Raw genomic sequence first — 144,179 nt, forward strand, 5'->3', positions numbered from 1 at the left:
AATGTGAAATATTTTTGCTTACACTTGAAAACAAAGAAGACACAATGTTTGTTTGTTTGAAAGTGTTTGATTGTTTTGATCATGCAAGCACAAATCTTAGGGCTAGATGACACAATAGTTATTGAATCTGACTTGGGGGGTTACCCCGAGCTACACAATCCAGAGTGGATACTTAGGTGCTTGACCCCACTGGCTCCCCTCCATGGCACTCACTTCTCTGGGGCAGCCAAGCACTCGTCCCCATGAAAACTCCTATGGTGAACTTTGTATCTCTACTAAGAACCATAAGAATGTGAGCCACTTCAGAGGTCCAACCTTCTGCGCCAACCACTAGAAGGTTTTTGGCTTCTAACACAAAAGGTGTCTAGTAAGGACATCCATTCGGGTGGCTATAATCAGCAGCGTGTTGCACTCCATTAAATGGAAGGCCTCCTAGCCTATAGAGGTTGAGCTCTATAGGTTTTATGGGGAGTCATAACATCATTATAGCAGCATGTAACACCCGTTGCTTGCAACTTTCATCACAAACACATTTATTTATAGTTGCTTGGAAGAGCTTGGCTTTAGCTTGTTACCACTTTGGGTCGTTCCCTCTCACCGAGCCTTAAGGGCTACTCGGGAGGTAGGCCCCTTTCTAAGGATAAAACAAAAAGAGCCTATTGTTGAAGACACAAAAGACAAGTTTGTTAATTTTAGAGCACCAATTGAAGTGTTTGCTAAACTATAAAGACACATGGTTTCAAAATCTAAATTAAATTATATGTTTATGGACTATCTAAATTAAATTATAAATTATATATAATAAATGGGAAAGAGAGGGGTCCTAAAGATCTAAATTTTAAATTAAAACCATGATCGATTATAAATGGACTTAAGGGGGGGAGAAAATGTCAATTACACAACAAGCAAGTTAATGGAATTTGAAATTTGCAAATACGTGCATATTATTTCAAATTAAAGTATAATTAATTTTAATTAAAATGAGATTATTTTTAATCCTACTATTTCCAATTAATTTAATAAAAATAACTTCATTTAGAATTTTTTTTGGATTAGATATCATATAAACATTACATAGCATCTGGAAAATCTGAGTTCAAGAGTATCAAGGCACCAAGCGAAGGTGCATGCACAAAAATATACAGTTAACGAGAACCTCTATAAGAAGATGATTACATTAGATATACATATTTGCAGCCAAAAAACATTAGAAAACTAGGTAAATAAGATTTCAAAATCCGGTGAAGAGTTGTATCCCAGTGGGGGGATCCAAGCCACCCACCCCAAATTTCCATCCTGCCACAGTTCCACCCGACCATCAAGTATGGCATTTTTGTGGGGGTGAGAGGTGCGTTCATGAATCAGGTCATCTTCCTCCCGAGTGATCTCCATGTGTATCTTTCTACGCTCCATGTGCCTCATAAAGGCCATTAGTGCTTGCTCAAATGCGGCCTTGCCTGATTCATCCCTCTCCCTAGTGAATCCGTGAGATAAATCTCAGATGTAAACAGTAGTAGCCCCTTCCTTGATCCATCTGTCAAATTTGTCCAAGTCTAGCTTAAGTACAACAGTGACCTGCATAGAGATAGAGTAAATAATGAGTCTCCTAAGAGACTCAGTGAGGTGCCTAGTGTTGTTATTAAAGATGTCATCATTACGATACTTCCATATGAGCCAAAGAACCTGCAAAGAAAAACAAGACCAAAAGATATTTGCAATTTTCCTACAGCCCTTGATATAGCCTAGAATAAGATCTATGTATTCAACAGAGTTAGATTCCAAATTAAAGCCAAACAATCCCCATATTTCTTTTGCAAAATGGCATTCAAAAAATATATGTTTCACAGTTTTAGGTACTCTGCATATGTTACAGTTTAGGCAATTACCCTCCTTATCTTTTATGGGGAGTTTATTTAATAGTAGGCGCCAACCAAAGAATTATTTTTTGGTTCATTATGAGCCATCCAAAATTTACACAGCCTATCTCCAGTCCTTTGGTTCCTAGTTTAGACCCTAGCATTTATTAAGGTGCAGAAAAATGGTATCAACCTCGGTAAGTGAAGAATAGATGCATTTAGCTTTAAGGGAGGGGAGAGGTGTGCCATCGAGCCAGCAAAGTGCAGAGAAGGGGGAGTGGAGGAGGGGGGTGAGAGGGGGGAAGAGCAGAAGATAAAGCCATTTTAAGAATGTTATAGGTCCTACTCTGGGATGTCAGGATAGAGAAGGTAAGTTTCAGCTCCTCCCACGATCTCAATTGGCCATTCTCAAATAGTTGCTCAAAATATTTAATACCCATATTGTGCCATTTCAATGCAGAGCAGCCTTGGAGAGCGGCTAATGGTTTTCCATTATGAAATAGATTCCACCATATTGATCTGCTATCGGCAATATGTCCCTATATAGTGCCATTCACTTTGATATGTACCAAGTGCTTCACCTATTCCCAAGCTTTCCATAAGGACTTAAAGACATCAGAACCAGCCGAGGATACCTCAATATGTCCAAGAAGAAGGTCAAGAATGAGGAGACCTTTCCATTTCCTGGCTTTTTTAGGGACCGAGGATACAATATTATTTCTTATAAGAACTTTCCATGGATCATTAGCTTCCATGGCCTTAAGAATCCACTTGGAGGCGAGGGCAATGCCCTGTAATTTCAGGTCTTTCAACCCCATCCCACCAAATAGCTTATGCATAGTGCACCACTCCCATTTCACTACATGCTGCTTCCTAGTACCCTTTCCATCTGACCATAAGGATTCCCTAATCTACTTTTGAACATGATTGAATTGGTAATTTCTAAAGAGCCAAGGTGATGAGAAATAGATATTATATGATGCCAATATTTTTTGACACACCTGAAATCTTCCAGCCAAGGAGAGAAAGTTCTTGTTCCATTTGGAGAGCTTCTTATCAATATTATTCCCTACCCATTCCCACATTTCTTTTAGATTTGGAAGAATAGAGAAAGGGATACCTAGGTATTTTACAATCTGGGTAGGGCCCAACCAATTGAGAGAGAGTTTTGAAAGCCAGCCCAGGGGGTTGTCATCCCAACCAAGGAGATTGGATTTGTGCATAGCAATCTTACTGCCAGAAGCTAGGCAAAATAGATCAATATTTTTCAGCAGAGTAGCAAGGTTTTCTTCCTCGAGTTTAATTAATATTGCAGTGTCGTCTACAAATTGGACATTAAAGATTTCCTTTTTGTTAGGTAAGGATATACCCCTAATAGGAGGAGTGATAGAGGATTCCTTAAGTGAGTAGAACATTGTATCAGCAGCTAGGACAAATAGGGCTGGGGCTAGAGGACATCCTTGTCTGATGGATCTAGTTAGTGTAAAATTGGAAGACCTTATCCCATTTACTTCAATAGAGGCATTGGCATCACATAATAGAGTTCTGACCATATTACAAAATCTAGGGGAGAAGCCTAATGATTGAAGCATCTGAATGATATACTCCCATTCTATTCTATCATAGGCTTTCTCAAAGTCTATGAGTAGCATGGCTCCATTTTGTCCCGATTCCTTAGCCCAATGGAGCGATTACTAACAGGTAATTAGGTTTTCCAGTATATAACGTCCTTTAACAAACCCTGTTTGAGTAGTACTGATAATATTAGGCAGGATTTTCTCCAATCTGCATGCAGACAACTTAGCTAAGATTTTGTATGACACATTCAACAGTGTAATAGGCCTCCAGTTTTTAAGTAGGGTTTTGTCACCTTCTTTAGGAATAAGCTTGATCAGACCTTGGTTAATTTTTTTTCCCAAGGATCCAATGTGTATAGCCTCAGGGTATAGAGAATGAAGGTCATCAACAATCCATTCAATATTTTTTCTATAAAATTCTACCGGAAACCCATCAGGACCAGGAGATTTATCATTATTGAGGGCCAATATAGCTGGCATGCCCAAAATCTAGGGCAAGAACGGGATAAAAAAAAATTTAAAGTCACAACTTAAAACATTAATTTGACGAATATAAAATGCTATAACATGTTTTGTCTTAACTATGTTTAGAGTTAACTTTAGCTACTAACAAAAAAAATCAAAATCATTAAGATTAAAAGCGGAATACCAAATGAATAGTTTGTAATTAAAAACGGAATATTAAATATTTAGTTTTATTGTCTCATCGAATTAAATCAATAATGAAATCATTTAAATAACATGGAAAAAGATTAATCTCCAATATCTATTAATTGTTCTTAGGATCTAGTTAAATTAGTCCTAGCACTTAGTTTTATAAGTGTCTATATTTTACTTAACAATAATTAAATAGTACATTAAACTAAATCAACAAAAGGGTCCATTATATTCACAAATGAATATTTTTCTACAAGGTTTAATCACATGCATCTACGTTTAGGAGAGTCAAAAATTAAATCTTTTAGTCCAATAAAGTAAAATTCCCAAATTGTTTAATTTTAAACATCTAAATTTATTTAATCAAAAAAATATAATTTCTCAATATTTAATTTGAAAATATCACCATCGATTTAAATTTAAAATTAAATATTAACTTCACTAATATTTAACTTGAAACAACTCCATATATATATATATATATATATATATATATATATAGTTTTACCCATGCAAACCTTAACCGTTATTTATATTATAAAATAAGTCTTTCATATTATACTTTATTTTTTTATTAACCACTATTTACCCTAGCCCTAACCGGGCTAGGTTTTCTTCTTTTTTTCTTTTGTTGTTTTTAGGTATGTGCAGGGCCGAAGGGTGCCCACGGGCGGTGGCCATGGCAAATGGATGGGGCAGAGTCTGAGAGGGCGGCAGGTGGGCGGTGCCGCTCACTGTGAGCTTCCACAGTGGCGGCGTCCACTACGGTTGCCCGTAGTGGCGGTGCCTATAGTGGCATCAGCCGAGGACACCCACTATGTCATGCACAGTGTTCAGCCCCGCCGTCCACTGTGTACTGCACAGTGGGATCGGCCCGGGCCGAGCCCCCCCCCCCCCTCGAGCTTTCCCCTATTTTTTATTTATTTATTTTTTAATTTAAATTTTATTTAAATACATATATATATATATATATATATATGTAAATGGAAATGTATATGTTTATGTATATACACACTATTTTAGTTATAGCTTTATATATATATATATATATGAACTTAGACATCTCTTCTGTACAAAATATATAGGGGTATAAAAATTTACATTTTGAAACTTCTACACAGTTGATTTAAAAATAATCTGATTTACAGACTTGTATAAATTTTATTTTATTTTTTATTTACTTACTGTACAAACAAGGTAAATAACAAAATTCAATATACTTAAAATAGTAACTCTAGAACTATTTAATTCCTTTCATTAATCTCCTAATTGCTTTAATTTAAATTTTATTTAAATACATATATATATATGTAAATGGAAATGTATATGTTTATGTATATACACTATTTTAGTTATAGCTTTATATATATATATATATGCATCTGAACTTAGAAATCTCTTCTGTACAAAATATATAGGGGTATAAAAATTTACATTTTGAAACTTCTACACAATTGATTTAAAAATAATCTGATTTACAGCATTGTATAAATTTTTTTTTTTATTTTTTTATTTACTTACTGTACAAACAAGGTAAATAACAAAATTCAATATACTTAAAATAGTAACTCTAGAACTATTTAATTCCTTTCATTAATCTCCTAATTGCTAAAGGAAATAATTAGGCTAACTAAATATGGATTTTATATTCTGCAATAAGTAAATAACAGAGTTTGCAAAAAAATTTAACAGCAACTATATACAAATGCGATTATTTAAATTAGATAGGCCATCTAGTTTCTAAATTCAAATCTCTGCAAATAAATATGTGATTTTATTTTCTACAACTTTATTTATCTAAAATCAATTCAACTTATCTTTAGAGATACGCACATAGGAAATAAACTGAATATTTACATTCAAAACAACATGCATGCAATTATTAAATCAGTTCTTTGCAATAGGATATGAATTGAAACATTTATTTTCAAAACAACATGCATGCAAACATTAAATCATTTCTTTATTCCCTTGAATTATTTTATATGCATAAAGGGTTAAAATAAATTTTATAGCTTTTCAAAAACATATTATGTACTAAACAAATATTAAATTCAGAAGAACTTTTAGGAACTAAACCCAGATTTACTCATTCCTTGTTCTTGCAATATAGCAAATAACATATTACATCTCTTTAAATTACAATTAGAAGACACTATCGTCATTTTACAAATAGGTCTCTCATTATTAAAAATGAGGACTTTTAAAAACAAGATAATAAAAATATTTCCAATCAAATTTCTGTAACAAATACCTCCAGCCATATCTACATGTCCTATTCTTTTCTTCCAACAACCTGCATTAAATCAAAAGTTATGACCATGGAAAGATCACCTCCCAGCCTAGGCTAACCAGTAGCCACCCCTGAGCTTGGAGAACCAAGCCTTAGACAGGTAACACACATGCAAACGCAAAAGACAAGGGAAAACACAATCTCAAACACAATCCCAACCCAGGCTACACTGCACCACACATTGTGATTTCTTTTCAAGGTGGTAGTGGACCAAGTACCCTGAGGAGACTGCAAGTATGGTAAAACATATAGCCACCTCATGGCAAACCAAATACATCAAGTATAACAACCCCACATTCCTTATGCCCCCGAAGGCATTCATGTCTTATTTCCCTCCTTATAACCCCCAATGCATAAACAAGCCATGCAGCAAGAGTCACATAAAATCCCTTGTGATCACTCTCATAACGAGAGCCTCTCACTCGAGGGTTGTCACTTCTACCACCCACAAGACCATCCTCTCTCCCAAGAGTAGGAGGCCTTGATTACTCCCAAAACACATAAATTGCATAAGCACAAAACACCAAATACATTTCCAAGGAATACATGCAAGGAAAACTAGCCTTCAACACAAGCAATTTTTTTTCAATACAACATGCAATAAGAAAACATTACAAGAACCTTAAACTGCCCAAAGGTATGCTAGTTTTGTTGAGGATGAGCAGCCCAATTCCACCAGTCTTTCCTTTCTACACTTAGCCAAATTCTTAATCCCAAATCTATCTTTTTCCTTTCAAAATTCTTTGTCTCCAAAAATGGAGAGAGGGTGATTACCCCCAAAATCTCTCATTCTTGCTTAAGTAGACCCTAGTGAGAGTTCCCACAAGTTTTTAAAACTAAAAGGGAAGGTAAGGTAAAATGGGAAAGGGAACTCTCATTCGAAAAGGAAGGTTCACAACTTAGTTCAAGCCTTCTAATTTCAATTTTCGCACAACTTAGAAAAGTCACTTTTTAGGGTGTCTAAAAGGTCACATGGGAGTAGAAACTTGCCTAAAATTACCCCTAACCCTTAGGTATACCTTATGGGCTTTAGTAAACCCTAAAAACTACCCCTAGGAGTCCATTTAACCCTTTTTAAACCCCTCTGAAGTTTATTTTCAATTCAAACCTAAGTTGACCATCCCAAAGATTCTTTACCCAAGGCATTTATGGAATCTTATTAAATTAATTGAAAAAGCTATAGTTAAACAACTCCCTCCAAGAGACAAATTTAAAAACTCAAACATAAATCAAAACATGTGTCAAGTGACACAAAGAAAATACTTTTACAAAATTATACATGAAATCTTGTCTCTTGTTGGATTTACACAAATAAACAAAATTCAATTTAACATTCATGCAATGATTACTTTCACGAATAAAATACGATACAAACGAGGTGTTGTCTCTCCAAATAAACAAACCCTGGTTTTACGAACGCACATAGGTCTAGGTTTGGTTCTCCATAATATTTCCATGGTCACATGGATAATTTTCCTGTGCATTTCAATTACACATTAGTAATTTCAAATAACCTCATATAATACAAAACACATGAATAAGAATACACATCAAACACTCTACAACCAATATACACTTAATCAAATCAATACACTTTATATCCAACAATTCCACATAAGCAATTATCATAATTCTCATAATTTTGATCCACACATAAAACATACATCCTATTTCTATCATCATAGTAAAGTCCTGCAAATCCAATAATGACATATATCATCGCAAATTCATCCTATTCAAAAATCATGTAGAGTTCTATATCATAAAGCATATAAATGAAGCATCAACATATAGCAATGTTTTCCAAATCATGGAATCATATAAGTTCTAAATCCATAATGCATAAAAATAAAGTATCCATAATAGTCTCAACATAAAAATCACTGAAATGCCAGACTGAGTCGGGGTAGGGCCTCACACCCTCCCCCTCTAGGCATGAACTTCCTCCTGGACTTCATCAAAAAGATGGGGGTACTCTGATCTCATACGTGTTGTGTCCTCCCATGAAGCTGTAACCTCATCATAGCAATCCCACTGGGCCCTAACCTGGTCCAGCTCTTGACCTCGAAGGGCCAGTGTCCGGCATGCCAAAATGTGAATGGGCTCCAAAGCTAGTTGCTCGTCCGACTCCACCTGCAAAGCATCCCAATCTAAAATATGAGACTCGTCATAGATATATTTCCTCAAAACTGATACATGAAACACATCATGGATGTGTGACAGGCTAGGTGGCAATGCTAAACGGTAGGCAACTGGGCCTATCCTCTCAAGGATCTCAAAAGGTCCTACAAAGTGAGGTGCGAGCTTAGAACCCTTTCCGTAACGGATTGGACTCTTATGCGGTCGCACTCTCAAGAAAACTCTGTCTCCAACCAAGTAGCTACGATCTATCCTCTTCGCATCTGCATATTTCTTCTATCTATCCTGTGCCTCTCTAAGATGTTGCCTAATCAAATCCACCTGATGTTCCATATCCCGAACTATCTCAGGACTAATAGCAACTCTGTCCTCTATGTGGTCCCAACTCAACGGTGTCCTACAAGACCTGTCGTATAATGTCTGATAGGGTGGCATCCCCAAAGAAGTGTGATGCCCATTGTTATAGGAAAACTCCACTAAGGGAAGGTACTCTTCCCATCTGGTTTGATGATCCATGACGTACATGCGACGCATATCCTCTAGCACCTGGTTAACCCTCTCTGTCTGACCATCCATTTCCGGATGATAGGCTATACTGAAATTGAGCTTAGTGCCCATTGCTGCCTGTAATGCCTTCCAAAAGGAAGAAGTGAAGAGGGAATCCCTATCAGAAATAATCTTACGTGGAATGCCATGAAGCCTGACAATGTCTCGCAAGAACACCTGTGCTACTATTGGTGTTGTGAAGGTAGTCCGAACTGGAGAAAAGTGGGCCACTTTGGTCAACTTGTCAACTGTCACCAAGATGGCATCATGGCGACGAGAAGACATAGGAAGACCAATGATGAAATCCATGGATATGGTATCCCACTTCCACTCTAGTATATCATGAGACTGGAGCAACCAACCTTGGTGGCGGTGCTCCACCTTTACTCTCTGACACTCGAGGCATCGAGCTACTAACTCAGCTATGAGCTGCCACATTCTTGGCCAATAATATAACTGTCTCAAGTCAGCATGCATCTTCTTAACTCTAGGATGTGTTGCATAAGGAGCTCTATGAGCCTCCGTGACAATGAACTCTCACAATCCCCAGGAAGAAGGTCCATAGATGTGCCGTCTATGGTGTAATAGTCCATCGGACTCCAAAGAATAATCCACATATTTCACCTCTAGAGTATCCTGAGACTGTAACACCTGACAAACCTCTGAATACCATCCATCCTCTAGCAAATGTTGCAGTATACGGTCTCTCAAATCTGTGCCCGTAGATATGGTGTATACCTCGTGACATCTCCTACTCAAAGCATCTGCAACTACGTTTTCTTTTCCTTTGATGTAGTGAACGTCAAAATCATATTCGCACAAGAATTCCATCCATCTCCTCTAATGTGCATTAAGGTTCGGCTGAGTGAAAATATACTGAAGACTCTGATGATCTGAATGCAGCTCGAAGTGATGACCCAAAAGGAAGTGTCTCCACCTCACAAGTGCATGCACTACTGCTGCAAGCTCAAGGTCATGAGTAGGATAATTAAGTTCATGAGTCTTAAGTTTTCTAGACTCGAAAGCTATAGCCCTACCATCCTGCATAAGGACTGCTCCTAAACCCTCTAGGGAAGCATCTGTGCAAACCATGAAGTCAGCTGACGGATCTGGTACTACAAGGATAGGTGAGCTAGTGAGTGCCTTTTTGAGTTCCTGAAAGGCCTTCTTGCACTTCTCTGTCCACTCAAATCTCTTCCCTTTACGCTGAAGAGAAGTGATAGGATGTGCGACTCTAGAGAATCCCTCAACAAAACGTCGGTAATAACTTGCTAAGCCCATGAAGCTCCTGACCTCAGTCACACTGGTTGGCACTGTCCAATCCATAATAGCTCTGATCTTTGATGGGTCAACTAAGATCCCATCACCGGAAATAACGTGCCCAAGGTACTTGACCTCTGAACGAAAGAAAGCACACTTCGACAAACTGCCATACAACTGATTGTCCCACAAACACTGTAATACCTGTTTCAGGTGCTCCTCATGCTCCTTCTCATTCCAAGAATATATCAATATATCATCGAGGAACACGATCACAAAGCGGTCCAGAAATGTGCAGAACACCCCATTCATGAGGCTCATGAAAACAACTGGAGCATTAGTAAGACCGAATGGAACCACGGTGAACTCATAGTGGCCATATCTAGTGCGAAATGCGGTCTTGTGGATATCACTTTCCACTATTCTCAGCGGATGGTATCCTGACTTCAGATCAATCTTGGAAAAGACTTTGGCACCCTGAAGTTGGTCAAATAAATTGTCGATTATGGGTAATGGATATCGATTCTTGGTAGTTACTTTGTTTAACTGACGATAATCCATGCATAATCGGAGAGATCCATCCTTCTTCTTTACAAAGATGACTGGTGCACCCCATGGGGATACACTAGGATGAATGTGCCCCTTTTCAAGGAGTTCCTCAAGCTGCATCTTGAGCTCATTAAGCTCATTTGTGGTCATCCTGTAAGGTGCTTTGGAAACTGGCTCGGCTCCTCGTACAAGGTCTATATGAAATTCAATTTCTCTACGAGGCGGCATTCTAGGTAGTTCCGAAGGAAACACGTCTGAATATCCCTTAAGGATAGGATGGTCGTCAATCGATGTTTCCTTTTCATCCTCTTCTCCTCTGTCACTAATAGTGATGGTAAAAAGATGACATCCCTTTTGCATGCTCCGCTTAAGCTACATTACGGAGATCATACGAAGAGACACGGGTCTCTGAATCCTAGTGATCACTATGGGTGAACCATCATCATTCTCACACTCAATCTTTTTCAGACGGCAATCCATCTTGGCTCTGTGGGCATAAAGCCAATCCATGCCAAGTACGATGCCATATGATCCAAGTGGTGTCACTCTAAGGTCTACCAAAGTGGTGGTCTTGCCAATCTATAGCTGACATGCCCTAACCTCTGATTCCACTGACACTCTAGCCCCTGAAGCTAACTCCACTTCCCAACTGACACCTTATCTAGTTGCCACTAGCCCACAACGCTCCACAACCAATGGAGATATAAAGGAGTCATTAGCTCCTGAATCAAATAAAATAGATACATTGTTACCTTTGATCATACCTGCAGCCTCGATGACCGTGGCCTGGTGCTCAGCCTGGCAGTTGTCAACCACTGCGAATACTCTATGGGATCTGCCCATATCACTAACTGTAGGCTCTAAAGCGGCCATCCGCCGATTCCCTGCCATCTGACCCTAAGGAAAATCCCTCGCCATATGCCCTATGGCTCCACATGTAAAGCAAGCACCCCGTCCTGCTAGATCCATTGTACCCACCCCTGGAGGACTGTCGAGTCCTCGCCGGAGGTATGTAAGGCACCTGAGCTCTCTGATCTCGCCTCTGACCCTTAGACTGCCACTGCTTGGGCTTTGTGCCCTGATGATACTGTGGAGGCTTCTGCCTCTGGTTCTGTTGTGACTGTTGCGGAGGAGGGGGTTTGGAGAACACCTGTGAGTTTCGGTTATTTCCCTTCCAATGGGGTTTCTGAAATCCATAAGTCTGGGGTGTAGGGTTTTGGTTCTGGAACCGATCCCTAGTATCCTATGGTCTGACCTGAATCTCCTCTACTATCAGTGCCTTCTCCACGGCAACCCAAAGGCTCTCTGGAGCGGACATCCTCACTGGCCCTGCTATGTCGGCATTTAGCCCTCTGATGAAGCGGTTGACGAGAAGTTTCTCGTCCTTTAGATAATCCATGTAAGGCAAGAGCTCAAAGAATTTGCTCTCGTATTGGGTCATTGATAAGCCCTTTTGTTGGAGGTCGTGAAAGTCGACTATCCGACGTTGTCTGTAATGTTCCGACAGGTACCTCTTCTTGAACCTCTCTGTAAGTATCTCCCAAGTGAGAGTATCAGGTACTAATCCGCACTTGTACTCCTCTTGTCTCCACCATGTGGATGTAGTTCCTCTCAACAAATGGACTGTGACATGTTCTTTTAGATTGCTCTTGTAAGAGCGCAAAGCAAAGCACCTCTCAAGGCTCAAAAGCCATGCCTCAGCTTCTACCCCGTCGGTAGAACCCCCAAAAGACGGTGGCTGGAGGTGCATAACCTCCCTGATAAAATCCCTTGGCTCCCGACGAGCTCTCTCATAATATACTGGCCCTGCCATTGGAGGTGATCCTAGTAGGTGCACAGACTCTGGCTCATTCCCACCCTGACTCTCTACGGGAATAGGAGGTGGACTCCTGCTCCGTTCCCTATCAGCCGATCTATGACTCCCAGAGTTCTGATTTCCAACATTATGGTCCTCTACTAGAAGCCTTTCCTGAACTATACCAATTAGGTTCTGGATTGCTTCTAAGAGGTTTCGGTTTGGATCATTTGACTGTCTGGGAGGAGCCTCTGGGTTCTCTTCCGGAACCGATTCCTCCCTATCTACCTCTTCGCGTGCTATGCATGTACGCCTAGGACCCCTTTCGCGCTTGCGAGCTTGTCGCGTAGTCGGAGGCATCCTAATAGAAAAATAAAATAAAATAAATTAAATAACTAATTTCTTAGGAAAAATATTTAATTAATTAAATTTAAATACCCTAGAAAATCAATATAATAAAATTAATTAATTAATTAAAGAAAAACGTAATGGAGAAAGGTTCCTAGTGTTGGAAACCTTGCTCTGATACCGAAATGTCATGCCCAAAATCTAGGGCAAGAACGGGATTAGAAAAAATCTAAAGTCACAACTTAAAACATTAATTTGACGAATATAAAATGCTATAACATGTTTTGCCTTAACTATGTTTAGAGTTAACTTTAGCTACTAACAAAAAAAATCAAAATCATTAAGATTAAAAGTGAAATACCAAATGAATAGTTTATAATTAAAAGTGGAATATTAAATATTTAGTTTTATTGTCTCATCGAATTAAATAAATAATTTAATCATTTAAATAACGTGGAAAAAGATTAATCTCCAATATCCATTATTGTTCTTAGGATCTAGTTATAAATTAGTCCTAGCACTTAGTTTTATAAATGTTTATATTTTACTTAACAATAATTAAATAATAGATTAAACTAAATCAACAAAAGAGTCGATTATATTCGCAAATGAATATTTTTCTACAAGGTTTAATCACATGCATCTACGTTTAGGAGAGTCAAAAATTAAATCCTTTAGTCCAATAAAGTAAAATTCCTAAATTGTTTAATTTTAAACATCTACATTTATTTAATCAAAATTAAATGTAATTTCTCAATATTTAATTTGAAAATGTCACCATCGATTTAAATTTAAAATTAATATTAACTTCACTAATATTTAACTTGAAACAACTCCACCTATATATATATATATATATATATATATATATATATATATATGTGCGTCTGAACTCAGAAATCTCTTCTGTACAAAATATATAGGGGTATAAAAATTTACATTTTGAAACTTCTACACAGTTGATTTAAAAATAATCTGATTTACAGCATTGTATAAATTTTTATCTTTATTTTATTTACTTACTGTACAAACAAGGTAAATAACAGAATTCAATATACTTAAAATAGTAACTATAGAACTATTTAATTCCTTTCATTAATCTCCTAATTGCTAAAGGAAATAATTAGGCTAACTAAATATAGATTTTATATTCTACAATAAGTAAATAACAGAGTTTGCAAAAAAATTTAATAGCAACTATATACAAATGTGATTATTTAAATTAGATAGGCCATCTAGTTTCTAAATTTAAATCTCTGCAATTAAATATGTGATTTTATTTTCTGCAACTTTATTTATCTAAAATCAATTCAACTTATCTTTAGAGATACGCACATAGGAAATAAATTGAATATTTACATTCAAAACAACATGCATGCAATTATTAAATCATTTCTTTGCAATAGGATATGAACTAAAACATTTATTTTCAAAACAACATGCATGCAAACATTAAATCATTTCTTTATTCCCTTGAATTATTTTATATGCATAAAGGGTAAAATAAATTTTATAGCTTTTCAAAAAAATATTATGTACTAAACAAATATTAAATTCAGAAGAACTTTTAGGAACAAAACCCAAATTTACTCATTTCCTTTTCTTGCAATATAGCAAATAACATATTACATCTCTTTAAATTACAATTAAAAGACACTATCGTCATTTTACAAATAGGTCTCTCATTATTAAAAATGAGGACTTTTTAAAACAAAATAATAAAAATATTTCCAATCAAATTTCTACAACAAATAACTCCATCGATATCTACATGTCTTATTCCTTTCTTCCAAAAACCTGCATTAAATCAAAAGCTATGACCATGGAGAGCTCACCTCTCAGCCTAGGCTAACCAGTAGCCACCCCCGAGCTTGGAGAACCAAGTCTTAGACAGGTAACACACATGCAAACACAAAAGACAAGGGAAAACACAATCTCAAACACAATCCCAACCCAGGCTACACTGCACCACACATTGTGATGTCTTTTCAAGGGTGGTAGTGGACCAAGTACCCTGAGGAGACTGCAAGTATGGTAAAACATATAGCCACCTCATGGCAAACCAAATACATCAAGTATAACAACCCCACATTCCTTATGCCCCCCAAAGCATTCATGCCTTATTTCCCTCCTTATGACCCCCAATGCATAAACAAGTCATGCAGCAAGGGTCACATAAAATCCCTTGTGATCACTCTCATAACGAGAGCCTCTCACTCGAGGGTTGTCACTTCTACCATCCACAAGACCATCCTCTCTCCCAAGAGTAGGAGGCCTTGATTACTCCCAAAACACATAAATTGCATAAGCACAAAACACCAAATACATTTCCAAGGAATACATGCAAGGAAAACTAGCCTTTAACACAAGCAAATTTTTTTCAATACAACATGCAATAAGAAAACATTACAAGAAAGGTAGAACCAACCTTAAATTGCCCAACGGTATGCTAGTTTTGTTGAGGATGAGCAGCCCAATTCCACCAGTCTTTCCTTTCTACACTTAGCCAAATTCTTAATCCCAAATCTATCTTTTTCCTTTCAAAGTTCTTTGTCTCCAAAAATGGAGAGTGGGTGATTACCCCCAAAATCTCTCATTCTTGCTTAAGAAGACCCTAGTGAGAGTTCCCACCAGTTTCTAAAACTAAAAGGGAAGGTAAGGTAAAATGGGAAAGGGAACTCTCATTCGAAAAGGAAGGTTCGCAACTTAGTTCAAGCCTTCTAATTTCAATTTTCGCACAACTTAGAAAACTCACTTTTTAGGGTGTCTAAAAAGTCACATGGGAGTAGAAACTTGCCTAAAATTACCCCTAACCCTTAGGTATACCTTATGGGCTTTAGTAAACCCTAATAAACTACCCCTAGAAGTCCATTTAACCCTTTTTAAACCCCTTTGAAGTTTATTTTCAGTTCAAACCTAAGTTGACCATCCCAGAGATTCTTTACCCAAGGCATTTATGGAATCATATTAAATTAAGTGAAAAAGCTATAGTTAAACAACTCCCTCCAAGAGACAAATTTAAAAACTCAAACATAAATCAAAACATGTGTCAAGTGACACAAAGAAAATACTTTTACAAAATTATACATGAAATCTTGTCTCTTGTTGGATTTACACAAATAAACAAAATTCAATTTAACATTCATGCAACAATTACTTTCACGAATAAAATACGATACAAACGGGGTGTTGTCTCTCCAAATAGACAAACTCTGGTTTTACGAACGCACATAGGTCTAGGTTTGGTTCTCCATAATATTTCCATGGTCACATGGATAATTTTCCTGCGCATCTCAATTACACATGAGTAATTTCAAATAACCTCATATAATACAAAACACATGAATAAGAATACACATCAAACACTCTACAACCAATATACACTTAATCAAATCAATACACTTTATATCCAACAATTCCACATAAGCAATTATCATAATTCTCATAATTTTGATCCACACATAAAACATACATCCTATTTCTATCATCATAGTAAAGTCCTGCAAATCCAATAATGACATATATCATCGCAAATTCATCCTATTCAAAAATCATGTAGAGTTCTATATCATAAAGCATATAAATGAAGTATCAACATATAGCAATGTTATCCAAATCATGGAATCATATGTTATAAATCCTTAATGCATAAAAATAAAGCATCCATAATAGTCTCAACATAAAAATCACTGAAATGTCAGACTGAGTCGGGGTAGGGCCTCACAATAGCTTTCCTGATTTCTTCTTTTGAAAAAACCATTTCAAGCATCCTACTATCCTCCTTATCAATAAGTTTGGGGACCAAAGACATGACTATCTTTCTGGCATTTTCTTGTTCCTCCCTAACTAGTTCAGGAGAGAATAGTTCCTTGTAGAATTGAGAAAAACACTCAAGAATTTCAGTTGGTTCAAAGAGGTTCTTATTTTGCTCCCATGTGGTGTCTATTTTCTCTCTTGCTTGTTTCATCTTAAGAAGTTGGAAGAAGAATTTAGAACCTCGATCTCCAGTATCCAACCAATTTAATTTAGCCCTAATTCAACACCCTTTGATTTTCTGATTTTGCAATCTTCTAAGATCAGTCTTGGCCTTAATAAGCTGATTGGTGAGTGATACATTCTCAGAATCCCCTTGAAGATCAAGCTTAGCCACTTGGAGGCACCATGCAGTTGTAACTAAGAGGCTCTGGCATCCTTAGCCTTCTTTTTACCCACAGCCTAGCAGAGTGAGGTCCAGGTTTTAACATCATTTAGAATTAATTAAGGTAGAATTATTATATAAATTAAATTAATTTAATTAATTTAATTTAATTAATATTATTTAAAATAATTTTCATTAAAAATATTTAACTAATACTAACAAATAAACACATTTTTTGGTACGTAATACATATAAAATTAAATAGAAACAAAAATTAAAATACATACTTGCATCATGATATCTTTGCCCTCTTTGTTCTCGATATCTTTGTTCTGTTTCGAGAGAACAATTCCTTGAAGTCTTATTTTGCCTTCTCTTCTTGTTCCCCATGCTTTTAAAATAACCTTCAAATATCTTCAAATTATTGCCCTCAAAATAATTTTCAAATATCTTCTTTCATTCAAAAATGCGAATTGTTTTAATCATTTGTGTGTAAAAAAATGAAAAAAATTATGTATATTTATACGACTACTAAAATGTTAAAAAAAAAAATTTGGGTCGGCCAGGGTTCGAACGAATGCTAACAGTTACAAAAGGTCAGGTCTGTTCGAATCTGGTCGTTACATGAATGTGCGCGTCACAATTTTGCCCTGGGGGTTCGAGCGAAGGGGGGTCCATTCGAACCCCTTAGGGTTCGATCGAACCCCCCTTTGATCGAACCAGTGTCCGTTCGAACCTTCTTGGTAGAGGTCTCTCCCCAAATTTTTCAAAGTTTTGAGAAAAAATTTTCTTCGGACCTCTGGTTCAAGGCACAAATGAAATAATCTTGATAACCCAAAAGTATAAGATGGTAGTACTCGGAGCAAGCTTTCCAACGAGTATAATTGTATTATATTGTGAAATTATTATGTTCTTGTTCTTTTAATTTTATGAAATATTGGGTTTTCACCGAACATGAACTTCTATGTTCAACGCATTGGAAAAAATAGGAAACTAATTCAAAAAAATTCTGAAAAATATCTACGCCCCAAATATCGATGTCTTATTTCTAACAAAAAAAATGAATTTCGATATATATAGAACAAGTTATCTGTTCAAACTTAAACGTATGTCTGAATTATGACTAGTCGGACTTCAAAACTTAATAAAATGAAAAATATTTAACATATCACTATCAAACCAACTGCAAGCCCTGGATATTGATGTTACAAACCAAAATTCTAAATAATTGAGTTTTTATCATTTATAGAAAAAAAAAAAAAAAAAAAGAGTTATGCGTTTTGGGAGGCACATCACTCTTAAAAAATGTACTTTGCTGTAAAAAACTACTTTTCGAGGGAGATGGAAAAATTAAAAAAATCCTTCAAAAAATTTTGAAAAAAATATATATATAATCTACAGACAAAATGCTACAAATCACTAATTTACATCATCTTCAAATTCTTAATATTTTAAAAGTTATAGTTCTCGGAAGTTGAAGATTATTTTAAAAATGTTCATCTCAGTGTCAAAGTGGCAAAAAAGTGGGAACCATTATTGTGATTTCACCCTATGAGAATGCTTTAGAACCTAGTGCAAGATGACGATAATGCAAGACTCTAGACCTAAATGCGACATATGAAACACTAGACCAGACTCTATTGGGGATTAGAACGATGGACTTGTTAAGTACTTTGAGATTTTTGCAATGCAAATTTTTCAAGTTCTTCTCTTAGAAGTTCTGCAACAATTTCTCTATCAATTCTACGGGAAATTTTTTACTCTCTATCTAGATCGTACTCAACTCCTATGTATTGAGGTGTACTTGTCTTTAATTTTCAAGCCAAGTTATCTAAGCCTTCAATAATTTCTCGTTGACCGCCGTTTGGCACTAGATTAGGTTGCTCAAAGGGGAGCAAACCATCACTTGGGAGACCCATTAGGACACATGCTATGACTTTATAGGATGATTATACAAATGATGACAGACTAAGAAAGACATATATGACGTCTAATAAGGACTAATTATGAAGACAATGCAAGGACTTATGTAAAGATTATAAAGACGTAAATGATGATGATAATGAGGACGTAAATGAGGACTATACAAGGACTTATTCTAAGGACATATATGAGGACAATAATGGGGATGTAAATGAGGACTATGCAAGGACTTCCTATGGTCACAAGTATGTAAAATTTTGGAGTTTGCAGGATTGTCTGATGTTTCAAGGTAAACTTTGTTTCAAGTAATTTTGGTTTGTAAGACAAGTTTGTTGTTTTTCAAATCTGAGAATAATTGTTTGAAGACAGGTATAGCTGACTGAACTGTGTTCTGACCAACTCTGATAATTCAGAGATACGCAAGTAGGGCCTGAAATAGCCCAAATACTTACTCAATACCGATCAGGTACAACAATACACATAAAAGCACAGAAGACAATCTTAGGCTGGAAAGTGGAAACTGTTTATTGGGATCCTCGTAACAAAATACCGAAACAAAACAAACAGATAGAGAGTCTAGCAGCACTGGCTCTATTCCACGGCACACACTTCTCGGGCATGCCAGTCTCTCTTACCCTAAAGATCCAAAGATCTTATCACCGAGTATTTTTTGTCTCATTATGCAAGGTACATGGAGGGTATCTATGGGGTACAATCCGCACACCCGGAACCAATAAATGTGGGAATCGGGCTACTAAGTTGGTTCTTATTATAAATTTTGAAGGATCCCGATCCAATAACAGATTCTCAAAGAAATCCACTTAAGACTTTAGTTAAGCTTGTTGGTGCAGGGAAGGCCCCCACATACATCGAATTTACTCAACACTCTAGACGCCTAACCAGTGTATTTATATAGCGGCTTGAAAAACTAGCTCGAGAGTACGTTGGGAGAGATGATATCCCCAACGCATCCCAATTTGAAGTACCTCTATGGGGTGATGAAATCCCCAGTCAAAGATACCCCTCACTACTGAAATGAAAAAGTGGGTGTTGTTATCACCTTTCCCTTTCTCCCAAGACCCCGAAGGTGAGTGGAAAGGTAGTTAATGCAATAGTAGGTCCACCCCAAACACAATAAAAAGTTATTTCCCTTAAAAAAGAAAAGTGTGAGTTATTATATTGATAAGCCTAATTCACGTTTATTTTAAAAAGCCAAACTTTGGTGTGAGATATTTTAAGCCCCAAATTGAAGTGTGAAAGCATACATGTCCATTTTAACCAGATTTATTTTAAGCCCCAAACTGAAGTGTGAAAGCATGCATGTCAATTTTAACCAGATTTATTTTAAACCATAAATTGAAGTGTGAAAGCATGCATGATAGTGATTTCTAAAGATCTTCGGCAACGATCCAAACTTCTCTGTGATTTTGTCACATGCTACAAACAGAGAATCAGTAATCCCAGACAACATACAGAAAATAGAAAATCAAACTCTTCATTGAATGAAATTGTAATTATACCTGAGTGCATGCGTAATTCTATGTTGGCGATTACGTGATTTTGGAAAAGTGATTGTGTAATTCTGACAGAGACAATACGGTGTACTGACAGAACGATTGTGTGAAAATGTTTAGGTGAATGCGTAAAAGAAAGAGAGACTAATCAACAAAAAAAATTTAAAAGACTAAATTTGATCTGGAACCTGCAAAACAGGTTGTGATGCCCTAAAAAGACCCTAAAAAGATCTCTCATCATCCATTATATATTAAGAAAATTATATTTCACTCTATATGAGAGAACTAGGTTGTTGTATCTATCAATGGTTGGTTGGTCCTCTAGATCTTGTATCTTCTTTTCTGCCTTTATGATTTGTTGATAACGTCTAGCTTGCCTCCTTTTTTTCCTTTGTCCTCCTAGCAACTAAAATTTTAAATTGTACCTTACGTGCCATAAGATGTCATAATTAAACCATCAAATAAGGGTAAACAATATTCAGATTTAATATATTTCATACAAAATTAAGACAAAACAGAGGACAGAAAATTAGAAAAATAAGACAAACAAGATCAATAAATATTTCCATCGAATGCATAACGATGCTTGGTCAATTGTGTGATAAGATAAAGATGCTTGTGTGATGAGTTTTGCACGAATGTGTGACCCTGAGTTATCAAATTTGTGATCCTGTCTATGCAATTGCGTGATTTTGTAAACGCGATTGCATGATTGATGAATCAGTTTTGCAATCCGTACAAAACCTGCAAAAAAAATGAAAAATTTGTATGACCTACAAAAATCACATAGAAAACACAAAAGGTTATTTAGTTGTGGATTCACGTCAGGTTCACCAAAATGTGTATGCTAAAATTCATCATTAATTCAACTAGAAACATAGGGAAATCATGAATCCCTATCTAATCAAAGAATCCTAAACAAAACTAATAAAATGATACAATCAAATAAATAGGAATGTAAAATAATCAATAAAAACTCCCTATTCCATGACTGCATGTAGCTTCCACTGTTCTTCTCTTCTTTGTAGTATGATGGCTCTCAGATATCACGTTGGCGCAAATGACACAAAGATTCAAAGTTCGTGATTGTGATTAAATGTTCAATTTATAGATTATTGGAAAAGATTGATTGAGAGGTGAAACAAATTGATCAAGAGGTGGAACTCAGGTGAGCTCACATGCCGATTGATAGTTGAACTATTGATTTGGAAGTGGAACTCAATGGATTGAATAGATACATGAGTTAACTGATTGAGAAAAAAGCAGATTGAAAGATGATAAAGAATGATTGGGGGATAATTGATTGATGACAAAGAAAACTTTATTTAGAAAAGGCTAAATATAAGATAGAAAAAGAATGATTGGAAGAAATAAAGAAATGATGTAATTAATCAATTAATTGCAATAATTAATTAAAATAGATGGAATAGTTAACTAATTGAAAGCTTTTTGAAAAAAAAACAAAGTGGAAGATAGAAATAGAGATTGAAAAAATAATTGATTTAATTAATTAATTAACTGAATTAATTAATTTAACATGTGCTTGCACTTTGACTTTGATTTTCATTTTAATCTTTGCACGAGATTTAATTCAAATATTGAATTTATTCTAAATTCAATTTGTTATTTGAATATATTTAGAACTTTGACTTTGATTTTCAATTTTATTTTTGAAATCATGCACATGTATTTAAAATTAGAAGAAATTGGAATAATACAAATTTTAATTTTAATTTGGACAATTAATGAAATTAAATGAAATTAGAAGAATTAATAAAATTAAATGAAATTAGAATTTGGGGATTTGGAATTGGAATTAGAAAATTAATTAGTTAATTAAATAATTTAAAGAAACTATATAATTATTTAGAAATTGAATTTAATTAAATAATAAATATTATTTTAATTAAAGAATTAAATCACAATTAATTAAATAATAAATATTTAATTAATGTCTAGAAGAGGGTTAATGATTAAATGATTAGAGATAGAAATTGAGAATGAATTTATTTATATAATAAAGATTATTTAAATTGAAAGATTAAAATCATAATTAATTAATAATAAATATTTAATTAATCATTAGAAAATGGTTTAAATGATTAAACAATGATAAAATTGAAAATAGAATAATTAGTAAGATTATAAAGAAATATGAAATTAGAAAAATAAAATTAATTAACTTAATTAAAAAATTATTTAATCAATTAGAAGAATAATTAGTACATGATCGATGAGACATTTTTTGGTATCTACATTGATTATTCGTCTAATTAATTAAGTAATTTTTTAATTTTTTTATTAAACTAATTATTTCTTCTGATAATCACATTCAACGTTTCTAATTATCCAATTTCTATTCTTTAATCAATTATATTAATTATTTAATTAATTGCGACATTTTCCTTAGTTAAATAATCTTTATTTAATTAATTCAATTTCCTATAATTAAATAATTTCATTTAAATTATTTAATTAATTAATTTAATTCTTTCAAATACCCAAATTATAATTTCAATTAATTCCATCTAATTTTATTTCTCTCAAATTCATATTTCCCTAAATTTCAATTAATTGCATCCAATTTCACATTTCCAAGTTAACATTTCATCAAATGTGAATTTCAGTTAATGTCATGTGCATTTCAACATTTGAAAGTCCAAATTCAAATCCAAATTGAAAATGAAAATGAAAATTAAATTCAATTTCAAAATCCTACAAAACATGTTGAAAATCAAACTGATTGATCAAATCATTTAACTCAGTTAACTAATCAATTTCCATTTTCAACTCTCAATTAACTTTTTCTGATTAATCCATCTAATCAATCATCTCTCAATCAATTTAGTCAACTAACTAATCTATTCAATTCAGTATTCAATCAATCTAGTTGACTCCTCAATCAAATGAGTTAACAAATCAATCAATTATATTAACACATCAATTTTAGTTATCTATCAATCAACACTTGAGTTCAAATCCTCACCCCTTCTGTGTTGAAAATCTATAAATTCAACCTCATTTCTCATTTTCAAGCTAGATCACAGACTGCAAAATAATTGTTTAATCTATGTAGAAAATCTCAGTGCAATACATGAGAGTCACTCAACAACAACTAAGGAGAAGAGCAATGGAAGCTACAATACAATTGAATGGGTTTTCGATTATGTTAATTGTTTAATTCTTTCATTTATGCATTTTATTTCATTGATTTATGTTTGAATTTGCTTTAATAGTTAAGGATTTTGTGATTGTCCTTATTTCTTATTTCAGCATTTATGATTTTTAGGCATGGAAACAACTTCCTCATATTCTTCTTCAAATTGAGATGCCTCCTGATCCCGACTTCCTTCATAATTGGTGGAAGAAGATAGAGGTTAATATTGCAATTCGGAAGAATCCCTTTTAGGAATTTCTTCTTCTTCTCTATCTAAGCTTTGGATATCAATTTTCTCTCCTTCAACAGTCTTACTCTTAAACTTCTTCTTAGACTGCTTCTAGAAGGAAGTTTTCTAGTAGTAAGCTTATCATTATATTTACAGTTCTTCCCCACTTGACTTGTTTTTACAGTTGGTTTCTTCACTTTCTGAGTTGCTGCAAGGGATTTAGACTACTTCACGTTCTATTTTTTAGATGCAGGGGTTTTGGGTGTAGACTTCTTTGAAACAAAACCAGAAAGCTTAACCTTCTTTTTCTCTTTCACCATCATATCCTATGTATATTTCATCTTTTTTCTCCTAGTATCTGATAGTTTTTGTACCATAGAAGCTTCCTTTGCACTCTGAGTAGAATCCTCTTCTTCACTTGAAGAATCTCTACTATAGATAGTAGCTACCTTGAGGATGAAGCACCTTAATCTTCTTTAACACTAGACACGTGCCTTAATGGTTGAGCTCTGATTACATCCAAAAAATCTATCCATTGAGAACTATTGCCCATTTGGCATTTTTTAAACCTCTTTAGATGAATCACAGGGTGTTGCTTCGCATTAATATAAAGCCTTTGTTATGTTTATTTTCAATTGTCATAGGCTAGGTTGGGGCCAAAAATTAACCTTCCTTAAGGTTTACATATTCAATATACTAACCATAGAATACTTGTAATAGTATTAAACATAATAAAAGGATATGAGTTCAGTAGTATAATTGGCAGTAGTGTATTTAAGTAAAAGGAAATCAATTTAGGGGTTTCAAAATGGAATCGGCTAAGATTTTATAATGAACAACTCCTCTAAGATAATCATAAGAGATACAGGGAATTGCTGTTCATATTTTGTTCAAAGAATATCTCATTTATAAGTAAAATGATTTTGCTTTGCGATTCTTTTTAATAATAATTTGATTCAGATATGCATACGACCTAATCATATTGCCCCATAGTCTAGAAGTGAGATTTGCAATCCCAACATCCAAAATGTGAAAAATTCATCTCCAGCCACATAAACATGCATTCTAGTATCTTTCTTAAAATGGACAAACTGACATTTCCTTTTACCTTCAAGTACAAGGCAGTTGTTGGTTTCCTTCAAAAAGTCCATTATCGTATGTGGTTTGATTACATAGTAAGAGGGTGTGATTCTCTTCTTGTTTGTAAACGGTGATGGCCAAAAAGAGAGAACATCCCCAAGACCAATTTGCTTTGAACATAAATCTCCCGGCTGGCTAGCGTCACATGAATTGCCCTTGACTCTTTGTAGGCTTGGCCTTATCTACACTCCCTTTACAAGGTGGTAAATAATATAAATAAATAATCGGATTGACATTTCGCCAATACTCACTACAAGAATGATAAACTGCTCATTTATTGCCATTAAGAATCATAATATACAAAACAACAAAATCAAAAAATAAATTGTTGTAGCAGGCTCTTTCTGCAATTTGGATGGTGGGCTACCACTGCCATTTAGCGTTGCAGAGTGAATAGACTTGTTATCATCAGGAGCTGTTGATACATTAACAGTTGAGGAACCTGGAAAGATTTATGGAAACATAATCACAGTTAATCTCAATGCATATGATCCTAAATATACCCATTGTCAATATCAAGCAATAGCGACTTTTGGAATTATCTTTAAGTGTGTGTGTGTGTGTAGTATGTAGATTAACCCATGAAATGATTAGTGTTAATCCAAATAAAATTGAGGCTCAAAGTGGAAAGCATCTATGAGCATCATAAAATACCCATATATCTGTTAGCTCCCATGCAGAGCTCTATTCACTATGCACAAGGTCAAATGAAACACTAAATTGTGAATTTCATACTTCAACTAATAACCCAATCAACAGCTCCTCTTTCATCAACTCAAGGAAAAGATTTCTCCTTGATCCAAAACAATTTCAGATTAATTCAACATCAAGACTAGCTCTTTTTATTTGTACTAGAGATGAAACTAATTGTGGCGAACAGATACTGATGTTACCAAAGGAAACTAGAGTAAAACTAATCTTAAATCAAATTTCTTAATAGCAACTTACAATCATAGTTGGTCCACCCTATCCGCTGGTTTTCCAGATCATACACAAAAATCTTGTCTTTAAGAACAAGATCTGCAAGGTAAAGTTGAAACCATAAGCAATAGCATCCAAGATTCAGCTGAAATAAGATGTGTATATTAGAATGCAATTACACAAATCTTGTCTTTAAGAACAAGATCTGCAAGGTAAAGTTGAAACCATAAGCAATAACATCCAAGACTCAGCTGAAATAAGATGTATATATTAGAATGTAATTACTCTACCATTGTTTAAGGAAATAAATGACAATTCAAAACCGAGAAGCATCTGCCCACAAAGTATTAATGGAATAGGCTAAATGAAACTACACTTGTCATTTATCAATTGATAGACTACCAAAATTCCATCTATACAACCTTACAGCGATATGCAGACCATCCAAGAAAGAAAACACTAAATCTATCTAATGGCGATCAAAAACCGAATCTTTAGTTCTTTCAAATGCTTTGAATCCATTAGCATCCATCACTACCAATAGTTGAAGTTTGGAAATATCAAATGTACACTGTGAGGTCTGAGATTCTCTCTTAACATTTATATTAGTAGTCTATCATCTCTTGGATCTTCCTCTAGTTTTGATGCATTCCAGTGTTGCCCTCAACTACAATGCTGAAAGCCTGAAACACTCTGTGATCCAAACTACAGGACAACTATATAACAAGTTTTTCAGCATTTACTAAATGGAATTCAAACTCATCACAAGCATAAATTAAGTCAGAATGAAACTCAGTATAAACACATTAAAGGCTTTTCAGCATCTAATGCCTGTTTCACCAGGAAGATTGTCTCCAATTGACAGGCCATATTATACTCATATGATTAGTTCGTATACAAATCCCCAGCAAACAGTTACCACAATAATGCTCCTCTGCAACAAGTTAATATTATTATGAAGTACCATTATTAATGTAACAATGTTCCTCTGCTACAATAATGTTCCTATGGTTTGTGCAAACCATACATAAACAACAAACATGACACACGATAGAACACTGCCTAAGGACCAAAATGAGGATGCAACAAAACAGCAGGCAACAAGTAAATTAAACTTCCTATTCTGTTTTGGTTGGAATCTCAAAGCAGGGTGCACTCTATTGCCATTCCTATGAATTGAAGCCTTAGATTCCCATACACTCAGATCTTATTTCTCTATGAATTGAAGCCTTAAATTGTCAAGGGACTATAATTACATATATCTATCTCAAGCCTGTGATTAGTCTTTTTGCAATTTAACCACTTGTTTCTACTATGACATAGCTTGACATGTACAAGGATTATTTCCCCCAAATGGATTAAACCATAGAAGCAATAGTCTGCAAAAAATCACGCTAATACCTGATTAATCCTGAATCCTGGAGCCAGCCGATTTATTCCCCGAAAAAAACGTTGACCAATTGTTGACCCAATTTTTAATGATTTTTGCATTTAAATCATGTTAAAAACCCCCAAAAATGGCAAAAAAGGTGAAAAAAATCACTTTCAAAACTTGCAAAACCCTAGAAAAACTCGTGAAATTACTGAATTGCTCAAAAATACGGTTGATCCAAGATGTAATCAGAGTCAATGTGGAATCAACATTGAAAAAGTTTGTTATTTTGCTTATTTTTTTCTTTTTGACCTCTGAAAATCCCTAAATAAAGAGTGGGAGGAGCAATGGAAGTCATCATCCGAATTTGAAAGGGCCTCAATCATCCTAAATCGTGGGGGGCATATGAGATGGTATCAAAGCAGTTGGAAAATCTTCTCTAGATCGCAGCTTCAATATGACTCAAGCTTGCTGCACACCCCATCCAATGGATTCTGATGCGAACAAGTATATAATTAATATTGTACACTAGCTTTAGAATTAATACTATTATGCAGTGTTCCACGGGCGTTGGGGATGGGGGGACGCGTTTCTGGGACGGGGGGACCAAGGGCCTATGTTTGGGGACGGCGGGGGGACAACGTGGGGGGTGGCCGGGTGGTGCTGCTGATATAGTTATACATATACATATAGTACTTGAAAAACTAGTTTTGAAAAGATGTATGATAGTATTATAGTATAAGAATCACATTTCAAATGAGACTATAGGAAATTTGAATTACTAAATTAGTAAATCTAAATACCAAGATTTCTTCAATGCTAATTGTGTTGTTATATGGAGCCTAATCAGACTCGGAGGTTAAATTTTCCCTACTTTTATCGGCGCGGTTTCCCCCTATATTTTTCAACGGGGGTTTGGGGGCAGCGCCCCCAAGTTGGGGTCAAGGGGCAACGCCCCGCGAGGCCAAAAATACTTTAATTATTTTCTAAAGGCGTCGGGTGTTATTTTTCTATTGGCCCACGTCCAATTAGGGTTACCCCTTAACCCAAAAAAGTCACTTTTTTTCTAAATTTTAATTTTAAACACTGCATATACGTGGGGGCGACGGGAGACGCCCAAATATCTCCCAAGGAGACGTCTCCCTGAGAGACGCGGAGACATCTCCACGTCTCCGGCGGCGATTGGGTGACAGTGGCAGGACGGCAGGGGACGTCACGTCCCTATCCCCCCATCCCGGAGACGTCCCCCTCAAGGAGACGTGGCCAAAAAGGGGGGGGACGCGTCCCCATGGAACACTGCTATTATGCACTATTATAGATGGCATTTTGACAAGGAGCAAACCCCTAAGTTATAATTAATACGATAAAGTAGTTTTGAAATTTAAACTATAATAGACTCTAAATATATATTAATAGTTATATAATTAACTATAAATTAAAAATAATGTAAAATTTATAATGTACATATTTAATTTTTAATATAATATAAAATATTTTTTATTTTTTGATGGAGGAAACTCGGGTTTTAGGTTGTTTTGATCCCAAAAAGACCACTTACAGAGGATCTCTTCCCATGAGGCCACTTCTAGGGGGTCATCATTCCCCACACTTCACTTGTTCAAACCCACGAGCTCAACGGCCCAACAAAGGCAAAAAGCCTACGAGCTCAATGGCCAAGTAGGGGTTTGAACCTTGGTGGCTGCCTCACCAATGGAGTGTTTCTACAACAACAGTAACATCCGAAGACATATATCATGTATAGATATAGATATATGATTTTTAATTTATAATTGATATAGTTAATGTTTGCTCAAACCAAGACAGACAATTCATCATGTGAGCAATATATCCAAAGTGCTCCATGAAATAAATCTGAATGACAACAAACAAGCTTACATACTAGTAATAAAACAGCCTCCAACACATAATCATTAAAATTTGTCTCTACATAAAATAGTATAATGGGGGTATTTGGATTTTTCAAATAATTTAAAGAACGAACAATAAAGAAAGATTGAACGCCATATAAGGTATGAATCTAGATTAAAATAAATTCCATATAATCAAGTTTGAGATACCACAACTTGAAATAATCTTCTTCACATTCAATGTTAAAGGGAAAGCATTAGGTAATCATCAATTAAACATAAGAACATTGATAATAACCCATGAGAATAAGTTGAACACACATCCAAATTGATCTCTATTGCTTAATTGCTTGAATAACACTATCCAAGTCTCTTATACAAAGCTTGTGAAAAAGTGGAATCCCTTACATTGAATAATAATGAGGTATATATAGGTGAGGTTGTAACCACCTGAGGTAACTACCCTAACCACCTTTATAACTACTTTATAACTTCCTCAACTACTTGAAATAACTTCTTCAACTTTGGAGGAAATAACTACTTAGAAAAACTACCCAAAATGAGAACTTAGGATAACTACCTCATCCAATGCTTAGAAAAACTACCCCTTACAAATAAGTTAGGATTGACCTAACTTTCACAAAAGAAAAGCCCAAATTCTAACTTTAATTACAATAAGTGACTTAGGTCACTTTTACAAAGATCAACTTGAAACATTAAAACATTAAAGTTAGGACCAATGTAAGGCACTTATCCATCTTCATCTTCTTTATTGATCTTTGTGACCGTCTCATCATCTATTCATCTTTATTGACATCAAGAAGTAGTTTTCGCCAACACATCTTCTTCAAGTACATATGTGCTTCAACTATCCCATTAAGCATCTTTTGCTTCCATGAATACACCTTCCAAAAACCAAGGAGTCTTGCATCAATGTGACTAACTTATTTCAAAATATTGCATATTTTGTTCACATTTCCCCATAACCATCTTAACATGACATTAAAGCGAGAAGAGTTGAATGTATTCGCTAAATGATAAATTTATATACATCTATACATTCTTTGTCACATTCTGTCAATACTTCCTGCACTTCTCTTTATCTCCACATCAGCAAGATTCCGGAAATTGACTTTGGGATTTTTTTTTACATATCTTCTCATAAGCTTTTAAATTCATTCTAATATGTCTTTTGTGTGCAACCTGTTATTATTTCATTTTCCTCCATGAGATGACATGTTTTGGAGGCATTTGTGAAATGGATCTTTTTCTATGCAAATTCTTTCACGGCTTGTCCGGTGTACTTCAGTGGGTGTCCATACCATGAGCATGAAATAATGTTTCTCTCAAGCATCCTTTTGAATAATTCATGATGCCATGTCTATGTTTGTCATGCTACACACATGTCAACCAATGCCTCTCCTTTACTTTGTATTCTTGGGTGACAATGTTGATTGCTAGGACATAGTTAAAACTAACATCTTTCATAGGCAATTTAAGGAGTATTGGCAATGTTTCACTCTTTGTTCTCCCTCTTCATCGACGTTATGGTATGTGTGAGAATCTTTACTTTGGCAACCTAGGAAGAGTTACCAACTTGTTGACAAAACCAATGTGCCACCTTGAAACCTTTTCTTCACCTTGTCTATACTTACATTCTTTCCTTGTGCTATTACAAAACTCCAGTTTTAACAAAGGCAAAAGGATGCTAGCAGAGGTTACAGAATTTGTCTTTACACCCGCCAATTGCATCGACTTGAAAATTTCTAAAGACTTTCTTTTAACAAACCGATTTGTGCATATCCTGCAATCTTTGGTTGTCATGAGACCACATTTCTTTGATGTTTTTCCTTTGAAGATGCTTTAGTGCATGACCATAAATTGCTATGAAGACGTGAAGAGCCCTACGAAATGATTGGGAAATGCGACATTACCTCTGCAAATTGCATTTGTTTGAAAGTTTTGAAATCTTTTTCAACATCTCCATTTTGCACAGTCTGCAACTCAAACAGCTCATTCATTTTTTTATATTCTTCCACACTTTGCATTCATATCGGCCAAGGTAATAGCAACTAAGTCATTCGATGATGGACGTTCACAGCCTACTCCGAACCTTAGCACTGGCGTAGAGGAACGCTGGCAGAAGTTGAATTTGGGCTTTACACCTGAAAATTGCATATGCTTGAATATCTCCAAAGCTTTATCAACAAACCCATTCTGTGCATATCCAGCGACAATTGCAATCCATGAAACCACATCTTGTTGAGGTATACCGTCAAACAATTCATGTGCCTTCTGTAGATTTCCACATTTTGCATACATGTCTATCAAGGCTGTCACAACTATAACATCTGAAGAAAATCCGTCTTCAAACACTTTTCGATGGATTTTCATACCCTCGTCCAAGGCTCCCATTTTGGCGCACGCAGGGAGGATGCTGGAAAAGGTTGCTGAGTTGAGCTCTACATCTGCCAACTGCATTTTCTTAAAAATCTCTAAAGAGTTTTCCACGAGGCTATTTTGTTCATATGCAACAATCATAGCAGTCCATGAGACAACACTTCGTTGAGTCATTTTGTCAAACAACTCGTATGCCTTTGTGTATGCTTCCACATTTTACATTCATGTTCAACACGACATTTGCAGTTGCTTGAAAGTTTCTAAAGAATTTTCGCCAAGTTTATTTTGTGCATGTCTTGCAGTCATCGCATTTCATGAGATCACATCGATTTGAGGCATTTTGATGGGTGAACGTAACCTGTTCGAAAGCTTCCATTTTGCGCAGGCAGAGAGGATGGAGACAAAGATTGTAGAGCTCGGCTTCGCAACTGTCACTTTAAATTTTCTTGATGGTTACCAAGTTGGTTTTACTGAGTGCATGTAGTTTCAAAGCAATATAAGAATCAGTTATGATAACTAACTCTTCCTTGAAAAATGCATATGTGCTTTCAGAAGCTTGCACAACTTTTCTCAATCATGGATGAAATAATAACGACCTTTTTGCTTAAGAATGCATCAGCTCTTTGGCAACTTGATAAAATTGTCAATAAATGAGTTAGAATAACTAACTTTGAGAGTGCATCGGTGTTTTTCTATACTTTGCAAAGTTGGCAATCTTACAAATATTACTTCATTTATCGGCCACATCTTCAGTCAATTAGTGACTTTTGAAAGTGCTACAACTTGCCAATGATATTAATGAGTTGATATGTTGGTAACTTTGGAATATTGAGAATTTTTTTAAGTGAAACTTTGAAAATATGTCTCATATAAGTATATTGGCTTCTTTAGAAAATAAACCAACTTGCCGATGAAGACTTTATCATTGAAAGTGTTTGAACAAACTTGGCCAACTTGTTAAATCTTCGATGAATGAGCTTTAACAACTAAGTTTTCACAGATGGAATGCATGGGTATTTTAACTTGTATTGACAACACTCATCAAGAAGGATAATAAATCATAATTTTTTTATTTTAAAATCCCTCATTTATAACTTCTTCGGCCATGAGATTATTAGTTCAAGGATTTTAGCACTTTAAAGTTTGACCTAAAAATTTTAAATTTTACTGTTAAAAATGGAGCTAACATATCTATTGTTAGTTTATTGTAACTTAGGAAAATAAATAAGGATTCAAATCCTTATAGGGCTGGGCCCTTCTTCTTGAGGTAACGTGGAGACTCAACTGGGTCCTATTCCTATGTAGCGTGTGACCCTTAAATAGGGCAGAACAATTAAGGTAACGTGTGAAGGTTAAATATAAAATATGGGCGCCAAAATATGGGGCCGACCCCAAAGGAAAACTTGCACGTTAAAACTCATATAACAAAGTCATTTGCCATTCAATACACACACAAAACAGCGAAAAAGGATATCTGCTTTAAAGGTACGAAATTTGTTACTGAACTTGGCGAATTTGTTCAAGGAGATTATAGCGAATTTGTTCAAGATCATAGCGAATTTTGTTGCTGTTGATAGCAAGATCTTCAAGGTGCAGATCTGATACAAACCCGAAGCAAACATATTCACTTGAAAGGGCAGACTTATTCCCTGTGGAAGTAAGAACCTAGTGCAAACCTGTTCATGATAAAGAAGCAGATCATATTTATGCAAGTGTGCAGAATACAGATCTCAGATCTGAGTTGCAGCTAAGTACACATTGTTACCTTTTGGAATTGAATGCATAATCAGACTTGTGGGTCTTTATTGCTGGGTTTTTCCTCTTAGGAGGTTTTCCCAAGGTATTTGCGTGTCGTGTTTCATTATTGTTCGTCTTTATGTTTATGCCTAATTCTGAAAGTCACTAAACTAAACAGCAAATCAATTAAGATTCAGTTTCTGAGTTTTCCATTAAATCTGAAAATCTAATTTCAACATCTATATGCTATGGAAATGTCCTTGGGTTTTTTTTAAAAGTAATTTGTCTCTTTTTCTACAATTTTTAATGTTTTTTTAAATCCGATTTTTTCAAAAAATCTTATACTTTTGGTTTGCCGATTTTTCCCCAAACGATTTTTGCTACTATGGATCATTAAACAACATAATAAATATAATCCGTGCATGTCTATATTCTTGAAGCACTGTACTTTGCAACAACTTTCGTAATTTAGTTAATTTCAGTCTCTTCAATTTGAGAGCATCCTCAAACTGACTATGTATGTTCGAAGACAATGAGAGCTAAAGTGATTCAGCCTTACATCAAGAGAGACCCATATTTGCACTTTATTCATCAATGAAGGTTGCTTCTTTGGATATCACTGCTGATTGACATTGTTGAAACTTGCAGTATTCAAACTGCAGCATCTCTATTGATTGGCTACTTTCATATAAATATTCCCTGGATGCCCCTCCCTGTCTCCTCCCTGAAAGGAAGTGGATAATAAATTTTTACAAGACATACTAGTTGTACGTTCAGGCCACTTTGACCTCCCTCCCTGCCCCAAGTTGGCTTTCTGTAATAAGTATTTATTAAGTATTGTCGATGGCATCATCATTCAGCCTATCTCCAATATCATTGGTCACTGGCTTGAGGCTCCCTTCTATCTACTTGTGGGTATTCCCCCACTGTTTACAAATTAGGATAGATGAATATATTCCACATTGTCAAAGGATTTGTTACATTTGTTCCCTTCAAGAGGTAGATAAGAGGAGCAACTTACTTCGAGACAATATGTCTACTATGCAGTCCAAGGGAGCTATCACTCTTTGTATATAAACAAAGGTGTTCTCTAATAACTTTCTTCCAGTGTCCTGATCAACGATGTATGGTTTTGTTTCTTTGAGAAGTAGTCACTTGAAAGTGCAAAGCCCATAGAGCTACCAAGTTGATTGACTCTTTATTTCTTTACCCCTTTCTTCCTTCCTTTCTAACGTTACCCTAGTTGCATCACCCCCATTAGAAAAGAATTCATGACGACTCAATGTCCTTATTCAAATGTAAAATGGCAGTTTATTTCTAATTTAAACAACGTCCAAACATATGCACAGTTACATATCAACCCTATAATTAGGGAGAAGTGTAGATGGCAAGCCCCCAAATGTGAGGGATTACATGTAAGATTAGTATGTATTAGAAAGAGACATCATGGCTGTCTTGGATTCTATTTAACATTTTTATGAGCTTGAAAAACATCACATGACTCTCTATTGCAAGACAGCACTTTCAACCATGTAAAACTACCCACAAAATTGAGAACACGGTTTTCTTAAGCATTAGCCATGGAGTTGAAAACACGGTTCTCTTCAGCACTAGCCCTGAAGTTGAAAACACAATTTTCTTGCCCATTTACCCTGTTGTTAAAGACACAATGCCAATAAAGCATTACTCTAGGAGTTGAAAACACAAGTCATTTGATTATTAGCCATGTGTTGTGACCACATCACACATCGCCCCATCAAGATGGGGAACCCCCTTTATTTTAGGTTTTGCCATCTCTAGGAATAGTCTCTCTATGCTCTTTTCTAGTGAGTGGAGTGGAATAGGTCATTGAGTGTTGCAAAAAATGATTACTAGATGAAGGACTCAAAGATTGAACAAGCCAAGCAAAGTTAGGTGAAAGAGTTAAGTGAAGAGTCATTCATAAGGTCGCCCACCTTGCCCCAACTTGAGAGCAAAGTTTTCATCAAAACCGTTTACCTTGGTCCCTCATTGGAGCGAAATTTGCCTAAATGCCTTGACCCCGTACCTTGCTCAGGTCCTAGAGCAAATTCTACTTTTAGGTCTTGTCCTTCCGAAGGTCACAAACCGAATTTCCTCTATTCGTGTTCTTAAGGGTCGAATTGATAATGCTTTCATGTGGAGAGATTGGAAAACTTAAGGCTCAAATCGATGAGGTAAAAGAAAGTGGTGAATTTCAAGCCATGTCCTTGGAAAGGTCCTAAAGTGAACTCAAAGTCTTGTCCTTGTCGCGATCCAAGAGCGATTTTTATCTTCAAGATCATGTCCTTCCTAAGGACATTGAGCAAAAAAATTTAGCAAGACCATGTCCTCCCTAAGGACATTGAGCAAAATTCCTTGGATAGGTCCTAAGGCGGATGTTGGATTGATTAGCTGTAGAACACAGATATCACTGAGAGGGGGGGTGAATCAGTGATTATAAACAATTTTCAACTGTGTGTGCAACCAGTAAAGTAATGAAAACACTAATATTCAATCACACACAAAGCATGTATCACACAACACCAGATATACGAGGAAAACCCAATGTGGGAAGAACCTCAGTGAGAAATGCTACTGGAGTCTACTGCTCCAATCCAACCTCACAATGGAATAACAATTTTACAATAGTTCAAGGCACCAACTCAAGGAGCACCAACCCCTAGCAATTTATGGGCACCAACCCCTACACTATTTTGAGCACCAACTCAAGGAGCACCAACCCCTGCATTGAGCACCCACTCAATGAAATTCAATGAGATAAAGCCATACAATAATCTGCACCTTGTTACAAATGAATTTTGTAACACCTCCAATCAATTCTCACTACCAATTTATCTCTTCACTGCTTCTCTGCTTTAGTCTTATCGGTTCATACACTATCGGGTTGACAGACTGTTGTGTTATGTGAGAGTTAACTGCTAGCTTAAACCCTTGCCGGTTACACCTCTTACCGGTTCTTTTGCAACACTCAGTCACTTCTGTACTTCTCTCTTGCACTCAAACAAATCACTCTTCTGCTCTCAACATTCACCTTCTCTTCACCGGCATCAACAACAGCACTAACTTAGATCTTCAATCTGCATATTTATATTCAAGCTTTTCTGCCAAAATGGAATTCAATCTTCACGTGCCTAGGGTTTTCTTCACCGACCCAATCCGTAACAAATCAAATCAGATCTCATCTCCGAGATTGACAACCTACAATAAATCAAACAACACTGCCAAATTTGTTTCTTTCAATACACGTTTACTATCTTTAGAAAAATACTAGCCCTGCTTTTGTCAATCACAATAAATGATCTAGCTGTTTCATCTCCAAATCCGATCTGCAGTCGGACGTCCTTCATCGATCATTGCATCACAAATCTGTGCCTTTCAATCTGCTTCGAGCCGCCAACCTCTACAATCGATCTGTGATTTCCGCAGTCTTCATTTAATGTCGACCCAATCAACAACTACTTTGACGATGCACTATTCATTTGCCATTGCGTGTTTGCCACCTGGAGACTTGTTGTGAGGTATTCACACATCGCCCCATTGCAAATGGGGACCCCCACTTTTTTCTTTCTAGGTTAGTCTTCTTAGCTTAATTCTAGGTTACTGTTGAGTCTTTGCTATTAACCTTCCCATTGAAGAGGTATAGTAGGTCAGGAAGACAGAAGTTAATCAAGTTTGTCTCTTTAGAATGAACTGAGGTTCGATGCTCCCTTTGCCCAGCCAAGGTTTTATCACTTACACTTCTCCCAAGACTACCCATGGGTGCCCAAACTCGACCACTCTCGTCCCCTTTCCTACCTTTACCCCTTCACCCGATCACTACCACTTCCATCTCCTTTCACTTCCATCACACTCACTTCTACCCTCTACATAACCTCCCTTACATTGTCCTAAACATCCCCATTCCTTTCATCCCTCCCATCCCTTGACCTCATTCACATTCCAACCTACTACTACCCTTCCATTTTTCCTATCATATCTTAAATTTCATTCACTACCCCCATATATCCCCACCCTAACCTCCTTACTCATCTACCTATCCTCATCTACTACCTTTATTCCCCTAAACTCAACTAACCTAACCTAACCCCAACCATTATAGCCTATCTTAAATTTCATTCACTACCCCCATATATCCCCACCCTAACCTCCTTACTCATCTACCTATCCTCATCTACTACCTTTATTCCCATAAACTCACCTATCTTAACCCCATCCATTATAGCCTTTACCTACCTTATTTCCCTAAGCTTGCTTCTACCTTCACCCATATTCCCTAAAACCTCTTCATTTCCCTACTCGTTGCCTCTCCCTTATCCTACCCATCTACTATCCTATTCCCCTTCCACCATACCTCCTATCCCATTTCCTACACACCCTCTACCCTTTCATTACCCCCCTTATACCTCCCATTACATTTTATTCCCCAACATCCCCTAACTCCATCCACTACCTCTTAACCCCACGTATCTCCTACTTCCATCATTTATCTCCCTTATGTCCCCCTTTCCTCCAACATCCCATCCCCCCTCTCTCTCCACGTAGTGGCATTCCCTTACCACTTCCCCCATATTCCTCTCATCATCCTTTGGGCCCCACACACGCTCAAAAATGGAGAAGCAAATAAGATTTTTAAGGACTTTCCTTGCTAGGACCCACCGAGCTTTAGCTTGGGGATTTTAAGTGTTTTTAATTACCATGCCACATATTGTTTGGGCCCCACCAAATCTGAAGTGGAGATTTTAAAAAAGGTTCTTTCAAGGCATAGAGTATTTTATTCTTCTCCCTTTCTACCGTATAACTGTTTGGGCCCACAAACTTTAAAGAAGGAAATTTTAAAAGTCTCCACATGCTTTGCCACATCGTTGCTTGGGCCCCACCAAACTCTAAGGTGGAGATTTAAAAGTTTTAAGACATGTTTTTTAAGAAAAAGAAAAGAAGAAAGCATCCACCTCACCGTTTCCTTGCAAGGTGTGGAGTTAATTATAAGGAAGCTGACCCATGAAATTAAAGACGTGTCCTTTAGACCAAAACCATTTGGGATTTAAATTCAAATGAAGTAAATCAAAGCAAATTCAAAATCAGAGTATAAAAGAGCAGAAGCAAATAACAACATAAAGGAGCAAATCCATATTAGAAATAAGGGAAATCAGATTCGAAATTTATTTCCAGATCTAGAAAAAACATTGTTCTCTTTCTAGTATCTTGATCAAAATATGTTTGTTTCCGGGTTTAATGGAGCATGGAATGAAGGAGATCAATCAAGAATTCAGGTTTCACATTCAATACAGGGGGAGTAAAGAACTCAGAAATGCAAATTTTAACAAGGAAGAGTGGTGGATATCCATACAATTCAATCACAGATTCAGCTCAATTCAGATCTAAGTGAAGATCATGTGTGAATTCATATCATATAGGCTGCATCTATACAATGGGATCAACTTTCAAAGAAGAAAGTGACCTTGATGAGTGCTTGCTCAGTATAAGTCCAAGATTGTACGAATGAAGCTTACAAAGCTGCTTCAAAACAGATTACACAAACCAAACATTAAGGACCGATTTCATGAGGAGCAATTAAGTGATCAAAGTTGATCAATTTAATCATCTGCTACAAATAAAGCACCAAATTGGTTAAGGTTGGCAAATTACTAAGAAAACTGCTCATCAACCTGAGATCATGAGGAGTATTCGAACGATGTAAGAGGAAGAACTATAACTACACTTGGAAGGGAAGATGAGGCTCACCCAGTTAGTGCATACAGCAGCAATTGTTCAAATTCAGCAATTGTTCAAATTCTGAGATAGAGATCCTGATCCTTCGCATCAAAGAATTCATCTTGCCATTTTAGTCATCAAAGATCACCCCAAAGACAGTTTGATTCACTCACTATATGATCAAGGAGATTTCTTTTTGAAATCAGGCTTGAAGAAACACAATATCGAGTTTTGATACTTCAACAGTGATTGAAAGGGCAACGAATTTGTCACTCCTCAGCAAGTTTGACCTCCAAGGTGGCAATATAAAGGTTCAGATCTGAGACTTGAAACATTCCAGTGATTATCCAAGTTCAACCTTGTGCCTTTGAGAGTGTGACATACCGGGTTCAAAACATTTCATAAGCCAGCCAGTTAGCAAGCAACAAAGGAAGAAAGGAGAAATTCGCTCAGGTACCTCTCCAAGGTACAGGAGCGAACTAAGATGGATCAATGCTTTGCTTGCAAGTTGGAATGAAGTCTTGTCCTTAGGACCTCCCAACGTCTCTAGCTTGATATAACTTTGATATTTTTTGATGAAAATGGAGCTAAGAACAAAGGAATTTGATTAAAAAGCTCAAATTCGCTCCTGTACCTCTCAAAGGGACAGGAGCGAATTCTTCTAAAGCCTCCCTCTTGCTTCCAATTTGAATCAAACTCATGCTCCGAAGCCTTGATTAGAGAGAGATTGACTTAGACATGCCTTTGAAGATGTATTAAAACAAACTTTGATCATAAAGTAATATAGAATTTGAGCCAAAATGCCAAATTCGCTCTTGTACCTCTCAAAGGGACAGGAGCGAATTACCTAAGAGGTCATGTACCTTGCTAAGGTACCCAAGAGAATCTGCTAAAACATAGACTTTGCTCCCAAATTCCAAGCAGAGTTATCTCAAGGTGCTTTCCTAGGATGATCCAAAGCTAAAACAGCATGAGCAAGGAAGAGAAAGGAGTATTTTGTCAAAGCCTAAGACATATTTGCTAAATTCGCTCATGTACCTCTCAGAGGGACAGGAGCGAACTTCTTAAGGAGACCTTGTACTTCGCCTAAGGCCTTGAGCGAATCTCACCCTTGAAGCAATTTTGAAGGCAGAGTGACATGACTTTCATGAAAGAAGGATTGAGAGATAAAGTTCTAAGCAAAATGAAGGCATGAATTGAGCAAAAGGCTAATTCGCTCATGTACCTCTCAGAGGGACAAGAGCGAATTATCTTAGAAGTGGGTACCTTGCAAACGAAAACGTTTTGAAAACTTTCTTGGACATGATTCAAACATTCAAACATTATAAGCCTCCTAAAAATCATTCTACACGAGCTAGTTTTCATCAATTTGTGTTCAAATTATGTGCATTATTGAAAATCGCTCATGTACCTCTCAAGGGTACAGGAGCGAATCAATGAGGAACCATGTACCTTCTGAAGATACAAGAGCGAATTCATGCTAAAGGCACGTACATTGCCCTCAAGATAAAGCGAATTCATCAAATTGTAAGCAATTTGGCACCAAAATAATCCAAAGTTTAGTCTCAAAAGGGAAATTTTAAAGCAGATCAGTCACTTTAAGGGGTGGAGTACATCCTAACAGCAGCAAAATTCAACAAAGGAAGGACTGAATTCATCATAGCAAGAGAAAATTCGCTCAAGCAAAGGATAATCTCCCCTAAACTTGCACCTATCAGACCTGCAAATCACATAAAATCAGAGATTATATCAAATTAAGAGATTGTATAAGTTATATATCATATGTGTTTGATGTTCATTTGTTTGTTTGGCAGCAGGAAAAGAAAGAAATCAGAAAGACCAGGTTGGAGGGAGATCGGAACGAGGACCTCAAGAAGAATATTTCAACATGAAGGTTAAAGGAAGACCTCTTCAAGAGGATCTCATAGGCAAACACAAGGGAGTCAAGGAAAGGTACACGTTTCATCAAGAATATTAAGGACGAAGGAGGATCAACCAAGGTCATTGTAAGGGTACGTTGAACATGATCGAAGAGGCAGATAGTTTCAGAAGAGTTAATCAAATTCCTCTTCTCATCATCATCACTTTGAGTATCAAGAGATATTGCTCAATGTTCCTTAACCAAGCACAAGTGCCAAACAAGGTGGCATCCCAGTCACTATTCCTCTAGTCAGAAAGGTCCACATCAACATGCTCAAATTCCGTGAACCATGCTTATGCATAAAGCCACAAACTCTGATGTACCTACCCCTGTTTCCTATTGGTTCACAAATATTAAATGTAATTATTTCATTGGCCAGAATTGAGTTTGTTGTAACAAACCCTAATTAGGGTTTTCATTGTAAAATCTCGGCCATTGATCTCAAATTGATTTGAGCCATTGAATTGTATTGAGAGCATTATAAAAGGCTCATTCTCTTCATTTGTAAAGGTTAATAGTGAGTTAATAGTCAGCAAATAGCTAGTAGTGAGTTAATAGTCAGCAACTAGCTAATAGTGAGTTAATAGTCAGTAGATGTCTTAAGAGAATAGAATAGAAGTTAAAGTAGAGTAGGAAGAGAAGGCAAAGATTGTTGTCAAACATGGTTGTAAAGAGCAATTGATTTCATTGAAGTTATGGTAAATTTGATTTGTTACTTCAACAATTCGCATGGTCTTTGCTTCTCAATTTGCTTTCATGTAATTAGATTTGAGTGGAGGAATTTGTTGAATGTATTTATGTGGAATCCGCCTAATCCATACCACTAGCCTCTTGCTGCTTGTAAGAGCGCCTTGTGTGGTCAACTGGAATGTTATGATCTTAACTTCGAAATCATTCTACACTCATTGCTTATGCATTAACTTGAATGGTGATCAATGTTGGATGGTATTGATTTGAACATCTTAGAAACGTCCTTAGAAGATTGCATTGAGCTTGTGTCAAATAGTTCATTTTGATGGTGAGACCTCGCTCTGTAGGATTCCATCTTATCATTCACTCATCTTCCTACTTCTTAGGATTAGAATAGATTCTCTCAACCCTTCATCCTTTGCCACTTTTTCAATTCAAGTTAGTCTAGGACAAAGAGCATTGCCCAATTGAAATATCAGATGATCAAGTTCCAACAAATCAAACATTCAGGCATTTGAATGTAAGTCCCCTTTGTGAATTCCAGCATAATCACATCAAACCACAGAACTTATCCACACGTAGAGACCCTACATTCATGAACCTTGGAGTCTTTCTTATCAGAACCTTAAGCAAATCCTCAGCATCCAAAAGATTTTGTTCAAGAGAGGATAAGATACTTATGGTATTTTATTTTGTGTCCGCGTGTGCGTAAAAAACACATCAACAAGACCACGTGTTATCTTTGTCGACATCCACCTCAGTTCACTATGTCGATTTGGGATGAGTCACCGACCAAGCATACAACCAGTGTTTACTTACCGGTTCACCTTGCCCTACCAGTTATACAATACCCGGTTAACCTTCAAGCCATGCTCTTCTCTGTTCGGCCGATTAGGACACAATACCTTTTCACTGCATATGACCCGATGCCATGTTCCTCTATGTTCTGCTTGTCCCTTGCATGCTTACCGGTGGACATGTTTACCAATTGATACAACACCTACCTGTATACTGGACCTGCATACCAGTAGCCTACCATACATACCAGTTATGCTATACCGGTTGACTACACCCGTTGACATCAATGACAACACAATGCCAACATGTCCTTCCAGAGGGCATAGAGAGAAATTTTCCTTCAAGTCTTGTCCTTCCAAAGGACCTGGAGCGAACTTCATATCTTAACCTTGTCCTTCCAAAGGACATAGAGCGAATTTCACCTCCAAGTGGCATATCTTGCTAAGGGTCCAGAGCGAATTTTTCTTCAAATGATGTACCAAGCAAAGATCAAGAACGAATTTCTCCAAGTAATGATCAAAAAACAAATTTGCCCAAGTGAAGATCAAAAGTGATAATTTTTCTTATCAAGATCATGTCCTTCCAAAGGACATAGAGCGAACATGTTTATCTTAACCTTGTCCTTCCAAAGGACACTGAACGAATTCCATTTTTAGGTCCTAGCCTTCCAAAGGACAGTGAGCGAATTACATTTTGAGTCTTGTCCTTGCCAAGGTCAGAGAACCAATTTCATCTTGTCCTTACCAAGGTCTAGGAGCGAAATTCTTATCAAGGATATAGAGAAAATTCCATTATAGGTCTTGTCCTTGGAAAGAACACAGAGCGAATTCTTTTTTAGGTCGTGTACTTGCTAAGGACATAGAACGAGATTCTTATCAAGAGTCTTGTCCCTACTAAGGACATGGAGCAAGTTTTTCCTTTGACCTTGTCCTTCCAAAGGACATGGAGCAAAAATTTCACTAAGGTCATGTACCCTACTAAGATTCAAGAGCGTTTTTCATTATATGTTTCGTCCTTGCTAAGGACATGAAGCGAACTTTTTAACTTGACCTTGTCCTTCCCAAGGACGGAGAGCGAAATTTCATTTTAGGTCTTGTCCTCCCTAAGGACGTAGAGCAAATTTTTTTATCAAGAGTTATGTCTTTGCTAAGCACATAGAACAAAAATCACACTAAGGTTGTGTACCTTCCAAGGGTCATGAAGCGAAATTTTAATTTAGGTCATGTCCTTGCTAAGGACATGAAGTGAATTATCTACCTTGACCTTGTACTTCATAAGACTTAGAGCGAACTGATTTCAATATTCATGTCCTTGCCAAGGACTCAAAGCGAAATTCTTAAAGGCAAGCATTTTTGGCACCTAAACATATTCAAAATTCGAATCGCTAAAAGGAGAACTATAATGTGTTAAGTCGGCCAGCATGAGGAAGACAATTTGTTGTTTTATTTTTGCTAGATCAAGTCGGCCTATTATCCCAAAAGACACATATCTACCCTAAATCGCATCTAAAAGGACCAAGATATTCATTTTAATCATCAATTCAAGTATTTTCTTCTTTCAAGTGCAAATTTGAGAGCAGGTTGAGCAAACTTCTCCAGCAAGGAAGCGAATTTCACCAAAATATAAATGAATTGCTCCAGCACAAAGGCGAACTTGGACATCAAAAGTGCAGACCTGAGGATATCAAGGCAAACAAATTTAAGCATAAAGGATTGTTGACGTGTATTTTGTACACAGCCTAACACAAAATAAAATACCCAAGGGTACCTTATCCTCTCTTGAATAAAGCCTCTGATTGCTGAAGATGTCGCGAAAAGGATCAATCAGGATGACTCCAAGGTTCTTGTATGTAGGGTCTCTACGTGTGGATAAGCTCTCTGTGGTATGATGTGATTTGCTGGAATCACAAGGGGACTTACATTTGATGATTGAACGTCTGATCTGCTTTGAATATTGCTGGAACACAGGCTCTTACTAGCTTAGACTTGAAAAAAGGAAAAAAGATGAGGGCGAGGAAAAGATCTAATCCTAACACTAAGAATGTAAGAGCAATGAATGATCTTTGATGAAATTCTAACTAAGTCTTGTTTTGACATCCCAGGACCATCTCCACAAGGTTAGTGCGATCTTCGAAGGAAAGCTTTATGATGTTCAAATCATCACTGCAGGCATAGACACCATCAGGTTGATGCATATCAATGAAGAAGCGACAATTGAAGTTAAGCTTAAGCTGAATGATTCCAGTTGACTACACAAGGCAAGTCTGCAATCAACAAACTGCTAGTAGTATGGATATACGAATTCCACCATCAATCAAGCACATTTCTTCCACTCATCTAATAACATGAAATCAAATACGAGAAGTATAGAGACCATGCAAATTGTCGAATCGACCCATAAATTTCACCATTTCTTCAATGAAGTTACAAGTCTTTTACAACAACATCTTGGCAACAATCTTTGCCTTCTCTCTCTACTCTACTCTAATTGCTATTCTATCAACTAGCTAATCACCTTCTAACTACTCTCTATCTGTCTTCTAACTGCTTCCAACTATATTCTAACTGCCTTCTCAAAATGAAATGCCAGGGCTTATATAGTGCCCTCAATACAATTCGATGGCTTAGATCAATTCGAGATCAATGGCCAAGATTTAACAATGAAAACCCTAATTAGGGTTTGTTACAACCATTACATAACATTTAATGCTTGACCAATGATAAAATTGTATTGCTTGGACACATGTCCTCTCTAGAAAATTCCACCAATGGATAGCTGGGGTAGGTACATCGGAGTTTGTGCCACCTTCCATGAGTTAGGTACATTGAATCTGGAAATGCTGAGGTGGACCACACTGACTGGAGAAGTGATGACTAGGATGCCACCTCGTCTGACACTTGTAACTTAGTAAATATTCAACTTGATGTTGTTGAGAAGCTAGCTTTAATTAATTCATCTGGAACTATCTGCTTCTTCAACGAACCCTTGTTCTAACTTCTTGTGTCCTTGATGTGCAGGATGATTGATGTACCTCGCCTTGGAATACTAGATTGGAGAAGTCGCCCTTGATGGCGTTAGTCCAAAAAGGCCGTCCTTGTCGATGCTAGGCTAGAGGAGGTCGCCCTTGTCCTTGCTTGATCGTCCTTGATGAGAACCTGCCAACTTGTAGATCCTCCGGGCTTTGGAGTCGCCATCTTGAGACCTACACAACATTTCAAAATTAGTAATATATCTTGAAATCTAAAAATTAAACTTTAAAAGGAAGACTCAAGATTTTAATTAGGAAACCTCATGATAAATCTTGAGTTATCATTTCCTAATTTAGGATTTTCAAAGCAAAATTTAAATCTTCAAAAATGGTGCCAAGGTGATTACGCCATACCTTCACTTGGGAATTAATTCTAAAAAATGATGCAAAAATAGGAGAATTCGCTAGGCAAAATGTAGATCAAGACTCCCTTTAGCAAAATGCGCCCCCTTTAGTCTTCACAAGCATCAACTCCACCACCTTTAGTCTTCAACACTTGAGGAAAATTCGCTCCAAATAGGCCAGCTTTCGCACTTCTTCTTTGCCCTCCAAATCACACTTTGAAATAATGAGTGAATGATTTGGATAATGAAAAACACACCCCAAATATATAGAGCGCTCACCATTTCATTTCCCATAGGCCGACTTGACAAAATAAGCCAAAAAATAAAATATAAAAAACACTAAGAAGAAGGCCGACTTGATAAATAAAGACAAAATAATGCCTTGTGCGCTCAACTTTTAATTTTTTATTTCACAAAAATTAATTTTAAATGCATTTATAATAGAAATTCGATTTTTTGAGGCCTAAAATTAATTTATTAAATGCCAATTTAATTAATTTTTTCAAATATTTCAAAGTTTTTAGCGAACTTGGCATTTCATGCAATTTGGAGGATATTAACTCCCAAGTAGAAAATAGTGAATGCCAATAACTTCGCTCTGGTCCCTTGGAGAGGGACAGGAGCGCCTTTTCACTTTTGTCCTCAATCCTTCATTTTTTTAATTGCCAATTCACGTTGTGGGGCTAGCAATGATCCCTTTCGTCCCTTCAGTGCATGTTCAACTCGTTTTTTGCAAGGCAAAATTGATGTTCTAGAGATTTTCGCCCTGGTCCTTCAGTGAGGGACAAGAGCGCCTTTTGCATTTGGCCTAGGATCATCAAGTTTTTGGAGTCAAACCTTTGTTCATCATGATTTAGAAGACCTTTCCAATCTTGCTCAACTTTGCCTTAGCATAATCTCGGAGGGAAATTGTTGATTTTATAAAAATCGCCCTGGTCCTTTAGTGAGGGACAGGAGCGCCTTTTGCATCCATTGCGCAAATTCTTGATCATATCAACCTCAAGGCATTTTAAACATCATTTCAAATTCGCGCCTTGGCTTAGATTTGTCCAAACTTGGCGAGAAGGACTGGATATTAGGACAATTGTGGCCGAGGATGGAACCGTTCTGCCTACCTATTAGAAAAGGCCATAAGTGAAGCCTTCCATCTACTAGAACAGAGGGACATGATCTATAGAAGTTTAGAAGGAGCCAAATTGATTTATGAAGATGATCCTGATGCATGCCTATCAATCATCAATAGGGATTGGTTGCAAAAGAGTAGACCTCGCCTGAACAAGATACCTAATGGGCCACACCGAATTGACTTCCAACAGGAATTCAAGGATTTGATCACCTTGCTTGGTCGAGTTATAGGTGCTCCTCAAGCCTTTTGTTTTGACAAATGGATGTTCTTCTTCATTCAAATAATCATCCAAGGGAAAGGAATGATCAATTGGGCAAGAATCATCAGTAATTCCCTAGATGTACAATTGAGAAGGTTAATTCCTAACAAGTCATTCCACATGAGCTCATATGTCATATATTCTCTAGCAAGAAGTTATGAATATGCGGGGCTACCCCATAGAGGCAGAGTTGGAAGAGGGCCCGGAGAGATAAGGGTTTGTGATTCTTATGAAATATTGCATCACCCACCTAAACAATGCTATAGAACAATCAATGATACTTTCGCAATGCACATCACCAAGACTCTACAAGGTGGGATCCATTAAAAATTGTCTTCAGAGGCACAAACACTTGTCAAACAATATGGTGCATGGCTTATTCAATTTCCCAAATTCACATACATAAGGGTCCAAGGATGTCCTTCTCCTACTTATATGTTGCCACGTTATCCCACAGACAGGATAGTACTTCTTGAGGTGCCAAGACAATTGTTAGCATGTACCAAGTCATTGAGGTACAAACACGGAAGTGTCATCACTAATTCCATTTCACTTGGGAATTCAATAGAAGTTTGCCCTTCCCTCCAAGTAGCTGAATATGTCGAGCCGGAGTTATCTCTCTATTTGTTTACACGATTTGCTTCTAGAGATAATTTTGATCCCTATGGTAATGTAGAAGAAATGGCTGGAAGAAACCATAAGCATGTGTTTCAAGTAGAAGACTTTTGGATGAACGCACAAGATGACTTAGACATAAAGAAGAAGATGCACTCCCGACTGCCTCTTGATCTCATCAGGAAATGCAAAATCTATAGAGTGGTCGAACAAGCACAAGATAGTGGTAGATATATCCAATCTACCTATGAGATGGAGGATAAAGGAATAAAGATATCAATTGGGATGAAAAGGAAGTCACAGATTTGAGGGAATTGATGAATCCAGTTTTAACTTGCACACGAAGATGGGTAGATATTCAACATCAGAAATTGAAGGAGCAAGATGTGACAATGACATTCAAAAAGGAGAAAGGGAACAAAATTCTAGAAGAAAGTTTGTTGTGATTCCACCTGGCATTTCATTTTCCTATTGGAGGATGCTTCCTTGATTTCCATGTTGGCACATGCTATTTTCCTATTGGCTGATTCATGATGATGAATATCTAGATAGGGTTTTCATTTGTATTAAACCCTAATTAGGGTTTAGGTGGCAAAATCTTGGCCCTTGATCTTCATTCGATCTCAGCCCTTCATTGTATTTGGGAGTCTTATATAAACTCCACTCATTTCATTTGTAATGGTTAATAAGCAATAGTAAGCAATAGCTATAGCAATAGAGTAGAAGAGAAGAGATAGTAATAGTGATAGAATAGTGGCAAGGGAAAGACTTGAAGAATTGTTGTTGTTTGGCTATTGGATCAATAAAAACATTGAAGTTATGGTGTTTTTGCTCAATCCTTGAAGCTTATCGCATGGTTCTTTTATCTTCTCAAGCCAATCTTTCGATGTTAGTTTTAATGTTTGAATTAAATGATAGAATGTTGCACTTGATATATTGTGAAGCTCGTTATCCATACCACTAGCTTTCTTGTTGATTGTAAGCAAGCCTTGTGTGGTCAGCTGAAACCTTTGAAATTGTTTAAGTTCGATCATTGTTCAATCATTGTTCAATCATTGAAATGCATTCAACTAATGGTGTCTATGAATAATAGTGGTTTGAAAATCTTCAAACATCCTTAGAATATTGCACTAGTTCTAGTGGAGTTGTTCACGTATGGCGATGCTATAACTAGTTGAGTTTCACTTGTGTCATCCTTCATTCATTCATTTTAGAATAGCTTAGAACTTCCCTAAACCCCTATCTTTTGCCATTTTTTGATAATCATTCAATAGTCTTACGAAGAAACTTCATTGCATATCATCTGCCAATCACTTCATGAAATCTTTTCGAACCATAAATGCCCCTTGATGAAACAGCAATCACAACGACCAACTAAGCTTATCCACACGTAGTGATCCTACATACATGAACCTTGGAGTCTACTCGAATGAGCCTTAAGCTAATCTTCAGCATCCGAGGGATTTTATTCAAGAGAGGATAAGATACCTATGGTATTTTATTCTGTGTTCGCACGTGCCTAAAAAACACATCAACACCATGAAGTTCAGCATACAGATGTTTAAAAGAAGTTATTTGTTTTCTTTTGGTGTTCTTATATTGTAAAACTTCAGTTAGACCACCTCACCTTGATCCTAGCCTCAATCTCTATGGCCAAACAGATCTCGTATCAGAAACTTGACCTTGGCACTTGGGTCTTATTTTAGTGGTGATTTTTAAACTATAGACTAAAGATCCCTTAATTTGGCAATCAGGTAATTGCTTCCAATACAGATGTTGATCCCTTCTATTGGAATTGGTAAAAAATGTCTAAGTTTAGGGCTTGCACTTGTCTTTTAAACACAAAAAAACCTAAACCTTGTGCTCCTTATAGCTTGCATTATATTTTTTAGTTGACCTGCATTTCCCATTCACCAAATCACTTTAAGTCACAACTTAGGGATATCTTGTCATTGTATTAACCGGCCCTGCGTGTTAGGAACTTAGGATCTTCCATTTTCCTTGGTTAGCTTTTACTCCCTAAGTCTTATGTTTAATAATTTTCAAGCTTTTATTCCCATGGCCCCTTAGTGGCCCCTTAGTCCCTAGTAGACATAAAGTCTTCACGTGTTTTAAAATCCTTTAAGTAGTGGACCCCATCATTGGAGCTAGAACCATCATTAAAGCCCCTTACAAGCTCCAACAATCTAGTGAAGAGGAGAGCGTGATCCCATGTGGCAGACACTTCAACATATCATCGAAGCACCAACTATCATTGGAACCTCTTATAGGTTCCAACGATCCAATGACGTGACATGGTGGATAGTGAGTCATCCATCATTGGAACTACAAAGATCATTGAAAGGGTTTTTTCCTTCTAACGATCTGACAATGTAGAAGGAAGTGACATGGCAGGATATCGATAAAGCTCAATCGCTAGAAGTTTGGAACCTTTCCAAGGTTCCAACAATCCAATGACAAACAAGTTGTAGTGACAACTAAACTGGGAAATGACATCGATGGAACTTGGAATATCGTTAGAGGCTCCCACGAGCTCCAACAATCCAACGATAAAGGAACGCAAGAGCTTATGTGGCTGGTGGACCCATATATATCGTTGAGATTAGAACCATCGTTGGAGCTTCTCCCAAGCTCCAACGACCCAACGATGGAAACAAAAGACATATGGCAGAGGCTTGTGTGTAAGTGATGTGGCATGTGACAAGGACATCGTTGGGGCCTATAATCATCGATGGAACCCTTCAACAACTCCAATGAATCCAACAATGGCACCACCATGGAAAACAACAAGGATATCGATTAAGCTCTAATACATTGTTCGAACATCAAATGGGCTCCAACAATCAAAGGCATGATGTGACTTGTACAAGTCATATCGTTGGAGAGTTTTCAAACCCCACCAATGATCATCGATCCTTTTGATTGACGGTGGAGATTTGAATGAGCCAACAGCCCGACTGGTAGTGTAAATGCCCACGAGTCTACATTAATGAAGCCGAATTCATGAAATATGATTTGGATTTTGTCCAATTCTTTTCACAAAGCAAATTGCAAGGTGAAATCAGAGCTCTAAGTGACCAATGATAAAAAGATTGAAAGGTTTATAATGGCTTTACAAAGGTTTTTTAGAGAGTTTTAAAGTAGTTGGCACCATTAAAAAAATAGGTGGATCACAATTTCTCCTCCTACAAATCTGGCTTTGTCGCTTTGTTTTGGGGTTTTAGCTAAGGTATTTCTGTGAAGTTGCTATTATCAAATTCAAACCCTGGTTAATTAGATTCACTACAAATTGAGAAATAAACAAAGAGAAATCTAGGCTTTCTCTACAAAAAACAGAGTTAAGTGCAAATTCTTGAATTCTTGAATCCTAGTAGCAATGCCTGGTTCATCTAGAGGGCTTCCAAAGAGTCGGCGTGGGGCAAAAAGACAAAAGAAAGAGAGTTTTGTGAAGATTTAATAGAGCAGTTGCTTGATTCTATCCAAAGGCCAAGAAATCAATAGGGTGTCAATACTCAGTTGGATAGATTTCAGGATATCCAGAGGGGTTACAAGGATGGTATCCAGCAAATAGATGGGTATTCTTTGTTCTGATATCATTACTCAAAGATGTATAGAAAAGTCCTAGCCGACAATCCGTGGAGATTTGGGATTGCCAAATTAGTGGTACCCAATGTTTTCTTAAATGTGAAATTGATTAGAGCCTTAGCTAAAAACAATGCTCTCAAAAAGAAGAAAATCTATAGTGGAGATGGTGAAGAGTTCTTGGACATAACCAAAGACTACATCTGCCATGTGTTTAGGCTAGATACAAGCTTTGAGATGATTGTTGAATTAGGGTCTTTCAACGGAGAATACCACAAACATGAATGGCCTATGAGAGAAAATGGTTACCAATTCACAGGCCCAAGAAGAATGATCAATTGCAGAAATTCTCCGATAAAGATCAACCACCCTTCGTTGTTAATTTGTTTTATGAATATTTTGAAGAAACCTATTATGTAGTTTGTCAAGTATTGGGTTTTAATGCACATGCCAAAGGATTTGATGATTCTTATTGCAGATATTCAGAGCATTGAGAAGAGTCGGCCTTTTGACTATGCAAAATATCTTGAGGGCAATATAAACATGTGATGTCCCCATCTAAACTTGATAGAATTTAATGATAAATAATAATACAATTAAAAATAAAAAAATATATATAACCGAATAAAAGAATAGAATAAAATCTTAATAACAATAATAAACAAGATTAAATATATAATTTATATTTATTACATATTATTATTAATTTCATATTTATCAAATATAAATTATTAAATATCAGTGGCTATCTACGTTAAGAATTGGATAGCAATTAAAGGGAGTAATAAAGGTAAACACGTATGGAACCTAAATGGGACATATTGCCAGGCATGAAAACAATAGCGGAAGAATGCGGGTTCTACAGTAGTGACCCCATCTTAGCAGAGAATCTGTGAGGACATCCACCATCGCACAATGTCCTGGACATATCAGCATACATGGCGTGGCTAAGATTAGAGAAGCGGTGGATACTTTTGAGCATCGATAATAACAGAGATTGAGTAAGGATTCAACGATCATCATTACCTATCGTGGTGACTAAGTTACTGAGATGGCCGCCTATGGGAGTCAAACATTCGACAACATAGATAAAGCCGCAGTATCTACCTTCAATCATATGACTTTTTCGATAAACAACAGTGCCACAAGACAATCGTCGTCTCCAAAGTATAATTATCGGGACTCATACCTACGCGATACCTATTAGGCTCTACCCCATAGAGAAAGAATGGCAAAGTCTGTATTCCGACAAGATGAAGGAATACGATCTGCTAGAACGTAATACCCACACAGTTATTAAAGATTAAGGGCAAACAGTGATTCCTCAGCTTGAATTGTTATAATAATGAAGTGTTAAGACACCGCTACGACAATGATAGATATATGCCTTTAGTCAAGGCTCAACTAATAATCATTAAGTTTGATAGAACCGATGGTTATGAGGAGATAGAATTAGATTAAAAGATCCGGTTTGTTATGAATGAACATATCTCCAACTAATATTACTGATCAAAGATATATAATGGATATCAAATCCGTTCATCAAGGGGGGATAGAATACACATATACCTATATAAAGAGGAGATACCAGGAGTAGCGATCATCCTCTTATTAGTTATTTCCAGACCAATATAAATTTCATTTTTTTAAATAAAAGCATATAGCGATCATATTGGCTACATGTTCATAGTTGTCACTACTTGAAGCTAAAATTACAGGAATTAATAACTCAGTCAATACCATAACAATTACTTATTTGCATCAGCACTTTATCTCAGTAGTTCGATAACTACTTATATTAGCATACTGATATTGACTATATTGTGGTGAAGATATATGATTCTACATAGACGTTATTGCACTTTAAATCAGAATTAGGGTTGGGTGACAGACATCATTTTAAGATGGTCATCACTGAACGCTAGAATAGAAAGAAGTCTCACTGCTATTTCAGAATTTAGAAAAAAATCCTAGGAACCCGGCCAAGGGGACATTACAAAACAAGGCCCTCAATCTGTGAAAAGGGATAATGCAATTATCAGCTTAAAATGGTATTCCCTTTTAATGCACATGCCGTTAGACAGAGGATGGGAAATACGTATGTGGAAGAGCCACTAAATCTAAACAATATGACAGAAACAGTTTCATGTGCCCCATTCAAGAATAGACTCGCATATGGGATAGTGGATGCCAACAGTCTCACTATATGTATTTTGAAGAGGTCCTTGTGAAGGATATTTACAAGCATCTTGGGTTTCCCACCAATTAGAGGTTGTCAAAGACAATAATGAAGTTTTTAAGGCCCAAGGAGAGAGATGAAAGATTGAAGATTGAGCACAATTGTGGTGACTGTTATGCATTCCAAGATTGTATCATGATAAGAGTTTATGTTTTTGAGGGTATTCCTCATTTTTTGCCAGTATCTATACCAGATAAAGTTGCATTCTTGGAGATTGTTTGGCAAACAGCTCAACCTGACCATTTGCATTTCAAGGGACATGGAAAATCATCTTTCTTGCCTTACACTTTATTTTTTGGAGATTTCGGAATGATTGCTAGAGAAGGATATTCACTTGTTGGTTGCCACTTGCAAAGAATGGAAGAAAATTTGATCCAAAGCATTTTATCAATGATGCTAAAATTGCACAAGGACTTAGTGGATATGTGCATCAATTCAATTGTCAAGAGGAATTGATAAGAAATTGTGTGAATTTTGAACATGTGGAAAAGAAACTAGATATTTGGAATAAGATTCAGAAAGCTAAAAAGCTGAGAAAGAGGGTTGATCCCTCTTACCAGTGAGCATTTATAAATGAAGAAAGATGAGGACAAGAGAATGGAGATGATGATTCAACATGAATCGCAATTGTTTTCAAATGTGCCAACAAAAGTTTCAAGGTCACCTAGTGTCTCATCTACACCAGATGTAGCACTAGACTTGGTGACCCACAAAGTGTGACACCATTAGGTCACATTTCTCCACAGCCCACCCCAGAAACAAGTATTTCCATGGATGAGAGTGACGGGTGGAGTTCTCTAAATAGAGATGAGTTGTGGCAAGCACCAATGATTAACGTGTAAGATCCACCTGAGGATGGGTTGTAAATGGTTTTTGAGCCTTCAAATCAACTGTCAAAGGATATTAGAGCCAAGGCCAGTGCTAAATTTATTGCTGATGATAATTTCATTAATTCTCAAGAATTCAAAGAATTCATTAAAAAGTTCAAAGGTGAGCAAATAAGAGAAAAGGTAAAGGACATTAACCCTTCCATGCATGATCAAATAATTCCACAATTATATGCAAAGGTAGAAGAGAAAATGAAAAATATGACTCCTCAAAAGGCAAGAAAGATAGTGGAAGAAGCAGGGTGTATGACTATGATCCTTCCGAGCCGGGATGTGTCATCAGCCATTGCCTTTGACAACCTCGGGAGAAATGAAAACATTAAAATAAAATCAGGCCAAGATCTGCAGACAAGTTATATTCTAGATTAGGTTTTGATCCTAACGATAAAATTCTTGCAATATGGCCATTATACCCACAAGACAAAAGGCCAATTACAAATTGAAGACCCAAGCAAAATTGTTGGGGATCTTGTTGTCCACAAACTTGAGGATACTAGTGCAGTGGAAGCAGCTAAGCTAACTATAAATGCAGCAATGTTTAAATAGGCTGCTGTTGAAAAGTTGACCGCTTAAAATGAGGTTCTTAAGCAGAGAATCTTGGACTTAAATAAAAGGATAACTTCTGGAAATGTATTGCCTCCACCACTGATGGAATCAACAACTGAACTTGAAAAGAAGCTGACTGATGAGACAGAAGAAAAAAAGAGATGGCAAAAAGAAACACTAGAGCTGAGGAAGAAAGAACAAGAGCTCATAAAGGAATTGAAGCTGACAAAGTTCTGACAAAGTTCAACATGGCTGTAGACCTAGTTACCAGAAAATTTGAGAAGGTAACTAAAGATGTAGATGAATTGTGGAGCAGAGAAGGATTCAGATCAGATTGAAGTGAATGAAGAAAAATCTCTCCTCCAAGATAAATCTCCTACTTCCTATAGTGCAGAATAAAAAATGTTTTGATTGTTTTGATGAGATTACCCATATACATTTGTTGACAGTTGGTGACACTTCGAAAGTGATTAAAAATTTGTTAAGACAAAATGAGAAATTGCACAAGGTCCTTGTCAAAGAATTGAAGAGATATGAAAAACTTCAAGGATCACCCATGCTTCTTCAAGGATGATGGAAAGGAGAAAACACATGAAGAATGGAAAAGAGAGTTTGTACAAGTGCTGTCAGAGATTATAAATATTATAAACAATGATGACGAAAAAGTTGTAGATAATCTGAGTTTCCAGCTGGACAAGTTGTCAATGCTCAAATATGGGATGATACAGATCAACTCTACCAACATTACAGATGCCAACCAGGAATATATTGAGCACTTGTCAAAAATGAATTTGTTTATTCAGAGATATGTTTGAGTGGAGAAAGGAAGAGTGCATTCGAATTATATTTTACCCTATATGGAACCTTGCCAGACCTTGGGTGTCTGTTGATCCAAAATGAAAATGAGGCATATACAAGTTGCACATTATTGTTATTTGTTATCTTCTACATTTTCTTCAATTTATTTCCAGCCGTTCAGCTCAAGGCCACAAGATCAACTTTGATGCTTGTGCTCTTCATGCAACAGCAAATTTCCCTTTTGTGCCTCCAGGCAGTGCAACTTCAATTTTGTCTTTTTCGTGCTTAAAGATGCCTTTGGGTATATTCCTCTGTTTTAAAAGATTGTCAAATGAAAACAGGACAAGTGTACATGGTCTGAAGATTGTTTGCTCCCTTGTTTTTATAAAAGGGAAATCAAGACCATTTTGGAAATATTCTGAAAATTTTGTATGGGGTGGGTAGAATAGAGAGAATGCTGCTAATATAAGTTTTAGTTAAAATTAGCAAACTGTAAATGTTTTCTAGAAATAAATGTCAGTCTATTTTTGAAGTATCAATGAAAAATACCATATAACTGTCTCCAAATTGTATATCCAAAGTCATATGAAATCAATAATATCAAGAGTATTTTGATTTGTCATTACAATCTTCTTGTAATTGTGTGATTTACATAGGGATTTTTTTCAAAGAAAGAATTAAATACCATATGCATATTGTTGTGGTTTTGAATGCATAATTTGGATCAGTAAGTGGGATTTTGTGGTTGCATAATCAGGTTTTTTAATGTAAGGCATTAACATATTAAATCCACTGACTAGATTTAATTTGCTAATGGAATTATTTGATGGTTTCTAATTTTACTCCATGCCCTGGAATAAGCACCGATCTGTTGTAAGGTCCAATACATTTTCAGAAACAATTTAAATATCAAAATCATTTTACTTTCATGTTATTAGAAGTAGTGTACAATAGAAATTTGTTCTCAGTTGCTGGTCAAGTGTGTGATAAACCAAGAATGGAGCCAATTCAAGGTTTAGATATGTTTTCCTTGGTATATTTTCATTGAGAGCCATCTGCTTTAAACACAATATCTGGTTGAAGTTTGCAGAAGAACTTAAGATATTGTAAGGGGAAACCACCTTGGTTTTGCAGAGTCAGAAGTGTAGAGGATTTCAATCTTTGATTGAATCCTATTTGTTAGCCACTGATCCAACAATCTATTGATTGAACTTGGCTAATTCATAGGAATTCTTGGGCAATCAGTTGGAGATACCAACACCTTCTTGGAGCATCCATTTTAGAATGACCTTTCCTACTGAAGTTCAATCTCTTCTTAACAAAGCCATTACAAATTTAGGAACATTGCATCATTCTTCTATTACATTTATTTTGCAAGGGTAAAATGGCTTCGTTGTTCACCATGGATGCTCTCTTCTGCCACATTATTTCAAGATTGACAAGGAAAGACACGGATGAAAGAAGAAAGGGGTGCATATGAAAAGCACAATAAATCCATCCATTATTCCCGGAACCCCTGCATCATAAAGCAGATTTCAAGATTTCAACGAAGCTTTGTGGAGGAGCTTATAGACCATTACAACAAAAAGCTAGCTAAGGATTGTGCTCATTCAAAACTTCATTCACACTAGAGGCACTTATTCCCCATTGTGTTCTACTTCTATCATATGTATACAGGAGAAATGCTATTGGCCACTAAAGGCACCCATGTGGTTTCCAAATATCCTTTTGTTACCTTAGCATTTTAATTTGTCCTTTTCAGAACAACATGAAAGTTTAAAACAGAACAGCAGGCAAAATAAAACCTTTTTCTAACATGCAATAAAAAATTAAATTATATTGCCACATCTATTTTTGCTTCTCCAGTGTGGGCACAAGACTTTGCAGTATACACACACACAAATGACAGATTGTATATTTTTATGACTACAAACTGCAAAGAAACTAACCTAGCTTAATGCAACAGACAATTTCTAGCTAGATTTGCAAAAACTAAAACTATATGCAAACAGTAACTAGTTAAAAGATTTATAACCACACACAAGTCAAGATTCCACAGAACAAACACCTAAATATTGATATGCTAAGATATCAACACTTGAATCCATAATAATCACAACACAGTTTGTAATCACTATTAATCTGTATTCAGTAAGCAAAACCATTTGCATAAGATGATATCACACATATATGATAAAAGAAAGGGATGGAAGATAAGGGGTGTGTGTAGGGAGGGGAACCGTAAAGTTCAACTTAAGAGTCTTAAAGTGTATATTTTTTTCCACCAAAGCTATGATTCATGGAGTTTATATCTTGGGGAAAATAATCTATTTTAACTAGATGGTATATTGACTTTTAAGGTCTCTTAAAGGCCTCTGTATTGTCCTGTTAAAAATGGTTTTCTAAGTCTTAGCCAAGCTTGGCTAAATGGTAACCCCTATTTGCATTAGGTGGGTTTATAGCTCCCTGTTTCAAATTCATAATTCATCAAAACTAAAGAACAAAAAAGCACCATTAACATCTAGTTGATTCTCCGGGGTGATTTATTTGCTAAGGTCTGGTGTATATTTTGAGACTAGTATAACTGAGCTTTAATTTTTAGCAAGCACATTATTATTGCCCATTTTTCAGTATTAACAACTAGAATACAACTTCTCTAAATCATTGTTCAGAGTCATGTATTTGAGCTCATAATGAATACTTTGAGGAAAAGAGGAGTTGAATCATCCAAGCAAAGGGAGGAATAAGGCTGAACGATACTAAGTCTGGGAAGTTTAAAAGGAGATTAATAAAAAAGCAATTAACAAAGGTTCATGCAGTCATAAGTAGGTCATTCCAAAGCCAACAGAAACAAAAGGTTTCCCCTTCCCTCCAAAAGCCAAGACACAAACGATTATCAAGGGTTGTCCAGAAAAGCAGAAGTACATTTCCACAAGGCTTATTTTCCAAGGAGAGGATGAGAACATGTTTGTCTGTATTCCACCCCCTAGTAATGGTAGGATAAAATTAAAGAGAATTAAACATTTGGAAATTTACAAGCTGAATGAATTAGGTTTTTACCAAAGTTGCATGGGCACCGATACGGATACAAATATGGATATGGTATTGAATATGGATGTGGCCATTTTGAACACCGCAATATGGAAATCGCTGGATATGACATTCATAAAAAACACACATATTTTCAACATAGTTCCCTAAGTTATCAGATAAGATTTCCATTACTTTAGAAGTGCATAGACACATAATTGCTACATAAATAATTCTAAATTGATTTAACGATTTACAATATACAAAAATATATACAAACCAGGACCTATAATTAAATTAACAATAATGTCATTTAGATCTGAATTAGGATAACATAAAGTAAAATCTAGATATTAATTAAAAATAAAAATATCTAAATATATTAAAATTTAAAATTTAAATATAAAGAACTAGATAAACAATAATAATCTAAACTTAAAAAATAAAATTTCACAAAAAAACAGAAAAATAAAATAAAAATTGTATGAATGAAGTTTTTTAAATTAAGTATAGGAAGGTCCATGCCAAATTTCATAAAAATCAAATTACATGGTATCCAACATGGTTGGAAAATTTGTGTTTTTGGGCACATGTGGATACGATATCCGACACATACCCAAGACATATCCATGGCTACTTTGTATTTTACTCCGATGGCTAGGTTCACTCACTAGAGCTCTTTTTCTAATGACTTCAACTCGACTCCCACAATCGTGTCAAATTAAATAGCTCCCTATGAAGTACAACAAACAGGTGCTCGGTAGATAATATAATGAAATGAATCTAGGATGAAGGATCTTATCATATTAGGGAGGTATTTAACCTTATAACAACCCTTAATAACAAAAAGGTGCCGCATTCATAAAATAGAGTGCTGACCAAATTTTACTCAGTTAAAAAACTCAGACTTGGCACAAGAAATGAATTTAGTTCTTACATACCTAGGAAATTCCTGAGTGTTTGTTCAAATCAATGGCAATGGAGAAAATAATCAAAAAAACAAATTGCAAAAAAAACGATTTGGAAAAAAAGGAGTTTTCTGCTGACCGAGAAGAGTTTTTAGAGAGTAATCCAAAGACTTGGAAAGTACACACAAATAACTCAGTGGCGAGTAACATACTAGCTAGTTTTACTATGCAAGTATTCACAAGTCGGCAAGTCGCCCACAGGGTTTTGAAGGTGGCTGTAGTACCCCTGCCCTAATCAATTTCTAATCTCGGTTTAATCTTGGTCAGTCTATCTTAATATAATGTTATAGTCAGATGTTTGAGTTAATGCATAGCTGTTGATGTGGTTTTCACACTAGTTGTATGCAAGTTGTTCAGTGTTCCTTTTTCGTGGTATTAATATCGGGTTAACGCTTTCATTAAGTTTATATATGTATGCATGTATGACTCTTGGTTGCAGGAGATTTCAGGTACAACGCCGCATGAGTGCGAGGTTCGTCTTTACCTGGATTTGCAGGTTTGAGTGTACCTCTTTAATCCTTAGAGTTGGATTAGGTAGTCATAAGACCCTAGTTGACCATAGTCGTGCTCAAGTGAGCATCGTCAGTCGTCGTCGGTATTCCCTTTTGGTTGGGTTTGCGAGTCGTCTGTCTGATCGACTTTCTTGGTTTGCGTGTTTGGTGTGTATGGTTAAATTGATTAATTAGTCCGTATTATTTAATATGATTAAATATGTGGTTGTGCATTGAAGATTAATAGACTAAATTAATCGGGATTTCTTTATGTGAATTATCGTTGATTTGAATTGCTCGATTTAAATTGGGAGCAAGTTCAATTAAATAGTTAATTTTAATATTAAATTTGTTATGTTTATGTTGTTGAAAAAGAAAGATTTAAATTTATTTGCAATAGAATTAATTTAATCTTCTTGGCATTTTTGAAATGGAAAGGTTAAATTGAATTAATTGAGAAAATCAATTTTGAATTGAAAAACAATTTAATTTGTTGATATAGTTGGAAAATAGTAATTTTTGGGAATTATTTTTAAATAAAAATTTTAATTCCAAAAACTGAAATTTTGGTCAACTCTTCCTTATAACCTAGACTTTTGGAAAATTTTGGGGATGGATATTTTTGGGAAAAAATGTTTTGTTGAAAAAATATTGTTGGGAAGAAATTTGGGGGTTTTGGAAGGAGGAGGAATTCTTGAGCTTGCAGGTTGGGCTCTTCAGTAAATCTCTTCCAGGATTGCGTATGAAGGTAGGATTCTAAATTGTTTTCTTGTTGCCAAAAGAATTTACTGTTCTGGTTGAAAGAAATGAATTTGTTATTGAAGAATCGGTTTGATTGATTAATAGAGTAGAATGGAAATAAGATCTTGAATTATCCCTCCTTGATTTCATTCCTTGTTTTCAAATCAATTTCTAGTTTGCTAAGAATGATTTAAAATTAAATAAAATTGAAATTTAGTTGGGGGTTTGGCAGATTAGATGTTAAATTTGTGAAGATCAATCTTGTTTGACCAATATGCTGTTGGTTTTGGAGAAATTTTCCCCTTTCCTGATCTGGGTATTTTTAAAAAGATTGCAAATGGGTGAATAAAAATAAAAATTTATTATTCTTTAGTCTCTGGGAGACTGTTTTTTTTAAACTTTGTGTTGCACAGTGATCAATTTTTTAAAAAAAATTAAATTAAATTAAAAAAAGGAAACCCCAACCACATGGCAGAGTTCCCCACCACGTGGAGGGGTGTTGCGTGTCCAATGGGCAGCAGCGCTTCCCATGGGGCCTGCGTGCTCCCTTTGGGAACAGCAGCGCTCCCATGGGGGCTGCGTGCTCCCATTGGGAGGCAGCGTGAGCTTCCCAAGGGGGGGGCCCACGTGGGGGTCCACGTGGGTACCTTCCCCCATTTCAATGTTTTTTTTTGCTGTTAGTTTTTAAAAAAAATGTTTTTTTTTGTATTTTTTTTTTTAATTAAAAAAAATATATATATATATAATATTTTAGTATTATTTAATGGTAAATTTTAATTAAGTTTTTAATTATGATTAATGTAGCATAAATTTTTAATTCATGATTAATTTGATATTAATTAATTGTATAATGGAATATATACGTTAATTAATATTCAAATTTCATTTTATGATTAACGCATTTTTCTAATTAAATTCTAGAATTGCTAATTTCGCAATTAAATATTAATTGGTTATATTTTGGTTAATCTTGGATTAATAAATATATACCTTAATTAATAGTTATTTGAGTAATTTTCTTTTATGCTCAAGGAAACCATCTATTAATCTAGGAAGGATTTTCTTTATTTGGCTTCCCTAAATATGTATATTTCCTTGATATGTATAGTGTAATTTGGTTCTGGAAAAGACGTGTAGAATTTATTTTTGAGCCAGTATGTCAATGATGTTTTTAATTGGAGATTAAATATCTTATTTAATTGGTTAATGGTTGTCTGTTTTTTTATTAATGTGAATTTGGTTTAAGAACTCATTATGGCTTAGATATGTATGTTCGATGCAAATGAACATCAGTGAGTTAGAAAACCAAAAACAACCTGTATCTAAATGAAGTAGATTACTGCAATCTAACATAGATCATGTAGAAAACTTGATCGACTTTTAATGTTTAGATCAATTCGGAAAAGATTGTATCTGCTGAATATTACCTATGCGAGTTTAATTTCTGTATTCGCTTTTGCTTATGTAATGGCATGTCGTGCTTTGTTTGATAGGACCCTCTCGTATGGATTGACTTGGGGTACCTGTTTTAGTCCTCGGTTCCGAGTTGACTGTTGTTTTGTGGTAGTGTCGTGTTTGGTCATATCCTTTGTGTGGGTGTCGAATGATGATTCGTGGTTGACTATAGTTGGTCAGGTCTCTGGTTAGAGTACCGTCAATAAGTGTACCTTGTATGAAGTCATGTTTGACCAAATGGTGGATTTCTCCATTTTGAACTCCGTTCGTCTGACCATGTGTATTCCTTGGTTTTTGAGTTCGTCTGAGTATAGTCTAGTGTCGTATGGGAAAGTGGCTTTCGATTGGGGGCCGCGCCCAAAGTGGCTGCTGGGTAACCCTTCGAAGGTGAGTCTAATAAGTGATAACCTATCAGTAGATTAGAATGTAATCTCTAAGTAAGATAATGTGCCTCACACATGGGACGAGTGCTAACATAGACCCGACATGCTGTGAGAAGGCCTGAAATGGCAATCCATCATCCTTGTCTTCACGAGAGGATGTGTGGGTCCACATGAGGCTTGGATGGGCCGGAGGCTCGGATTAGGTTGCCAAGGTAACCCAGTGTATGGGGCCGGGACCTATGAAGACTTGCCATGGTAACCGTACCAAGTTGTGTGATGACACTTGTCCCTACGTTCGCTAGTGTGTTGTCGTTTTGTCCTGTTAGGAGCACTTTTGTGGGTCGCCCTATTGTCTTTACCCTTGTGAGTACTTGGTTTCATGTTAGACCTTGGGTGGTGATGACTCAGTTTTGTGGATGCTCCATTGGACCTTTGTTTTAGTTTTGCTTATGTTCAGCTGGATCCTTTTCTTTTCAGGGATCGTTTATGTATTTATTGACCGATGTGGTCGTTTGTATATTGCTTATGTTTGGCCTTGATGGCCGGATTGTAATGGTGTAACCTCTTGTATTCCTAACTTTATTAATTATCAGAGGGGTATTGTAGTTGAGCAGACCCGGAGATGTAGCCCTTTAGGGGTGAACTCCGAGATCATTATGGTGTTATGTGATGTTATTCTCTTATGTTTCCCTTATTCAACTTTATCATGTATGAATAGCTTATGTTAGAATGTATAAGTGGATAAGATGGAATTAACTTTAAATGTTTATAAGCAGTTCTTTCTTGAATGCCATTTTGATCGAATGCATAAGTGGTTTAGATGAGATTTATCGTAGATGCATGTATGCAATCGTCTTTTAAATGCAATAAATTGGAATATGAAAGAATGTAACTTAGAATAATGGAATATATTCAGTTGTTGTTAAGGAAATTAAGTATGCTTGAAAAGATCTCATATGTTTATGATGAAATTCTAGTGTGTTAGAATATTAGATGTATGGCTTGTATTTTAATGAAAAGCTTGAATGAAGATTATGAATAGATCTTAATGGATGAATCTTTGCTTGTGATTTATATTTCCATCTTCTGAAAGAAATTATCCTGATTAAGAATTATCTCGTTATTAAGATAATCAGCTTATTGGATTAATTGTGTGAGTTAAGTGAATTGTGAAATTTAAGTAATCTGAATCTTTGATATCTTGTTGTATCTTAATGTGGTGTAACTTTTAAAAAAAAAAAATTATTGCACTCTATTCTTGTGTTTTGGCTTATCCCTTCGGGGTTTCCTGGCGGGGCATTACAGTGGCTACTGAATCTTCCCAGATGCAATTTAATTGGGAGTGATCCTGGAAAATCTAAGTTACGTTGTCACAAAACTTGATCAATTTCTGATCTTTGATAGCTTCTTCTCAAATCAGTGGAATCATCTGTTTGAGTTCACAATGCTACCATCTCTGCTAACCTCCAAATCCATCTTGAAATACAGAATGATGATAAACAATGAGGGCTGCCTTCAACGTTGAGAAAATATGCCTGTTACACCTGCAATATGATATTTACTTTCAACAATGATGGCAAGAGTCGGACATCATGAAAGGCCACGTGATCTATAGATTTGCTGGGAAGCACTGATTTGTCAAGAAAAACTCATTCTGTGGAACCATTAAGGTTTTGGCAATATTTTTTCACATGGTGGAAAGATGAAGAAAATACAAACTGGAATCCCTTGAAAGCCACATTAGATAAGATGGCTTAAATGCAGAGATCAAATAGCAAGAAAGGAATTTCACTGAGAGTTTCATAATTACAACAATTGAATAAAGAAGAAGGTGACTCTAAAACTATAAGGCCAATGTCCAGAGCCACCTAGATCAAAGCAGGCGACTCTAAAAGTAAGTTTTTTCAAGAAACAGTTAGTTTTAAAACAACAAAAATAAAACAGTTCAGTTTCATTGCTCCAATTTGAAAACAATAGATAAAATCATAAAGCCATGTTTTTTTCTTTAGGAAAAGCCAAATCACCAGGGTCAAATGGTTTTCCATCTCAAATATTTCAAGAATTCTGGGATATTATCTGCTCCAACCTGCAACAAATGGATCAGGAATCGGAACACAAGAAGTAAATATTAAGTATATTAGCTGTACTTTCTGGGTTCTCATTCCAAAACAAGCAGGTGCATCTTCTTTGGATGCCTTCACATCTAATATCTCCATTGAATATGGTATACAAAGATTTATTGTAAAAACATTGATTGCCCTTTTAATTTGTTGTCAAAACTTCAATCTTTTGAATCATTTATTACTTATTTTTTTATTGTCACCTAAAGAATAAATAAAAAATACGCATGTTAGGTATAAGAATGTCAGTGATCTCCCTTTTTAGTTCTTATGACTGTAAATGCACCTACCAACAAAAACAAATAAAGACAGGAAAAGGAAATAGTGAGATAAAAATGACCTCCCAATATTGTCATTTTCTTATCATTTGTATGAGCTCCACTCTTCAGCCAGCCCATACACCATATGGGAGTATTGTCCTGCCACAAAGTAAATTCCACTAAGTATCAATTATTTGCCACTCATAGAGACACTTGTTTGAAGATTTCTTCACAATTAGCAAACAAAGGCAAATGCTACCATATACATGTGCCATAGTTTCCTTGGCTTAAAAAATAGTTTAATGGCTTCTCCCATTTGTACTTCAATTTAAAAGAAATGTTGAATGTTGAAGAAACTATGCAAGGGCTCAATTCTTACAGATGTTGTTTGTTGAACAAGATAATCTTGAGGCTTCAATTCCATAGCCGCACCCTCAAAGTACAGGGTAACAGGGGGGAAAATCTCATCAATGCTGATGGAAAAGGAACCATTAGAATAAGTTAGGGTGGGAATTTGAAACTAGAGATATGTGAGCATCAGAACCACAAGTACACAAAAAAATAAAGATCAGATCAAAATCACTTAAAAACTAAACACAAATACACAAACCTATTAGAAATAAAGAAGCATGGGTCTCCTTTGTACATAACAAGTTGTGTCGATTTTGATACCGCAGCAACAATCTACATGTGATTGGTATTAGTCATTAAACAACAAATTTAAGTTCAATAAGAAACAAGATAAAGGTGTGATCTATGTACTTACTGTGTTGAAAAAGGAATCATATGCTTCCTCTGCTAGGTATGCTAGTGTAGTTCCACAATCAACAATCGTTCCACGAGTGTTTGTTGTAGTAAAAACTTGAGGATCAATAGGCAGGTTCTGCCCATTCACGGCAATACCCAGAAGATTTAAATTGTAATGCGCCCTACAAATTGTAACAGAAAAACAGTCAACTATCATGTGACAAGCATTTATTGCCTGTACTTTCTAATTATTAATTTTTACATGAAATAGAGATACTGGCACCATGCCACTTAACATAAACGCAAATAGATAAGAAGTCTCTTAGACTAAAACCTAATATGCATATTACTGATACAGTCCAAAAAAATTGAGAAAAGGTGATATGGTTTTGTTGATGTGTGTTTTATGCACATAACATTTCAGAATAAAATACCAAGGTAATTTACCCTCTCTTGAACAAAATCACCTCAGATGCTAAGGGTAAGATCAACTAAAATGATTCCAAAATTTCTACATGTCAGGTCTTGACAAGTGGGTAACTCAATGGTCAATGTGAATTGTTGCGTTCACTTGGGGACTTACATAAATGTTTGGATTGTCTTCTTTGATCATGAAATATGTGGAATAGGTGTGCTGACAACTTAGGATTTAGCAATGTAGCTCTGGACTTAATTCTTACTAAAAAAATGGGCAAAAGGAATAGGGTTCAAGAAATCTATTCTAAGCCTAGGAATGTAGGAACTGATGAACAAATTTAGTGGAATCAAACTAGGCAAGGTCTCACAAACAGGTATTGACACAAGCTTAGTGCAATCGTCTAAGGTATACTTGTGGATTTTCAAACTATTACCATCAAACATTGACACCATCCAAGTTGACGCTTGTCAAGGGATGCATAATAATTGAAATTAAGCTTACTCAAATTTCCAATTGAGCACACAAGGCGCTCTTACCAACGGCAAGAGGCTAGTGGTATGGATTAAGGATTCCACACAAATATGCTCAACAAATCTTCCATTCAATCTACCAAACATGAAAACAAATTCTAATCTAACTTGGAGGAATTGAAAACCATGAATGCAAAGACAACATTTGAAGAGCAAAATCACCAACAAATTGAACAAAGATTTAGATTCAAATAGCTGCAGCATATACCAACAATTCTACGAAAACTCTCCCTTACAAATGAGAGACAATGAGGTATATATAGAGTCTCATACAAAATGGATGGCCAAGATTAAAACTAAATCAAGGGCCAAGATCATGCCAACAAAACCCTAGAATTGCCCTAATTAGGGTTTACATCAAAAATGGTGCCACCAACATATGGCCCAATAGAAAGATACCTAGTCATCAAATAGGGAATCTCCTAGAAGATTCCTCCCTGCATCTCTCTCTCTCCTAGCATACTCCAAGAATCCAGCTAATACAGAATCTCTCTCCTTCATGGAAATGCTAGGTAAGGTATCTTGTTTTAAATCAATCACGTGTAATGTGTCCGAGCAAGCATCCAAAATGTTCTCCCAATCTGGCATGAGCTTCTGCGAACTATGAACATGAATCAACAAAGAGACCAAATCATCCATCTGACTCTTCTTCAAAGAGTCCAACTAACAAAAATACATAAGTTTCATCTTGTCTCTTAATTCGGCTAAAGTGTAAACCACTAGCATCACTAACATCAACGCCCAATAACTCCTCAATTGAGGCAAGGATCTTCAACTGAATATCTTGAATTGATCCTTCCATCTCTGTACAACTCAGTTGGGCATTCTCATAAGTTGATTTCTTCATGGCCAATGAACAATACCAGCCATGGAAATCGTATCTTTCTCCATTGTGCACAATATTCTCCCTGATCAATGTGGACTTGGGAATCTTCTTCAAAGCTCTGAGGCGTGGAATAGTCCTCTCCTGGATAGGCCGGAATTCTTCCCAAACTCCCTCCAAATACTGGATTCTAAACATGAGCCATGTTGACCTATCATATGCCTAGACAAACTGAATAAGGAAATCATCTGCCTATTTTCTTGCACTTTCAATCCATTTCTTCACCTCCGAGAGTGTATCTCTCGTTGCCTCATAGTGTGAATGTAGTCCATGATCAACTGCAATAGGGGAAATAAGGGTGGGATTCTCACGCCTTATCCCCGCAATGTACCCTCTAAGTCTGATATTCTCTTCTCTATACTTCTCCTTCTCTTCAATCTCTCTATCCAACCTTACGTTGATCGCCCTAAGGTTATCACCAACCTCCTGAAATTCTTGCTCTTGTAGTACGGCCAAGGGCAGCTGAAGTAATCTAGAAATCCATAGGAGTAGCAATGTCCGCCATCACACCTCCAATAGGAACAGCCACCTGCGCAATCTGCATTCCTTTCTCATCTCTAGCTATGTGCAACAAGATCTCATCTCTCTTGGGATCTTTCTCCTTATTGCTCCTAGCTAAGTAGTCATCAATGTTATCAATAGGCTATACCTCTATCATTTTCTTACTCTTTTCAATACTCTTCATCAGCCAATCAGGAATAGCGGACATCTCCATACAGTCATCAAGAGATATCTCTCGATCAAGCCCTCTCAATGTCGAGATAACATCATCATCACGATTGCTCCTGGTCAAATCATATACCTCATTTCCCAGATTAACTTCCAAAAGGACAGTAGGGGATCCCAGCTGATCATCATTCTCATTCGGTGGAGCAGATGTCGTTGTGGCATGTAAATCCTGAATATTCTCTGGTAGTATCACTGTGTTCGAACATTGATGGGCCTCCTTGTTTCGATCTGTCATTTCAACTTCCTTAATTGATGAGACACTAAGAGGGGGTGAAGGAATGATAGTCTTTTGTTTCTTCTTCTTGACCTCCTCAATCTTCTTCCCTCTGGCCTTGACTCCTTCTGGTGTGTTTTTCCTTCTCTTGGGAGCTTGACTCTCCTCATCCGCATGAATCTTGACATCACTGATAGTCCTCTGATCATCCTCGGAAGCGAATTCTTCCAGCTTCATCTTTTCATAAGTGAAGGAAACAGCCATATCAACTAACTTATTCATCTGAAAAATCTACCCATGCACGGGAGAAACTCAAGACCTCTCTCATCAATATCTTCAAATCTATCTCCTCTGACTCTGACCAATTAGGCAATAAGATTGCCTTCTTCATTTCATTTTCATATTGTGGATGTGTATGATCTCTGTCATCTAACACCTGATCAGGAATGAGGAAAAGTCCACACTTCCTCGTGAAATCCACTGACATCCTAGACCACATTCGTCTCTTCACTGCCTGCTCGTCCATCAAGTTGGCCCAATAATCTTCTATGTTTGCCTTGTGGATGAACTTCTCTCCCCTGATCCTTCCAACTTTCTTATCTGGATCAAATCTTTCTCTTTTCTTGAAGGTTGCAAATCGATAGAATGCAAGCTCCTCACTCGCAGTGCTGGCGGCTAAGGCAGACTGGCAAACCTCCAACGTCTTCCCAACTGAAGTAGGGAATGTCACGCCTGTCCTATGCTTCTCTTTTTGAATGGAATCAAACTCTAGAAGCTGTCTCACCACTTCCAACAAGATCATTTTGTCGAAAGGATACTTAGGAAGCCTATAGGGTTCGGATTGAAACCCATGAATCCTAAGGTACGTGAAAATGGGAAACTGAATATACCACGATCCATATTTCTCTATCACCTCTGTTGCCTCCTTGGACAACCTCCTGTGGATTCCGCACTGCAGCATCCGCGTGATGTACATTGTGAATACATCATTCACTCTCTTATAATCTTCAATTCTATACATGTTCAGTTGTGGATAGTACTCATAACTCCTGAATTGTCCTCGCCCATTCTCGACTTCACCTCTGCATATCCATCCTTTGTATGTAACAAACCGTGCAAGCAAGTATACCAAGTAGGAAGTCATGGCGAATGTCTTGGACCGCTCTACATTCCTTAACTGAAAGTCCAAATTGTAACTTATGATTCTAGACCAATTTATCAACGTTCCTCTAAGACAATCCTGAATTGAATAGAACATCTATCCATTGTATATTGCACCCTGCGGCATCCCCATCACTTGATTAAGCAGGAATACAAAATCACTATATTCCTCTTTGAAGTTTGTGCACATGAGTGTCTTGGGAGCCTTGAAATGATGAATCCTAGGCTCAATCATCCACTCCTTATTCACCACGGTCTTGCACGCATCCATATTCTTCGTATATTGATCTTCATATTCTTCCTTAGTTACATCCTTCATGTCTGCTCCACGTGGAATTCCAAACACTTCAGCAATCGCATCCTTAGCAAGGTAGGCAATGACAATGCCCTTAGGAGTCTTGATCATTCAGGAGCGAGGATCATAACATCGTGCACACTCCAGAATAAGCTCACTGCACCGTATGGACTGTGAAAATCCAGCGGCTTGAAAAATACCAGTCTTCATAATGCTCACATACGCTGGGGAAGGAATTTGGCTTCCAACTCTGAACATCCGCTGTTGCATCAGGTTCAGGTTCACGAAATGCATGTTCGTGTCCGTTATCTCCTTCCATCTGAATGACATCTTGGATTCAGGGTAGAATCCAGTCTCAACAATCCTCTGTTGTTCTCTCCTTTCCTTAAGTCCGAACTTCAACATCGCGCCTGTACGAAGCTTAAAGTTAGAACTTAGGAAAATATAAATATTCTTAATAAAATTTCTGACTTCCTAATTGTTGTGACGTTTTCACACATCGCCTCATTGCAAATGGAGACCCCCTACTTTTTAGGCCTTTCTAGTCTTTTGGTTTTTTGTTGTTGGGTCTTTTCGCAGCAGTCTCGTTAGTCTCTCAATTTGCGAGTGTTTGGGAGTCATATTGATCAAGTCTTCTCTTCGTTTGGGCGAGTTTGGTGAAGTCTAGGGCATGTTTTGTCTTTTTTTAGGGTTTCTGCCTTTTGTCCTAGATTTTAGGGGTTTCTGTTAGGGTTTTGGAAAAACTGAACATACGACTGCAATCAGGACCCTTCAAGGAACCTCCCAGTAAAATTTGAGCCAAAACGGAGTAACTTTCTATTTTTAGAAAGTTCCTATTTTTAGGGATTTTACTGAGTCCTGGAATGTCGTCATTTTGCCAAAAATCAAAATTACTATTTTTAGTAATTTCTATTTTTAGTAAGTTTCTATTTATAGTAAGTCATTCTTGTATCCTGTCTAGGGGTCTAACGCTGACACTTTAAAGGTTTCTATTTTTGGAAAGTTTGTTCTGACAGGACCATTCGGGCGAGGTGAAAAAGATCAGGCATTTGCAGCTATTTCTAATTCCGGAAAGTCAGAAAGCAGACAGAGAAAGCCAGAAGATGGTTGAGTGTTGGAGGCCCACTCCTGAAATGGAAAGCGCGGGAAATTTGTCTGTCTGGAAAAATCATCCCAAATTCTTATATGGTGGCCTGATCCAGAAGGGGCTCAAAATCCATCCAAGGCATGGAATTCACAAATTCATTGAATCCTCCACTAGTGGAAAATTCCACCCAAGATGAAGGACAGGCGCCAAAATCAAGGAGGCATGGAGGATTCACAAATTCACTGAATCCTCCAACAAGTCAAAATTCCACCCTACTCCTCAGTTGGGCGCCAAAATGAAGAAGGCATGGAGGATTCACAAATTCATTGAGTCCTCCACCAAGGCAAAATTTCGCCCTACTTCACAGTTGGGCGCCAAAATCAAGAGGGCATGGAGGATTCACAAATTCACTGAATTCTCCACCAATGGAAAATTCCGCCCTACTCACCAGCTGGGCACCAAAACCAAGGAGGCATGGAGGATTCACAAATTCATTGACTCATCCACCAATGCAAAATTCCGCCCTACTCTCCAGCTGGGCGCCAAAATCAATAAGTCATGGAGAATTCACAAAATTGATGAAATTCCCTCTCCAGTGAAAAATCCACGCCTAGGATTGAAAATTCAGAAAATCTTCTAAGGTATGGAAAATCCAAGGGTGAAGGGGGAATGGAAAAGCGGAAATCCCCTCAGGAAATTTTTTGAAGTTTCCATTTTTAGACACCAAATTTTATCAGAATCCGGAAAGTTTTTGCAGATTTGGACTCGTGAGATAATTCTCTCTCTCCTGGACCCAGGTCCTAAATTCTAGGAAAATTCCTTAAAAATAGGAAATGTGCCAAATTGGTCAAAAGGCTCCCTGCAGACGTGATGAATTCAAGAGCACAAAAAATTCCTTCCTCAAGGAAGAATTGCGCCCAAGAAGAAGAAATTCCAAGAAAGTGAAAAAATTGGCTGTGTCGGAAATTCCTTTCTTCAAGACAGAATTCCAGGAAAGGTAAAAAATTGACTAAGTGTTTGAAATTTCTTCCTTCAGAACATAGTTCTTGGAAATCATGAAAATTGGCTAAGGCATGAAGAATTTCCTTCCTCAAGGTAAGGAACAAATTTCTTTCCAAAGGAGAATTCCTTCACAACAAGAAATCACACCCAAGGATGAATTGAAGAAGAAATTTCCCCCCCCTGAAATATTTGAAAAATCCATTCTTGGGCATCAAATCACATCCAAATTTCAAAAATTTTACAGATTTGGATTCGTAGGAGAATTCTCTTCCTCCTGGACTTGAAACCCTAATTTGTGCAAAATTCCTAAAAAATAGGAGATAGTGAAAATTGATGGAAAACCTTCTCCAAGCAAGGAAAGTTGAAGAGACTTCAAGAAAATTCTTCCTGAATCAAATTTTCTCTCTCCAACAATTCTAGATGTGCAGGAGCGGATATACGACGGCGGGGTCCACTTGCATGGCGAGGATCTATTAAACACGTGGCAGTAGAGTGGTGCATTCATTACCAGAATATTTGACCAAATGGCGACCCGGTCATTGCATGTTGAATTTATGGCAGATTCCTTCTGCATGCAGTCATCACGTTCAAGAGAAGATGTTGCATTTATGGCATCATGGGCGATTTTTGCATGAGGGTACATTCATTGCATAGTGGGCACTTTTTAAATGTAATGGTTAATTAATGCTTTATGCGTGCCATTTTCGGCAGGATTGTAATTAATTGTACATGGGCTTTATGGGATATTTATTGTTGATTCCCACCTTGTTGCATCTTGAGTGGAGAATCTTTTGGGCAAACCCTAATTAGGGTTTTGCATGTAGCTAGGGCTTGAAGCCTATATAAAGGGGTGACCCCCCTCATTTGCAAAAGGAGGGAGCCTTGTATGAAATTGTTGCGATAAGTTTTGAGATAATGACAATGAATCATTGTTCTCTGATGGTGTCCACTTAAGTTATTTTTTCAAGACTTGCATGGTTTCACCTTCCTCCCTTAAGAGTAGAATTTTATTTTCTCAGTTGTTGGTAAAGTGCTTTGATTTCAATGGAGAATGTAATGGTGTCTGATGAATTTCCATGGTTCATACTTTTTGCATCTTGCTGATTGTAAGTTGCAGTGTAAAGTTAGTCTGAGCCCCCTAAATTTGTGCTGAGTTCGATTGTGGATAGTTGTTTGGATTGTGTCGTTTTTTAGTATTCAAATGTACTTGCTCGAATTGAAAATCCTCTAACATCCCCAGAAGATTGCACCGGTTCTTGCAGAGTTGTAGTTGATCTTGGTGAAGCAGAGCTTGGTTTATTTGGAATTTGTCCACCAAAGCACTATTCATTGTTATCGCTGCCCTCAGGAGTAGATTTAGATCCTTCTAAACCCTTTCCCCTTTACTTTCAATTCATTTTAGTCCATTCGAAGCAGCAGCATCACAAAATTGCCATATCCGATGATGGAGTTCCAGCCACAACAAAGAAGTGAAAAAATGATGCAAACGTAAGGCCCCTTGGATTACCAGCAATCACATCAGCCAACTAAGTCACGTCCGTAGCATAAAGGAACCTTGGAGTTGATTGTTTGAACTTCCTGCAATCTTAGCATGCAATCGCATTTGATCAAGAGAGAGTGAAGTGACCATTAGGCAACTTTATTCTGTGTTCGACGTTGTCATAAAAAACACTTCAACACTAATGATTTAGACTAATTAGGGTATGGAAATTAGGAAAATAATCCACACTCTAGGCAGATTTCAACAATTTAAATACAAAATGTGACAAGGTTAGGGTATGAAAACCCTCATGAAATCAACACCTCCTTCTACTTAGAAATTTTGTGCAAATCAAAGTGCAAAAGAGTATACCGGATCAATAGTGACTAAGGAAAAGCGTGAAAGATTGTGTTTTCACACAATTATGTCTGAGAACACATTCCGCACTCAACAATGGCTGCCAACAAATCTGAAGACAACCTGCAACTATACAAATTAAACTCTCAAAACACGTTGCAATCATTCAAAATATGCACAAATTTGATGAAAATCAATCATGATGACGAAAGTAATCAAAATTCGAGAACATAGGCATGGCTGGTAGAAGTTAATTATTTTAGGACAAGCAGCCAAAACAAAGTTGCAGACCTATGACAGCCCTCCAATGGTCTAAAAATGATCTCAAAATGCCCCCAAAATATCTCCAAATGTAAATCGCTGAAATTGTGGTTGGCTGGGTAATAAAGTATAAATCTGAAAATTGATGATCAGCCAACAATGGAGGTCACACTTGCTGCATTAATGGCGTTTAGGCTCGGATCTGAGGTAATGACAGCAAGTAGGAAGCAATGGCGATATCAAGCATGAAAGGAATCCACCAAAATATGCCACAAAACAGTTGTCAAACAAAATAGAACTTCCCCAACTATGGCGTCACCTTCAAATCTGAAAAATGTCTTCGATGTGCATGCAATCTGCCAACTTAGGTCTGAGAACAGCAAGTGAGCAAGGAAGATCGCCAAAGTTTAGAGGGTGGAAACCTCAACAAAGAAAATCGCCATCACCAAAAAAAATCGCCAAACTTGAAAAAATTGCTCTCCCAAAAACCGAAAATCTGGAAACAATGGAGTCAATAAACTCCAATGGCAGCAATCAAGCGAATTGCCAAGCTTGGAAAAAATGGAGGGAACTCACTTTCATCATCAAATCTCACCACACAAGCAATGTGGGATAAAACACTTGTTCTTATACTTGCTTGGTGAAACCGATTTGCTTCTAGAAGGTTGAAAACATTAAATGCTCATTGCAAATCATTAATTGTTTTTTATTTATTTTAAAATAATCATTGCCTTTCATTAAAAAACAATTAAATGGGGCTCACTTTATTAAAATATTTCAATTTAAATCCAAAATGGCCAATTGGAAAAAATCGATCCCAGTAAGGATTCAAAAATCCTCACAAAAATCACTTAAAATCATCAAAATATCCCCTTAGGGGAAAATTGATCCCAGTAAGGATTAAAAAATCCTCACAAAAATCATCAAATGTGCATAAAATGGGGTCTAGGGAAAATCGATCTAGGTGTGAAATGAAATATTCCACTCAAAAGTACGTCATCACACAAAATACCCCTCTGGCAGAAAAACGACCCTAGTCTGGATGAAAATCTGGACTCAAAACATTAGAAATCTCTCTCAGTGGAAAATCGACTTGAGTCAGGACTAAGAGTCTACACAAAAATCCTCAAAACTTGTCACAAAAGACTTGGTGGAAAATCGACCCAGGTGTGGAATCAAGACAACTGGCATCCGCAATTCCATCCATACTCCCTAGTGGAAAAACGTGGGTAGTCAAGATAAATCCTGACACTTAGTCAAAATTTAATGCATCCAGGGGAAAAACGACCCTAGTATGGATTCACAATGGTGGAAAATTGAGGCAAGTATGGATTTCAAGGGAAATCCATGTCCAGTTTGGATTTTGAGTGGGGAAAACCATGGGTAGTCAGGAATATGAGGGGAAAAGCACCTCTAGTATGGAATGTTGACCTTTTAACCCTTGGAATATGGATTTTCATCCAGAAAATGATGATTTTTCCACTCAAAACCACTAGGAAACTTCAAAACTTATTAAAACTCAACTCGACTTGGGCAAATTCACCAAAAATTGGAGCGTAACACAAGGAAATCAACTTGAATAACTTCCTAGGAGTGAGAAAACAGCTCCAAAAGGTTTAAAAACACCTTAGCACTTAAAATCACCGACGAGGACGCTCAAAAACACGCTAACGCTCTGTTGTGACCATTTCACACATCGCCCCATCGCAAATGGGGACCCCCTCTTTTTGCTTGTTTTTTTCGCTTGTTTTCGCTTTCGTTTTTAGGGTTTTGTTAGTCAGTTAGTTGTCTGGATTTAGGGCCAAGCCTTAGGGTTTTAAATTTTGCCTTTTCAAGCCAAAATCCAGTCTTTTTTTGAGAGCTTTTGGGCTTCTTTTCTAGAATGCAAATTTTGAATGCAATGAATTCGCCAAAATGGTCTAATTTTCAATTGGAATGTTCATGCAGAGCTTAAACTTGTCTAAGTGTTGACCGTCAATATGAATTTTTGTCTGACTGAATATTTTGACCAAATTTTGACTTTTTTGAAGTTTGATCCTAGGCATTGGAATTGATTTGTTTTCGCCTCGTGAAGTGTTAAAATGTGAAAAATCTTGTTATTTTGGCCTGTAAGAGCAAAATCGCTCCTGTCCCTCAGTGAAGGACGGGAGCTCAATTTCAAATATCTCATCATCCTTGCAGAGTCCAGATAAATTTTACGTTTGAAGTGATGGAAAACGACAAGATCTTTCCATTGAATATAAATTGAAGATTTTCATGAGCACAGAAAGGCCTCCAGAAGGAAAATCGCTCCTGTCCCTCAGTGAAGGACCGGAGCTACGAATCAAATTTCACCTCGTCCTTGCAAGATTTTAATGACTTAGCAATTTGAGGACGTCCAAGGGAAGATGCTTTGCCAAATGAATATAATTTGAGATGCAAAAACGAAGGAAAATGACCTATATTGACTAAATCGCTCCTGTCCCTCTCCAAGGGACCAGGGCGAGGTACCTTGTAGCTCTCGTCCCTCTCCCAGGGACTAGAGCGATTTCCTCCATTTTGCAAAATCCAGACAAGGGTCAAGGCAAGTTTACGTTCAAAAACAAGGGAAAACATGAGATGAGCACATTGAATATAAATTGAAGATTTTTGGGACGTCCATACCAGTGTTAAATGCCTAGTTCGCTCCTGTCCCTCAGGAAGGGACCAGAGCGATTTTTGATATAATTGCTTTTCTTGCAAAGTTACAAATAATGTAAAGGCATGGGTGGATAGAGTGAAGAAGGACGATTCCGTTGAATATAAACTTGGAACTTGGCAAAGTAAGATAAAGGCCACAAAGGGAGGATCGCTCCTGTCCCTCTCCAAGGGACCAGAGCGATATCTACATAATGGCGTAAATTTCAAAAGGCAAACAAATTTCAAGTTACCAAAAGGGTCGAAAGGACATCATTCCACGCAATGAAGATAATTGCAAGTTGGTACAAACAAGAACAAGCATGTTATGATGAACTTCGCTCCTGTCCCTCAGGAAGGGACTAGAGCGATATTGATATATTAGATTAATCCATGCAAGATTTACGTAAAGACAAAGATACACAAGGTTACATATGCTCCAGGACATCGTTTGAAGATAATTTGCAAGAGTTTTAAACATCCAAACATTGCTAATCAAGGTAAAAGTCTCCCATCGCTCCTGTCCTTTGGACAAGGACCAAGGCGATACTATTAGAACACTCCCGTTCCTTCAAAGATCAAGGCGAAGCAAGGTTAGGAAGTGCGAGGGACAACGTTTGAAGGACATTGCAAAGGAGATCGAAGTTTAAAATCGCCAAGACCAAGGAGAAATGTGGATCGCTCCTGTCCCTCTCCAAGGGACAAGGGCGATGATCCTTATAACATCGAAGGTACCTTGCAAAAGCGAGTGGAAATAAGCGCAAAGGACACGAGCAATGATATTTCGAAGGTCAAAGATGCAAGGTGAACGCAAAAACATGGAGATCGCTCCTGTCCCTCTCCAAGGGACCAGGGCGATAATGATCATAAGATACATTTGCTCGCACAAGAAAGGCATTCTAATTCGAAGGACCACCAGATGATCGATTTGGGAGGTGAAAATGAAGGAGTTGAACGTCAAAAACGCAAGAATCTAGACCAAAATCATGGATCGCTCCTGTCCCTCTCCAAGGGACCAGAGCGATGAGGTACGTCCTTTTATTTTCATATCTTTGGCGCCAAATTTAAACAATTCGAATTTCATTAAATGCTAAATCAATTTAAAAAATCGAAAATCCATTTTTTATTGGCATTTAATATGGCGTTAACATGTATTAATTATTTTTGCCTTATTTAAAATCGAAATTTGCAAATTTAAAAAACGCAAGGCATTAATAGTTAATTAATTAATAAAAAAAATCGAATTGGAGCGCTCATTTAAGGAGGTCGGCCTTGTCATTTCATTGCAAATCATTTAAAAATGGTTTTATTTACCAAGTCGGCCTAAGGGGTGAAGGATGAATGCGCTATATAAGGAGGGTAGAATTATCATTTTCTACATCATTATTTTACCTTCCTTCATGCGAGTTGACAAGAGGCGAATATAGTGCGAGTTTCATTTATCCAAGGTGGCGAAGACACTCCAAAGGTGGTGCGAATTGCATTGAAGACCAAGGGTGGCGCGCTTAGACATTCCAAAGGTGGTGCGACTTCAAACCAAAGGTGGCGTAGACATTCCCAAGATGGTGTGAGGCGTGCGAAGTGTGTTTGAAGAGGTGCGAATTGCATTGAAGGTCAAAGGTGGTGTGAATTCGAAGACCACACCAAGAGCGAATTTGAAGATCACTTTCTCTCCAGAGGTGGCGAAATCAAATTTGAAGGGATCATATTGAAGATTATCTTTATACCCCAATTTTGCCTAGGCAAATTTTGTTTTTGCATTCTAGAGTTAGCTCTCTATCGAGGTATGGCAATTTAATTATTATTGTTTTATTCATTCATCGTCATATTTCAAATTTTGAATTTTAAATCTCTTAGCTCAATCGTTGTATTTTAGGAAATGATAACTCTAGGGACTTATCATGAGGTTTCCTAAAATCTATCTCTCTTATCTACGTTATTTATTGCAAAAATCTATTTCTCATAATGAAATGTTGTGTAGGTATGGCGACCCCAAAGGCGGGAGCATCCACCAGTCGCTCGGCTCTCATGAAAGAAGATCAGAAGACTGAAGAAGTGGAGACCAAGATCGTGTCCAAGTGGAGCAACATTGGAGATACAAACTTGGGGAACTTTAGCACGAAGAAGTTCCGAGAGGTCCCTTACATCGGCAAGCCATCACCTGTCGCCCGGAGAATAATAGAAAGTGGCATCATTAAGGCGGCCGGTTTTCCTCCAGCCATTCAGTGTCACGAGTTGATGATCGAGTGTGCCCGTCATTACAATCCACAGTCCAGGACAATTGTGTCCAATGAGGGAAACATTTTGGCGTACCTTTCAGAGGAAGCCATAAGTGAAGCCTTCCATCTTCCAGAGCACAGGGACATGATATACAAGAGCATTGAAGGAGCCAGATCAGTGTACGATGATGATCCAGATGCTTGTCTAAGCATAATCAACAAGAACTGGCTACTTAAGAGTCGTCCCCGTCTGAGCAAAGTACCGAACACACCACACCGGATTGATTTCCAAGAGGAGTACAGAGATTTGATTACCATGCTCAACAGAGTTACAGGAGCACCTCATGCCTTCTATTTTGAGAAATGGATGTTTTACTTCATCCAGGTGATTGTTCAAGGAAAGGGTACAATACATTGGGCTAGGATAATTAGCCATTGCTTAGACGTACAGTTGAGAAGACTCAGGGCTACTAAGTCCTTCCACATGAGTTCATACGTCATCTATGCCTTAATCAGGAGTGTTGAGTACGCAGGACTACCTCACAGAGGAGTGATTGGAAGAGGACCCGGCGAGGTCAAAGTTTGTGAATCCTATACCTACTTGCATCATCCACCAGGGAAGAACTACAAGTTAATCAATGATACTTTCACGATAAACATCACTAGGACGCTGCAAGGAGGGATTCACAACAGATTATCTCAGGATGCCCAGGAGTTAATCAAGAGGTACGGTGCTTGGTTCATTCAGTTTCCCAAGTTCACTTACATTAGAGTGTATGGATGTCCTTTACCCCCATACATGTTGCTGAGATACCCGACAGACAGAATTGTGTTACTTGAAGTAACAAGGCAGTTGGCAGCATATGTGAAGGCATTCAGACACAGACATCAGAATGGAGTTCAGGTACCTATTATTTTGGGTAATTCAGTTGAGGTATGTCCCAATGTCTCAGCCATGGATGATGCAGAGAGGGAGTTAGCCTTGTATCCTTTTTCATCTTTTGCTTGGAGGAATAGTTTTGACCCTCATGGACATTTAGAGGAGACAGTTGGTAGAAGATTTAGACATGAATACCAAATTGAAGATTTTATGATGAATCTCCTAGATGATCTTGAAGTGAAACGTAAGATACATTCTAGATTGCCTTTGGATTTTATCAGGAAATGTAAGATTTACAGAGTAGCCGACCAAGCTCAGGACAACGGCAGGCACATCCAATCTTCATATGATAGAGAGAGCAAAACAATAAGTTTGAATTGGAATGAGCCCGAAGCCGTGGATTTAGATGATTTGATGGCACCAGTCTTGTCTTGTACTCGCAGATGGGTAGATGTTCAACATCAGAAGTTGAGAGAACAAGGCATAGCCATGTCTTTTACTTTGGAAGAAAAGCCAGCCGAAGGTGGAGCCAGTGTTAGTGAAGGCAATCCTAATCCTAGGAATTCAGGTGAAGGTAACCTTCGATGTGCCAGTGAGGGCAATCTCCATTCGAGAGGTTCGAAGAGAAAGGAAAGATCAGAAAAGAAAGAGCCTTCCAAGAAAAAGCAAGGTGCCAACAAAGATCAAACACCAGGTACTTCTTCCAGGCCAGAGGATAGAACGATTCGAGTGGAAGAGTCCATGGAATCAATGGTACAGAATGACAGGCAGGAGGAAGGACAGGCACAGCATGTTTCATCCGATGGATCTCTCCAAGACTATGATTTAGATAATGATAATGAAGTAACATCTCCTCCCAGACAAGAAGAAGTAGTACGCAAAGAAATTCAAGTTCAAGAGACAAGATCAAATATCCCAGATTGGTTGAAGGAAAGATTGACTAAGGTGATCGCAATTGAGGACGAGGACAGTGCAATTGATTTAGAGAGCCTTGTTGGACGTTCACATATGACAACAGAAAAGAAGAAGGCTACAAAGATGTCCAAGATGATTCGAGATGAGACTGGATCTAGAAAACTGCAGATAGCTACACCGGCAGCAGACAAATATGAGGGTGAGATCCTAGCAGAGGACTATCATATACAGACTATTGAGTTAGGACCATCCACAGCAGAGCAGACTTTAGATGATGCCACCGACACATTTGAGGCATTGAAGGATAAGTTTAGAGAGGAAGTAGAAAAGAATAGAAAGCTTGAGAAAGAGGTCGGTGCATGGAGGACATATTTCAGTCACATCAATGAACCTTTGGGACGTCAGGATCCAGTTAGATCACCATTGCAGGCATTGCCCCTTCAATCAATCAATGAAGCAGAAAGATTCAGGAATATGGTCCAGCGTACATGTAATTGGATGGATAGATCTCACACGGTGGCCATTGAGTTTATTACAAGGATGTCGAAGATCACCCATCAGGCTATCCAAGTTCTTGAGATAATCCACAGATTGATGGCAACAGTAGCTGCATTTGCCCATACCAAGGACGTTGTCATCCCTGTCTTGAAAGTTATAAGACACACATCTAGAAGAATTTTAGCACAAGAGAGGATCTTAGAAGGTGATTCTCACAGTTTATTTCAGTGGTCAACCTTACTCCATATAAAGAGTGTTCTCTTTGAGGACATCAGTGTTAGATGTGGTCAAGTTGAGGAGGTGATCAATCCGATCCAGGACAGAGTATTTGAGGTACTTCGTACCATTCTTGGCAGAGGGATCGAGGTCGAGACAGATGTGGATTTACAAGAATTTGAGGATAGAATCACGATCATCTTTCGCAAGGACGCAGATGTTACAGATGAACAGTATGATCAAATGTATGCCACCATGCTCCTGATTGATAGAACAAAGGAACTTGAACCTACTTGGGACACAGCTCTTCTAGATGCATTTGATCAGGTTATCCACTTAGAAGAGAGTATCAAGAATCTTCCCGAGATTCCAATCACAGAAATCGAAGGAATCGTGACAAAATTCATTACATATGCTAAGAAAGAGAATTGGAAAGGGAATAAGATTCTAGATGAAAGGTTGTTACAGATGACATGACATCTTATTTCTCATTGGTTGATACCTCCTAGATTTTTGTGCCAAATTTAATATTTGGCTATGTATTTAATATTGTTCAGTAAAAAGGAGGTCATTTGTAACAAACCCTAATTAGGGTTTAGGTGTCATGATCTTGTCCATTGATTTACTTTCAATCTGGACCTTTCATTGTAACTGGGGATGCTATTTATACCCCCATTTTTCATTTCATTTGGGAATAGAGAAATAGAAGAGTCAGTTAATAGAGAATAGAGTTAAGAGTGAAATAGAGAGATTAGAATTGTAAGCAATTTTTATTTTGTAGCAAGATTGAGTCTTGAAGAGAGAAATTCAAGCAATTGTTGTATATGATGACTTGGAAATCAATAAAATATTGAAGTTATGGTGTTTTGTTGCAAATTTCATAAGTTATCTTCATGGTTGTTGGATGTACTTGAATCATGCTCAATCAAAGTAGTTTATTAATTTGAAAGGCTAAGTGTGAGGTTTGATATTTGGTAGGATTCGCTATCCAAACCACTAGCTTCTTGCTGATTGTAGGAACGCCTTGCGTGGTCGACTGGAAAACATTTTGAGTCCTTAACCTTCAAGCATTTTCGCATCTAGGATATGTACCTTCGTAGTAGTGTCCTTGGTCTTTGATGCATTGAATACCATTATTACCCTAGAAGATCGCACTAATTTCAATTAAGTTGTTATCTTATGGCAAAATTGAAGTTGGTTGAGTCTTGCCAAATCTCATTCATGCTAAGTCGTTCATAGGGTTAGGCTAGATTAGACCTCTTAAGCCCTATCTTTTTCCTTTTTTTTTGAAAGTTCCTTTTAGTTTAGTGAAATCTTCGAGCCTTTGGAATCCGTAAGACGCCTTGGAGGAAACAGCAAATCACATCATACCACTAAAAGCTTGTCCACACGTGGAGACCCCACTAAAAGAACCTTGGAGTCTATCTAACTGATCCTTTTTGCAGATCTTCGGCAGTTAGAGACTATTTTCTCAAGAGAGGATAAGATGCCTGTCGGTATTTTATTCTGTGTATGATTGTGTACAAAATACACGTCAACACGCTCCAAAGGGTCTACACAGACAAAACTAGGATCATTTAAAAAACTCAATTTCACACGCTTGATCCTATAATTTTAAAACCCTAAACGACACTAGGCATGACCAAAACTCTGAGGCTCGGGCACGGGAAATACAAAATTGCCCACTAAGCTGCCAAAACCCTAACCTAAACACGCGGAAAGCAAGAAAAGAGGGGGTCCCCGTTAGCATTGGGGCGATGTGTGAAAAGGTCACAACAGGTTCCCTCCCCACTTGGATGGGCTATCTAAACCTTTACTTTGTTGATGCTACCAAAGGCAATCCTGCCCCAAATGGTGGAGAAGGAATCTTTCAAGACTCATTCTGTCAAACACTATTAATATACACTGTTGATATTGAAAAATTAAAGAGATTCAAACCATAGTAGCAAAAATCTTTCTTGAGAATAACTCAGCAAACCAAGAGATAAAGATTTTACCACTTAATTGGAAAAAGTTGGATTAAGGTTAGGGAGAGGTTTATAGTTAAGTGTTAGGGAATAATATTAAAAGACTGCTGCAGAAATGAGAAAAAATAATTTAATTATCAAAAAATTCAATTTTTTAGCTTGACTGATTAGTTGCAAAAATACATGATTTCCTCAGCAAAAAATCAGCATCCAGGCCAAGCAGTGATTAATCAGATAAAAATGCAATTTCTGCAACCATGAAATTTTTAATTTCAAACAATCAAGCAAAGGCAATGGCACTGCTCTGAGGACTTCAAAATGCAATGCAGCATGGGTGGAAAAGATAAATTGTAGAAGGCAACTCTTAAATGAGCATCAAAATTATGAATAGAGAACAGGTTAAAGCATGGCAGCTGAATCAATATTTCAGGAAGCCTTTTGTCTCTCCAGTAAACTAGGAGCAGTGTACTTCATTCACACTAAGAGGAAAGAGAAAAGTCACTTATCTTGCTGCAAATAAAGGTGGTGGGCTACTGCACCATCTAATGCCCCTACACAATCTACCATTAGCCACTTTCCATAAGGATTTTCAATCCATCCAGATTCCTAACTATTGATGCATCTTTTATTCCTAACTATTGATGCATCTTTTATTCCTACTACCTAAGGGCAACCCCTCAAAACATTCCTCACTCTCTTCCACTAAGTTCTATTAATTTCAATTAATTTACTTTCCTTTTTCCAATTGTAAGTACCTCATTGGGAACTGAGTGTTACCTGTGGTTAATCACCTTCTCCTCCTTTTTTTGTTGTGTTCTGTGATTGAGACTAAATTTGGAGGATTGATGTTGTGAAAAGAGCGTGTTGTGATGGTGTATGTTACAAGACGATCAAAATGGATTATTCCTCGGGTTCGGGAAAGAAAAGAATGAATGGAGAGTTAAGAGTGACTAGTGCTTCCCTCACAGGAAAACCAGCTAGTTCGACTGGATCATAGTTGGAAGACTCTGCGAACTCACCACGGACTCACCAAGACTCGCAAGTCCGTTGGTGGGCCAAGTCGACTCACCACAGACTCGTGAGACGAGTTCAGGAGAATCCAAGCCAAACACTCCCGAATTTTTTCTGAGGACTCATGCAAGCCTGATGTCGAGACTCCCCAGTCCTATGAAGGAATCTTGATGTTTGCTGAGAATGCCCAATGACAGTTAAAACATGTTTTTTTTTCACTTTTCCTCAATTTTGTCATTTGTTATTGCTATTTGGTTTGCTGTTTTTCACATTTGGACATATCATTATATGTAATTTTGTAAACATTTATAAACTTATGCTGCTGTTATACATTTTAAAGTTTGAAACTATGAGTATGAAAAATAAAATTTCAAATATCGAGTGTTTGGAGATCATATGATATGTGTAATGTTTCAACTATGGCTCTTATGTTCTCTAAATGCATTAATTTCCTTTTGTTTTTCTATAAAACTAACATTTTCTTTTTTCCCAAGTTTTTGCCGAGTCCAAGTCTATGTCCAATTTTTGGGCTGCTGAATCTACGGCGAGTCCGAGTTTTCCAACTATGGACTGGATAAATGAAGCTTGCTGCTTCACACTTCCAGGCTCATTTCTCATCTTACATAGAACAATGAAACTAAGAACCCTGCCAGGTATATTTTGACTAGTGAAAAGAAACAATGAAATAAGGGTGAAACAAACAATGATTAACCCTAATCAATGAGAAGGAAGAATGTCTTTGATGGAGTTGACAACCTTACAATGCTTATATTCTATCTAAAAATGTAGGCACGTACTTCTTCCATGAAGATCATCATAAACTAGAGATTGTTATTTAGTGCAATAGTGATGAAGATGTGACTCACTTCAAGTTATGGACAGTCTTCACACACTCATGAAAGTAATATATAAATTCCTATTCAACTGCAGCTTGCAGCTCTCGCTTTAGGCATCAAAGCCCAACCCTAACAATTGCATTTGGATAGATTTTAATGAGAACTCTAACAAAGATAATGATATTATTGAAAAACCAAGGCCTTGAGCCTCTTGGGATGCATCTAAAACTATATAATATTTTAGTCTATAAGACTCAAGTGACCACTTAGTCCTTTTAAATTGAGCACTAAGGGAAAAGTGCCATGGTTGTACCACTTTGCTCTTAGCCATATTGAGTCATTTTTTATCACAATGACTGTTTGCAACGGTTGAGATGTCAGATGGTAGGAATTGATTGTGAACTCCCCACACCACAAGATCGCCTGCAAACAAAGATAACCTTCCACAAGAGAGAATGGCAAGAATAGCTGGCTTGATTATGGTTGCAAGGTTGAATTGATTGAATATGAAATGCAAATAAAATGTCTTTCTTATAAATGCAAGGTTAAGAGATAGGATTAGACAAGATCATAACATGTATCTTAATCTTATGACATGAGATAACTAACTTGATAATTATTAAATGACCTAGGACAAGTAAATGCCAAGATAAGATCACGTGACAACTAAGACTTCTAGAAAAATTCCATAGGACCTATGTAAACCTAAAATGTGGATAGGACCTACTAGTGAACTAGTAAGGTAAAAATAAAATACCCTTTTCAGCCAACCACCACCCCCCCAGTGCAACTTAGGGAGTAGCAAATTATTATGATAATGATGCAAAGATGAAGATCATTATGGGTCCCTGTTGTGACCATTTCACACATCGCCCCATCAGGATGGGGACCCCCTCTTTTGATTTCATGTTATTAGATGAATGGAAGAAATTTGTATGATCAACGGTGAAATTCGTATATCCATACTACTAGCGGTTTGTTGATTGCAGACTTGCCTTGCGTAGTCAACTGGAATCATTCAGCTTAAGCTTAACTTCAATTATCGCTTCTTCATTGATATGCATCAACCTGACGGTGTCTATGCTTGTAGCGGTGATCTGAACATCATAAAGTCATCCTTAGAAGATCGCACTAACCTTGTGGAGATGATCCTAGCATGTCAAAGCAAGACTTAGTTAGAGTTTCATCAAAGGTCATCCATTGCTCCTACATTCTTAGTTTTAGGATTAGATCCTCTCCAACCCTTGTCCTTTTTTCCTTTTTTTAAAATCAAGGACCAATGAAATTCCACGTTCCAATGATATCCAAAGCAAATCAGACACTCAGGTCATCGAATGTAAGTCCCCTTGTGATTCCAGCAAAATCACATCATACCGCGAGAAGCTTATCCACACGTAGAGACCCTACATACAAGAACCTTGGAGTTACTCTGATTGATCCTTCGGCGAGATCTTCAGCAGTCGGGAAACTTTGTTCAAGAGAGGATAAGATACCTTGGTATTTTATTCTGTGTTCGCATGTGCATAAAAAACACATCAACAGAACCAGAGCACTCAGAAAGGATAAAAACAAAAAACAGAAATGGAAAATCAGTTATTGAAGAGAACTTTGTGGAAGAAAGCACACATATGAAATAGGCAATCATAAAAAGTTAAAACAATGCAGATCTCAACTCCCAAATTTTCAGCACTACAGGATCTCAGAGGATCAAACAGCCTCAAACCCACCTCTTCCCCACAAGAATCATATTGAATGGAGTGTCTAGGGTCTAGGACTACCCAATAACTCCCAATAAACTAAGGAACAACATATTCTCCTCATTATTTTCCATGTAACAACGAGAGCAACCTCTTTCCACAAATCCAATACCCTATATTTTGGGGTAGCAAACACACACTTCTGCCCAAACATAAAGGAGATATGAGTCTAACCAGGTACATTTCTCGCTCACGTTACTCTTATATTCTTGGGGCAAGATTTCTATGCAGTATTCATTTAAGGTACAGGTCACAATCATCATTGCCAACATCTACATTCCACAAGTGGGAACAATCAGCATCCAAAATATAGAACAAATACAAGATTGGAACATGCACGTTCAGCAAAAGGTAATCATCATAGGGAGCTTCAGTCGACCACACAGCGTCAGAATAAAAAGGGTGGCAGGTGATACAAGCATAAAGTTGCTACTGCATCAATGAATCTTATACCCTGCAACAATCTCATAGGCATGGACTACACTCAAGGACCCTTCACCTGGACAATCAAACACAAAAGACCTGACTACATAGCCAACAAACTGGACAAATCATCGTCTCATCAAAATGGGTGGCTGGTATTACACAAATTAGTACAAGTGTCAGTAAGGTTATTGTGTGACCACTGGCCTATGTATTTAAAAACCATCTAGTTCAACCGGTATCCAACCCACAATTCAGATTTGAATGAATCTGGGTCACCCCTGCAAATTTTTCCACCAAGTTCTCTGAAAGGTAGGATGAACCAACCAAAATTAGATGGCACGCCATGTTCAAACTCATGGACAAAATAGATTATCTGAGATCTGTATTGGAAATAAAATGTATTTCGGAAAAGTTTTGCAAGATCTAAGGTTATGTTTGATAAACTGAGGAAAATCTGGCAAGAAATAAAAGATTATGGCTAATGCTGAGCACAGACCAATGCAGAAAGGAAATAGATTCAAGAGCTAGCATTCATCTAAAATAAATGCAGCACATTGTCGGAAAAAGAAAACTGAATCAAGATGCAGGGTACCAACACCATTTTTTTCCATGAGTCCATCTTAGAGATACAACATATCAACAATATAACTAAAATTTGGATACCCAAAATCAAATCCTCCAAACCCCAACAAAGATATCTGACCATGCCGCATGCTACTTCAAACAACTTGTTAGTAAAGAGAATCAATATAGAGACACTTCACGTGCTCAACAACTTCTACAGAAGAACCCAAAAATCATCAACTACCATAAGAATGATAGTGTACTCTGACCAATCAAGGAAGATGAACTTCAAACCAGAGTCTTCTCCTTTTACAAGGACATATCTCCAGGAAGAAATGGTTTCCTTGCTTTGTTCTATCAGAAATTCTAGGATGCCATAAGGGAAAATAAACTCCTCTCTAGCCGTTCACAGCTCCTTACATCTCTCCAATGGCACATCTGTGAACCCATCTCCCTATTCCTCCATTGCAAAGCACAAGGAAAACTACAAAGATTTTATCAGGTTTCCCTTTACATTTACTTCCACCCACTACCATTAGAAGAGTGCCTCCATCTCATGACAAAGAGGTGAAAGAACGGCTCATGAAAGCCCTTCAAAAAATGTATATTGATGAGGAGTCTTCTATAATTTACACACAATGGTTACCCTTTCTAACCTTCAACAAACCAAAGGTGAGGAGGGATAGAGCTACATTAGCTCAAATCAACCCTATTGGATGGTGGAAGTGGCATGGTAAGAATGCAACAGAGTTGAGGATACCTGCCACTTTCGTAATTTCATAGATTGTCAATTCCTTTGCTATAAAGAGGAATCAGTCCACATATAGCTAAATCCAATCAATCATGATGAGCAACCTTGCCTCCAAATGATCAAAGAAGGTGGATGTACATAATGCCTTGTGGCTATATGATCGGCAAGCCCCTAAGCATCGCCAAACTCCAACCTCATGTTGGGATGTTGCTCCATAAAAATGTTGTACAAAATGATGAGGATGCACAAGAGGGGTTGGTTGGGGTTCTATTAGAAGGCATAGTGGCAATGACTCAGACGTGGACTTTGATTTTGATACAGACCTTCCAAAGGCAAATATTGATTAGGGGCAATATGCATTTTCTATGTTTTGACATTTTGTAGTTGAAACTTGCGGCCTTTGGGCATTTTTTTGTACTTCTTAATAACATATATGAACATTGGTAGTGAAAGCAGTTAAATTTTGTTAATTTGTTTGGCAATTCTTAGGTGAAATTGCAATTCAAGTCTAATGTTATGTATAAAGGTTCTATATGTCTATGATGAATGCTTTGTCAATGTTATCATATGAGTATTTGAAATGTCCTTATATTTTAAAATTTTCCTTATTTTTGAAAAGTTGTCCCTTGCCATTATCTAAAAAATGGCAATAAAATAACCCATAACAAAAAGATACACCCCCATCGCTATCTCAAAAACTTGGGGGAGTATAGCGATCAACCCATCACCATCACTGATGAGAAGGGCCACCACCCAACAACTATAAGAGGGCCTTTTGTTCAACATCACGGTATCCATCATCCAAGGGCTTTTATACTATGTTGTTAATTGGCATTTGGGTTATAGTTCATCGGTATGGCAATTTTCTTTCCCCAAGTTCAATAATATTGTGTTATCTATACCCATAATTTGTAATAACGAAAAAAAAAATCTCAAATCAATACAAAATTACAATCAATAATCTTCATATTGCTCTTCATTGAGATCATCAATGCCATCACTTGGTTTGTTTGAACCACAAGCAGCTCCAATGCCACTCCCACTAGCTACAATATGCAAGTCTTATGTAGGAGCCTCCTCATCCTCTAAAGAGACTATGGTAAGCCACGTTACAAAAATATTCAAGTCAGCACACTTAGGGGCTACATCACAATTTTTCATTGCCCCATTCCTTGTACTTGACTCTCTTATGTCACACAAAGAGTACATTGGAATAAACATAAACCACCTCCTCTACCTTTTTTATAGCTGACCAATTGTGCTTAGTTAAGTGGATAAAGAAGTATGTACTCCAATTCCACTCAACTAAATAACATGCAACTTGTTTTCGTTGGAAACAAGGTCAATACAACATTTTCCATTATAAAAAATAATATATACCAAACTTAAAACTAGAATAGATATTTTTAAAACATCTATCTGAAAGACACTAACATATATCAATTTCAAGGTGCCTATCGGATTTGTGTAATAGGTTAGATAAGTGTCTCAAGATTGAAATCTCTCAGCCATCTTTTAGATATATGTATTTAAGATATTTTATAATTATGCTGGTTTATTAGGTTAACATACAGATATATAATTAAGTGCAATGATTGTTTGACATTCAACTAATCATCAACTTTATGTTTTGGGATTATTATTATCCACTCACTCCATTACAACCCCCTTGTTGCCGTTGTAGTTACATTAAAAGGTGTAAAAAAACAAAAAAAGACAATCCAACTTGAAGGATTGGAAGATGGCTTGTGACATATGATTTGTCACAAACATTTGAATATCCTCAATCTCAATGTATATTTCTTCAATCCACTTTGTTGATTTTAGATCAGACTGATAGCAATAACCAGAAATAACACAATGAACACACAAAACACAAGGGTACCCTGGGAAAACCTCCCTCTTGGAGGTGAAAACCCCAGCAACAAAATCTCAACTTGTATTAGGCAATAATCAGACTGTGTCTTTACAATTTTGCTTCAACACTTGAAGCAATATGAACAGCGGAATATAACTTTACACTAGGGCACACAGTAGTATGAATAGCACCATAAAAATCTGAGTTATAACAAACTTATCTGCAATTATCCTTGACTGAGAATGATGCCCTAATCAGAGAGGACAATTCGCTGATTAAGGAGAGCTGAAGCAGACCATGAATAAGATTCGCTGTTCAAGCACAGATTCGCTGACCTGGGAGATGAGTTCACTGCCCTTGGATAAGTTCGCTGATCTTGATAATGCAATTCGCTGTCTTAGAGATGTATTCGCTCTCTTGGATAAATTCGCTGCTGAAGGAGGATGTAATTCGCTGACTTGATGTGTTTCTTGATGCATGAATGAACCTCGCATATATATGTGCCATGACCTCATTGTACACCTCAGGTCGGCCTTGCAAATAATAACAATAATATGCTTGGCACCCATTATAGGGTCAGCCCTATAAGCATTTACAAGTTACATTTGCACATTACAAGTTTCATCGCCCATTATAGGGCCAGCTCAATTCACAAGTTACATCGCCCATTTAGGGCCAGACCAAAATACATGTTACATATTGATTTTTGCACATTAATGTGACTAAGGCCGATAGGCCAATTAGTCACCCATATGCTAGGTCGGCCCTAGAAGGAATCCGACCTAGCTACAAAAAACATCAACATCACCAAGTTGAGTGAGTGGACAACACATGGTGTCCAAAATATGTTCCTACCTCTTGCCTCCACAAATAAACCCATTGCCCTACAACATTTTGAATTGTTTTATATGACTTGGACAACAACATTTTAAGACCCTGACTAAGGGTACCAAGTCATAGACTCAGACTCATCTGAGTCTAGTACAAAATCTAATACTTACAAACCCCAATATCATAGCTTTTATGGAATCATGTGATGCTCTACTTTATGTTTTCACTCTCACTAGGTTTACTCACTTTCCTCTTTCCCTACAATCTGAAATGGTTATTTTCCCAATGCAAACCTATGACCACCCTCACAATCTAGAAACCCTAATTTCCATATTCAACCCTGCTTCCTCAGCCCAATCATGTGGTTCATACTGCTAACTCTACACTATCCCCCATGCTAGTCACAACATCTCAAATCCTATGTGCTATCATAACACCCCCCTCTCTCTCTCTCTTTTTCCTTTTTCTTTCCAACCAACCCCCATCATCATGATGAACAAGAAAGTGGTCTACTGCTGCTGAAGATCCAAAAGGAACTGCTGCTCTCATCCAAACCTTTGAAACCATTACTAGTAGCATTCAGTGTGTTGCAAAGAATTGGAAGGACAAAGGCATGAACCAATAATGACTTGCATTTAGCAACAAAATGACTGCACCAAAGCATTCAAGAATGTGTCCACGTTCAAATTAAATGTCTTCTGTATCCAAGTCATAATTTCAACTTCCTACTCAGCAGAACTGAAACTATACAACAGCTTCACGAGCCTATCATAAAATCTTTTGGAGGTGATACATCACAATGCTCAAGCCTCTAATATATACACCCATCACTCTATGTCTTCAACAATTCTAACAATGGTTGTTCACTCTGCCCCTCAGTTGGCTACTGGAGAAAAATAATATGCTGCTGCAGGGGAGAGCAATATTGGTTATCATCCCAACCTTTCACACTTCTGCTTAAGGACTGAACGCCTAACCATTTCTCTCTCTTTAGGAAGGAATTTAAGCTTATATCATCTTTTGAAAATATGTTTTTTTATACCATGGATGCAGCTCTGCTTATTTTCAGCTCTTTGTTCTAAGTTTGTCTCTCTTTTTTAAAAGCTCCTCTGTTGTTCCTCATGGAAGCCTGATGTTTTTGATTGCCTCTTGTCCCTTAGTCTTTTTTTGTTGTTGAAGGACAATGGTTTTTAGCCTTTTTGCAATATTGTCCTCCAATATTATTTTCTCTTTATCAAAACAAAAATCAATAGTAAGAATTTGTAGTTTCTTTAAAACTGTTTTTTAAAATATAACCAATGCTTCAAAATACAACGCACTATAAGATACTTGAAAAGCACATTTGGTAATCACCAGATTACTGGCACCCACATTACTCTGCATTTGCACCAACAAACATTTATTTTGGTCTGATTCTGTAACAGAAATATTCCAAAATATTGAAGCATATGGAACTTTCCTGTTATCTAAAATTATACTGATAGTTAAAGTATCATCTTTAGCTTTATGCTCTCTGAGTCCAACCTCCAAAAGACTTCTGAAGTAGGTCACTAATAGACCTTATATGGTATGCCTTAATTTCTAGCAAGATATTTTAATGCTTGATTATGGAAAAGTTTGAAGTTAAAAATTTCTTGCTAGTGTAAAATCCAATCACAGAACAAATCTAAGAAAAAATCAGAAACATCACCATGCTGTAAAATACTACATTGGGTCAATGACACTATACTAGCATTCAATCTCAATCAAACATATCAAATACATGGTAAGAAATCATCTTTAAGAATGAATCAGTTTCACAATCACAACATCTTTGTTACTCATGGCCAGTTCTTGGTCTCCAGAATCCCAATTAGATCTAAGCACATTGCGAATCTCCAATGATTGAAATGAATCAGATTAAAAATCCATTGGTGGAGTGGAGTGAAATGGAATGTAAAAATGGATAAGTGCATCTGGTAATATTTATATCAATGGGGTTAGAATTTTTTATTTCTATTTTAGCTTGGGAAGAAGACAGATTTTGGGGCATGAAAGCAAGAGGTGGATATTAGAATTTGCTCATCCTTGCTGTGTACACACACACAAAATACATTTCCATATGAAATATAGAAATAAGAGAGGAAAAAACATAGCCCTAGAAGAATAACAATCTTTTTATGTGAAATGCTATCAAAGTCCTGTTGTGACCTTTTCACACATTGCCCCATTACTAAAGGGGACCCCCTTTTTTCCTGCTTTCTGCGTTGTTAGGTTAGGGTTTTGGCTGCTTAGTGGGCAATTTTGTGTTTCCCGTGCCCGAGTCTCGGAGTTTTGATCATGCCTAGTGTCGTTTAGGGTTTTTGAAGTTATAGGATCAAGTTGCAAACATTGGAATTTTAATGATCCTAAATTTTGTCCAAGTGTTGACCTTTTAAGCGTTAACGTGTTTTTAAGCACGAGCATCGGTGATTGTAAAGTGCCAAGGTATCCCCAGACCTTTTGGAGTTGTTTTCTTGCTCCTAAGGTATTATTTAAGTTAATTTCGCACTTTATCCCAAAAATTTCCTAGTGTTTCACTCAATTTTTTTGGAAAATTTGCCTAAGTCTAGTCTAATTTTGAAGTTTCTAAGTGATTTTGAGTGGTTAAAATGTCAAATTCCTAAGGGAAATCCATATTCTAAGAGTTTAAAGGTCAAATTCCATGTCAGAGGTGTTTTTCCCCTCATATTCCAGACTACCCACCCTTTTCCCCCACTCAAAATCCACACTACACATAGGTTTCCCCCGAAATCCATACTGGCTATGATTTTCCACCACTATTTATCCATGCCTGGGTCGTTTTTCCCCTGGAAGCCTTGAAATTTGGTTAAGTGTCAGGATTTTTCCATACTGCAATCAATTTTCCACCATGAGTGCGGACTGGAGTGCATATGAAGTTAAGGATGATTCCATGCCTGTGTCGATTTTCCACCAACCTGTTTTGTGACAAGCTGGTGCGGATTTTTGTGCAGACTCTCAGTCCATCAAAAGTCGATTTTCCACTGAGAGCATTTGATGAGTTTTAAGTCCGGATTTTCATCCAGACTGAGGTCGAAATTCCACCAAGGAGTGCTTTTTTTGCAAATAAAGTGAATTTGGAGTGTGGATTCCTTGTCCATACCCCCATCGATTTTCCCCTGACCTGTTTGTATGCATTTTGATGAAATTTTGCATGGATTTTTATCCAAGCTAAGGTCGATTTTCCCTTGTGGGGATTATTTTGACATTTTAAGTGATTTTAATGGGATTTTTTAATCCCAACCCAAGTCGATTTTCCCCTAGAGGCTCAATTTTGATTTAAAATTGAAATATTTAATAAGTGAACCCCATTTAATTGTTTTTAAATGATGATTAACGACTATTTAAAAATTTTAAAAACAAGAATTAAATAACTTGCAATAAGCATTCAATGTTTTTACCCTTCTAGAAGCAAGTTGGTTTTGCCAAACAAGTATATAAGCAAGTGTTTTATCCCACATTGCTTGTGTGGTGAAAGTGAGAGGCGAAAGCAAGTATAAGAGAGGAGTCTCCAGCAATATTTTATTATTACATCTATAAGGTGTCTCCATGAAAGGTGATTTTCTCTCTTATTGGCGAATTTTGGCAAAGTGTTGAGGTGAAGTGTTGGATTGAGGATTCTTTTCTCCTCCATTTTTTCCAGCTTAGCTATCCTTTCCATTACTGACATTGAAGATCATTTCCAGATTTTTCGATTTTTCCAAGTTTGGCGATTTTTGGTAGAAATTGGCGATTTTTGGTGTTTAAGAGCTTTGGCGATTTTCTTCTCCATTGTTGCTTGCTGTTCCAGACCTCCATTGTTGCAGATTCGAGCTACATTTAAGACATTTTCAGAATTTTTAGAAATGGCACCATGGCTGGAAAAGTTCGATTTTTGCTTGGAGCATACTTTGGTGGGTTCCATGAATGTTTGATGCCACCTTTGCCTCCCTACTTGTTGTCATTTGCTTCAGATCTTAGTTTGCTTCAAATTTAGACCTGGATCCATTGTTGACTGTACATTCAATTTTCAGACTTAACTTTTATTGCCCAATCAGCTATAACTTTAGCGATTTGCATTTTGGAGGCATTTTGGGAACATTTTCAGACCATTAGAAGGCTGTCTCAAGGTCTGCAACTGTGTTATTGGCTGCTTGTCCTCAGAAATTTATCTTTTACCAGCCATACCTATGTTCCCAAGATTGATTATTTTCATCATCAAGACTAATTTTTATCAAGTTTGTGCATATTTTTGAAGGATTGCAACATGTTTTTTGAAGTTAATTTATTAGTTGCAGGTTGTCTTCAAATTTGTGACCTCCATTGTTGACTGCGGAAGGTGTCCTCAAACATACCTTGTGTGAAAACACAACCTTTCACACCTTTCCTTAGTCATCGTTGATCCGGTATACTCCTTTACACTTCAGTTTGCACAATTTCTAAGTATAAGGAGGTATTAATGAATTTCATAGAGGGTTTCCATGCCCTAACGTTGTCACATTTTGAATCTAATTGACAAGATCTGCCAAGAGTGTGGACTATTTTCTTGACTTCATGCTCTAATTAGCTAAAATCTTTAGAAAGTCAGGAATTTTATCAAGAACATTATTTATTTTCCCGAGTCTAACTTCAAGCTTCGTACAAGTGCGATGTCAAAGTCCGGATTTAAGGAAAGGAAAGAACTACAGAAGATGCTGGAGACTAGATTTTATCCAGAGCTCAAGATTTCATCCAGATGGAAGGAGATCACTGATACAAACATGCATTTCCTAGACCTAAACCAGATGCGACAGCAGATGTTTGGAGTTGGAAATCGGGTTCCTTCCCCAGCATATGCGAACATTATGAAGAGTGGTATTTTTCATGCCACTGGATTTCCACAGTCCATACAGTGCAGTGAGCTCATTCTGGAGTGTGCACGGTGTTATGATCCTCTCACACGAATGATCAAAACTCCGAAGGCCGTTGTTATTGCCTACCTTGTTGAGGATGCTATTGCTGAGGTGTTCGGGATTCCACGCAGAACAAACATGAAGGATGCGACCAAGGATGAATATATAGAAAGATGCACAAAGAAGATGGGTGCGTGTAAGAATATGATAAACAAAGAGTGGATGATAGAGCCTAGGTCTCATCATTCCAAGGCTCCCAAGACACTCATGTGCATACACTTCAAAAAGGAGTATAGCAACTTGATATTCCTACTCAACAGAGTGATGGGAATGCCATAGGGTGCAATTTTCGATGGATGGATGTTCTACTTCATCCAGGATTGTCTGAGGAACATTAGTAAATTGGTCTAAGATTATAAGTGACAATCTGGACTTTCAGCTGAGGAATGTAGAGCGGTCCAAGTCATTCGCCATGACTTCCTACCTGGTATACCTGCTTGCATGGTTCGTTTCATACAGAGGATTGATATGCAAAGGTGAAGTCAGAAATGGGCAAGGACAATTCAGGGGTCATGAGTGCTACCCCCAGTTGAGCATGCATAGAATTGAAGACTATAAGAGAGTGAATGATGCATTCACTATGTACATCACGTCGATGCTACAAGGCGGAATCCACAGAAGATTGTCTAAGGAGGCAATAGAGTTAATAGAGAAATATGGATCGTGGTATATCCAGTTTCCCACTTTCACATACCTTAGGATTCATGGGTTTCGATCTGAACCCTACAAGCTTCCTAGGTATCTGACCGACAGAATGATCTTGTTGGAAGTGGTGAGACAGCTTCTAGAGTTTGATGCCATTCAGAGAGAGAAGCATAGGACAGGCATGACATTCCCTATTTCAGTTGGGAAGACGTCAGAGGTTTGTCAGTCTGCCTCAGCCGCTAGCACTACGAGTGAGGAACTTGCATTCTATCGATTTGCAACATATAAGAAAAGAGAAAGATTTGATCCAGATAAGAAAATAGGAAAGATCAGGGGAGAGAAGTTCATTCACAAAGTTGACATAGAAAATTATTGGGCCAACCTGATGGACGAGCAAGCAATGAAGAGACGAATGTGGTCCAAAATGTCAGTGGATTTCACGAGGAAGTGTGGACTTTTCCTCATTCCTGATCAAGGGTTAGATGGCAGAGATCATACGCATCCATAGTATGAGAGTGAAATAAAGAAGGCAATCCTATTGCCAAATTGGTCAAAGTCAGAAGAGATTGACCTGAATGTATTGATGAGAGAGGTCTTGAGTTTCTCCCGTGCATGGGTAGATATACAAATGAATAAGTTAGTTGATATGGGTGTTCCCTTCACTTATGAAAGGATGAAGCCGGAAGAGTCTACTTTCAAGGATGATCAGAGGAATATCAGTGATGTCAGGATTCATGCAAATGAAGAGAGTCAAGCTCCCAAGAGAAGGAAGAACACGCCAGGAGAAGTCAGGGCCAGAGGGAAGAAGATTGAGGAGGTGAAGAAGAAGAAACAGAAGACTATCATTCCTCCACCTCTCAGTGTCTCATCAATTAAAGTGATTGAAGTAACAGAACAGAACAAGGAAACCCAGCAGTGTTCCAACACAATGATACTACCAGAAAATATTCAGAAGTTACATGCCACAGCGACATCTGCACCTCCAAATGAGAAAGATGATCAGCTGGGATCCCCTATTGTCCTTCTGGAAGTTAGTTTGGGAAATGAGATATACGATTTGACCAAGAATAATCCTGACGATGATGATGATGTTATCTCGGCATTGAGAGGACTTGATCGAGAAATGTGTCTAGATGATGGCATGGAGATGGCCGCTATTCCTAATTGGTTGATGAAAAGTATGGAGAAAAGTAAGAAGATGATAGAGGTACAACCTATTGATGACATTGACGACTACCTAGCTAGGAGTGCTAAGGAGAAGGAACCCAAGAGAGCTGAGATTTTGTCGCACATAGCTAGAGATGAGACAGGAATGCGGATTGCGCAGATTGTTGTTCTTATTGCAGGCATGACAGCGGACATTGCTACTCCTATGGAATTCCATATCACTTCCGTTGCCCTTGGTCGTACATCCAAAGAGCAAGAGTTTCAGGAGGTTGGTGATAACCTCAAGGCAATCGACGCAAGGTTAGACAGAGAAATTGCAGAGAAGGAAAGATACAGAGAAGAGAATATCAGACTTAGAGAGTATATTGCAAGGATAAGGCGTGAAAATCCCACCCTTATTTCGCCTATTGCAGTTGACCATGGAATACATTCACACTATGAGGCAGTGAGCGATACACTCCTAGAGGTGGAAAAGTGGATTGACAGTGCAAGAAAGCAGGCAGATGATTTCCTTACTCAGTTTGTCCATGCATATGATAGAACAACAGGGCTCGTGTTTAGAATCCAATATTTGGAAGGAGTTTGGGAAGAATCTTGGCCTATTCAAGAGAAGACTATTCCACGCCTCCAGGCTTTGAAGAAGATTCCTAATTCCACCTTGGTCAGCGAGAACATTGTGCACAGTGGAGACAGATACGATTTCCATGGCTGGTATTGTTCATTGGTCGTGAAGAGATCAACTTATGAGAACGCCCAATTGAGTTGTATGGAGATGGAGAGATTGATTCAGGACATTCAAATGAAGATCCTTGCCTCGATTGAGGAATTATTGGGTGTTGATGTTAGTGATACAAGTGGTTTACACTTAGCTGAATTAAGAGACAAGATGAAGTTTATGTATTTTTGCCAGTTGGACTCTTTGAAGAAGAGTCAGATGGACGACTTGGTCTCTTTGTTGATTCATGTTCATAGTTCGCAGAAGCTCATGCCAGATTGGGAGAACACTTTGGATGCTTGCTCGGATTCACTAGACGTGATTGATTTACAACAGGATACCTTGCCTAGCATTTCCATGGAGTTAGATTCAGTATTGGCTAGATTCTTGGAGTATGCTAGGAGAGAGAGAGATGCAGGGAGGAATCTTCTAGAAGATTCCCTATTTAATGATTAGGTATCTTTTTATTGGCCATATGTTGGTGGCTCCATTTTTTATGTAAACCCTAATTAGGGCAATTCTAGGGTTTTGTTGGCATGATCTTGGTCGTTGATCTTGTATCAATCTTGGCCATCCATTTTGTAAGAGACTCTATATATACCTCCTTGTCTCTCAATTGTAAGGGAGAGTTTTTGTAGAATTGTTGGTATATGTTGCAGCTATTTGAATCATAATCATTGTTCAATTGTTGGTGATTTTGTTCTTCAAGTGTTGTATTTGCATTCATGGTTCTCCATTCCTCCAAGTTAGATTAAAATTTATTTTTCATGTATGTTAGATTGAGTGAAAGATTTGTTGAACATATTTTGTGTGGAATCCTTAATCCATACCACTAGCCTCTTGCCACTGATACATGCGCCTTGTGTGGTCAACTGGAAATTTGCGAAAGCTTAACTTCAACTATTTACACGTCCCTTGCCAAGCATCAACTTGGATGGTGTCAACGTTTGATGGTGATTGTCTAAAAATCCTTAAGTATACCTTAGACGATTGCACTAAGCTTGTGTCAATACCTATTTATGAGACCTTGCCTAGTTTGATTCCACTTGATTTGTTCATCATTTCCTACATTCCTAGGCTTAGAATAGATTTCCTGAACCCTATTCCTTTTGCCCATTTTTTAGTAAGAAGTAAATCCAGAGCCATATTGATAAATCTTAAGTTGTCAACACACCTATTCCGCATCTTCATAATTGAAGCAAAGATAATCCAAGCATTTGCGTAAGTCCCCAAGTGAACACAGCAATTCACATCGACCATCGAGTTACCTACTCGTCAAGACCTAACATGTAGAAACCTTGGAATCATTTTAGTTGATCTCATTCTTAGCATCTGAGGTGATTTTGTTCAAGAGAGGGTAAATTATCTTGGTAATTTATTCTGTATTGTTATGTGCGTAAAATACACATCAACAAGTCCAAAAGGAACTCCATAAGTAGTCTAATGGTTCTAAATTTTTGAAACCTAAGATTTACAAAAGTCCACAAAAAGCAATCTAACCTCCTTGTTCTTTTCTCTTCGGGCATTTTTTTGAGAGACATCAAAATAAACAGTTTACCGATGCACAAACCAAAAGAGATGAAATTTGATTACATAACTTAACAAATGGTTCATTATCTATTTATGTTTCCAGTTAAAACTTCCTCAAATAAACTCAATAACTTTAACTTCAAAGGAAACAAGGTGAAAACAATGGGCGGAGGCCTCAGGCAACTATTAGTAAAGTTCCTTGACTACTATAAATAGGCTAAATGTAAAGTTCATACAGTTTTACCTATCACATTTTGGAATATCAATGTCAGAAATAACTTGAATATTCCTTGCAACCATGCCTTAGTTCAAAAACATCCAGATAATGCTGGGATTCAAAGAATGTTCTTAAAACTTAGAAGTGCCACAAAAATCATATCGAAAATACAAATGATACGAATAACTCTTCTCAAGAAAGCATAGGTATGAAAAGGCTTGAAGTTACATAAGGCTCCAGCTCCATAACCCACATGCATACTTAAATATTAGTCCTACAGTAATGTTCAGCGAAAGAAAGTTTGAGCTATTCACTGCCAATGGCAAAGGACCACCTATTTATAGACCAGGCAATGGTTTGTCTGAATATAAATGACATCTAAATCTTCATATAATCATAATTCAATACACAATTATAAAGCATGCACTTCAAAAATGAATTATGACTATACTAACTATTTTCCATGAATATTACATACTGTGATTGGACTATAGGTGTATAAACTATTCCTGGCTCTATAATCTCTCCAAGTACCATGATACCACCACCACGATCCGGTCCTTGTAAGCAGTGGGAAAATACATTTGGTGCTAATCCCTTTGAATGAAGTTGAGAAACCACAGACAGCTCATGCTGCCCAAATCCAAAAATTCCATCCACAGCCCTCTCTGGCTTTGTCAAGTCACCAGATTGGTTGAAGCTGCACCTGTTCAAAGAAAGGACAAGTATTACAGCTCTTGACAGCAATGGAGATTTTTAATTCAAAAACACAGACTCCAATTTAAGGCACTTTGGTTTTAAAAAATAAAAGAAAGAAAGCATCATTAGTGTCAAGAAGAGGGGTGTCCAAGTACGTACCCAAAGATTATTGAGGGAGAAGTATTGTATGGTTCATCATCCCCAACAATTTGATTAAAATGGAAAAGATCAGACACGTAGTAACCAAGAGTGGAACTTCCGTCACCATATGCAAAGTTGTAACCACAATAATGATCAGGCAATGTGCAAAGATAGTCCGAAATTTGATTTGATGCAATGCATTTGGCATCCTCACATGGCAATGGTGAGGTTGTTGATGATCCTTGGGTATCAAAAAAATTAAGTGTTATCTGCAAAATATTTCAAAACAGATCAATTGTAGGAAAAGAATTTAAAACTATTCATGCAAAAAATTTCAGATTAAAAATTAAATGAATACATTCAAGGCAACAAATACATCCTTTCCAATTATTTATATTTTTTGCTTGGAGATTGAATTTTCATGTATCAAAAAGCAGCTATATAATTCAACGGATCTTTAAAATCAAGTTCTCCATTAAAAAAAAGGATGTATTTCTATGTCTCTCTCGGTGCATTTTGATGGGGAAACAGAAATGCTTAAATGCAAAAAGAGGACATCTAAAATTATCAAAAAATTTGTAGGAACTAGGAACATTAGTTGAATTCTAAAATAGTATTCATACATGAATGGGGATGGGATATGAAGGTGGAGGGCACACCCCAATTCAACAAGGAAGTTTTGATTTGAGATCAAGTTGTCCGTTCAGAGAAACGATGAAATTTCAATGATCATGATAAAGAAGCCAACCACTCCTCTTTCACATTAGTTCTGGCATCAATTATTGAGGTTACCAAATTGGTATTTTCATATAAATAGATCAACATGTTAAGTAGAAGGGATTGAGCACCTCCACTAGACCACTGAATCATTCAACATGTACCTCATACAGAGAGGCTTGCCCATAGGGTTTAAAACCAGTTTATAGTGGCAGTAAGTGCCCAACCACCACTAGACCACAGCCATTTCTCCAAAGTAGTATACTCCTGAATAAAAAGGTTTGTTCATTTGCTCAGGCTGTTTTGTTAATGCACCAAGTACATGAAAAGTCAGATACTGATCTGGATGAATTCCTTAGATGGTATTCTGACTGAATCCCTTGGAGTGAACTGGACCTCTTAGAAGTTTAGTATGCTTTAAAATTAAATACCCTTCTCTGTCAAGTGTGCTACTTGGGGTCAATATACTTGGACATAGAAAAATACATAGACAAAGGCCGAAGCCATATGAACTGGTTACTAAAGTAGCCTACTCCTAAATGAAAAACAAGTTCACTTGCAGAAGTGTGATGTCCCCTACTTGGAGGCAGGTTGTTTATCAACAATTAATCGCTATTATTGAATGCATCATTAAATATTATAACATCTCCATTTAAATGTTTAGATTAGTAGGCATTTACTTCTTAATAATACAATTCCAAAACCCTATATATCAAGGTCTTATCCCTGTTACTTCTCTAACCCAAACTGAGGGGGGGAAATTATTGTGCTAGGGTGCTTAGAGACCATCTACAAGCAGGCTCCCTCAAGGCATTGGGAATGCATGTTCATATCCATCTCAGGACTCTCCCTCAAGGCATTAGAAATACATGTCCTTACCCATCTTGGAATTGCCTGACTTGTGAGAATTTAGACCTCCTTTCCCTACACAATCATTCCAATCCTTGTGTAGGCATTAGCAGAAAACTAAGGACTAGACTATGAGCATACTAAATTCGCATATATATATATATATATAGTATGCCTGTCATACGTATTGCAGTCTATATTAATATTACTATTAAATTCTGCATAAGAACATTATCAGGCTTCATATATTAAGCATACATATTAAACACACCCCCATGCATACCACCAAGAACAAAGATGCTACTGCCTGTAACTTAATAACAGTTCTGATCTGATTCGATCCATGGTAATGTTACTGGATGCTTTGATTCCTTTCCTTTATATCTCTCAATGTGAGGGAGAGGTCACACCTCTTCATCATGCATGCCCTTTGGCAAGAGACACCCTTTCACCATTAGCACCCTTTGAAAGAGTGCAACTCTTTCATTTTTCCTGCCCTTTGAAAGGGACACAACCTTCACAATCAGATCTGCACTTCCCAAATTATCCCCAATTATCCCCCCTCAAATGAGGTTCTCTTCTCTTTTATATCTCATGTTTCAGGGAGTCACAACTTTTCATTTTTATGTCTTTTGACCATTCATTAACTTAATTAAATATTAATTGTATGTAGTTATATTCTTTTATATTTTTATTTTATTATAATTATTTATTATTAAATTCTATTTCAAAGTGGGGACATTACAAGAAGTCATATTGTTCACTCAAGCACTAAGTCTGTGATAACTTAAAAAACAGTCTGATTGAAGCTCTCCTTAATAATGTGGACCTAAGCTTAGTATGCCTCCACATGATTCAAAGTCTTGTTGACTTAGAGAAATCGCATACCATTCTCTATGTTAAATGTACTGCTTGGGGCCAATATAGTTAATTTATGAACCGGAATTTGGGATAAGAAGGTGACCAAAATCGAAGGGAAAAATGCAAAGAAAAGAGACCAACATTGGATAAAACATGGCTCCAAAAACTCTTATAAGAGAGAAATGCCAGAACCAATTAACCCTCAATAATGGTTATTTTATTGAACATGTTGAATTTCAACTAATAAAGTTGTTAGTCACCAAAGCATATGGCCCTTGAATCCCATAAACTTGTAAGCCTTGGTCTGATTATCAAGGATACTGATCATCACCACCTGAAACTTATTGTTAAAAATTAATATTCTCAACAACAAATTTGTTAGGCTATAATTCCTCATTCTTCCCTTGAGTACTTTGGAAACTAGAATGAAGATTAGCACTCGAATCCATTACATGGAAAACATCACAAATCAGATCATTTTTTAGCACAACATCATTACACACAGCAGTTACTGCTGAATCATTCATAATAAATATCTTCTCATTCTCAACCATCCCAAGGCAAGCCAACAAAGAACTGTACTTGTCAATATGATGAGTGCAGCCAAAATCCACAATCCACTCACATTTATGTATCTGTATGTAGGCCTCCAAAGTAAAGGGCTGTTGGGACACATTCATAATGATTGCCAAGATGCTTGCTTCCTTGGGATTCTTTGGCATCCTTCACCTACTTTTGTAGATCCTTAATCTTCTTGTAACAAGTTTTCTTCTTATGGTGCACAATTCTGCAATAGTAACAACCCTTCTTGTCATGCTTAAGTCCACTTGCCTTACCATGCTTGGTTGTCATCTCTATATTGAGAACCCTTCCTGTTCCTATCATTGCATCCTTGGTTTACCCTTGGATAACTATCCTTGACATGGTACAATTGAAATTCTGCTTGCCTTATCTGCTTGTCATGTGAGCCCAGTGCTTTGAACTAAGCTTTGTGTAATGTCCCCTACTAGGAGGCTGCCTGTTTCCCAATGAATTAACACACATTACCATACATTATTATGCTTCAACTCATATTTCTTAAACTATTACATGAATTAGTATTCATAACACATTCAACATTCATTATATTAATTTACTGTCATAGGGCGCTGACACCAACTATAAAGAGGCTCCCTCAAGGCCCAGGACTACGTCCGTACCCATCTTGGGCTCACCATCACTTGTGATGGGTTTACTCGCCTTTCCCTACACACACCAACCTATCTCCTCATAGGACTTAGTAGATAAATTAAGACTAGACCAATAATATAATAATCTTTCATGTATTACAAATGCTAATGAAATTAAGTATGACTGTCATACATATTGCAGTCTATATTAGTATTACTATTAAATTCTGCAAAAGACATTATCAGGCTTCATATACTAAGCATACATATTAAGCACATCCCCATGCATACCACCAAGAACAAGGATGTTACTGCCCATAACTTAATAACAGTTCTGATCTGATCGATGGTGAATTAACCTAGATCCTTTTTTTCCTTTCCTATATATCTCTCAATGTGAGGGAGAGGTCACACCTCCTCATCATGTATGCCCTTTGGCAAGAGACACATCCTTTCACCATTAGCACCCTTTGAAAGAGTGCATTTCTTCATTATTTCTGCCCTTTGGAATGGACACAATCCTTTCACAATCAGACCTGCACTTCTTATTTAAATCAGATCTGCACTTCTGATTCCCAAATTATCCCCCCTTATAGATGAGCTCTCATCTCCCTTTTATACCTCATATTTGGGAGAGTCACAACTCACAACTTATCATTTCATGCCTTTTGACTATTCATTAACTTAATTCAATTTTAATTATATTAAAAAATTTAATTATATTCTATTATATTTTATTTTTATTTTTATTTTTCTTCTTGTGAATTTTAATTTTATTATTATTATTATTTGCCATTAAATTCTATTTCACAGTGGGGACATTACACTTCGTCAACTCAATGATGTTTCCTTGTTCAAGAATGAAGGGTGGGCATATATCATCAAATGTCATAGATCTCCCACCTTCTTGTATTATGGCTTTGATGGATAGGGAGGAGGAAAGAAACACATATAGTGTGCCTTAAAGTTTTTTAGAACAAATTCAATTACATGGCTGGAAAGTCCTCAATTTGATCAAAATTTAGAGGATACAGGAAACATAGCTCATTGTCTAGCTTGATAACCCATGTCTTATCTACCTTGTTAAAAAACAACTGTAGATGTTCTCATATCTCCTTAAGGGTCTTCTAGTCACCTTCTTCTCTATTTTTGTATACAGCCTTCTTCTCCAAGACCATAGGAACTGTTTCAATTATGTGTGCAGACCATCACAAACCCTTTCCCAATCAAAGTGACCTGCATCTCCAACTACCAGATTTGATAATTTGCCTCATCATGATAAGCACCCCTCGAATCAGGTCACATTTTGTTTGGTCAAGAATTGAACAGAAGTCTTTGAATGCAAGAATAAACAGCACCATTGAGTAGAGCCTGGAAATATCTTTCCAACTCTTAAATGGGATGTCATATAGAATCAGTATGACAAAGCTGTTCCCTCTGCAAATTGCTATATCAAGCATATATATCCCCTTAAAAGGAACTTGAAATTTACAAAAACTTAAAATTCAAAAATTGGTTGAATTTCCTGAAGTGCAAGGTTTCACCACATAATTTGTGGGATTTGGAGCCATTCTCATGCTACACCAAGGAGACTCTATAATCCCTACTTACCGTGTGCTGAATGTGCCTACTCTGCTCATCATATGCACGGATGCTGAGCTGTGCATGGTGAGTTTGATGTTGATTAACTAGGTAAAATTAGTAAACTTTGGCCTCCAACAACAATCAGAAAAGTATCACCGTCAACTTTTCACAAATTTTCCATTTTTCCAGGTTTTACTACTCACTTAGAGAAAGCTATGTGTCAATACCTTACCCTGCCATGTGGACCTCTGGAACAGACAGATAGATCAAGTGCACAACATAATGAAGGGGTTGGCTACTGAATCCTCAACATCTGCCACCAAGCAGGATAGGCAAGTGCATATACACTAAAGAGGCATTGCAGGCTCTTATATAAAAGTTTGATGGCACTTGAGAATATGGCATCCTATTGCAACCACTACTACACAAGTGTTGCCCTCAATTCTCAACTGATCTTCTGCCATTATGCTGACTCCTCCAACAAATGTCCAGTGGTTGTGTTGTTGTGAGGGCTTACTCCATTCAATATTGATGTTGTTTTTCTTTTTTTCTTTTTTACTGTGACGAATCAAGAGTTTAGCCCAGTCACCTGGAGCCTTGCTTTTTACAGGAAGAACCCCCCTATAACCACTTCAGTGGTGCATAATGACCCTCATCCACACCGCAGGAAAATCAGGAATCAAACCCAGAAGCAAGGCTACCTAAAGTGGCAGCCAAGACCAAGTGAACTGACCCAGGGGTCCAATATTGTTGTTGTTGTTTCTCTCCATTATTCAGACAAAACACATCATGTGACTTAGCAATGTTATTCAAGCACCACCCTATCATTGCTCATAGTCCCAATAGAGACATAAAGTTCTTCAATGCGGTATCTGAAGGTTAAAATGAATAACAAGTTTTGACAAAAAATCTAAACTTGTGATCAAATATCATCATGATGGAGCTGCAGTATAAACCATGATTCAAAAACTTGAACTCAACTAAAACATGGCAGCCGAAAAATTTGACTTGCACTTGGCAAAAAACAAAGCATCTAAAATAAATTAAATATATACACAAAATAAACTTAAATAATGTATAAGAAGCATAAAGAATGAATTTAGAAAACATAGAAACCTATTTTGATCATAGTGCATTACATAGAGTTAAGCTTAACTAGGCAAACCAAAAGTATAAATAGAATTTAATCACAAGGGATTTATTTGTAAAAAAAAATCAGGAAACTAAAAAAATTTGAAATATTCAAAAACACCATAGTTCCACAAAGTCTTAGAACAAGGGGATGAGTCTCAAGGATGGGGGGCCAAGGTCCTAGATTCCAAGGCAATGGAGGAATGACAATACAAATATATAATACTTGAAAAGTTAGTTCTAAAATATGTATAAGGAATAAAAAATGAAACTTTGAAATACTAAACACACTGCACTGAACAATGACAATGTTTATCAATATATTTATATTATATTCAAAATGACAAATTACATTTAAATTCAAATACAATTAGCCAATTGCCAAATGTCTCCAATCATCCCCAAATTCTATGTCAAACACCTCATCACTTGAACTACAAGAGTCGTCAAGATCAAAGTTCTCCAAATCTAAGTCACAGGATACGGTTTATCCGAATTTCATGGCTGTCGAGTTCGAACCTTGTGACTTAGCTCCAAATCAATACTAACCAGCCTTGTCTATGTGGGGCATTATTGTCAACCTATGTTGGCTCCTATGGCTCTACATCCCAATGGGTTGCTATACTCTCCTTGTAAATAAGCACGTTACAGTCAATGAGACGCAAAGCACTATATACAATTACAAGCTTCTCTACCCTCCTAGAAGCAAGCATGTTCCTCTAAATAGAAGAAATGAAGCTATAAGTAAACCAGTTCACTCAATAACAAAAAAAACTAGAAACCTAACATAATAGACAAATGCCTAGCGTAGTTGTCAAAGAAATAGGCTCATGCGTAGTCTACCATAGTATTGGATCTTCCTGTGCTATTGTCTCCCTACCCAACATGGCCTCTTCTAGATGAACAGAATTGGTATCTATAGAATCATACATCTACAAAATAGCCTTCATGAACCCCACCTTCACCTCAACAACTTATAGTCTTATACAAGGCTAACTCTATTAGGCCTTTGCACATACCACTTTAAATTCAATGCATAGGCAGCCATGTACAAGGGAGTGATGAGCTTTTCCCATCTCTAATGAATGATTGGCTAAAAATATTCATTGTAGAATGGCCTTCATTTGACCAAGTATACTACCAATACACGTATACGCCTCTCCAAGACTAAGTGCATTATAGTTCCCATTTTTAATGACTTTGAAATTGGAGTAATGATGGATACAATGCATTTTGCATCAGCCTAGGAATTGTCGCTGTTCACCACCTCCTTCAACCTCTTCCCTACTCTAACTTAGAATTGGGCCATTATTCAACTCTACCATCGTGACCATAAGTTGCAATGCCTCTTGCAACTCAAGCATCCTCTCCAAGAAAATGAATTACAATGTGGATCTGATCTTTGCAAGTTTCAAAAATTCCTCCTGGGAGGTCTTAAAGAGTGCATCTGAAGCTCGATGGTTGTAGATAAACATTTGCACATCTCTAGTATAATTAACCTCCTCTTTGATCCAATTTATTTTGCCCATGTTCTTAAATGTGTTATTCATCTCTTGCACACAAAAAAGGAATCCACCAAATATATGTGTAAGCCACCTCAATCAACTTGTTTTTATCAGTGTTCTACCATCTTCTTGCTTTTGTCATTTCCAACCAAATTAAGGGAAAAGAACACTACTTTTTTATCCAATGCAGCCCAAAACAAAAAAAATTGCTTTTATTAACCAAAGTAGGGGTTTTGGAGTAACACCCCTCACATGTTCCCTGTGGCATTTGAAGATCATTCAATTTGACTGAGCCTCATGCAAATCATTAAGAAAGACCTAGTGTATTATTCATGTCATTCTAGAGTTAATCTTAGATATTTGATGCTCACGCAATATTTTTTTGAAAAGCTTACGTTATGATTGTTTTCATACGTTTTCTATAGACGTAACTTAGGAAAGGGCAGATTTTATAGTTGATTACTTATTTAGAAAATTACAAACGAGTCTTCAATTTTTAGGAAACTAATTCAAACCCTCATAATTGCTAAAACCTTCAATACATACTATTCAAATTGCTAAGTCTTAACTTTACCAAAGTCCTTATTTAGCAAATTCTAATGTTAATATCTGCATTTTACTATGTGTGTTTTTGTTAATTTCAGTTTCATACATTGGACAAGCTTTTTTTTTCTATCCTTTCCTTGATTCGATGCCATTCTCATTCGAAACTTCTTCATATGTACAGATTCCACAAATAGCCAATGAATGGTCACTATAAACCACCTTTGTTAAAGAATCACAACCGCTCCCACCTTACCTATTAAATGCTCCTTACAATATTGGTAACACCGTATAATAAACGCGTCTTAGTTTACAGAAGATTGTTTTCAGTATAAAAAATTGGAGTTGCTAATGTAGTCTGATTGGCAAGACTTATTGACGAGGTCATAATATAAAGATACGGTGAAAATTTTCAGTGTGTTTCTCAGGGAACCTTGTATGCCAAATTGGATCTTGAGCAGTTTTTCATTATTGAGAACAATAACAAACTTTAACATGCAACGCAATAGTTTTACTGCAAGGTCATGGAAATGTGAAAGAACGTCCCAGGAAACACTCTCAAAGGAAGCCACCGATGTGCAGTGGAGTTCCTGGTCGATAAAAACTTTTGAAAACGAAGATGAAGATTTTTCAAAAATTCACAAAAAAGCACTTGCAGAACTTAAAATGATCTTACCCCGAGTCCACTGGTGACCGGGCATGCATTGCAAGGCCTGCAATTCACCCACAATACATCACTCCCGGTATCGATTTGTACATAATATGCCCTTGGAGGCGTGCCAAGTACAACCTTCGTATAGTAAAGCCTGCAAGTGCCCCAGAAACCACCTCTAAATACAAATTAAAAAAATTTAACAAGGAAACCACCTATAACTACAAAAATAACACCCAAAAAGACTGCCTTTAAGTGCACAAACAACCTATAAATACAAAACAACAACAGTAACAACAAACAAACAAAGAATAGCAGTACATATCAAATAAAAGCTAGAAGAAGACCTAAAACCCGACTGAAGAGAAAGCGGAAAAAGATAAAATATATTACCCTGCAATGAAAGGATCGGACGAACCTCCGAGAGGAAAGGCGACAACAGAATTGAGCATGCGACTGTGTCTCCCTCTGTCATGAGCTTTGAGCATCTGAAATTGCTCATTACTCATTCCTCTCCCCTCCTTGTTCGCATAGATATGCTGCAATTTTAGAATGGCTGAAGCGCTGACCGCTGGAAGACTCAAACTACTGATAAACCCTATCAGAATAAGCCCAACCCCCAACATTCCGAATTGCAACTTTCAATTCACCAGTAAAAACGTCTGCAACACGTCTGCTGTGCGATTTGCATAACTCAGAAATCAAACAAGAAAAATTAATTAAGAAAAAGAACACGAACAATGATTCTATAAACTTCGATAGATTTGAACATCCAGAGCTCCAAAATGCAAACCAAGGATTCCGGAAGCAGGCGACAAATTTAGAGGTGGACTTTTGATAAAGATATGTTTGCAAAGCAGGTAAAGGCGAATAACAATTTTCCACCCCATTTGAAAAGTAGCGTAAAATTTGCTCGGACTTGACAGGGAAGTGGCTTTCAAATCCAATGGTCACCGTCTATTGCCGGTGGGGCTGCCTGAGGTTAGCTTAGAGTCGGTCCGTTAACTGGGCCCTCACAGACTCCAATCATTGTAGATTTAGTCTTCAGTCTTGCTCATTAGTGAACACCAAGTGTTATCTTTTATTTAAACTTTATCCGGTAAGCAAACCTCCCTCCAGAACGTAAAAAGCACACAGTTGATATGTTGTTATGCACAGAAATTATTCCCCATTTTTGCTACACAGATCGTATTGTGACTCCGTGGGCCCTCTTTATGCCTAAATAGCAATAACTTTATTAAAAACTTTCCTTCCTTATCTCCAAGGGCTTAGTGAATTTATGTCATTATTAATTTGGAATATTTGAGATTAGTTTAAAAGTATATATATTTTAATTTAAAAGTTTAAAAAGAGAAGGGAGAAATTATTATTATCTACATTAAGTTTACTTATCTTTTTAAATTTGAGGTTGAATAAAAGATTTTGAAGGTGAATATAGAGACAATTATTATGATAGCTTTTTAAAATGTAGGATTCTATTTGGATTATCAATTTTATAAGGAAATCAAAAGTTTTTTAAAGTTAATGATATATTTTTTATTTACGTTTCATTGATTTTGATTAAAATTTACTCTATTTTTTTTATTTAAGATTCTTGAAATAAGGTGCAAGTGAATGTGATCATTTTTTACTCATTGTGTATAACCGATTTGAGGCATCTTGAATGGGTCTTCTAGGTTTCAAGAGAGGCAAAATCCATAAAAGTCTTAAGTATGAATTGTTTTGGGGTTTTTCTTAATGCTTTGTGTTTATTAATATTTTGGAATTTTGAGGTCATTCATACTTGCATATCTTCTGTATCACCCCCAACTCTTTGATCCTAACAACCCACTTAAGTCTTCATCAAAATTCTTTCTAAGTGTATCGGAGTTTGGAATTTTTGGAGTTTCTCATCTCATCCTTTGTCGAACTTGTCATCCTCGACAGACCTTCCCCAAAAGTTTGTTTTTTTCCTTCTAAGTCTCTTTTTGGAGTTTTAGAGTTTACCATACCCTAGAATCATTCCATTGGCATGTGGTATTTAGCATCCACGATCCCTAAAGCCTAAAAGCTTATGAAGAGTTTAAGACCTTTGTATCAGGGTAAGACTTCCAAACTTATTTGTTCATCCCATCCCTTGGTACTTGTTTCACTACACCTCCACTTCTTGAACTCCTATATTGTTCACTCCAACAACAAAAACTCCTTCAAAGTCAAAATTTTGGCCTCGCTCTTAATTGAGTTTCCATTTCCACCAACTTAGAAAGCTTGAAACTATGTTGATTCCTCTATACAATCTATTAGAGTTGGACGTTTGATCATTTTTTAATTGAGTGCCTCATTTATACCAACCCTAAAAGATGAAAACTCTTTCAATTCCTTTATATAGTCTTTTGAAGTCAGACTTTCAACCATTCATTAACTTAATATCATTTTAAACCCCACCCAAAAAAAATTGATATTAAAAGCAGCATAACTAAGGTGTTGGCCCTTTACACTAACAGCCCAAAGGTAGCTTTAACAACCAACAACACACTTACATCATATCAATATCAAACCAAAATATATTAAAATCTCAGTAGAAGTATAACGATAAAGTATTAGCAATATATAACAAAAAACCTAAACAATTAAAACCAGCCATCTAGTGACTAATTGAGTGCATTGCTTTAGTCATCAATGAGGAACTTGAAAAGATATGTATAGTTTCATTCTTTTTCAGCATCCTTTCCAAGCACTTTCTTTTGCATCAAGCACAAAGAGGTGGTCAAGTTATGCATCACACATAGGTTGAACCTAGAAATACTAACCATCTTCTTCTCCATCTCCAACACTTTCTTCTTCAAGGCCTCCAATTCTACTACAATAGTCTTGCATCAACACAAGTACTTGCACTCCCTCCTTGGTGAGTGTCTTCTTCCTCTAGAATAACCTCCTAAGTCAGTTCCAACAGTTCAGTCTTGGCACTATCAATGTGTATGGAACTGTCATCGGTGGACTTAGTTGAACTTTTCCCCTTCCCCATGTTGCCCTCAATAGCATTGCCATCATCAACAACAACATCATCTTCGTTCGGTTCTTCTTCATAATCCACCAGTTTCTTTCCTTCCTCTTTACTAATTGTGCACCCAGCCAACCTATTAGAGCATATGTGATTGGCATTCCCACTTTTGCTATCATCTTCATCGACATCCACCTTTGCATCACTAACAACCTCTTGAATGGTTATGTGGGTCTTGGGTTTTTTTGCAAATGGAGTTGGTTTTTTGAGTTTATTGTTTTTTGTCTATAGTGGAGGTAGTAGTAGACTACTTTAGGATGCAAAGACCTTCAACAATAATTCCATGGGTGGGGGTAGTATCAGAGCTAGGACGGGAGGGGATTTTAGTGGCAATTGGGATATCCAAACGCTTCTTCTTGCTAAAGTGAGGAGAATCAAGAATAGTAGCAACTAAGGGAGAATCTAAGCAAGGGGATTTCATAACCATAGATTACTTAGGAGGGCATAGGGCCAAATGAAAATTGTATAGGAGGGAAATGAGGCCTTGATGGAGGGGGATGGACTTTTGACTCTGGGTTTTAGTCATAACATCCTTAATCGATTATTCAAGTGAATTTAATAGAAAAATCATAATGGAAAGAAAATCATGATTACAAAAGTGATTTAACAAAGGTAGGTGATAATAGTAATAGACTTTAAACCTACCCTCTAATGTGAAAAATTTCATGATCATGAGGCAGACCTATTCCCAGGGTTCCAGTAGGTCGACTCTGGCAAATTTGCCATGAAGCTTCATATGCTCTTTTTTTTCCTAGAACTGTGACAAACTTTCATTATCTATCATCCTGCTATGTTTTTTTCCATTTTCTTCCATTAGTTGGGAGGCCTATCACCTTCACTATGACATCCTCGTTGATTTGAAACAAGACACTCCCCACCTTGACTCTCTAATTGTCCCACAACATGGCAAACTAAATAGACAGGTTTTCATCAAACCCGTTAATGCTTTCTATGAATTGTGTAACCCCTCCCTCAATACAAATATGCCACATTGTGGCATTCTTTTTTAACTCAACATGAGTACTCGGTTCAATTCTTTGCTTATCCCCACCCATAGTTTGAACAATTATAGTTAACACAGTAGCAGAGAGCATAAGAACCAAAGACTTAACCCTTTTTTCTCTAACTACTTAAACATAGTTGTGTGTGTGAAATTTGGGGAACCTGCAAGGGCACAAACACTTCAATAAACCATTATTTGCATGGGTTAGTTAATCAAAAACAATAAAATGAAATCCATTGCAAGTCGGCTTATTGCCTCCTAGAAAGTGCGAGTGTGGATTGCTCTCAGATTGCTAAGCTATCTAGTGACTAGACTACACTCAAACGGGGGATTTTTAAATGTATGCAACTAGGCAAATGCAAGATTGAATGCAAGATTAATTGATTAAGTGAAATGAGGTTATCAAGCTAAATGATCAAACCTCTAAATGAAGCTAAGCTAGATTATATGCAAGAAATTGAATCTAGATAAGAGAAATGAATCTAAGTTAATGAACTAGAAATCTACATGTTTCTAAGATTAAATAAAAGCTAAATGAAAACTAAGTTGATTGATGAATTAACTATGCAAAGCTTCTTCAAAATTTCCTCAATAACCTGCAACACAATATTAGCATAATAACAATGCAAAATTCTATGATCCTGATTGAAGAATGAGACCCTGAATTTATAGGAAAATCAAGAGGGAGACCAAAGGTCAGGATTGATCTTTAATGAATGGTCGAGATCGATTCGAAGGAAGCACAATCTAGGTGAAATGATTTAATTAGACAATTTAATTCCATTTTGGAGATATGAGATTGAGTTCAAATTAGCAACTCAGATTCATTCCATTTTTCTTGAGTTCAGTCGATTTGTTTCCTTTTTTGAATTTTTGTGCTCATAATTTCCAATTTATTTTTCAAATTAATTCCTCTTTCTTGATTTGTTTCCTTTTTTGAAGATTTGTGCTCATAATTTCCAATTTATTTTTCAAATTAATTCCTCTTTCTTGATTTGTTTCCTTTTTTGAAGATTTGTGGCAATTTTTATTTATTTATTAAATATGCAAAAGATATTTAATTAAATAAATGAGATATTTGATTTTTAAAAGATTTTCTATTTTGAATTTTGAATTTGATCAATTAATTAAATGAGAATTTAATTAATTGCAATTGCCATGTTGCATTTTTATACCTTAGGAATTAATTAATCGAGCTCTCATGATTGATTTAAATTGATTATTTGATTCAGGACCTTGATGAATTTTATTGAATTTAAGCACATTAGTCGAGATTAGGGGCCCATGGTTTTGGATGACCATTTTTAGGGTATTACAATAGCCACTACAAAATATTGCAAGGATTTATTAAATAAGGTTAAATGCTTGCCAACAAGGACATAATAATTATTTGGCATCTGCATTAAACATCGTATGTGTCAACCTTCCCCCATAGTACTCAAGGAAAGATTTTGCAGGGTTTCCCATGTGTAAAATATTACACAACAAAAAAATTTCATTAAAAAAATAGTGATCATGCTTTGTTGGGTCATATCAATGGCAGGGCTACACAAAAAATGTTGATCTCAACTTCTTGAAAGTCTTCTCATTGTCAAGGCTCCCTTATCAAAGTTCCCTCGTCAAGCTTACCATCTCACATCTCCCTTAATATTACTTCCTTGTCACCCTAACTCCCTAATCTTGATGTCCCAATGCCTCACTTCTTTTCAAAATTTTGGGCTTGGCCTTCCCAACATGCCTATCAGATTTTCCTTCCCTAATATGCCAAATATTAAAACTTCATCATTCCAAGTGCAAAAACCTTAGCTACCCCTCAAATGAGTCAAAAATGTCATTAACACATCTATAATGCCTACCAACTACAAGATTAAATCTGATGATGCCCAAATAATATTCTTTATGCGAATTAGCATGAATCTAAATGAGGAAAATGATACTCAACCATACCAAAAATTTTATTATTATAGTGTTTGATGATTTATATGTCATCCCTAAGTTGGTGTTCAAAAGATTTATTGGGTAAATTTTATTTAACACAGAGTACCACTGAGAGGGGGGGTGAATTAGTGGTTCCTAAATTTTTTCTCTTTTGAGGCAACTTCAGAATATCGGTTGTTATCTTAAGCACTAACTAATCAAACTAGTAAAGCAAATAAGGAGACCAAAAAGGGATATCACACAAGTGCACTCCACAACACCAGATGTACGAGGAAAAAACTTGGTGAGAAATGTTGCTAGAGACTATTGCTCCAATCCATCCTCACAAGTGAAACACTAAATTACAAATATTTAGGGCACCAACCCCTATTGATTTAGGGTACAAACCCAAGGAGCACCAACCCCTACACCAAGCTCCAACTTGGTGATGTATGTTGAAATACAATTTAGATACAGTTATGACTTCTTGTTGCAAATGAATTCTACAACTCTTGAACAAATAGGTCTCTGTCGGTTAGCAGTCTTCTTTTCTTTACTGAATCTCACACTACCGATTGTGAGGTTGCTCTCTCTGATTCTTGGTCTCTCTTCTCTCTTTCTCTCTCTCTCACAGTCTCACCACTTACTGTGTCACACTTGGATGTTGTCTTGCTCTAACACACCTCACCAATTTGCTTAACTATTGAACTTGCTACAGTTATACCGGTACTTAATCACTGGCGGTTAAACCCTCTCACCAGTTTGCTTTCTCACTCACTCTGCAACTTACTTAAAATAAATTCTAAGGCAGAATGATCCTTCTCTTCACTTCATCTCTCTTTACTCTCCCTCTTCTTCTACAAGCATCAATCTCTTCTGTTTTGAGCTTGTATATTTATCATCATGGATTCCCACCAAGAATGTATTCAAACCCTGTCGTGTTAGGTTTTCCTTTTCTAGCTCAATCCAAATCCTCTTTTGATTCGATCTACTTTTCAGGGATATGGTCTTTATGACACTGCTCAATCACCAGCCGAACTTCGCATTCCAATGTATGTTTTCTAAATCTGGAGGTCTACACCGCGCTTTCCTGCATTTTTGTGTCACTCATCATTAATGGCTTTGTTGTTTCCTTCACCTAATAGGTACGAAGATCAAATCTTCTTGCAAGATCAGTGCGATTTCTTTTCCAGCTTGCCTTCCTCAAGCCGCAATCTTCTGGCATCCTTTGTGACTTGCAGGTTCCTCATTAAAGCCAACCTCCTCACAGATTGTTGCATCAATGCACACTCCATCGACCTGTGTGGTACCTCCACCTAGCATCCAGTAGTCAGCTTGTCGACATCCACCTTTGCTTGGATTCCTATGTCGGTTTGACATACTTAGTCGACACAGGTTGACTACCGGTTTACCCTATGTTACCGGTATGACCATCAACCATCCTTTCTGTTCTATTCATCGGTTGTTGTGCCTTCATAATACACGACCAATCTTCATCCTGGTTTATGCCTTATTGGTAAGCCTTCTTTTTGTCTGCTCACTCTCATGTGTATTGCCATCATATCGGTCACCACTTCTTAATCTTGCCAAACCAGTTGACATCAATGACAATTTAATGCCAAATTGACAACAATCTCCTCCTTTGGCATTTATGTCAACTTACCGCAAGACACTTCATACTGGTAGATTTCTCTCCCTTTGACACAATGACAAAGGGTATTGTACACTCCCCCTTAGATCCACACCAAGCTTCCTCTTAGATTGCTACCAGTGATTGCAGCTGGTACTGAGATGTGGTTCAAGAGTTATAGATGCTGCTATGAACTCCCCCTGAACCATATAAATCCTTCCTTTCTCAAGTGCATAAGTCAAATGACACAACTCCCAATTTGTGTCCTAGGTACTCAAAGGTGCTTACCGACAATGGTTTGGTGAAGATGTCTTCTCACTCTCATGTGTATTGCCATCATATCGGTCACCACTTCTTAATCTTGCCAAACCGGTTGACATCAATGACAACTTAATACTAAATTTCCAATAAATTTTGGGTCCTTGCACTCAAGTCCATGAATCATCAATGCTTAAAGGTATAGAGAGGGGTGCAAATGATATTATTTTCAATCTATAAATTATTTTAGGTCCATAAAAGGGACATTCTTCCATAGAGGGCATTAATGAGAATTGTGTCTAAGTCAAGTATAATATGTTGTGTACTCACAATGGATCACAAAATTTATTGCAATTTTGGTGGTTTCCTCTAGGGGCATCAAAGGCCCAAACAACCCTTATTTAGTTCTCAATACCTGTAGACACTTAAATTTGAATAATCAATTTAATCAAATTTATTTCGCTTAGCCGCTCACATTAATTAAATAATGCATATTATTCAGTTATCTGTAGCGTTCTATACTATCAAGATAAATTAATTTAATTAATAAGGCCATCTCCAATTAATTGATTAAATAGATTAAAGTTAATTAATCCCCCTTTTCTTCCCCTCCTTTTATTTGAATTTAATTAATTCAAATATTCTATTTGAGTCACATGCCTCCTAACTTTAACTCCTCTTCTAACCTAACCTTGGGTTTCTAACCAATCCTATCCATCTAACCAACCCTACCTATTTAACTAACCCTATCCTTTCTAACTTCCCCCCTCACATATGTGTGCACATTTCTAATTTCCTAATATTTAGGAAACTGCAAGCAATTTTGGGGTGGCCTTGTCCCAAGATGGAAAGGACGCATGTCATGCCCCTTCTTGACATTTGTCCCTCTTGGTGACATTTGTCCTTCCTTGTTGAGTGTGGAATCTCATTCCACATGGCACCCTTAGGATTGCCACTTGTCCTCCTTGAGGAGAAGTGTTGCATTTTCAAGATCCTTCATCTCCCTTCCCTTCCTATTTAAACCCTTCCCTTTCTTAGCCATTCATCCACTTTTATGCAGTCATAATTCCATAATGCCAAATTTTATCTATATTATTGAAATCATACCCTCATAATGCAGAAATCCCATCCAACCATTTTATCCATCTTTTCATGCTTTTGAACCCCATTTTCTCAGTCATGCCACTTTTTGTACCCACATCCCATCATCCCACACTCATATCTTGAATCCATCTTGCATAATCCCACATCATGGAGTAGAATCGAGCATCCACAATGTCATTAAGCACACATCCGATCGAAGAACAATCAAATTGAAATGATATTGGTTTGCATTTATTTAGTGTTATTTGATGTTTCCAATTTCTTTTCTCATAATGTTCTCAATTTTGAGGTGTTTGAATGAATTGTGTGTTAATTTGGATTATTTAATTTAGGTTTTTTATCATTTTTATTTGTGCACACTTTCATCCACACATTTTTTATCATGCCTGGTGGGACCCACTTCATGGGTCAATTTAATCTATTTGTTGTTGTTTGAGTGTTTATCAGGTTGTAGGTCAAATTTTGTAGGAAAACGAGGCTTTTCACCCAGAGATTTTGTGCCTATGTAGGTTGCTCATATGCCTGGGCAGGCTCCTTTTGCACCTGTGTAGGCAATATTTGCACCTTTTTACCCATATCTGCACCTATATAGCCCATATCTACGCCTGTGTAGCCTAGACATGCGCTTGTGTAGTGTCATGTGGCAGTTTGTAATAGTTGCTTCAATGTGCAACATTACTCACTTTCTTGGTGGTTGCAGGGTTATAATAGGTCTTTTAATTGATCAATAAGGATAAAATGAACTCTCCTATCTTTTATTAGGCTTTGGTAATAATGAACAACAACTATTCACCCTTTCTTTTTCATGCAATTGGCTTAAAAAGAAGAGAAAATACTCAATTTATGGCTTTAAAATTGAACACAAAATCTTTCAATTTTGCTTCAATTCAATTGCGATTAGTCTAATCAGGTCTTAGCAAGTTTGAATGAACTAACATAGACTAATTAGGATGGCAATGAACAATAATTATTCACATTAGGGCAATTAGGGTTTGCTACATGAAAGAATTCTACATTTCATCTTAAAGGGCTTAGAAATTTTGCATTTCTCAGATTAAGGTTTGCAATAATGTTCTTAGGTATGGATGCATCATATTGTGTTTTAAATTTGATCAATGCGTTGTAATCATAGGAAAACTTGACTTCAGATAGGGCAAATTTCATCAAAATTAGGGTTTACAGGATCATACTAGCCCTCAACTTTACAAGATTAGTCTTTGTTTGATTGAATTTCACTATTTTGCAAGTACACTACTAACTTGTATATGTGTAGCCTGGAATTGCACCTATGTGGCTTAGAATTGCGCCTCTGTAGCCTAGAATTGCACCTGTGTAGTTTGGAATTGTGCTTGTGTAGCCTAAAATTGTGCTTGTGTAGCCTAAAATTGTGCTTGTGTAGCTTTGTTATGTGCCCTTGTAGAGGCAGAATCTCATGTATAATTGTTGAATTCAGCTTGGAATTATGCCAATTTTAGTTCATTATCAGAGCTTAGGCTTTTTGTATTACTGATGATTTATGTAGAAACTTGGCGCTCGTTGGGAGGAGACTTACATTGAAATTACTAACCATTTGCTTATAGAGGTGTTTCAATCGGTCAAAGACAACTATAAAACCTCTAATAATTTCCTTGAAAAGGTAGATTAGGAGAGTGTTTGCATTTTAGAGTAAACAATCATTGAATTGGGGATTAAAATGAATCAAGTATCTTTTGTGTTTGGCACACTTGTGCACACATAGAATAGACCTACTGCTAATACACATTATCCTCTCCCCTAGCTCTCATGGTCTTGGGTGCAAGAGAAAAGTGTTAATGACACTCATTTTTCTCTTTGAGTAGAGAATCAATGCTTGGGGGCCTCATCACCTCAAGGGATTGTTGCAAAACAGAGGGACATTGGGGATATCATCTCTCCAAGTGGGTTCTCAAGCAGTGTTTTTTGAGCCGCTATATAAAAAACCTGGTCAAGCGACTAAAGTGTTGAGTGAATTTACCATATGTGGAGGCCTTCTCTGCACCGATAAGATTAATTAAATCCTTAAGTGGCTTGCTTTGATAATTTGTCATTGGACTAGACCCATCGGAAAATTACTGCAATCTGTATGTGGGAAAAGTGGGTCAATAGAGCTTAAAATGTGAAAAATGAAGCCTAAGGAGCCTTGCTCACACACCCACTGGACTTCTTGGTGCAAGTTATGGAGTCATGAAGAACGACTCAACTTCCCAAAGTTGGTTCCGTCATTCTCTATCTCACAAGGTCCCTCAAACCAATGTCTTTTCTCTCAGATCACTGAGCAAAGTGGTTTAGGGATGACAAACGCAAGAACGAGGGATGCTTTGGTTGATTTTATCATGGAATGCATCCTAAGCTATGCATGATCCTACAAATGCAATAAACTAGATTATAAGATGACAAGATTAGTAGCAAGACTATCCTAGCATGATATACTAGTCTATGATTAAGCTAAATGATAAGGAAAATACTCTAAACATGCATATTTAGATTAATTCCTATTTAAAAGAGAGGCTAAATGATGAGCACAAATGATATATTAAAGCTTGGATGGATTTTAGTATAAGTATGATGCTAAAGACTTGGATCTATAAAATGGAGGATGGAGAGCTCTATTTATAGCAAAAATAGGGCAATGGATGGCCAAGATTGAAAGAGTTAATCAAAGGTTGAGTTTGAAAGTTGGGAATCCATGTTTGCAATTTGCACCAATGAAATGGTGACAATTGTCAACATAAGGTTGGGTTGAGAAGAGAGGTAGGAAGCATTAAATGCTTGAGAAGACCTCATGGTTACCTTAAGAGGTAAGGGTTAAGGTTAGGTTAAGGTTAGGTTAAGGTTATCTAATGGATAAAGGTTTTATCCAAAGGATAAACTCTTGTGCAAAGGATTAAGGATTAACCATGGTCAAAGCAATAAATGCTTGATGAGACCCTTGGGTTACATGGAGGTTGAGTTTAGAGAAAGTCTCTAATCATGCAAGAGGGTTGAGTTAACCATTAAGGGTTTGAAGACTTTGGGGACAAATTTGTAAGAGTCCTTCCAAATTTGAGGGCATTCAACAAGTTATCTTGTTGAATGGATAAAGGCTTTAATGCATTTGGAAGACTTTCCTCCAAATTTGAGAAGTGACCTCCTTAAATTTAGGGAAAGGGGATGATGGATGAGTTTAGGCTAATTGATTAGGTTTAGAAGAATTTAGAAGAATTTAGGAAGGGGATTAGGATGCAAGTGGGAGATGTAGGAAAATGCAAGTGGATGGAGAAATAATAGGATTTAATTGAAATAAAGTTAATTTAATTCAATTTGGTTGGGATTCCCTATTTAATTAAATGTAAATTTAATTAAAAGGTTTAGAAGAATAGATTTAATTAAATAAAATGATTTATTCAATTAAATGACCTAAAAGGGGGTTAATTGAATTTAATTAAATAAATTGAGTAATTTACTTAATTAAATTGAGGAATGTGGATAATTTAATTAAATAGAGAAATGAACATAAAATATTCATTTAGGAATATAGTCATTTTTATACGTCTACATTTTGCCCCTCTTTGAAGTGACCTGTGTGCACATGTTAATTCAAAGAAAATGATGTGTCGCTAAAATTTGATTATGATCAATGTTGTTTTTAGATTTTCATGTCGTGCCCCAGATTTCATGTGCGATGCCCCAGTTTTGATAAACGATGTTTGATAATGCCCCCTCGGGAGATGAATCAAAATTAGGAAAATTTGATTTGATTTGATAATTGTGTTTGCATTGTAAAATTTTGGCTATGTTGAATGCTAAAATTGATTCATCTCCTGATATTGATGTGTGCGAGGATACGAGGAAGACCACGAGCGAATTACATGCTCAATCCCCTAACCCTAATTTCACTTTACCCTATAAAAGGGGAAAAGTGCATTGTTTGTCTCATTTGTGCTTGTTGACTTTGGAGAGAGAAACTTTTGGAGAGAAGACAAAATGCCTATTCCATATTCTATGCATCAATTGTGTTTGGAGGTATCGGAGGCCTGCCGCGTATGGACCACTGGTAAGTCAACCTGTTTGACCCCTTTTTGATTTTTGATTTTGTCATTTTTGGTCAAGTTTTGGATTTTAGCATGCGGTTTTTTCGTTTTAGCGCATATAGGTAGTCGGTTAACGCGTACGAAAACTTTCGTAGCACATAGGGTTTTAGATTTTGGGTAGTGTCCGAAAAGTTAGGGTAGCACATAGATTTTCTAGGTTAGCACATAGCCGTAGATTAGCGCATTAGGGACACAGGGTAGCACAGAGGGTTAAAAGGGTAGCGCATCGAGTAAACCGAGCGCATTGGGTGCACACAGGGTCGCATGGGTAGGGGTAAGTAGTGCGTAGGTCTGACCTAGCACATAGGGTTAGATAGGTAGCGCAGGCATGGGCTAGGTTAGTGCATGGGATAGGTTTTAGCGCTTAGGGTAGATTAGATAGCGCGTTGGAAGGAATAGGTAGCACATAGAGTCAATCTAGTGCGTGGGGTAGATAGGATAGCGCATGGAGAAAACAGGTTAGCGCATAAGTAGGATTTCAGCGCATAGCCAAATTTAGTTAGCGCATGTGGTAGGTTTTGTGAGATAGGATGATTTGTGAATGAGGAAAATTTGTAAGATAAGGCCAGTTTTGCCAAGATAAGTGCAATTTGTTCATTTCTGTGTCTATTGTCATGGTTTTGATAGGTTGTCCAATATGAGTGCTGATATAACTTGGTTTGATTTGTGATTTTTCAAGTTATTTATAGATATTAATGTGGAATTGATATGAACTTGATTTGATTTGCATTGTTTCAAGTTGATATATGTGGAGCTTGAATTGTGTTACAAGCTGATATGATTGTGGAACTTGAGTTGTGTTACAAGTTGATATGGGTTGGAAACTTGAGTTGTGTTACAAGTTGATGTGATGTGGAAACTTGAGTTGTGTTACAAGTTTGATATGATTTTTGAAAACTTGAGTTGTGTTACAAGTTGATATGGATGGATATGATGTAGAACTTGATTAGTTTTTTCAAAGTTTTCAAGTTTTTGATGTGATTTTGATTTTGATATCTATGTTTTGATGAGGAAACTGATATTGGACTTGTTTTGCTATTTGACAGGAGCGATTGGGAGTGGTTCAGTCACGCGAGCGGTGCCCTAGACCATGGGTATTGATACCACAGTTGTTACAAGCTGATCTAGAGATTATTGATAGATGCAACCTGTCTTGCCTTTTAGATATGCCTCGGTTTATTGTGAACTGGGGTTTACTTATAGCGTTGGCAGAGAGATGGCACAGTGACACAAATACCTTCCACTTTGCCACAAGGGAGATGACGGTGACCCCAGAGGATTGTTACTGGTTCCTGTGTATACCTATAGTAGGTGCACTACTACCTTATGAGTAGTCAGAGGAGGGCGGGACAGAGGCACTTCGCCGGATATTTCACGATGACACAGTGTGTGGATATGAGATCCCGTGGCAGGAGTTTTTGGATTTGGACTATGCACCTCTTCCATCGATACTGGCAAGCTTTATAGGTGGTTTCCTATGTCCCGACCGCAGGTCGAAGGGACTATCTATAGGATGGGGACTGGTGCTAGAGGAGATGGTTACACAGGATCGTAGGTTCGCATGGGGATCGGCTATGCTAGCCCATTTGTACAGGGACTTGCATGAGGTAGTCTACCTGGGTTACGACAGTTTGTCAGCTAGCATGAGACTTCTACAGGTATGGTGTTGGGAGCACATTCCCGCAGCTAGGCCACTGGTGGATAGAGATAGGCCTGTTGGGTATGCATACGCATATGGATACAGGGGGTTAGTTGTCTAGTGGAAGTTGGGCAAGCTGGAGCATTGGAGGAGGATATTAGATGACATTGTGAGGTTTGGGATGAGGATGGGCGGGAGATTCCATATGTCTTCATGACTCAATTTTTGATAGGGCGGACCCCATTTGTGATCAAGAGATTCTTGGTTACTAGAGTTTTGTGGCAGTATGGTCGTCAGCAGGGGATACCATAGGGGACCTGTTTGTATGCGCATTGGAGGTAGGATATACCGGATTGGGGCTTGACTATTGACAGTGCGGTGGCCATAGAGGAGTTTGTGCAGTTAGCGGGCCAGATATGGGACTATGCCCCTTAGATACTAGATGTTGGTATGACAGATGAGTTTGCCAGATTGTTTCTAGCTCGTGTCATGGTGAGGATATCTGATCCAGCGGAGATGCGGCTCGCTTTCGATGATGATGAGGATGAGGGAGGTGGAGATGGGGATGAGGGAGATGATACCAAGGGAGGAGAGGAGACAGGGGTAGAGATGGTGGTGATAGAGGGGTGCGGATGGAGAGAGCAGTTCGATGAGCTGTGATGGATAGAGGGAGAGGAGGATTGGCGGTTGGAGCAGGGGGTGAGGGGAGAGTAGCAGAGGTGATAGCAGCGGTGGGAGGGACTGATGAGTTGAGACGACCAACTTAGAGGAGGAGGACTGATGTGCTACCTCCACCAGCACCGAGGACAGGGGGAAGGACGTGGAGTGCGTCTTCCCAGGTACCCCTTCAGGTCTGGGTTCTGACACATCGAGAGGATGCTTAGATAAGGACCCTACAGGTGACAGTGTAGCAGCTGCAGGCATAGTTACTAGCGCAACAACGTCAGATTACATAGCTGACCATCGAGCGTGATGCTAAGATAGAGCGGCAGGGTCGAGCAGAGAAGTTCGCAGCGAGCTTATAGAGAGCGGTAGCAGGTGGTCCGATGAGAGACACCTTGAGAGAGCTAGATTTGAGAGCCAAGGAGGTGGAGTACTACCAGCGCCATTATGAGGATGCGGTGCCTAGGGAGCGCCGAGTACAGAGTTTCACGCAGTCGAGATCAAGTCGATCTCGAGAGACTGGTTCGCGGTCAGAGAGCAGAGGCGTGACGGGGCCTCATAGACATGATCCACCTGGAGATCCAGGGGCTGGGACATCTGCGTGAGACCGTCTCCTTCAGGAGATAGTCACTTTTGAGAGACGTTGTCTCCATTGTATTTTTTATTATTGTTTTTGTTGTATTGGGCATAGACATGACATATATTGTACATTAATCATTTGTTGATATATATATATATACGACACCATTTTCTTTGATCATGTAATGTGTTATGGATTTATGCTTTTTATATGCTTGTGCTTATTCTTTGATGATGCAATGCTTAGATAGATGTATGCGATGTGAATGCATGATGTTATGAGATGTATGATATGATATGTAACTAATTGTAAAATGATATGCAACTAATTGTAAAATCATATGCAACTAATTTGTAAAATGATATGCAACTAATTGTAAAATGATATGCAACTAATTGTTTTTGGAGCATCCTCATTATGTATTTGTCATCCGATATAGCCACATGTTATTTGCTTTCAATATATAAATCATCATTGAGCATTGATTGATCTTGGGATATGTTGAAAATTTATACAAGCATAATGGTATAATTGAACCATGATGACCTGAGAAAAATTTACATGATGTTTGATTTTGCAAGATAGCACAAGCATCAAGGTATGATTGAACCAGGACGACCTGAGTGCAGATTACATATAAACAGACAAGATTAAACCATTTGTATGTGTAAAGTGGAATCATGTCTTGAGTGATATTCATTGAATCACGTCTTGAGACAAGTCTTCGTATAGTACAAATGATTACCTCACAGACAACAAACTAACAAAATATTGGAGTTTCCCGATATTTCTCTAGCCTTGAAGCATTTGGAGAAAATATAGAGAATCCAATAATTCAAAAAGTTGAAATGCAAGAATAGTCAAAACTTTATGCAAAATGCAACATGTGATACTTCAGAAAATTATCCATCGTATTTTTTTTTGTGATTCCTTGTTTGATTGATCAATGTTTTGCTTTGTGATTTGCGTGAGCCTTTGGTTGTTGGATATGATGTTCTGAGTTTTGCAAATAGTTTTGACGGTTTTGAACATGCTGCAAGTTTTTAGACGGTTATTGCCCCTAGCTAAGTGTACCTCTTGATGCGGGTATGTACAGTGATTACCAAGCCATGGTGAGATGTGGTGAAAGGCTAGATGGATAAATCAGGATAGTGACTATGCTAAGTATGTCCTGAATGGATATTTGTGATAAAATATCGGGCGATGGCCGATAGTGCTTTACTGCGGAGATAAGGATATGGATATAGATAGAGGAGCTGTTCTTTCACAATAGCGCTTGTTACCAGGTTTTCACCAATTGCTTTTATTGTACCTTTTTATTTGCTTTTTCTTAATTTTCTGTTTTTTTGACTTTTCCATGCATTAGACTACTCAAGTGTAGTATTTCTTTAGATGGATGTTGTTAGTTGGTTCGTCAAGCACATCTCCTTCTGAAGTTGTTAGCTGATAAGCACCTGATCCGTAGACTGATATGATGACATAGGGACCTAACCAGTTAGGTTCAAATTTTCCTTTCTTTTCCCGATCTTGCTGATTTCTAGGATTTTCCTTTAGTACTAGGTCACCAACTTTAAAAATCCAGGGAATGACTTTGTGGTTGTAGCTTCTGCATATGCGTTGTTGATATGCTTTGAGATGAGTATAAGCACACTGGCGTCTTTCATCTAATAGTTCAAGCTCTTGCAGTTGGTTAACTTGATACTCTTCATCTGGGATTAAACCTTTTAGAGAGACTCTGAGAGATGGAATTTCCACCTCCAGTGGTAAAATAGCTTCTGATCCATGTACCAATGAGTATGGTGTAGCTCTGGTAGGTGTGCGAACGCTAGTTCTATATGCCCAAAGTGCTGGATTAAGATGTACATGCCAATCTTTGCCTGCATCATTCACGGTTTTCTTTAGGATTTTCAATATTGTCTTGTTGGATGCTTCTGCCTGACCATTCCCCTGTGGGTAGTAAGGTGTAGAGAAACGATGTTGGATTTTGAAATTTTCACATAGTTCTCAGACATCTTAGTTTTTGAAAGGTCATCCATTATCAATGATGATGGAACTCAGGATGCCATATCTGCAGATAAGATAGTTAAGGATAAAAGAGGCAATTTGTTTCCCAGTCACCGTGGTCATGGGGACTGCTTCAATCCACTTGGTAAAGTACTTTGTTGCAGTTATAATGAACTTGTGTCCATTTGAGGAGGAAGGATGAATTTTGCCAACTAAGTCCAAACCCCACTGACAAAAGGGCCAGGATGTTGTGAATGGTTGCAGTTCCAATGCTGGTGCATCTATCAGATTGCCATGGATTTGGCATTTAGGACACTTCTTTGCGAAGTGGTAAGAATCTTTTTCCATTGTAGGCCAGTAGTACCCCATCCTTAGAAGCTTTTTAGCAAGAGTAGTACCACTAGAATGTGTGCCACAGATACCTTCGTGAAGCTCGTGTAAATCGGAGTCAGATTCGTTACGATCAAGGCAACGAAGAAGAGTACCATCTAGACCTCGACGGTACAAAGTATCAGCAGTAAGGGTATAATGGGCAGCTTGTCGGATAAAGTTACGTTTTTGGTTTTGGGACAAGTCAATGGGTAGGATATTGTTCTTAAGATACTCATATATCGGTCCATACAATGGAGAGTCTAAACCAGTTAAGGCGTAGATAACCTGGGATTCCGAGTGGTCATAGGCTGGGGAGAACAGTTGCTCTACCAGAAACTCGTAATGACTCTGTTGTTCTAGAATTTGTAGTAATGAAGCGATAGTAGCCATTGCATCGGCTGCTTTGTTGTTCAATCTTGGTATTTGCTCAAAGGTGATGTGTGCAAAATATTGCTTGAAGTCATCCACCATTCGCTTATAGGGTAGCAGCTTGCCATCCTTTGTCTGATAGTCATTGTTGATTTGATTGATGACTAATTGTGAGTCTCCGTAGACTTTTAACTCTATGATTTTCCATTCTACGACCATTTTGATGCTGATGACTAATGCCTCATATTCAGCCACATTATTTGTGCATGGGAACATAAGCCTATATGATCTTGGTATAGTGTGTCCTTCCAGAGTGATGAATAGAATGCCAGCACTTGAACCATGTTGTGTGTAGGATCCGTCAAAGTATAGGGTCCATTATTTGGTAGAGATAGCAAGAACGTCTCTGTCTGGAAATTCAATCTCCATAGTCTATTTTCCTGGTAGTGGTGCTTCTGCTAGTTGATCTGCAATTGCTTGTCCCTTGATAGCTCTTCACTCCGTATAGTGGATGTCAAATTCATTGAGAATCATGACCCATTTAGCCAATCGGCCAGTGAGAGCTTCCTTACCGAGTAAATATTTGAGAGGATCAATTTTTGCAACTAGCTTGATTGTGTGAGCTAGCATGTAATGTTAGAACTTTTGGGAGGCGAAGACTACAGCCAAACAGGCTTTCTCAATAAATGTGTAATTGAGCTCATAGTTGTTCAATGTCCTGTTGATGTAGTATATTGCTCGTTCCTTTCCTTGTTGATCTTCTTGTGCCAATAGTGCCCCTAGTGAAATGTTTATTGTGGAAATGTAGAGAATGAGTGGCTTCCCTGCTATCGGTGGTACTAGAACTGGTGGGTTCATTAGATATTGCTTGATTTGATAGAAGGATTCGACACACTTGGCTTCCCATCTGAACGATACATTTTTATGTAGCAGATGATTGAATGGTAGACTTTTAAATGCTAGCTGGGCGATGAATCGCCTGATTGATTGGAGTCATCCTTGTAGCGACCTGAGCTAGCTGATGTTCTTTGGTGGTGGCATCTCCATAATGACTTGTACCTTTGTTGGATCCACTTCAATTCCCTTTTCTGAGACTATGTAGCCTAGTAACTTGCTTGATGTAACCTCGAAGACACACTTCTTAAGGTTGAGCCTGACTTGGAATTTCTCCAATCGATCAAAAATCTTTGTTAAGATGCTTAGGTGTTCTGCTTTGGTGAAGGATTTAGCTAGTAAATCATCCACATAATCTTCCATGAAGGTATGCATCATGTCATGGAATACTGTTGTCATTGCTCATTGATAAGTTGCCCCTGCATTCTTTAAGCCAAAAGGCATGACATTCCAACAATACGTTCCCCAAGGACAGGTGAATGCTATTTTATCATGATCCTCTGGAGCAATCTTTATTTGGTTATAGCCCGAGAAACCGTCCATTAGTGATAGCATTACATGGCCTGCTGTGAGGTCTACAATTATGTCAATACTTGGCAAAGGAAAGTCATCCTTTGGACAGGCATTGTTGAGATCTCTAAAATCTGTGCATATTCTGATACTGCCATCTAGTTTTGAAACTAGTACGATGTTGGAAATCCATTCTGCATAGTCGATGGGTCGGATGAATCCGACATCTAATAGTTTCTTTAGTTCAACTTTGACCATGAGTGCCACATGGGGATTCATTTTTCTCAGTTTTTGCTTAATTGGCTTAGCTCTTGGAGCCATAGATAAGTGATACATGATCAATTATGGATCAATCCCAGGCATATCTGCGTATGCCCAAGCAAAGTTGATTTGATTTTCTTTAAAAAATTTGGCAAATTCTGATGTTTCTGCTTCTATTAAAGATTCTACAAGGTGTATATTTTTGGCTGCTTCTGTTGTACCAATGTTGATTGATTGAGTGGGCTCAATCAATATGGGTGATCGCTCATGAAAATGTTCAGGAAGAGTGTCAAGTCTCCCATCTTTAGGTGCCTTAAAAAGGTTTTCACCCTTAGATGCGTCCTTTAATTTTACTTTTTTGTGATCTAGAGCTGCCATTGACTGGTTTTCAGCATCAGATCCTTTATTTGGTTTATTTTTACGACTGAGAGACTTGGCACTCCCTTGGTTGTAAACATAGTTACTTTTTTCACTGGTAGAGCCTGTTTCCAGATTGACGGTACATAGGTAGTGAATAATAGATTCATCATTTGGGAAAATCTGTATATCATGTATTTTAGGTTCGTCCTAGTCGATGAGGTCAGGAAAGACAAGTGGTAAGGAATCGTTTGGTAGATCAAGTTCTGTTGCGGTAAGTGTCAGGATAGAGGTTTCATCATGATTGGTTCGGGTGCTAAAGAAGTCCAGGATTCCATCGAGGTCTTCGATGGTATCATCCTCCATATAGACTTGTTCATAATGCTTCTGCTCGCTTTCCTTAGCGTCATAGATATTCTATGGTCCAAATTCATGTAGTCTAATTTCTGCATTATGCTCTTCTTGAGAAAGGGATATAGAACTATTATTTTCAGCGGTATCTTCAGTAGCATTTGAGTAGCTACCCCATTCATATTCATTGGAATCAGTCTCTGAGTTATCATCCCAGATCTTTTCAGTGTTGTAAACAGGTATGTTGAATGGCGAAAATAGATCTTTGATAATTGATACTATTCTGCTGGCTTTTTCTGATTCTGCGTCAGATCCTGCTTCTATTCTTTGCATTTGATTGTAGACTGTTTCTTCCTGGGGAGGAATGATGTTGTCCTGAGTTGATTCTGCTTTGTTGGATATTTGTTCGTGAATATGAGCTACTGCTGTAGATGTTGCCTTCTTGTGAATGATGGGCTTCTCCTGATGTTGTTTCTTTTCTTGATGTTCACATTCCTTATGGATTGTCTCTGCTAACTCAAATAGTGCTTCTTGCCAGTATTCTTCTTTGTACTTCTTCTTTGCTTTCCACTGAGGTTTCTGATATTTGTGTGTTATTTTCTTTGGTAGTAGAGTGAATTTAAAGCCCAATCCTTTTTTTTCCTTTACTAAATTGTGAAGGAGGATCCAATGGTTTTGTGACACCTTCCTAACGCTTACCAATAGGTCCTTTGCCATTATATCCCATTTGCTGCATGATTAAGTAGCCTTTTCCATATAGGTGTGTGGGTATAGCTATTTCCACAGTAGCTACTTTGTCTTCTTCCTCCTCTCTGTATAGCCAACTAAGGATATCTTTTTCCTCGGATTCATGTGCTAAAGTGTTGAGTTGAATGAATGTGCCATCGAACTTGGTGATGGGCTGAGTTGCTTGATGTGTTGATGCTGTAGGTAATCCATGAGATCTAGGTGATGTGGGTAAGCTGGTAGAACACATGGGTTCCAAAGAGTATTCCCCCATGCCCTGTTCTTTGATTTTCATTTTCTACTTGAAATCTCTAGATAATGATTTAGACTTCGCTTGTTGAAGATCTGGTGCCACGAGATTCTGTTTCTCTCTATTATACGGAACCAAACTGTCCTAGGCTACCCCCATTGCATTACAATGTTGAAATGGATTGTGATCAGCAGATATAGAAACCTCTTGCCCATTATAGGGGAATTTGACACACTGGTGATATGTAGAAGGTACTGCTTGCATTTCATGTATCCAGGGTCGACCCAATAAGATATTGTAGGTGAGGTCTATGTCTAAGACCTGGCACATAGTATCTTTTTGTATTGGTCCGACTTGAATCAGAAACACCACTGTTCCTTTAAAGGATCTTTCTTCATCATCATATGCCTTTATGGTAATCTTTTTGCGAGGATCAATAGACTCCTTTGAGAAGCCTAATGCATAGATAAGTTTTAAGGTACATATATTAAGCCCAGCTCCTCCATCTATCAATACTCATTTTACTTGATGTTTATATATGATGACTTCAATATGGAGAGGAGTGTTATGTGGATGACTTAGTGAGATATTATCATGCTCCGAAAAAGTGAGATTATGAGGTCCTGTCATATGAGCGACCATGGCTTGGAATTTGTCCACATCCAGATCTTGAGGTACATTTGTTTCTAATAACGCTTGCTCCAATATGTCTTTGTGTTTCGGTGAAAGTTTCAGCAATTCCAGTATAGATATTTGAGCAGGAGTTTTGTGCAGTTGGCTGACTAGATCATATTGGTATAGCACTTGTTGTTGACGTATGTCCCTTCAAGACATATTTTTGAGCTCTTGTGGTTACGTTGATAGATTCATGATCATGTTGATCTCAGATTGTGATGGCATTGACTTGATTATCTTCAACTGATATATGATTGATGGTGTTATTGTAGATGTGATTGATACGAGCTACACATGTATTGTTCGAGGTGGAAGCTCCATCTTTGTAGTTTGGAAGAGGATTCTTAAAGGCTCCATGGTCACCGTTTGTCTTGAGACCATCTATCGTTAAATCACCTCTATCAATCATGTCTTGAACAATGTTTTTCAGCCTCATGCAATCATTTGTTTGATGACCTTTGTTGCGATGAAAATCACAAAAGTGCGAGTCATTCCACCAAGGTGGTTTGATTTGTGGTTCATAGTTGCCGATTTCTGGTAAAGAGATAATTTTGTTTGCCAGGAGTTCTTTGAATGCTGACTCCAGTGATTGTCCCAATGGTGTGTAGACATGTTTTTGGAAATTGTTGGTGCCACCTCGTGAATTGTTATTAGGTTCTCGATTTGTGGTATTGTTTGAACATTGTTGGTGTTGTTTGTGTTGGGTTGACCTTGATTGGTATGCAGTGCATATGTGTTAGCGTTTGGGTTAGCACCTTTGGGGTTCTTTGTAGCTTGAGGATTACCTGATAATGCGAGCACTGGCTGTTTAGATTTTGGATCATGTGATTCATTGCCTCCTTCATTTCCATTGTTTTTATTTCGAGTCCAGAATCTAGATTTGTCTAAGTTGTTGTTATTTTGGTTGTTGTAGTTTGATGAACCTATTCCTTCTTTGAAGAATTTGAGCGTTCCTTTCTTGACACATGCTTCTTCTACTTGAATGTCATTTTCAATCAGTTTAGCAAAAGATGGTATGCATTGGAGTTTGAGCCTGTAACTCATGTCACCATTCAAGTTGTCGATGAAAATTTCCATTTTCTCCTTTTTAGGAATATCTCGAGGATATCATGAAACCATACGTTGCCAACATTGAAGGAATGCCATGAATGTTTCATTGTTTTTCTGTTTGGTGTTACAGATGTCTAGCATGGTTATAACATGCTGAATGTTGTAGGAATATTGAGTGATGAATTTGTTGACTAGTTCACCAAATGATCTGACAAGAGGTGTGATTTTGGATAACCATTCCATTGTTTGTCCTCCCAAACTTCGTGGGAACAACCTCATCAGATAGGTGTCATCGTGAGCAAATTCAAGACTCATGGTGCAGAATTCTCGAACATGATCACAAGGATCGCTTTTTCCATTGTATTTGTCAAATTTTGGGATGTCTGAGTTTGGAGGAAAAGGGACCATGTGCAATCTTCTGTCAAAAGGATAAGGACAAATTTCATTTAATGAGTACCGTACTGTTGTCCCTTGTTGCATATCTTGCATTTGTCTTTGTAACATTTGCATTTGTTGAGTAAGGGCAACCAAAGGTGCATTGTTTTATCGAGGGAAGAATTCTTCCCTTGCATTAATCCTGGGTTGAAATGGTGTATGGAACGGTATATTTTGCTCAAGGATGTGTTGCTCAGGGATGTTTTGCCCTGATGTATTTTGTTTTGGTATGTTTTGTTCAGGAATATCTTGCTCAGGGTCGCGTGCTTCCCCTTCTCATTATCGTTCTTGATATTCGTAATGTTGAGATCTTGTTCTAAACATGTCCGTGTCAAAGTCTTCAGGAAGTTTAATCCCTTTGCTTGTAAGCATGAGTAGGTACTTTTCCTTGTCATTTTCCATGAGTCTTTCCACAAGTTTTTGGAACGAAGCACTTTCTTGGCATTCTTGAAGAAGTTCCTCAGAAATTTCAGTATCCTCTAGGTGTGGACCTTCAAAAGGATTTGATAACCTCTGATTCATACTGGATTTTGCTTGTGCCTCGCTTTGTTTGTTTTGTTGAGAGCGAGTAACAGGCATGTTTAGTAGAAGCTTTCTGTGATAAAGAGGACAAAATCCACTTTGATATGTTGCTCGAGAGTTGGTGGTTCAAATCAGGGTATGTTGTAAGTGATGCACTCATCGGGAAAGAATGTCAGATTGATCTTTCCTCCACGGTTTATGATTTGACTGAATGCGGATTTTTAACAATATGCTCTAGTCTTAAAAGGCTCCTTGTCAAATTCATTGGATTTGTTCTGGATGTAAATTTTAACGTGATGAAGAAATGTACGATGAGATTTGAAGAGTTGACGATTGATGTATAAAAATTTATTTCTTTTGACAAATTTGGAAAAACTTGGTTGTTGTTTCTTCAACTGAGTGTTACGATAAATATTCTTTCTTCTCAGAATATGAGGATTAGTCATGCATAAGTGATTAATGGTTTCCTTTGAGTTGTTTTGGATTCAGTTTATCTTGTTTTGAAGACTCAAGTTTTACTTTTTCAAAGTGAAGGTTTAGATGCCCCCTCACGACAAAGCGTGTCAAATGATATGGATAAAGTTTTCCGATATGGAAACTTGATTTGACAACTTGAGTTTTTGAACAAGTGTGTTTGGGATAAAATCCACGAGATGATAAAGGACCTATTCATCACTTGTGATGATGTTTCCTGATTTTGATAGGATAGATATGTTTATCGTGCAACCAGTTTTGGATTCTGGACAACTTTTGTTTGACTAGAAATTTGCCTTAGAAATAGTTCTTAAAGCCCTGTTTCTGATACTTTGTTTTGATGAAAATGAAGTTGATAAAAGGAGGCTTCCAAAAATGTTTTCAAAATTTTTCAAATTTATCTCTGTTCTGCCCCTTGCTTTTCTGGTTTTGATCACGCACTAAAGCAGAGATGGGATGCGCTACAGAAAGTTTTCAATGCGCTAAAGAAAAGACCACATGCGCTAGGCTGCCCCTGGCTACGCACTAACTGGTTTTAGACTGTTTATCTTTGTTTTTTGTTTTGCTCGAAACGTTATGCACTAGTATTGCCCTATGAAGCGCTGATTGATAAACTCTATGCGCTAGTTTTTGACTCCGACATGCTAAGTTGATGCTTCAACGTGCTAAGCTGTTTACCGGATGCGCTAACTATTTCTGACTATTTCTAAATTTTGATGAAGCTCTACTGTGAGTACTTGACGCGCTAAAGTTCCGTTTTAATGCGCTAAAAGATAGTTCACATGTGTTAAGTGGTTGCTCTTACACGCTAGACTGTCCTGGTTTGACTATTTTATGTGATTTTGGTGTTTTGCCTTAAGTTTTTTAATGCTGATGGATGATTTTCTGAAGTAACAAATGCAAACACAACACAAAATACATAACCATTTTTGCCTAATCTAAACAATAAGTGTATATTCTACGAGGATGTGTTCAAATCCTTAGTGTTTTAACAAGCTTGGATACAAATAATACACTTCAAGAAGACTCTTTATTCAAAGGTCATAAGTAATATCATAGCCCACTAGTCTCGATACTCCGTTAGCTCAAACAGCCGTGTCACCCCTTAGAGGGCGCCCATTTTTTTGCCTTTTGCCAGAAATTAACTCAAAGTGAATTGCTTCACAATTGAGTAGTTATCTTGGGAGATATATGGTGAGTAATCTTGGGGGCGGATTCTTCCCCATCCTTGCACTATGATATTACAAATGTCTGGTCATTGACTCGGCTCAAAGTTTCTATTTCTAAGGTTCGTAATCAGGCTTCCTATTCGGCCGTTAGTGATAAACTCCCTCAGGAGGCTTCCCAACCTTTAGAACAAAGGCTTTACGTATCTCGAGGATACTGGGGGAAGGCTAATCGCTGCGCGTAACCATTGAAAAGGACTTTCGTCACTTTCCACTTTTGATTATAGTGAGTTGGAACACTTGGCATCAAAGTTGTTTCCCACTTAGGTCATTCCCTTCACACTGGCCACGAATGGCTTTAAGAGTTTTTGAACCCCTCGGGAAGGCAGGCCTACTAAAGGATGTAAAATGCTTTAAATGACTGAAAGCGTAAGATTAGTCTGGCTTTTTGATCACCCAGTTAAGGGGAGAGCATATACCTTCTACTTTCGAGACAAGGCAATCAAGTTGTTCTTTTTATCCTTTCATTTCAGTGATTTTCTAAAATCTATATGGAGATGCTGCTCCACAAAACATGGCGTTCTTTTTATTTCTTCAAAGCAGTGATTATCTAATCTAGAAAAGAACCTGGTCAACCAAGCAAAACTTCGATTGGGTCAACAAAACAAAATCGGAAGAAGGGGAAGGACTTCCCTCTTTGATTGTAAACAACTTTTTAAGTGTGGTTCTTTTACCTTGCAAAAATTTAAAAATGGATCCTTTTATGCACCAAAGGATGGTGAGGTTCTTTTTAAAGCTATTTTTGCAACAAAGAAAGGTTGTTTTGTTCTTTTTAGAGCCCCAAAAGAAAAGTTTTTCTCCTAGATAAGTAAGAAAATATTTTGGATTTGTGGTTCTTTTTAGGTACCCAAATGGAATATGAGTTCAATTTTAAGGAAATTAAAAGAAGTTTAAATTTTAAACTAACTTAACTAAGTTAGTAAAAACTTTAACTATCTTAATGGTCCAAAAACCGAGCTCCTATCTACAATAAAATCATTAGAACCCTGCAAAATAACAAGAAAAAAGTTAAATAACTCGTGGACTTCAACAAGTCTAATTTTATCCTCGGTTACAGATTTTAGTTTTATTTTTGCTTCTGCCTGTGATGTGCTACAGAACAAACTGTACGCGCTACAATGTAACAATGATGCGCTAAAAGATGACAGTGATGCGCTATGCTGTTTTCAGGATGCACTAGGATGATTTCCGGATGTGCTGCTCTATTTTTCTCCCGCACTGAGACCTACAGGAAAATGTTAGTAGGATAATGCGCTATAGTAAAGACTAGATGTACTACAAGATGGACCCAACGTGGTGAATAGTAAGTGTGATGTGCTAGACTGTTAACCAGATGCGCTAGGGAATGTTTCCCACACGCTGATTCTTATTTCCCGTGGACCTGCAAAAGTGGTTAAATTCAAAAACCGATTTGATATATGGGATCGGGCCCCACGGTGGGCGCCATAAATGTATGCGGGAAAAGCGGGTCAATAGAGCTTAAAATGTGAAAAATGAAGCCTAAGGAGCCTTGCTCACACACCCACAAGACTTCTTGGTGCAAGTTATGGAGTCATGAAGAACGACTCAACTTCCCAAGGTTGGTTCCATGGTTCTCTATCTCACAAGGTCCCTCAAACCAATGTCTTTTCTCTCAAATCACTGAGAAAAATGGTTTAGGGATGACAAATGCAAGAACGAGGGATGCTTTGGTTGATTTTAACATGGAATGCATCCTAAGCTATGCATGATCCTACAAATCCAATAAACTAGATTATAAGATGACAAGATTAGTAGCAAGACTATCCTAGCATGATATACTAGTCTATGATTAAGCTAAATGATAAGGAAAATACTCTAAACATGCATATTTAGACTAATTCCTATTTAAAAGAGAGGCTAAATGATGAGCACAAATGATATATTAAAGCTTGGATGGATTTTAGTATAAGTATGATGCTAAAGACTTGGATCTATAAAATGGAGGATGGAGAGCTCTATTTATAGCAAAAATAGGGCAATGGATGACCAAGATTGAAATAGTTAATCAAGGGTTGAGTTTGAAAGTTGGGAATCCATGTTTGCAATTTGCACCAATGAAATGGTGACAATTGTCAACATAAGGTTGGGTTGAGAAGAGAGGTAGGAAGCATTAAATGCTTGAGAAGACCTCATGGTTGCCTTAAGAGGTAAGGGTTAAGGTTAGGTTAGGGTTATCCAATGGATAAAGGTTTTATCCAAAGGATAAACTCTTGTGCAAAGGATTAAGGATTAACCATGGTCAAAGCAATAAATGCTTGATGAGACCCTTGGGTTACATGGAGGTTGAGTTTAGAGAAAGTCTCTAATCATGCAAGAGGGTTGAGTTAACCATTAATGGTTTGAAGACTTTGGGGACAAATTTGTAAGAGTCCTTCCAAATTTGGGGGCATTCAACAAGTTATCTTGTTGAATGGATAAAGGCTTTAATGCATTTGGAAGACTTTCCTCCAAATTTGAGAAGTGACCTCCTTAAATTTAGGGAAAGGGGATGGTGGATGAGTTTAGGCTAATTGATTAGGTTTAGAAGAATTTAGAAGAATTTAGGAAGGGGATTAGGATGCAAGTGGGAGATGTAGGAAAATGCAAGTGGATGGAGAAATAATAGGATTTAATTGAAATAAAGTTAATTTAATTCAATTTGGTTGGGATTCTCTATTTAATTAAATGTAAATTTAATTAAAAGGTTTAGAAGAATAGATTTAATTAAATAAAATGATTTATTCAATTAAATTACATAAAAGGGAGTTAATTGAATTTAATTAAATAAATTGAGTAATTTACTTAATTAAATTGAGGAATGTGGATAATTTAATTAAATTAGATTTAATTAAATAGAGAAATGAACATAAAATATTCATTTATGAATATAGTCATTTTTATACATCTACACAATCCATTGTTCTATTTTCCCAAAACCTTCTACTTGTTGACTCGGGTATTATGATACGTGCATGTCGAAGAAACCCCTCATGTACCCTTCAACTCAAGATAGTAAATTTCTCTAGATCTTCGAGTCCTTAGAAATTCTAAGCTTTGCATGCCTGAGAAGTGTGTGTCATGTAGTGGAGCCAGTGTTGCCAAGCTTCTATCTATCCAACTGAATGTGGTATTCTGGGCAAGGGGATTCAATAAGTATTGTCATTTTACTAGCTTTGTCAAAATCAATCCAAAGTGTTAAATATTTCACGTCATTCGGTCCTAGTTTGGTCTTGTCCTTCAACATGTTTTCCTCTCATTATAGTGAATTTGCATCAGCTATCCTATTATGCTGCCGAAATTTTGTTAGTAGCAGGTTTGTGGTTACCTAAGCTAGATGTCAAATCATTTTAGCATGTCTATCATCACCATTAAGTTCGATCATCCCAGTCACTAGTCAGATCTTGATCATCATTTCTAGCTTACATCATCATTATCGTCTACTAGGATCTCAACTTGCATGGTCACTTTTATCATCTCTGTTGCTAGTTGTCACCTTGGTTGTCATCCTCTTGATTCTTGCATCATCATTTTCATCCATCATCACCTCCCATCTCCCTAATTTGCATCATCATTACCTTCTTCCTAAGTCAACGATCGAACATCAAACATCCAAAATCAAACATCAACCTTCACCCTCTTTCCAACTTCCTCAAAGTCAGTCCCCATCTTAGTCTAAGATTGTCATTCATCCTATTCTGAGCTTTAATCTATCATCTATTTTCATATTTTTTTCTCTCCAACTCATCAATTAATCATTATGTCGCAATTTTATTATGATGAGTTTGGTCATCCTTCATTTTCTCCTACTTCATCACATTCTGATGATGATGAGAGTCTTGTTGATCAAGATGGAAATAAAATTGAAAACCTTGATGCCCTCATCCTTAGCAAGCTTGCACCAAGTGTTAGATACCAAAATCCAACTGTTCATCCTAGCTATCCTACCATTCCTCCATGTGCATCCACTCATAACCCTTATCACACCTTTGACAAGGGAAATCCATTATGTCTTCTACCTACAACTCCCTCATATCTCGCATCCACTTATCCCTCATATGCAACATCCATACCTCCATCTTCTCCCATGATCATATCCCAACCTCCATATTTTCATAACAACACTAGCACTCACATCCATAATCCAAATTCACCATCTCATTATTTTCAAATCTATTACACAATCCATAATCGCAATCCCCCATCCTATCTCACTCCTCTAGCTTAATCCTGATCCTCCATCCCACCTCAAGCCTCCATCCAATCTTAATCCCTCATCCTACCTCACTCCTCCATCTAATCCTAATCTTCCATCTTACCTCAAGCCTCTATACACTCCTAATCCCCCATCCTACCTCAAGCGTCCACCCAATCATAATACTTCATCCCATCTCAACCCACCATCCACTTCATCCTACCTTAATATAATCGGCATCCACCCCATCTTATCTCAATCCACCACCTTCCACACCAACATGCACCAAAACACCTTCATCCACCCCCATCCTACCTTAATCCATCATCATCCACCCCATCTTATTTCAATCCACCAACTTCTCTTCCACCTCTCACACCTGCCATTCGTCCCCCACCTCCTAACACCATAAAAAAACTTCCCATCTATTGAGACTACACAACCACAATCCCCACCACCTATTCCTACCATCATTGACACACAATCCAATGAACCCCCCATCCTTCCATCCACTCCATCTACCCTAGTTGTTGAACCTCCCATCCTTCCACTTCATCTACCCTGATTGATGAATCTCCCATCCTTCCATCCACTCCATCTACCCTAGTTGAAGAAACTCTCGTCATTCTATCCACTTCGTCTACCCTATTTAAAGAAACTCTCATCATTCCATCCACTTTGTCTACCCTAGTTGAAGAAACTCCCATCCTTTTATCCAATCTATCTACCCAAGTCAACGAACTCCCATCTGTCCATCCACTCCATCTGAAGAGTCTACCCACTCACCCCTTGTCACACCATCCACACCAATCCCATCATTCCAAGATCTTGTTCGAGAGCATGTTCAATTTTTTTTTGATCCAAATCAAGATCCTACTGTATGAAGGAAATATGTGCCAATCCATTTAAAATCCTAAACACATCAATGCAACAAATTATGGAAAGCAAATAAAAAACATGAAATACAAATTTAGCCTTCTTAGTAGAATTCCATTGTTCTCTATCTCCATGGATTCCTTTAAGTCATGCTTGCTCTTAGATTATGATGCACTCAGATTTCAGAATGACAACATAGAGAATGAGTGATGTATTCTAATGCAAGAATTTTATTCCTACACTACATGATAATTAGCTATGATATGCAATTAAGAGCCAGATGATAATAAATGCTTCTATGATGAACTATGTTAATGATGCTATGCTATGAATTGAAAATGCTAAATGATTATGCGAATATAATTCTAAAATGCTTGAAATGAATATGACAATGCTTCTAAATAGAATTAGTCTAAAATGCTTCTAAGATGGTTGAGACTAAAATGCTTCTAAGATGGTTGAGATTAAAATGCTTCTAAGATGGTTGAGATTATGACTAAAATGCTTGAGAGATCTAAAATTCTTGAATGCAAAAATCAAAATGACATCATAAGTGTGCAAATGGATGATTTCATGAATGAAAGAGGGGAGTATTTATATATTTTCCAAGGCATGAGCCTAGGTGGCTGGAACCAACGGTCTAGATTCAATCTGGAGAGATAGATGGTTGAAGATGAGGAGGTTAGAGAGAAAAGGGGATCTTTCTCCCTCCATGAGAACAAATTGCCAAGTGGAAGATGGCAGAAAAAAGGAGAGGAGGCCAAGTGTCCTTAGTTTTTTGAAATAGCCATGTGTCTCTTTGGTTTATTGAAGATAATTAGCTAATTAAATATTTAAAAATATTTAATTCATGACATATGATGATGTAGCCATTTGATGTGGTACCATAGAGCAAATTTGGATTGGATGCTGAGGTGGAGCTGGTTAGAATTTAGGAGCCATGCGACTTATTTGAATTAAAAATTCAAATTCAGTGGGAAGGGAATAATTAAATAAAACAAATTAATTAAACTTGTTTATTTAATTAAGAAATGAAAAAAATGATTTAAGATAGGAAGAATTGAGGAAAACTGAACTATATAAAAAAATTATTCAATTTATTTATAAGTAGAAGAATTAAAGATTATTAATTAAATAATTCATATTTAATTAATTCTCCAGACCAAATTTGAGTGTATACATTTTGCTCCTCTTTGAGACGATGTTGGAACAACATTGTTTCAAGGAAGAAATTCAATTTGTTGCCCCAGATGAAGATTTTGATCTTTGATTACGAATGAATGCCCCCTTGGGAGATCAATTGAGAAAACTTTTTTGATTTTTAGGGTTTTTGGAAGAAAAAAATGATTTTTAGGATTTTTGAAAAAATTTCGATTTTTAGGATTTTTTGAAAATATTTTGATTTTTAGGATTTTTTGAAAATTTTTCGATTTTTAGGATTTTCTGAATTTTTTTCAATTTTTAGGATTTTAGAAAAAAAAAACAATTTTTTAGGATTTTTGGTGAAATTGATCTCCCTATAAAAATTATTTGATTTTTGAAATTTTTAAATGAGCACATCACACACATACATGTCTCACACATCTATCCATGTGGCATACAATGCTTACATCACCACTAGGTATATAAGCCCTTGG

General features: G+C 37.2%; 1 protein-coding gene across 4 annotated transcripts; it reads right to left on the reverse strand.

Moving 5' to 3' along the window:
- Positions 1-25,034: 25,034 nt before the first annotated feature.
- LOC131031594 (aspartic proteinase 36) lies at positions 25,035-112,220 on the reverse strand. 4 transcript variants are annotated; one of them, XM_057962745.2, is made up of 11 exons: positions 111,470-112,218; positions 111,101-111,230; positions 102,084-102,334; positions 101,704-101,931; positions 66,200-66,362; positions 66,044-66,117; positions 65,813-65,906; positions 65,514-65,592; positions 26,070-26,141; positions 25,489-25,563; positions 25,035-25,312 (listed from the first exon to the last, which is right to left on the reverse strand). In XM_057962745.2, exons 1-11 carry the CDS (start codon positions 111,700-111,702, stop codon positions 25,263-25,265), a joined length of 1,449 nt encoding a protein of 482 aa, XP_057818728.1. In that variant the 5' UTR covers positions 111,703-112,218; the 3' UTR covers positions 25,035-25,262. The 4 variants fall into 4 exon arrangements, 3 of the variants coding, with proteins under 3 accessions (XP_057818728.1, XP_057818727.1, XP_057818729.1); XM_057962744.2 differs by having other exon boundaries at positions 25,035-25,563; positions 111,470-112,213; XR_009103061.2 differs by lacking the exon at positions 25,035-25,312 and having other exon boundaries at positions 25,426-25,563; positions 26,070-26,187; positions 111,470-112,217.
- Positions 112,221-144,179: the final 31,959 nt, after the last annotated feature.

This window comes from Cryptomeria japonica, chromosome 2 (assembly GCF_030272615.1).
Source record: "Cryptomeria japonica chromosome 2, Sugi_1.0, whole genome shotgun sequence".
NCBI lineage: Eukaryota > Viridiplantae > Streptophyta > Pinopsida > Cupressales > Cupressaceae > Cryptomeria > Cryptomeria japonica.

Bases quoted from the DNA above. Each gene is read 5' to 3' on its own strand.
- LOC131031594 (XM_057962744.2), bottom strand. From the start codon at position 111,702: ATGTTGGGGGTTGGGCTTATTCTGATAGGGTTTATCAGTAGTTTGAGT. The intron at 101,932-102,083 runs GTACGTACTTGG...TTCTTTGAACAG, and splicing joins TCTCCCTCAATAATCTTTGG to GTGCAGCTTCAACCAATCTG. The intron at 66,118-66,199 runs GTAAGTACATAG...AATCACATGTAG, and splicing joins ATGATTCCTTTTTCAACACA to ATTGTTGCTGCGGTATCAAA.